We start from the raw sequence: 116,289 nt of genomic DNA, 5'->3' as shown, positions 1-116,289 counted from the left end.
ATGATGATGATGACCTTGTACCTCAAAAATACGTGAAGATCACTTTGTAAAATTCTCAGCTAAAATTATTAGAAACTATTTATGTCTGGCTCTAAATCCCCATTACATACTGTATGTGTTATGTTACCCATAGCAACACATTGGTTTTTCTTAAAACATTAATACAAAGGCACTTGCGAGAGATTTCTGATTGAGATTGAAACTTGATTCACTCACTGGATGTCTTCTGAAGCCTTCCTTCTCATTTCATGGTTTCTATCATCAGTCATCATTCAACAGAATGACAACCACCACCCACAGTTTCAGGCATTAGATTTTGATAGAAAAGGGGTCTTGATTATAATTTCCCTATCAAAAATATCAATTTGAATAACATTGATGTTCAGTTATCAGTCAATAATAATATTTGAATCTCTTTACCCATGGGCTCTTTTAAATAGACCTGGTGATCAACTATAGGAGAAATCTAGTGGTGAAAGTATTGTGTATTGTGGTGTCAAATGTGGTCTTAGTATTGTTATCTGTTATATAATATAATAATTATTCTGTCTACAAATTCAGTGGCTTTCTTTAAAAGGTCTCCTTTCTAAAAAGTTTACAACGTCACTAGGATGGAATAGAAGCAGCCCAGAATAAAGAAATACTTCTTGAGGAATGCCATGAATTTTATATTTAAAGACCACACACGTATAGAAATTCCATTCAGTACTTACTGTGGGTGATAAATTCAAAGAAAAGCTTGTACAAACTAGAGGGGCATTCACAGAGCACATTCCTCTGCCAAGGCCAAACAATCCTGCAAATGAATGTCTAGTTACCTTCACGAGGGACAGTATGTGTCTATTTCGTTGTTGGTTGATCGTTTGTATGTAAGATTACATGAAACATACAGAACACATTTCCAAGAAATGTTGTGTAGGATGTGTTATGGGTCTAAATCCATCAAATGTAGGTGTGGATTCAAATCAGGGATCAGCTGTTTAATATTTTGTGATATGTGCAAAATCTTTGTTGATTTCTCAGAGAATAATTCATGGATCTTGATGAAACAAATTACATATATTCAAGGAACTGATATCTATGAGTGTTTGAAATGTGGTGCATCTTATTTTGATATAAGGAGACTGTTGGACCATTCTTTTTTTATTATATCATATTTTGTGCATTTTAAATATATAATTATGTATTTGTCAAAAACAACCTGGTAATCTGCCTCTTAATCTGACATCCATAACAAACCTAGTCAAATATAAATGTGTGGACTAACGGACACTTGCATGATGCTACAGGAGCAGTATGGAGACATGTTAGGTATTTTTTTGTTTTAATATGTCTCAAGAAGGACTCACCAGTTACCTCAATCCTATTAGATTCGGCTGAACGCTGTTTACCCCTGAGACTCCAGAGGTGTATTGTGGACTCAAACACTTCACCCATTCATCCATAGGCATGATGGTGACTAAGGGATGAATTTTCATTTTTCAGTGAACTATCCCTTTAATGTTGGTTTTCGCTTCATTATTCATTTCATCTATATCAGAAACTTACTTTCAAGCAAAATTACACATTTTCCAATTAATGGAAAAGTCAATTTCCATTAATTGCTGACTTTCATTTATCTCTTTGTGTGATTAGGTCAAGCCCCATGAGCTGAAAATCATTAACAGCAACATTATAGTCTTTGGAAATCTGTGCTGCCCTCTAGTGGAAATCTTGAGATTCCTTTATTTGTTTTGGAGACCTCGTCTCACGGTCATCTAACGATGACTTCAGAACGAAGAACCAGACAATTTATTAGACCATGTTTGACTTTAATTTCATCTGGAACAACCAATATTTTCACAGTATTCACAAAAACAACATTCACCAATGAATCACTGTGTATGTGTTTGAATCAGTTATTTTTGCAGTGTGTGGTACATTCTTTCTCTACAGCATCATGATGACATTACTGGATTTAAGAACAACACAGGACTTGGAATTTGTAAAAGTGGTTATTTATTGGTTTTATACTCAATTTTCAATCCTGTAAGAAATACAGACAATAATAATTACATTTGTAACTAACATAATCTATGAAACAAAAAGGTGATATAATTTATTGCACTGGTGAATACATTTAAATTATGTATTTAGTTGTGACTATCTGAGCAGTCAGAGAGGGAGATATGATAACAACACTAATAAACAGGCAGCTACACAGGGGCCACTGACCCCCTGGGCCCTGAAAGCTGTGGATTCACTCCTTATAGCTCCTGCACTTGATTTGATTAATCATGCACTTGTTAGAAATGTGTGGCACTAAAGGAAAACGTCCACTATCATAGGTCGTCTATCATCCACAGAAGAACTGCAAAGCTGCAACCAACAGTTACTTTCAGTATCAATACGTCTACTGATGACATACAAATATTTTACTGATACACTGATAAATTCTGGGCAAACCTCCGTTATTATTCCTTAAAGCTCGGGTGAATGTTATAATAGCTTGTTCTGTCTGAGTAATTTAAAAAAATATTTTTTGCTTTCAAAATGGCCTAAACAATAAATTGATGATCAAAATTGTTGTCTCTTGATTTTCTGATAAATGCAGGTCTGACACCAACACCCTGCCTCATCGCAGCCTCCTCTTCAGTATTTCTTTTTTCTTAAATTGCTGGTTACCATTCTGTTTCATCCTGATACCGGTTTGTGTCTTTTCACAAGCATTTCTCTTTGCTCCATCTCCTCCCCTGACTCCAACCCCTGGCCCGTCATCTTGTCCCCCTTAGCTCCCTTCATTGTCCCCTTGCTTTCATCTCTCTGCTCTGCGATGCAAGCCTGCATCATTGCACCAGCCACTGCCATGCTTGCTCCACTGGTCTCCAACCTCACCTCCAGCATCCTCATCATCGTCCATTTTCATTAAATAATCCTTTAAATCTATGATTTCTAGCCTGTGTCTGTGTCTTTACCTGGATTCACTATGGTTAAGATGCCCCACTTATTAATTAAGTGACTGATCATTTCATCCACTGATCATTTCTGCTATAGAGGATGAACAGTTGTCTGGGAAACTCAAATCAAAATCAAATCAAATTATATTTCTCTAGCCCATATTCACAAATCACAGTTGGTATCATAGGATTGAACAAGATGTAACATCCTCTGCCCTTAACCATTGACAGGAGTGAGGAAAAACTACCAGAAAAAACAATGATACTGCTTTGTTCTATGCGGTCAACACAACAACTTTCTGTCCCTCAGAGGTTAAATGTGATACATGTTCTCCTCAAAAGAATAGCGCTCAACTTTAAACTATCACTACCTTGCAAAAATATGCATTATTTTCAAAGAATTATAAAAAATATCTACATAGAATGTTCATGAAAGTGTCAGTAAAATGCACAAAAACTCAACTTTTACCTCATCATACATAAAACTTTTATCATCAGGCTGCTCAAAACTGACTTAAAGAGCTTTTCCACACACTTCTTTACAGAAAAGCAGTTTGAACAGTTGTCGGCACAGCTGCAGGACACAGCTGCAGGGAGATGCTTAAAGCTAAAGGTCTAAATGTGACGTGTGGACATGTTCAGTCAGCGTGATGCTGCTGTATATCACACTGTGAGCACAAAGACGAGGGAGACTGTGGTGGCTCATCAGCGGCTGATCTGTTTCTAGAAGAGCAGATGAATTGTCTGTTTGTTACAGGTTTAACGTGAGAAAGTCACAGAAATAAAGAAGCCACAGGTTATAATTGGAGAGCAGCTGTCTTTCCTCTGGGGCTGTTTTGGTTTGATTGTAAGCGACAGTGAAAAAACTACCAGAAATATTCCCACGAAACTTGGTGGAAGGATGTGGTATGGGTCAGGAAAGAGGGCAATACATTTTGGTGCAGATCCAGGGATTTCGTTTTTCACTTTCTTTAACAATGCAGGTGTCCGACAAAGACTTTGTCTTAGTAATAATCAATGGATCTTGTAGGAAAACATCAGGCATGTTTAGGGAACTGATATTTATGAGTGTGTATAGTTTAATTAATCCAAACAAAATTCAGAATCTAGTGAATTTAAATGTGGTTTGATGTGGAGACTGTCGGGTCTTAGTGGAAGTATCCATTGGATAGTCTAGTTGTGGATGCATTTTGAAATACTGAATAGGAAAGACTGTTTGTTATGTTATACTGCTGTACTGTCCTTTTAATCATCATGTGAGTCCATCTTAGGGTCCCATCCCTCAGGTTGGGGGCCACTGCTCTAATGATCATCTTTGTTTTGATCACAACAACCCAATTATTCCTTTCTTCTATCTCAACTTAATAACATGAGCAACATGTGTGTACAAGTAATTTACTTTAAATGTTGTCAGTGGCAGGCCTGACGCCATCCAAACCATCCATGTTGCTCACTGAACACCATGTTGCGGTCCAACCATTGAATCTATACTCAACAGCTTTCACACACAGTACATAACCTCTCGGCTAGTTTCCTTTTTTCGTGGATCCACAGACACAACATCCCCGTCCCTCCCGCTGATGATCCACAGGCGTCACCGGAGCAATCACACCGACTTCCTCCTCTTGCCAAACACGTTGTTGATGAGTTTGGCCATAGACTTGGAGCCGCTGTAGCGTCGCCGGTCAGCTCTGTACTTCAGGTGCTCCATCACCTGTCGGATGAGCTGTGTGAAGAGGTTGGCGATGTCCTGGTAGCTCTCGGCCGCCGACACCTCCTGGAAGTTACAGTGGTTCTCCTGCGCCAGGCCGCGGCCCTCGTCCTCACATACCTGCCTGGCATGGCAAAGGTCCTGCTTGTTACCCACCAGACACACAGGAACCTCCATCTCCCTGAAACAGAGACATGTTAGTGCGGACTGGTGACATGAAAATGATGTGGCATCAGTTTCCAAAATTTCAAACCTCTTTGTCCTCATAACTGAAGCTCTGTTTAAGAATAAAAAAATAAAATCTTCTCCTCTCTGAATTTATCATTAATAGCTTCCTTTCTGTGCAGACTCGTTCTTCCTCTTAAATGCTACTTGTTATCTACCTTCACTTATGTCCTGGTTTACTGTGAGTCCCTCACTCATCTCTATGAATCATTTATCAGTTTGTCTGAACTGGTCAGGACTCCCAGCATTCCTCAAACTCAAAACTGCATGAGGATCCCCATTAAGAGGAAAGTAGGGCACCCATACTATTGTTCGGCTTTCCTATGGTGTTTACAGTGTTCCCGTCTGGGTCGTGAATTCCTCTTAGCATTTCTTGTTAATTTGAAAAAGATAAACGGACAATCATCACGTATAAACAATTTGAAAATCCTTTGGATAAATTAAAAAAGGCACAAAGACTAAATTAAAAAGAAGACTAACACTTTACCAGCATTGTTTATCGTTTTTAATCCAAATTTAAGCCCAATTTGGCACCAATGTCTCTGGCAAACTTGAGGAACTCCTTGTAAAAACCAGAGGCCTCAGTGAGGGACACACTTCATGTTTGCCTGCGGTGTCGGAGCATCCCCACACTTACTGGGAAGTGTTCTGATCCACAATGTTTCAACTTTCTAAGACCAAGCAGTGGATTTTTAAATATATATGGATCTCCAGTTTCTGTCCATGGTTCGAGTTGCCCCATAGTAAAATACCCTCACTGTGCTGTTACTGACCCCTTGCAGTTGTCGACTCGTTCCTCCCGAATCTGCCGCAGGATGTTCTTGGCATCGATGAAGGAAGTGCGATCATCGATGTTGTACACCACCACAAAGCCGTCGGCCCAGTCCACCGGCTCCTCCAGAATACACCTGGCCTCCGAGCTCTGCAAAGGACGACTCATTGTTTTACTCTGGAATCACACTGACCAGAGGTGTTTTTCTTATTCAGCATTCCCTCATTCGAATATATCAAGTGGACATAATATAAGAAAAACGTGTCGTCACTACCACAAAGTGCAGCCTCCAAAATGACCACAACACTGAATCAACACGTCTCTGCAACTGTTTCAACTTTAAACTGAACTCTGGGAATGAGTGGGGGGTTGTTGCAGAACTGTTGTAAAATACTGCATTTATCTAATCAACTGCCAGATTATTGTATGCATGCAGTAATATTACCGTGTACTATTATTTGTGTCTCATTACTTCCAGTATTTTCAGAGCTGCATGTTCTAGTTACCCTGAAACACACGAAGCAACATTTTCTGTTTTACAGTGGATAAGATAAGAGAGACAGATTCTCCAATAATCCAGAAGATTCAATACATTCAGTACAGACAATGACAAACTGTAAACCAAACAAGAAAGGCAGCAAAAAATGATATTTCTACTGATGGAGTGCATACATCCACCAAGGCCAAACATTCCCATAATGAATCCACGTTTACATTCACTACAACTGGATTTGGATCTGCACCAAATTACACACTCATAGATATCAGGTGCCTTAACATGTCTGATTTTGTTTTTGAAGATCCATGAATTATTCTCTGAGTAATCACTGAAAATGCAACTTTTGAAGAAAGAAAAAAACAATCCTGGATCCATTTCATGATCCAGAATGTAATGAGTTCTTATAAATAAAACAAGAACAAGCAATAACCAGGAATAATAAATAGACAAAAAGATAGAAATATGAAAGTAATTAAAATATTATCATATGACAAGTGATGGACTAATTACAATTTTCAGTTTGGTTATGCAAACAGAGGAAGAGTGCACATGGTGCCTGGAGAAAGAAAAAGTAAAGGTGCCAAAAAACTAAAAGAGTCAGAGGAAATATGTCTGTGGACAGTTTTAGTGACCTTGAGGTGGAATAAACAGGACAAGATGTTCAAAGACATGTCTGAGCCTTCAAACAGGGATTCCTCAGCTGCACTGAAAAAACCCATTCATCCCAGCATCTTAATTGACTTCATACTTTCTTTATGCGGTCCAGGTCAGAAGGGCAGGACTCTGACCCTGTGTTTCTTATGAGAGGTGGGTGTGACAGTGAGCTTCCCCTGCAGAGACAATGATCAGCTGTTGTTCTGCTGAGCCTCCGGTTATTCCAATAAAATACTAGCTCTGTAGTAAAAAGCCTGTCAGGTCTTTTGTCTTGTCCAAGGAGGTGCAGGTTACAAGGCTCTTTTCTTCAAAGAAACGGCCGCTGGTGCACGTCGCCTAAGGATACTCCCATAAACCCTCTGGATTCACAACTTTAAGTGCTGCTTTAGTCGCACACGTGCCAGGCCAACGTAAACACCTGACCACGGTTCAGTCAAGGTCACGTTCATGTCCTCGACAAACTGAAAAGCGGCCACTGTTTGATTGTTGCTCAGTGAAATCCTGAAATTATTATGTTTCCACCACGGCTGAATGGATTCTGGAAATACCACCTTCCCCTTTTATAAACTCCTGGCCCTGAGAGCTCAACACACAACAATAAAACAAAACGTGCAAATAGACACACCACAAACAAATGGAGAAAACGTTTCATAGAAAACAGGGGCAGCGTTTACAAAATGCTCTGCAAATACTGACTACAACACTGAATACTCAGAAGATAACAATACTCAAAACATTACAGTACTCACAGCATAACCAAATATTCACAACAAAACAAAATACAACACAACTAAATACTCGCAACCAAATATTGACAACAAAACAAAATACCACTGAATACTCACAGCAAAACCAAATACAACATGAACAAAAAACAAATGCAAGAGGAAACAAAGGAACTCAAAACAGGAACGTTTCTAGAGCCACTGCAGCTCCGCTCTTCAAACAACATTTACTATGGATGAACTATATCCAAATGTTTGGACGGGTCATGCGATGTGTTGAAGATGTGTTGTACCTGAGAGCAGGGGTCAAAAACCTCCAGGTTCAGCTGCCTGCCATCGATGGAGAGCCTTTTATGGTACAGGGAGTCTGTGGAAACAGTCAAACATGGAAACAGTTAGAATAATCATAATAACAAAGAATGGATTCATGTCACAATTGCACATGAATCAAAATAATCTGTGTGGTTTGTATTTGATGAGTGTATGTAAGAACTTTGAGAAGTGCTGTTATTGGAATTTGTGTCCTTAGATGTTGATAATATTTCCAGCAGTTGAGGTTTGACATTACGCCAAGAAGGTATCCCTGACTCGAGAAGGAATAGTTTGACGTCTTTGGACGTATTCCACTAAATCACAATATATTCGTTGAAGCCTAATAATGCTCAAGTGAAATTTAGATAAACTCTGTTCTCCAGGTCCAAAGAACACCACTCATCAAAGAACCATTTTGTAAAATCTGGAAACACTTACTGGTGTTCGAGGCATATTCGCCGATGAAGCGCCTGGTCAGGAAGCGCACAAGGACAGCTGCAGGACATGACGGAAGAGAAAAACCACAAAGTGAACCATGGCATCATTACACTCTCATTTCTCACAGGTGGCGGTAGCAACAGACACAACATGGTGCCAACAGTCACAGAAAAGTGATGCATGGCTTAGCTGGAACTTCAGTGAGTGTATTTGGCAAAGTGAAAGGTTGTATTTCCCCCCTCCGCTTCGCCTCCAGCCTGAGCGCTGCACTGAATAAAGACTGTCTCTGCCACTTTTGGTCCCACAGACAATCAGTTTCAATTAAAGGCAGAAGTTTCACTTGCTAAACTCTGAAGTGCATGTGGCGGATGGTGGTCCTGGGCGTCTGGAGGGATTATACAGGGGTTATTCTTCAAATATGGAGATAGCGCAGCACACTAACTATGCATGTATGCTGGAAAACATCACTTAAAGACACAGTAGGAATTCTTTTTGAACCTTATTCTAGATTATAATGTTTTTATACAGAGGAAATTTAGAGATTGTCATTCCCGCTTTAATTTCCCCTCCTTTGGATTACTGCAATTCTGTCTTCACCTGCCTGAGCCAACAGATTCTGCAGAAGTCTCAGCTCATTCAAGTCCCCTCACTAAAGACAGCATCTTTATCAGATTTTAGCTTCTCTTGTTCTGTACTCATCTGGTTCTGTTCTCATCTGTATCGGTATCCATGCTCTAATTCTGTGTGATGTTCAAATAGCTTTTAATTGTTTCTTATTGTTTCCTCTTGTTTGCCTTCAATTTTTTATTTTTAACTTATAAAGCACCTTGTAACTGTGGAACGATGCTTTACAAATACAGTTTATTATCATTATTATTATTATTAGTAGTAGTAGTAGTAGTAGTCGTTTTAGCAGTAGTAGTCATAATAGTATTGGTAGTATTTGTATTATTATTAATAGTATTGTTATTAGTATTAGTAGTATTATTGTGATCAAATGATGTATTTGAAAGCAACAAGCAGAAGAGCAGCGAGCAGAAAAACATGAAGCACATAGTGTAAAGTGTCCAGAGGCCAACACATCACCACAGTAACAGCTCTGCTTCACTGCCAGGATGTGAGAATGGAGACATCCCATTGTTTTATGAAGCTCTTAGAGCCAGGCCGTCTTAAATCACAGTGACTGAACACTGGTGTATGCAACAGCACCACAAGCAGCACCCCTCAGTGACTTTCACTACAGTGAAGGAACGGTCACATTAACTGTCACACGTCTTGTAAAATACGCTGGGGGAAGCCTGCGGTTGATTTATCAAAAATACTGATCTGTTCAAGGACAGGTGGTTGTGTCCATTGTTTGTTTTTCTGTCTGTTTACAGGACAACGCAGAAAGTACTGAGCCATTTTTCTTGAAACTTGTCAGTGAAAGGGTTTACAACATAAACAGTTTATTTTAGATCTCCTACAGCAGACTGGTTGGTTTTATATCCGCATACATAGAATTTTCCATTTTCCCAACAATGAAATCAGCTGTGTCAGACGAGTTGTAATATAACAAAGGCAGAGATTCTCTGGAGGCACAAATGAGCTCATTATTTCAATTAAACCTCAGTGAATGGAGCCAATAAACCACAGTTTCCTCGTGGTTGTACAACACAAAACCAAAGCTCAGTGAAAAGAAGAGGTGGAGTTTGTTACTACATGAGAATGTTACCTCTCAACTGTTGGCGATGTCCATGCAAGAAGATCAGTCTGATGAGAGTGAACACTGTTAAAAGGCTGGTAATAAGTCAAACTTTGTTCTTGAGGTAAGATCTTGACAGTCATGTCTCTGTAAAACCAATGTAATCTATAGATCTGTCCTTTTAGAATGGTAGGAGAAGATATGGTAACTCATGGTGTTTTCCAGTGTATGAGCAATATCAACATGGTTCTGACTGGAAAGTTAAATTGATATATTTATTAATTTATTATGACTTTTGGTACTTTTAAAGATCTTTTGTATTTTTAAAGATATTGCACTTTTAACTCAATGCAAACTGCTGTTAGATATTTGTCAGTGCATATCTACATATATCTGGTTTTTTGGTCTTCTTTTAATTTCCTCAAATCAAATTGCCTTTGGGCAACCTGCCAAGCTGCTCTCTTGTTTTTTATTTTTATACCACATAGATAATGTTCCTTATGTTGCTTTAAGATGTGACCTGCACCCTGATCTGTGAAGAACAGCATTTCACCCCTGTGTGCACTGTAACATGTGTTATGGAAGGGACAAAGAAAGCAGAATCTGAATCATAACAAACACTCCAGTGAGTTTTGTCTGAATCATTTATAATAAGATGCTGAACTTAAGCTGTTGTCTCCTCTGTAGTTCAATATACAGATACTGCTTGTTGAAGAAGCCGCTGACAAAAAACACGCAGGACAGGATTTAACTCATTTAACACACACTGTGAAAACAGAGCATCTCTGACCTTCAGTTTCAATTCAACACAAACGATCTGCATGTCAGGTAGAGTTTAAACAATTAGTTGAATAATTAATAAGCTGATCCACAGAAAAATGTTCTCTAATATTCTCTAACCACAGCCTCTCCAGTGTGTAATTTTTTTAAGTTATTAAAATAAAATATTTTTGCATTCTGAACTGGTTGAATAATCAATAAGTTATCCTAAACTTATTTGACTAAATTTAGTAAATCTTGCAAATTTAGTGCAGGCTTACTAATTTTAAAAACTTTTGAAACTCTTTCATTCAAACAAATAAGTCAAAGCCTGCAAACGTTTTATAAAACACTTTCCAAGACATGAATAACATTTGGGGAAAACACCACTGACTGCACTGCAGAGAAAGTCACTGTTAAACTGCATCATATGTACAATCTGGGGGTGCTCAGGGTTTTTTCTATAGCTGTTCTGAATAAAAACCACTTGCAGCCGCTCACCTGATTTCCCAGCCCCCTGGCTGCCCAGCAGGGCCAGCTTGATGTCGTTCATGCCTGTGCTCTGTCAGGTCCTCAGCTGGGTCTCTGGGTCTGTGTTGTGTCTGGTATCTGGGTTAGCACACTAAACGCTCCCTACAGTCCAGGCTGGATGGGAGTACAGGACGGCCCCCCTCTCCTCCTCTTCAAAGGGCTGTTTCACATTTTAAAGCCAGAGGAAGGAGGGAGGAGGAGGAGGAGGAGGAGGAGGAGTAGGAGGAGGAGGAGGAGGAGTGAGAAACAAGCGCTCTGACTGTGCGCCAAGCGCTCTCTCTCTTATTCTGTCTCACACCTCTTGTCTCTGATTTCTCTCCCTCGTCTGCACTGAACATACTGTATTTAACCCTCCCCATTTTTTACCCCTTAATCCATCTTTTCTCCTTTATTTAATCTCTTGTGCCTATTTATCACTCTTTTCTGCTCTCTTCCGCTTGAGGTTACTCAGAGGTCATGAGTGACTGAACCTATTGTACTGTTCCAGCTTTAACACTGCAACTGAACATTTGTTCTGTTTTTTACAGCGTTAAACTACAGAGGCCCATTAATCACACGAAAACAGAACAATAAACTGACGAACTTTTGGAATTGCAATATGTCAAAAATATGGAGAGTCAAAATTATGAGATGAGTCTAAATCATGTGAGACCAATTCGAATTAAAAAATGTTAAACATTCTTCACATTTTATCTGATATTTACTACCCACAAATTATGTATAAGGTTAGTGATAAATTATATAGTATTAGGGCCAGGTTGAAGAAAATAAATGTGAGATTTAAAGGAAAAAGTCATAATATTATGAGTTTCTCATTTTTGTAACTATGAAACCTCTTTAAATATCACACAGATGTAACAAACAACAGTCGACCACTACCAAACATTTCCTCCACCACTCAAGAGGCAATTTCCTTCAAGCTTATTTGAGGTTTGTGCACTTTTCAAGTCTTGAAGCTTAATGTGATGTTAATGGGACAAAATATTTGTGAGACCTATACTAAAGTACAGTAGTTCCTCATTGTGCTGCAGCGAACAGAATGTAAAATGACACGTAGCCTAAAATTCTGACTCTATTCTCATAATATTCCAACTTTATTTATAAATCTTTCTTTAACATGGCACAAATACCAATACATCACTATCAGTTTTCTAATATTATTCCTCGATGTGTTTCTTCATACATTAGATGCACTTGATATTCTGTGATATTTGTTAAATCAACATTAGGCTGCATAAGGGTTTTATTGCATGTTTACCATCTTATCATCGGAAATTCCCAATTACTGTTTTTCAGACTGATATGATGATCAACAAATAAAAATGCTTTATAATTTCTCAGACTCAGCAGCTATACGAACAAACATATTGATCATCAGACATTTCCTTATCTATAAATACTTCAAACACTGTTGGGTAGTAGGACAGAGAATGTCACACCTTGTTAAAACCTATGAAACAGATTGTGATTTGAGAATATGGGCTATACAAATAAAATTTGATTGATTGATTTTTTGATCATTGACTTAATACTGAAAAGACTTGGCCTGATTTTAGTATTTTAACCCTAACCTTAACCCTTTATAAACAGTCAGCCACACCTGTCACCGAAACCTAAACCCCAGTCCAAACTTCCATAAATCTGTTTTCATCCAGTTGAAATAAAACTAACTGGATGTTTCTTTCCTCGGGTGGTGGAGGTATTGTTGACCTCTCTGTAGTTAGATGGAGTAACTTCCTGCTGATCTCAGTGATGATAATAGCTCGGCTTCAAGGAAAGTCATTCAATTGAAATTGGCCAATGTGTTTTCATGAAGCCAAGGCAGTGATACGATGGGGAAAAAATGTTGATGACTTTTGTTACGTACTCTATCAAGCGCACGGTCGCAATTCACCAGGCTGAAGCAATATAGTGAAGTCAAGGCACAGTGTAAAAGCAAAAGCATGAGAAGGTAAGCAATAAAAAAACACTGATTAGAGCATCAGTCATACTCCTGACATCATACTGAGTCGACTCAGACGAGCAATCCATCTCCTTCAGCTTCAGCTACCACACCAAATGTGGCACATACAGCCAATAAATCATCCTGTAGTAGCTTCAATTTCACAGACACTAACGTCAGCCAATAAAATAAAAAATATTCTTTAAACTAAAAGCAGATTTCTGTCCTTCCTGACCCTCTCGTGTTCTGGTTCTGAGCATTTGGGCCCATTTCCAAACTGGACACATTTGATCTTGTATCTGTTTGCGTGCAAAGTAAACGACCTTCCTGCAAAATGAAAGTCTTAAATTTTACCTCCATCCAGAGCAATGGCTGCCATGGGTTGGCTGTGCATGTCCTGATGTTCGTTACAAAACTATTTTAGAGTATTTACATAGTTTCTTCATAATTATAATGTTGGATAAAAAAAACAAAACATTTTATTTGATTCAATTGCCATGTCCTCACCCTTTTCAAAGAAAAGAGGTGTCAACAAGGCTTTAGCAGTTTGGACACACATTTAAAACATGTTAGTCAACGCAACAAGAAACATGTCAGTCAATTTTGGAGAGAAAAAGTTTCCATCTCCTTGTATGGAGTGTTTTCCTTTTGTTTACTTCAGGATAAAAGATTTGGACCTTTACATACTAAAACGTAAGCAGCAACGATCAAATGAAAACAACCGCACCACAATATATGCGTCCAAATCCATTTAAAATGCACGCCATGGCTTTTGCAGTGTTTACCAAATTATACTCTTTCCATTGAGCGATGTTTAGATATCGTATAGCCTGCAAATCAGCTTGCATGAGGTAAAATAATTGGTACCAGATAACTTCATGCTGTTGGAGTTCAGCTGAGGACTGAAATCACCAACACGGCACAGAAATGCTGTGACTCGCTCATCAGAACAAAGGGGAATGTTGAAAAATGTCGAGCATTGATTAAAATATACTTGTCCTCATCACACCCAGTGAAATCCCAGACAGTTAAAGTAAGAATTTTAATCTGCCTTGAAATACTTGATGACCTCAGCTGCAAGCGCTTCAGATCAGAAAAACAATACTCTCCATCAACGCAAGTATTTTAATAAAAGTTTTATTTCCTCTCTTCATCGAAACCTTTTAAAAGACAGATCAGTCCTGCTGCAAACAGGAAAAACCAAATTCCTTTTTTCCTTCCAAGGTGAGCACACAGTGGAAGAGGCAGCCATCCATAGCAGCTTTTAATCAGGCACAGAGAGCGTTTCTCCTGAGCTGATCAACACGTGGCTGCGGAGTGGCTTTCACATGGGACGACGTCATGTGCCCACCAAGAAACACATTATTCTCATCAGCTGCACACACACACGCACGCACACACATACACACACACACACACACACACACACACACACACACACACACACACACACACACACACACACACACACACACACACAACTTCAACGAATCAACATCAAAGGGCACCACAGCACATCAGCAGCATCATTACATAACGTCTATGCAGCAGGAATCCGTCTGGAAGGTTTCTGTTTATTCTGTGCAGTGAGATTATCTGCCATGTATGACATGGGAAAATTTATGTTGGAGAGATTTCTATATGGCTGTTAGCCAGGAAGGAGATGCCATTTCAAAACAAAATGGTTACTCAAAGTCATTGGAATAAGACTAATAGCCTTTTTTTTTCTCCAGTGACATACAGTAACATAACTTAGTTTATTTTACTTTACTTTACTTTACATTAGTGAGAGTAATTTTCCACTTTTTTGACTTTTATTTATTAACTCTGTATTTGCTTGTGTTTGGACCTTATTACGTAAGTACATTGTACTTTTTCCTTTCCTTGTGTGTCTCTCTTGTTTTACCTCCTGTCTTTGTCCTTTCTCCCACCACTGTGACAGTCTACACCTGTTCCACATGTGTTTCACATGTGTTCAATTATCCCAGCAGCCTCCCTCATGTATTTAGTCTGGCTGTGTCTGAAATCACTCACTAATCACTATATAGTCCACTATACAGTGAGTTTGCCATTTTGTAGTGGTGCCTGAATGTTTAGTGAAACTTTTATACCCTATATAGTGTTCTCGTTGTTTCCCATAATGCATCATGAAAAATAGTGTACTACTGAAGGTCACTTACCGAGCAATATACCATCATGAATTGTGCTTGGGTCAGGCTTGCTCTTCTGTTGCTCCTCTGTGTGAAGCAGCCACAGAAGAACCAAAGAAGTAACACATGGGAGAAAATAACAGTTATGCCTATTCATCTATTTATCAGGAAAGTCAAACAGTAAAAAGCTGTTGCTGGAGGAAATGTTGAAATGTATGGAACATGTGAATTTTGAGGCTGTTTCACAGAAACAACACTACGAGCTTGAGATGGCAGTTATCAGTCAACTGGACAGAGCTGTCACTTGCAGGTAATGTGGCTTTGGTCAGAAATCTATGATCATCATTGACAGATTGGTAACTGTTTCTTCCATTGTAATCATTCACTTCAGAAATTAATACAAACATTTAAAAAATGTGACTGTTCTGAACTGACCTGTGCCAGATTGATGCAGTGCAGAGGCAGACTGTTCTACTCTATAGTCCTAAATCATGACTCATGACACCCTGTGTTTTTATTCCTTGCTGGCCCCAGGGCTCCTTCCTCTTCTTCTTCTTCTGCTCATATGCTCTCATATACAGTTTAAATTCCCAAATTTGGGCATCAGAGGAGATGTTTCAAAATGTTTCCATAGCTGAAATTATGAGGCAAAATGACTGTGACTGTGTTGTGGCCTGGGCCGCTTATTCTTTTTCTCTTTAAAAGCATCCAAATCTCTGACTTTGGATCAGGAATGTTTTTTAAATTTGATGTGAAAACGAAGCGCAAACATTATTTTCTTCCAGGGTTATATCCCAGAGATTTTACACAGAGATACAATCAGAAATACAGTCAAATGTTTCTTTACAGAGCCAACTTCTGAGACTTAGATCCAATTTTATCAGTACATTTGAAGGTGTTGCACCTTATCTGCAGGAGTTTGTAATAAACTACTAGCTTTGCTCTTAACACTGTCCAAAAAATACAGCCTGCACTTATCCTGCTCCCAGACACGATGATTCAAGAAAATAACAGTTTAATGCAACAACTTGTGACTGTGAGAGAGGAAATGTGTCTAAATGACCCTAAATAACACTGTGGACAGGCACTGTGGAGGAAGTGTACGTGGGTACACTCTTATGAGATGGATGGAAAATATCACTCGTCTTGTCTGAGCTGGTGTCTGCTCTTAAGTTTGGTCTAAGCATTAGATGTGTAGGTTTTATCTCAAAGCAGACGTTGAGGTTCTCAACGCAGCTGAACAAACGTTTTCCTTCTTTGTGCGTTAGTGATTCACTCAGCTTCAGACAGAGTGACATGAGTTGCATGGGGGCTTTTGATGTTCTTAAATGAAACATCATTACAGACAGAGGGGTAATGGAGAAGGAAAAGAAAGAGCAGACATGTGACTGAGGTTTACTGGACTGAATGAAGTGGGTTTAAAAGACACAAGCGCAGCATAAACCTCCCTTTGATAACATCTCATGGTCAATTTCCCCTATTTTCTCTCAACATTGGCCACAGGGCTGCTGCTGCTGCTGCTGCTGCAGGCCCTTAAAAGCTCCCTCTAATCTTTCTCCAGTAGTCTTCATTCAATAGCTGAAAATGTAGAGATTCTTGTGGACATACACATAAATCAAAGACACTACAGAGTGTTTATGGTGAAACCAGAGTGGCTTTTCCCGGTTTTTGCAGCAGATTGTGTCCATTTAACCTCCTTTGCAGTGTAAGAGCACTCATGCTGTAGGTATCCTAATAGATTATATTACACAGAAAAGCACTTTGAGCAAAGTGGATGAAAGTATGAGCCTTCAAGTGCAAATGGCATGAACTGTTTGTGTCGGACAAAATACACCGAGCTGAATCTTGAAAGAACAGAATGTCCTGAAACACTTCTGAAAAAAGAATATCATTGTTTTTAAAGGTTCAGTGTGTAGAATTTACTGACATCTAGTGGTGAAGTTGCATGTTGCAACTGATTACCCCTCACCTCACCCTCTCCTTCCAAACATGAAAGAGAATCTGTGGTATCTTCAGTTGTCATCAAAACCTTAAAGGGGTTTAGTTGGTCCGGTTTGGACGACAGCATGGCGGCCTCTGTAGAGAGTATTTAATGTATATATTTATCTATAACTTTAACTTTATTTAATAGCTTACCCTTTACATTGAAATTGTATTTAAAGTTACATATACATTATATATTTAATTCCATACATACACTCTTTTGGATTGTATAATTGGTTTATAATAACTAATGCCTCACCATGGAAGCAGAATGTTGATGTTTTAATTGAAGATTATTAATTAAGAATAAATATTCTGTTGTTGGGTAGTTTGTCTATATTAGTTATATTATTAATCAGACATTTCATTTTTTCAATCTTGATCTACAGAGTAATGTGTTAACAAATGTCAAATAGATGTAATAGAGTTTAAGTGTATGATATAAAATGGAAATATTCAAGTGCATGTAAAATGTAAACAGATAAATCAAGCATGTTTCTGCATTTTATTGAAGTGTTTAAACAACATTGTTCTGGTGTATCGTGAATCATGTTTGTGAGACACTTGGCAGACGTTGTGTCTTCCTGCAGTGACATTACTGTCCAGACTGGATGATGAAGCTCAGCAGCAGCAGCCTCTGCAGGGGAGCCAGTGAAGACATGAATTGTGGTCCAGTTGGTGTCAACCTGAAGGGACATATTAACTCCACTGTGGAGGTCATGTGATTGTTATCATGTACGACACCGCTTTGTCATTATTGCAACTGTCTTGTGTTAGAAGCATCTTCAACCACACCACTAGCTTGCAGTGAATCCAGCGGGGGTGGGGTCCCCATACATGCACCTCAGTGCATGTCTGAAAGCAGATCAAGTTACAGAAGTCCTGATGGCTCTTTAAAGCAATTTCTGCAGTGCACCTAATCCATGGAGAGTGGACATTCCTCCATGGACTGAGTGCTTTGATGCTTTCATAGTATTCACGGAGCACCTGCTTTGTCTTCAAGAAACTTACCTTCAGCAAAATGGGACCTTTAATGCACTTTGTAAAGTTATACCCTGTGCTGTCCTTACCAATAGACATATCTAAAATGTAAACTTAAGGGACGTGGGGATAAAGGTTTACTTATAAAGAAGAGATGTGGTTGATTTCAAACAGCGAGTTAATTACAAAGAAGAACTGTCAGTTTTACATCTACAGATTGTGTTCACACTGAGACAGACCTCCAGCCGACTTCGTATTTATCAAGGATCTGGCTCCTTTGTTCTTTATTCAATCTGGATAATCTCCAACAGTGTTGATCAGTTGTTCAGAAAACAGCAGGGCTAATGCTGAAGTTGTGACGTGGAAATAAACACAAAGATGACCCCTGGTGGCTGTCGTGTGTAATAATGGCAAATGAGGGGAGACGAATATTAACTTTAAACTGTAATTAAAGATGTGTAAGTTAAATTGATGTAGTCGTCAGAAACTCTTAATAAGTAGTACCCTCCCTTTCAGTTGATGTTAAAAATAATACAAACTTCCACTCAGCATGATTCTTATTTCCAAGTATTTCTCTCCACATCATTTCAGGTGGTTTCCGTTATAATTGTAAGTATATTGGTGGAGGTGGGCAGGTCACCAGCGAATCGCAGGGCTACAAAGACAAACCACCGTTCGCACTCACATTCACACATACAGACAATTTAGAATGTCCAGTTAACCTAATCCCAATCTGCATGTCTTTGGACTGTAGAAGCAAACTGGGATTCGAACCTGTGAGGTGACCACCGCATCACCGTGCTGCCCTTAAACTAATATGAAAAATGTGCATTTGATGAAAATATATGACACACATTATTGTTTCTCCCTGTAAAAATAAAAGTACAAAATGCTTAGGTTTCCAACCTGTTTTGAATTAAAAGGCTTTAACACAACAACGTTAAAGATAATATTTTTTCCCACTAAACATGTATCTCCTCCTTCTGTAGTTTTCCTTCCTCTTCCTGCTCAGCCAGCGGAGACGAGCGGCGTCCACTGTTTCCTGGCTGGCCGTCGGGAACGTCCTGTCAGGAAAAATCTCCTTCAGTTTGCTGAAGAAGAACACCTCCAGGTTTCGGCCGGCCTGAGCCACCTCTGAGTCCGGCTGCACATCACAGAGAGAGAGAAGTTCAATTAAATGTTGATGCCTTTGTGTCAGTAACAGCAATGTCTGGAGGTATATTATCGGTTTGTCCAATCCAATCCATCCATATGTCCATATATAGAAACACCTCAAAGTAAAGGGTCAACAGTCACGGTGAGCTCACATTTTTTGTGAACATGATATATTAGAAACACCCAAAGGGAATTCTGGCAAATCTGGCAAAACAAAATGTCCACTTGGACTCAATGATGAACAGATTAGAATTTGGTCTACAGTTAAGGTCAGTATGACTTCACAAAATAAGCCTAGAGCCATAACTCTTCATGAGGTAATTATGAAAACAAAATGGTGACAATATAGAGTGCATCAACAAAACACAAAAACTGCTGTATTTATTCTGCATACTGTTTGCTTGGCATGTACTTTAATTTCAAATCTGAAAATCCTTCATAATCAGGCTATGGACCTGGGACTCAGCATATGCTAGAATCAAAATGGAGCTAGTGATGTCTTGACTTGAGATTCACTATGTACCAGCAGATAGACACAACCCAATTGGTGATGCCTATAAATAGATAAATCAAAGTGGGCCTGTTTGCTGTTACATGTGGAATTTATTCCCTCAGGCAATATTGAAGAGATAATTTAATTGCAGGAGAAATTAGATTAAACTGGGAAATCCACTCAGATTCCAACATCCTTATGACACACTTACGTAATTGAAAGTAGCACAGTTCTTTAACATCAGCAGGACGTCATCGACAAACTGCTCAGCGCTGAAGTAGTGCACAGTTTTGCTCTTGTCCAGTTTCCTGCGGATCACCGACAGGTCGATGGGCCTCTTGATGATCTGGTAGTAGTTTCGAGCCTGGAGGGCAGTCACGGAGATTAGACTTAGGACGAGAGGCTTATGGCTTTGACATCACCTTTAAAGTAAGTCAGTGTTTTCTCTGTACGCAGAGTGTTATGATCGTTACATGCTGCAGTCACTTTGTGTGAGTTGTAAATGAAGTCAGCATCATAAGTGTCTACTTTGTCGCTGGTAAATGATTTTTAACAATCTGGCGTCTGTCTTGACACATGTAAGACACTGAACATGTTTCCATTATTGTAACAAAACATTATTTGCAAATCATGTAAAGACTGAGCAAGGAAAACCAACTGAAAGTGTTGATGCTACACAGTGTCTCATTCATGATTGAAAACCATGAAACAGGTTTTAATGAAAAACCTCAATTTACTAAAATTTGTTGGTTTAAGATCACTTCATATGTAATTAGTTGTATTATCTTTTTCATCTGACCAGACGACTGACGGGTTCATGAAACGGAGCGCTGAGCAGGTGACAGTACAACAGCAGGGTCAACTTCTCACACCTCTGCAGAGGGAAACACACAAACACACACACTCATACACTGATTTAAAACAGAGAAGCATACAAGTGATGCACAATCACAATATACTACAGTTTTGTTGTTATACAAACCGTATGTAATTGCATTCTCTTCTGTGATTCTTCATTCGAATTTTGTGAAACGGTTATTATCAGTAAAATGATTGAATTATAATTTGGTTTTCCTCCTAACTTGATCTTGGTTGGTTATTCATGAAACTGACCTTTAAGCCCACACTGGCTTAATAACGGTTTATCAATATAAAGAAGTATAAGAAAAAATACAAAATTCTTCCAGACATCAGCATAAAAACCGAACCAATGCATCACAGCTCACCCTCTGGTCCTGGTTGGACAATGTGTACGGGGGTTTTATTCCCTCACAGTTGTGGATGTTCTCACAGTCGTAGGCCTCCACAGGTTCCTGGTCAGACCTGCACAGCGTACACACCCAGTCCCCTCTGTAGGACACACAGGACTGTGTTAGCTCACGGTTCGGAAAATATATTTTCTCATTCATTCCATCTATGAAATAAACCTATGTCTTTTGTTTGCTGAATGATACAGTGGCATTATTTTGTCTTTTATTTCTATTATTCCATAATAGTAAATAAAAATATTTGTATGACTTGTTCCTCCATTACACTGAACACAAACACGAAGAGGCCACAACTCCAGCAACACTGGAAGTGTGAAGAACAACTTGTTTGTTTTAAATCCTGTTTATCAGGCTTACAGCTCTCACCTCATCATGCAGAGAACACACTGTGGGCAGCTCATTATACTGGGACAGAATTTGTTGAAAATGATGGCACCGTTATTTTTTAATTGCCTCTTTTGAAAGCTGCACAGTTGGAGTTTTATGTAAATTTACATTTCAGTAATATATTCACAAGGTGTCCTCAAAAGGAAGAGTATGGTATCGCCTTTTGGAAATCAGCTACTAATTGAGGATAAATGCCCGAAAGAAATTTGAGTCTGGTGAGATCATCAACACTAAGTAAAAGATACAAATACTGGGATTAGGGGTCCACAGACAAATCTGAGAGGTAGAGCCTGACAAATAAACCTAAGTAATGAAATACTATCACCTTTTCATTGTTTATCTGAGAAATTATGGCTGATAATAATTTATGGATCTTATTTTTTTTTAAATCAGACATGTTTAGGGGACGGATTTGTTTGAAAAATTGAAGGATCTAGTGATTCAAATGTTTGTGGGCCTCAGGGGAGGTATGTGCTCTACACAGACATTACTTAAATAAACCACCCATTATCAGCATTACTTAAAAAAATTCCATTATCAGCCAGGCTCTACTGATTGATCTGCTTATAAATATGTGATGAAGGGTCCAAATTAAAAAAGTTGGAAACAACTGGCCTAAGCCACAATGAGTGCATTAATTGTCATGATATAAGAGTGTTTACAGCTGATAAATGCATATACATTCTGCAGATATGTGTACTTGTACAGTATTTACAGTGGGAGGATGATGAGAGGAGGTATGTGACAGGCTGAGTGGTAAACTTTAGGGCAGCGGTCGCAGCAGAGCAGATCTCCTCCGTTCAGACAGACGGCACAGAAGTCTTCACTCTCCACCTCCTCAGTCCCCTCTCCAGGTTCAGGCTGATGGATGGATGAGGGTCCCTCTTCCTGTGAGCAGCAAACATCAGCACATTGCTCTTCATTCTCCTCCATTTCAACCACATCCGCCTCACATTTAGCTTCAGACGCATCCTCAAGCTGCAGGGAAGCGGTCTGATCGGTGTCTGGTTCTGGATCCAGTTCGATCATAATGGTCTGCTCCTGATCTGGATCCAAATAAAATGTTTCAGAGTTTGATTTTCCATCTGGGTCCCATTCATCAGATCCACAATCAAACAGGATGTACGACTGATCCGGGTTTGATTCACAGTCAAAGCCTGCATCCTGTTCTGGCTCTTCACAGGAGAAACTGTCAAGAGAGTATGGTTCAGTCCAGGAAATTGATGTTGCTTCTGGTTGAGTGAGATCAGATAACGCTGCTGGTTCAGCTTCAGGTGAATCCTCTCTGATCTCTAAAATGCATGCCTCATTTTGACTGAATCCATTCTGTGAGCAGAGATTAGGACACAGACAGTCAAGCAAAAGGTAAAAATAATCATCATAGATGACTCCTGTTGTTTTTGTCTTTACCTGTTGAGGGTGATTTAAAGCGACGTCATTGTTGAGCCCAGTTTGTGTTTGCCAGGGAAGTCGTGCCAGAGACACCACAGGCTGCAAAGACGATAAGGAGACAGACTGGAAGTTCAGGCGCTCCAGGCTCACTACAGGTATGAAGGAATTACCCAAAATCCTCTGGGCCTCTGGATGAACCCTGTGGAAATAAATGAAGACTTGACTGACATTTTTAAGCAGATCAATAGAGCTTTCTTATCACACAAACAAAATACCGTCTGGTCAATTATCTCAAATCATAACTCAACATAGATGAAATAACGTTACAGGAGCAGTTTTGTGATTTTGGAAATTCACTTATTAGCTGTCTTACATTATAATATATATGTGTAGCCTATTCAATACAGAGCTCAGGCTTAGAGGTGATTAGCCTAGCTTAGCATTAAGACTGGAAGCAGATGGAGACAGCTAGCCTTGCTTTGCCCAGAGTTTAAACATACACTCAGCGCCTCTAAGGCTCACTAATTAATCAGTTGTGGCATTTTTTCCAGACAATATGGGTATGGATCATGATGAAAAAATCTGGAACATTTAGGTAACTGATATCCATGAATGTGTGAAATTTGGTGGAGACTGATTGACTTTAATAAGACCTCGTTGGAGATATGCACTCTAGTGAGAACCATTCTTGGACTGTATCCACTGTTTTACACTCTCTGGGCACAGATTAAAAAACTAGACTACAATCATTATTGAGCTGCAGAGGTGCTGGTAGACAGATGTTTGTCCTTTGGACAGAGTCAGGCTGGATATTTCCATGTGTTTTCTGTCTTTAAGTCAAACTAACTATCAAGATGCACAGATATGTGAAAGGTATCAAGGAAAGCAAATAAGCTTATATCCCAAAATGTCCAACTTTTCCTTTAAATACATTAGTGTTGTGCAGCGAGCAAACTTCACTTGTGTGATTTCATTTACCTTATTCTCTTCAGTACAGCTGCGACACTGGTGACAGGTTTTTCAGATGATGGCGAGGCTGTTCTAGCTTCACCGTTGCAAAACTGACTTGACTCCTTTTTCATCTCAGACAATCCACCCCTGCAGAGCTATCAAATAATGAGATTGAGTGCCATTCTTGTAAATAATAATCAAATTCAAAATCAATAACTGTTCTCCCACTTTCACTGTAACAAACACCCAGCTGAGGCGATGACCCCCACCTCCATCACTGAAGCCGTTGTTACAGAACTCTCAGTGACTACACTACATGTTCTGCTGGGACACTTGGTTCCTCAGCTGCAGATTCTGGATTTAGACAATATTCTCAGATGGCATGGCCTCCAGTGTGAGCTGGGCTCTACACACTCCTACCTGTGGCAAAAGGTTGGCATGCCTTTGGGGAAAGTTGCCATGGCATCTGTGCACCAGGTCTGTCATCTCCAGGAGATCAGGCCCCTTGGGTTGAATAAAGAAAAGAGAAAACACAGAAGAAGGTGCTGGTTTGACATCTCCTGTGTGCTCCGTGTTTGACGGCAAAATACAGGAATCAAAACAAACAGAAAAGCAGAAAAGCCGGAGGTGAAGCAGAGGAATTACATTTTTAGATTAATTTGTCTGCACATTTGAGGAAAGTAATACAGGGTAATTCGAAGGATAATAACATAGAAAATAAAAGAAATTGTGTACATGATGAAACAGAACGTTAAAAATGCAGGATCAAGTACAATGGTAATTGTGTCTTACCTGAGTGTGGATGATAGAGAGCACAAGATTTATGCTTCAGGAAGCAGGTGAGTGTGTCTTTGGGTGGATGTGAGCTGAAGATGAGAGGGATGCAACCGTAACATGTGTCCGGTATCAAGGGTGACACGGACGATCTGATTGGTGGAAAGCGGATTCAACCTCGGTCAGCTGTGACGTTGCAGCACTGCTCACTGACAGTCACTTAAACAAGTGTGTCATGAATAGTGCTTCAGAAATGGTTTGATTTCAGTAGTCCTATTGTGGGATAACTTTACTTTTACTTGACATGACATTGTTAGATGCAGCATATTAATATATGAATATTTCAAACTTAACTAGTAACTTGAAAAAAGAGTGAGTAAAAACTATAGAATATAAAGCACTGTGAAATGGAAATTCCCAAGTAAAGTACTTTCAAATTACTGTACTTGGGTAAATGTTCATTTTTATATTCCATTTTCATTATTCTGAGAGAACAACAGCAACATAAATCATGTATAAATTCAAACATATGAAATTTCTTGCAACATTAATTACTGACTGATTTAAAGAAGAAAGAAAAATCCTTACATGCTTGATGGGGTTGAATAAGGCTCAGAAACTCCTGTGAAGCTGTTGTGGAAGTGTCTCTTGTCTTCCATCATAGCATTAAGCAGATATGAGATTATAAACCGAGTTCACTCCTGTAATATATAGATATTCTTAATAGTTTGCTTCAATTTGAATAACAGCCAACTGTATGTAAATGAATATGTAGCTTGTCTGTACCTGTATGAACCCACATGGACAACACTGACGTGTTCTTGTTCCTCATCAAGAGGAAAAACAACGTTTCTTGATATTCTTTTTTTTGCTTATTGTGTGTTTAGTTTAAATCTGAGAAAAAGATTTTGCTCATTTTCTGCAATTAAGATTGTAAGCATAAATATTATGTTATTGTGTTGTAATAGTATTTGCACTGGTCAGGGTTTATTTGAGGACGTATTGTGGAGGATTTTGTTCATCAAGTGCAGCTTTAATGTCACTAGAGTACACACCTCTGCCAGGTCCCAACAGTCTCATTAAATTCAATCAAGCGGCACCAAATTTCACACATTCACAGATATGAGTTCCTGAAATGTGCCAGATTTTTTTCACTTCTTGAATTGTTCCCTGAGATATCAGGGGAAATGTCAAAAAACGCTCTATCTTAGTTTAAAGGGGGAAACAATTCCTGGATGCACCTCTCTGATTAAAAGCCTTACTAAAATGAAATGCGTTCTTCCCTGACCACAGCCGTCCACCAAGTCTTATGGAAAGAGTCCAGTAGTTTTTGCATAATTTAAATTCATTAAATGTTTTATTTGGATCTGTATCAAGTTGCACACACTCATAGATATCAGTACGCTGATTCATGATTCGGCGTGCTGTTGTTATAAATTCCAGTCCAGTAGATGGCGGTAATGAGCCTGTAAGCAGGTTTGCCAATCGCCATTAAAACACAAAGAAGACACACTGCACTTTGTTGTCGGGAGGTAAATCTCGCACAAAACCGCGTGACTTCCAAATCCCGTTCCTCTTTCAACTCTCCTCCAAGATGGTAGGTGCTACCGTGAACCCCTCAGCACTGCACTAGAGCTAAATCTGTGTCCATCCTGGCTCGTTCGGGCAGGAAAAGTATCATCGGGTGACATTTTGTTGAGCGGTCTCCTCTGCTGAGTGATTCCTGGCTGTTATTACACACATTTATTAACTCTACCGGGATTTGTGAGCAGTTGCCTGTGCGGTAGCTTGGCCTCCGGCTGCTGCAGTTAGCCTGTGGTTCCTGTCTGGTTGTTAGCCTGAGTTAACGCGATCATAAAACCACGATTGTCTACATCAACGTGACACAAGAAGCTGCTACACATGTTAGAACGGACACTGAATGCTGTGCTAATTTCTTATTCTGCTGTGTGCGTAAAACTGCCGGTGAGCTATCGATAGCTTCTGAGATGCTAGGCAGCATGTAAGTACACGGGGACACGGGACAGACCGGCTGAGCGTGTTTTAGTGTTCATGTGTTTGCTGTGTCCCGTTTTAAATTTATTTTTATGCTCTCCGATGGTTTTAGTTGTCTCCCCCGCCGTGGAGCCATTTTACAGAGGGTTTCTTGGGTGTTCTGAAATGTTGCTAATCGTTGCTAGCTTCAGATCCAAAGCGCCACATCCACATTGGTGAAAGATGAAGTTCAGGTATTTTAATTTCCATCCATTGTTTCCAAACAGCCGACCAAGAAGACCAAGACCAGGAAGCTCCGAGGACACGTCAGTCACGGACATGGTCGCATCGGTGAGTTTGAACACCCCACTGAGAGCTGAGTAGGTTTAGCTGTTTAGTTCTGTCCATCTCAATGTGGTTATTAACATTGGTTCGTCCTTGTGAACAGGCAAGCACAGGAAGCATCCTGGAGGTCGTGGTAATGCTGGTGGTATGCATCACCACAGAATCAACTTTGACAAATAGTAAGTGCTGCTTCATGTGTTGGAATGAGTTGGAGTAAAGTGATAATAGTTCTTGTATTCAGTAGTCCAGCTGAGCTCACATCTTTAACCAGTATTAATGCAAAGTTGTGATACAAAAGAATGTGGTTGTGTTAAAACTTTGTTCTGTTGATACACATCTTATACTTGAGACGAGGGATGTCACGATACCAAATACTTAGTCAACAGTATGAAATTTTCATGATTCCTGATATCCAATTTGATACTATTGCCGAAAACTAAACATTAAATCCCATTAACTGCTTTATCAAAATATTTGAACATACAACACACTTGTTATGTAGCCGTCAAGTTATAAATAAAATATAATAAATACCTGATTAAGGACATAACAGAACAGTGGCATGTCGGAAAATGAGGTCAGGTATGGCAAACAGAAGAAGCTGCACTTGAAATTTACAAACACAAACCTACATGCTCGAATGCATGGCTGCACCAGAGACGAAAGACAACACTGTGTGGTTTAATGAAGTGGGCAGATTATCTGGGGAAGCTGGAAAAGGAATGTGCAGTCCATCAATTTATTGAAAAGTTTAGTTTGGAAAGGCAGCCTGTTGGTTCTTTGACGTATGGTGATCATTCGTGATCGTCGCTTTCATCTCATCTACATGATGGAAGCTGGATGGTTGTTAAAAGATTGTCACAATGTAAATAGAATTTACAAATACAATGCAACCGTGCATGTGTATTCACTGCACTGTTTGTAGGAATGTGTGTCTAGGAACAGTTCCTGACAAAAGTGTAGGTCTGTGTTTATTAGCAATAATATCTACATCACAGTTGCTTTTCAATGTTCCTGATATAGGACACTGACATTTGTGTTAAACATTCATTCACCAGTTAAGCATGGCATTGTACCTCATGCCTGCATTTCTGCTGTTAGTCAAGTAATGGGTGATGTTCGTGTAGAGACTAGAGTCTCATCTTGACACAAAATCATTGTCTTGGTGTGCTTGAGTCCTCTTAGAGTGAAGACTGGTCCTATTCACCGACTGGCTTTTTGTTGGCCAGTCACCCACATGGGCAGTTACAAAGCTCCTATCATGTCTTGGTCTAACTTTGTTGTGCTCCAGTAGAGTGTGACTCAGCTGGTGTCCACCATGACTTAAGAATTATGATACAGTAATACTTAAATTAAATATAAATGACGTATCCAAGAGACTGCTATCCCGTCATTCCAAGCATACATGTAGTTAATGACAGGACTGGTTGTATTGCAGTTAACCTCACGTCTGTCTTTTCTGTTGACCCTCAGCCATCCGGGCTACTTCGGTAAAGTGGGTATGAGACATTACCATCTGAAGAGAAACACGACCCACTGCCCCACCATCAACCTGGACAAGCTGTGGACGCTGGTGAGCGAGCAGACCAGACTCAACTATGGCAAGAAGCCTGATGGTCCCGCCCCCATCATTGATGCTGTGCGCGCTGTAAGTGTTGGACAAAACTCGTCACTGTTTAAGCAATAGAGTTTGGGTCATTGAGAGCCTGAATGTCCATGTAACAAGCTCAAATTCCAACCAGTCTTACCATTTATGTTTAATTTAGAGGTAATCGGCAATATCTTACAGGAAGTCCCAACATATTGCCACAATACCTGTAGCAAATTCGTTTTACTATGCAATTGATTGAGTAATACAAATTAATGTAATATGCACTCGTTCAGTGCTCATTTCCTGTTAAGTATGGGCAAATATTGCTATTTAAGCCTCTGTATACAGTTTGAACATTAAAAAACAGCTGAGTGATATTCTGTCAGATGATATTTGTTTTCTTGAGCTATGGTGGATTCATGTATCTTATGTTTTTCCAGGGCTACTACAAAATTCTTGGCAAAGGCAAGCTGCCCAAACAGCCTGTGATCGTCAAGGCCAAGTTCTTCAGCAGACGGGCCGAAGAGAAGATCAAGGCAGTGGGAGGAGCCTGCGTGCTGATGGCATAAAACTCCTGTCAGTGTGTTTTTTGCAAAAATAAACTGTATAAATTGGAACATGTTTGATGTCTGATTTCAAATGGGAAAGTGGTTTGATAAGTTATGCATTCCCACCAAATCTCACTCCACTTCTATGGTTATTGTGTGGCCAAGGGACTGAGAGTAAACCATACAGTCAGGTCCATAGATATTGGGACATTGACACAATTCTAATCTTCTTGGCTCTATACACCACCACAATGGATTTGAAATGAAACAAACAAGATGTGCTGTAACTGCAGACTTCAGCTTTAATTTGAGGGGGGGGGTTTTTACATCAAAATCAGGTGAACGGTGTAGGAATTACCACAGTTTGTACATGTGCCTCACACTTTTTAAGGGACCAAAAGTAATGGGACAAATTAACAATCATAAATCAAACTTTCACTTTTTAATACTTGGTTGCAAATCCCTTGCAGTCAATTACAGCCTGAAGTCTAGAACCGTAGACGTCCCCAGATACTGGGTTTCATCCCTGGTGATGCTCTGCCAGGCCTCTACTGCAACTGTCTTTAGTTCCTGCTTGTTCTTGGGGCATTTTCTTAGTTGGTCCAGTCTGGGCTACTTAAAAAAGAAAAAACATGTGCATATCAAACACACTCACTAAACTAAGTTCATAAAAAGTATGAACTGCTCCACTGCATTGAACATTGTTCTAATGAACTGTTCATTTGTCCACATGGAAACTTTATTTTCATGCAGCTAAAATACTCAGTTTTCAACATATCAATATTCTACAATATAATGAATATATACACAAATCAATTGCAAGATCCATTCACTCCTGGTGGTTTGCAAAAAAAAAAAATGTATGAGTTGGGCCTGAGTAGAGCATTTATATTAACAACTCATTAAATGCATTTAGTGTGAAATTAGAAGATAGAGTGAATGTGTGCCAGGGGGGGGACTCCTGTGTGTGGTTATGTTCATCACAGAGAAAAGCGTGAGGGGGAACTTGACGACGCAGGCACTGGGATCTCTGGAACACTGGGACAATGATTACATATCAGACGATACTCGGCGAGTGGAGAGGAGCGCTCCCTTGTTCCGGGTGCGTCTGGCCGGGCTTTGCGCACCGTGGCTCGGCCTGTGGAGCTGTTCTTCGCGTCCTAAGATCGACATGTGATATTTATCGGATATAACTGTACCAGTCTGACTTATCACTATGTTTGCAAATCCCTCCAAATGATCCGAGATAAACATCCACGTGACTGTGGACGGGGGGCGGGGCTTAGCATGCAGTACTTCCTGTCCCGACACTTCCATGCAACACAACTACGAGCTGTGAGTGAAAGTGAGGCTTCACACGCTTAACGTGGGAAATGTGAGAACTACACGATAAAGGTAAGCGACAGAAGAAGCGTGGGTTTCTCTGAAGCGTAGCTTTAAAGTCTCAGTGACGTGTTTCTGCGTATTTTTACCTCAACGCAACAAGTAAACACGTAAACCATCTCCTCACTGGATCACCTGCATGAAGTGACTGAAGAATCGGACGCGTGAGATTGCAGCAGCGACGTGCAAACTGTACAATACTTTACGATAGAACGTGAGTTGCTACCAAATAAAAACATGAGCTTTCCATCGAAGCTTAGAGTGGCGTTAATCTACACGCATGCGCAGTTTCATTGTATAATCCTGTATCAATTGCGAGACGTAGACTGAAGTAGCTCATGATCACATATTTGTGAATGAACCCACCAAACCGATAATACTACTGATCGATGAAAGCTGACTGATTGATAAAATGATCATCAAACAACTAATCTGCAGCATTTAAAAAAGAATTGTTTTATTTGTTGTTATTTAAAAATTCCAGCTCCGGTTGATTAGTTGTGATGATTTGCTTTTTAAGTTCATAATAAATGTAGTATGTTCAGATAGTGAAACAAAATAGGTGATGATAGTAGCCTGTGTGGTCTTGGGCTTTAAGAATTAGTTTCCTGGCATTTATCTCTTACTGCAGAATAACGGATTGTTTCACCACTCTTTCATTTTATTGACATTAAATCAGGTCTGCACCTATTTTTATCACCAACTAATTTACCTATTATTTTACTAATTATCCCTTAAAGTTAGTCTAAAAATGTTTGAAAATACTGGAACATGTCAGTGAAGTAAGATCACTTCATGCATAGCAGTCACAAGCAACAAATTGCTCACACTCATAAATATCAGTCCTTTAAATGTGTCTGATTTTTTTTTCAGCAGAATCCACAAATTGCTTTGAAAAATCAGTGAGATTGTAAAAAATAAAAATAGGATCCCCTGATCCAGATCTGCACCAAAATATAATAGATTCTTCCCTGATCCAAAACACTTCCCTCCATGTTAATCTGCCTAGCACACATCAAACCATTAAATCAGTCCAGTGTATATTTGGAACAAAGCTCCAGTCTATTGGTCTTCATGAGGTATAGTTATGATCGTATGCTCTCTTCTTGTTCCTCCTCTCAGGTGAAGATCACCTGAGTTTTTACCTGACTTGGTCATGACCAGCCACGCCTGGCTGGAGTCTTCCCTGCAGCGCTCTGCCAGTCTGGGTCTCGAGGTGCTGCAGCGGGCCTCCAGGCGCAGCGTGGACTGGACCAGCACTGGTGCATCCCAGACCCCAACTACCCCAGAGGAAGACACACAAATCCCTGTCAAGGTGCCTACATGGTTTTTGTGTAATTTCACTGCTTCCATAGATTGATTGACCCTGACTGAGTTTCATATTATATCACCTATTCTCAAGTCAAGCTCCTCACTTTTGTTGCCTTTTCAGAGATGCCACACAGAGCTTAATGATACCTTTGCAACCCTGGCAGAGCTCATGGCACAGACAACCTATCAGTGCAAGGTCAGTAAATATTTGTGTGGTGTTATCTTCACATGATGTGTGTGTGTGTGTCTGCCCCAAGCTAGTGACCGGGAAGACTAAAATATAAACTATGTCTGCTGCAGAGGTTTTATGCGTCAGGCTGTTGCACTGACCCCACTGACAAAGAGAGGAACCACGTGTCCAGGTTCCACTCTCGTTCAGCTGCTGGGAGGACAACAGCCGCTCTGCCAACCAGGAAACATGTAAGAGCTTTGTGCAACAGATCTAATGACATGATGACTTTACTTTTAGTCTTGCAGTTGTTTGTGTTTTGAAGGAAACCTCTGTTTTATCAAATCATCATAGCTAAAATGTAAGTTATCACACACAGCTGACAGAAAGTGGTCGGATCCATTAACTCCTGAGAATAATGTCTTTACATAAAGGTCCATCTCATCTGTAAAAGTAAAATGCAAAACACAGAACAAAAACACACATACAATCCTTACACTTAAAACATTTTGCTAAAAACTAAAAATATTTCCAAAAACAAGATGAGTATAGTCTCCTTTAGGCTTTTATGATTAAATGTTTTTGGTTGATTAATCGGGAGCTAATTTTCCCTCAGCTTCAATGTTGATGTTCACTCCTTCAGTCCTGTGATGCTGCCTTTGGAAATCTGTTAAAATTCAAGTTTCTTCTTCAGGGTCGCGTTTCGGGAACAGATGAAGATTTCCACATCGAGGTTTCTCCGGGAACGTATGCCGTCACTGCCCACATGCCAGAGTCGCCACAGCAGACTCAGCTGGTTAGTGTCAGAGCTGGAGAGAGCATCGACCTCACCTTTAACCTCTGACCAAACCAAACCCTTCACCTGTTGTAACAGAACGGACCAATGCTAAGTATACGTGTGTTGTTGCCAGCTTTACATGGAGTTTACATTTTTATTTTATTATCAAAATATTTTATTTCCTGCACAATGAGAAGCCATATTTTGTTGCATTTTATTGATTGTATTTAAATTAGAACACGATGTCATGCACTTAACAGTATTTTACCTGCATCAGTGTTATCAAATAAAGTGTTTTCTTATTCAAACAGCGATTTGTTTTTTTACAGACTTTGTAAGACACGTGTCAAGTTTCATAATCTGCACACTGACAGCATTTTTCAGGCTGCAGTCCCACAGGTGGACGAGGTTAAAAGTTCGTGCCAAACATTTCTATGATGTTAGCTCTTCTTCCTTTAGCACCAGGAAGTGACTGAAACATAGAGCTGTGATTGGGCAAGGGGGTGCTGATCTGCGGGACAGAGAAGCTGAACTTTGCAGGTTGTGAGTTCCTCCTGGGCACCTCGCTCCCTGCAGATTAACATAGAAAATGATAAACATGCACAGATCTCCTGCAGGTTAACTGGTGTTACTTTACATTATCAGAGGTTTGCAAAATACATGTTTTTGTTGGAAACCTCAACTGCAATACCATAGTTTGACCACGATATCAGTGTCATCGATATTTCAATGGAACTGCACTGGCAACAGGCAGTGGCTTAAAGGGATAGTTCACCGGAAAAATGGAAACGCACTCATTATCTACTCACCACTATGCCGATGGAGGGGTGGGTGAAGAGTTTGTGTCCACAAAACACTTCGGGGGTCTCAGGGGTGAAATCAGTGTTGCAGCTGATTCCAATACAATTTAAGTCAATTGTGAGCTACGCTTCAGATGTAATGAAACAACAAAGGCAGCTGGGGGTGCACGTTCGTGTGGCTGCGTGTGCTAATATGAATGTCGGGGCTTCACTTGGATGATACCACACAAGCAGTATGTTGGGTTTTTCTTCTGTTGTTTTATTACTTCTGAAGAAGGGGTCACTTTGGCTGAAACACTGTTTATCCCTGATACTCCTAAAGTTTTGTTGTAGACTCAAACACTTCACCCACTCCTCCATTGGCATAGTTGTGAGATAATGGGTGAATTTTCATTTTTCGGTGAACCGCACATCCGCCTCATTCTTGTGAACACTGATTAGATATTGGTGGCATGAGGTCAAAGTGACTTTGTCCTCTCATAACAAATGTTGTGTATTATGAATGTAATATCTCAGGAACAACTCAAGTGAATTCATTCAAATTTGCCACACATGTTCACTTGGGTTTACAGATTAACTGGATATTTGTTAAGGTCACGATGGCCTCACAAAACATATTTTTGGCATCTTGAACATGATATTTTAAGTCTGTCCAGGAATTTCTTCAAATTCTGACCAGTTGTCACTGAACTGTTTAGATTTCAGTCAAAGGTCACTGTGACCTCATATGTAGACTGAAACTACACTGGTTGGCAGAGCCATTCCAGTCTGATGTTGCCATAAGTGTTCGACAGAGTTTAGTTGTTGTTTGTAGCTGTAATAATGTTCTTATTATTTCAACAACAGAAAACAACAGCTAGTTTTGAGTTGGGTTGTTTCACTGATTTCTCTCAAAGAACTCATTAGTTTATTCAGTGTTTGTGTTTCCCACCTGGCTGTCTGTGCTGAGGCTCGGGCCCTATTCTCCTCCAGTACCTCCAGGGAGGACGTTGTTTACTCCTCACTTTCACATCAGGAGGAAACATCTCTCTGGTTTCACCATCAGTAAGAGATGAAGAGGAACAGAACTCTGGGTCACCTTTTCCCATTTCTGTATCTTTGAGGTCCGTCTGCTTATCCCGCACTGCCCTCTCAGATCGATCCATCTCTCCAAGGTTGGACCTACATCTGGGTGGAACCACACTGGGCCAGTGGTTGGTGACTGAAGGGCAGCAAGGTGTAGATGCTGAGCAGTCAAAGCAGAACAGCCTGGGAGGGCAGGAGGAGCTGCAGGCAGAAAACCAGCTGCAGTATTGACTCTGGGCTGATGTTGGGATTTGGAGCTCTCTGGTTATCCTGTCATAGTGAGATTCCAAAATGGGTAAAACCAGGCGGTCAGGAACCAGAGACACACAGCCATTCCACATCAGCACCCGGAGACACACAACACCATTAGCTGCAGGAAAATAGATTAAGATATAACATGGCTTTACTGGGGGGGGATCATGACTATATACAATAATATACAATAATAATCTTGACATGCACCATCTCCAGCATAGAGAACATTTGTACATTTTAAGTTCACCTCTGCGCTCTGTGATGGCCATCACTCTCCCCGGCCCATAGCTCCTCAGATGTGGTTCCCATGGCGACAGGACAGCATCTCCAGGAACCAGACAGCGTGTATGATGTCCAAGGTGGTGGCTCACCATGTCCAGGGAGCAAACCAGCTGCCTCTGGGAGGAGACAACGCCCACACCAGCAGTGCCTGGACAGTCAAATGCGACTACCCAGACTCCTGTGCGGCCCTGAGTTTAGATAAATGGGAATAAGATGTCTTCCTTTACTTGTTAGATTATACTGATACTTGGGAGTAGGCTACTTCTCCATACAGCAGTCACACTGTTGTTTTTTCAGTTTCTTTAACATGCTTCATCCATTCAAGCATCCACATGTTCAGCTCATTCGGGACCTTTCTACTCTTATTTTTCAACTCTTAATACTTGATAATAAATATTTCGCTTTCTTCTTCTTCCTTGTTTGGTTTATTGGTGGGTGGCAACCAACACCAAGGTGCATTACCGCCCTACCCTATTTTTCATTGCTCAAGAATCCAGTATATCAATGGTCAGTAGATCCAGTCTATCGCAGTAATAGACCTTGATGCCAACCGCCAATAAACCGTACAAAGAAGAAGAAGATCAAAATTCCTTAACAGCGCTTTAAGTGCTTTGATTTCCAACCTTTACAGTCTGTGTTAAAAACAAATGTTTCCACACACACAGAAAGACACCCATGTTCTTTTTAACGATCACTGTGCAAACTCATTGATATTCAGGAGCCTTTATCACATTCCATACCTCCACACACACACAAACAGAAAGACACACAATCAGAACATTGTCTCACCTGAACTTGTTGTATGACAGTACCCTGATAATACAAGCCATCCACCTCTCTCCTGGCCAGCACACAGGATCCAGGGAAAAACTCTGAATGGGCCAGGGTTCGGTCAGACAGCACACAGGAGGGGACCAGGCGGGTCGGATTATCCAGACTGGACCTGAGAGGCAAGGGTACAGCTGAAATGTTACACGTGTCCACTGCAGATCTGTCACTGTGCTGATGATTGCACCCAAAGCACAAACTATATGTATGATACCTGACACCTGATGATCTGACAGATCATCCTTTCAAATGAATAAGTAGTTAACCATGGAAACTGACCTGAGCAGAGGAGACATGTGCTGCTGCTGTGGGATCATTGCGGAAGCGGACAGACAGCAACACTTGACTGGAGAGACAATTGGCACTGACGATTTGCTCTCAGCAACATACAGAGGAATCACCTGATGGCAGCCATAGAGAAACAGTCACATTATATGTGAACATTGTCACTGAGTCTTATAATCTATACTTTGTTTATCTCACACTGAAACTGGTTTAGATTGTAGGTGTAACGTATTGAGTGATCGGTGAGCTTATCGCTCTGATGAGACAGCATGCGTGCAAAGTGTGAAGTGTCGTGGTTAAATGTAGCTGTTATTGTTGTTGTTTCTGTGACTTGCTTCATGTGGTTTTTATGTTTGTGTGTTTTTGATTTTGTGTTTGCTGATAAATGTTTCCACCATGACTGTGAGGTATGGTGTTTTAGGATCCAGTCACTGTCAGTGTAGACTGTTAACTGTAGCCGTCTGAATAGTAAAGTAATTGAGTAGATTATAAAGGCATATGTTATAATAATCAATGCACTGTACAGGTCATTATTCCTTGCTCCAATACGACATAGGGACATTTTACAACCGGATGCAAAGTCAGTTCTGTAAATTGAACTCAATCATTGCAACAAACATCACCTTTTAGAAAAGATTTTCAAATACATGTTGTTATACCTGTAACTACTGTTAGCTCTCTTGATCCAAGTATTGATTCAGTTTCATCTTTAATAGTTAAGTTCTTCTGCTTCTAGTTTTTGCTTGCCATGTAGATGCTTTGTAGACGTAATGATCTTGGTGCAATTTTCAAAAAGACCTCAGGTAGATTGAACTCTGCTATTTTAAATGAAGTCAAAACAACCACCACATGAAAATCCTCCTAAAAATAGCTCATGCAGGGATTCATCTAAAAACATTTGGGGGGGCTTCCTTGGGCAAGAGGCTGAACCCCAAAAATGGACCCTCATAGTTGTTGAATGCACTTTGGATAAAAGCATCAGCTAAATGACATGTAATGTAAAAAAGTGTAGCACCCTCCCTGGCCAACTGATGTTAAATCTAGTCATGATCCTCTGTAACAGCACAAAGATATCGATCCCCCGGCAGCTTCAGGTACATGAGAGGGACAAGTTAAAGTGAAAAGAAGTTGTGTTTCTTCTTTAATCCACCACATACCAGCCAGCACCCATTCTGTCATACCTTCCCCAGATTCCCATTCGCACCGTCTACTAACACATAACAGCTTCCTCCTGCGGCCTGAGTCAGACACTGTAGATAATCTCTTGTGTTGCCGTCCAGCTGACCGTATGACTCCTGCAGATAGAAAGTGTTCACAGGCCTCTCAGCTGCCAGGGCGGGTAGAGCTCTCAGCACGGCCTCCGGCTGGTCAGGGAGGTCCGTGGCGAGCAGGTGGACAGCGTGACAGGTCGGGTCAGAGAAGGCCAAACTCAGGGCGGCCAGGAGATCTCTGCCGGGGCCGCACACGATGGAGTGAATCCAGGACAGAGCGGTGTACACTGTGTCAGGAGCACAGGGGAGCATGTGGCGGGACCAGCAGTTCACCTGCAAAGTGGGTAAGAGAAAATTAGTCCTGAGGTAAAGGGGCTTCTAAAAGATTTTACAAATTAAATATCCTCTCAGTAAGTAGGAAACTGCCAACTTTGAATTACAGTTGTTGTTTTTTTAAAATCATGTTATTTGGATTAAATCATTCAGTCAGTCCTTCACATCACAGCCTCTGAACTCAGAATATTCATGGTTTCCAGAGGACGATCCCTGATGATTTTAAACACTGTTACTATGTTCAAATACTAGATTTAGTGTCAATCATGAGCACATGATAACTTGTTAAGGACGTGGACCTAAAACGTACCTGTCGGAACACTTGAGATTACCTGCCTCTAACAAAATAATGACCGCTCTGGTCCATGTAAAGGGTTGGATATCCAACATTTTGTGGGAGAGAATGAATCCAAAGCTTTAGGTTGACAAATGTGACTAAATCTACATTTGTCTCATGACAACCTCAGGCCACAATGACAAACTTCCTTAAACTCATGAAACAGAAGCAATTCATTGTTTTTATTTAATAACCATCCTTTCTGCTAACAAGTGAGATTTCAGCCCGCAGCAATAAATTATTTGTCAGTATGTTTTTCTTTCCTCTGATACTTTTGTATTATGCGTTGTAATGAACATTGATGCCTCCCTCACCTTGTTTGAGAATGTTATGATGTTGAAGAGAGAGTCTCTGAGTGAAGCTTTAGTCAGCAGGGTCTGGATCAGCAGTCGTTTTACTGACCCCAGAACAGCTCTCATGCTCTCTGAGCTCTCCAGGACAAAAGTGATGTTGCAGCCTTCTTTGCCGACAAACAGTGGGATCAATGCATCTTCAGACGCCCCCATCTGCCTGGATGTCATTCTAACACTGAAAGACCTGAAGGATAATGACATTTACTTGATTTTCAGTGGTTTCAAATAAAGTCATAACATCGAGTGCTACAAATACAGTGGATGATTGTATCATGTGAGCAATGATAACATCATATTAATTTATATGTTAATCTGAATGTGATATCTGGCATTCACATACAATTATAACATGATCTGGAATTTTACAGATTAACTTCCTTGAACACACGTGAAATTAAGACTAGATTTTCTAAATTCTTAAAAAAAAGATATGTAACTCCCTATAGTTGTATTAAACATTACATTTGTTTTTCTTAATCTCTCTGTGGTTAAAGTAAATTTTTCAATTTCTTTTGTATTTTGTGGGTGGTACTCAGATATTTTACTTAAGTAAAATAGCAATGCTACAGTGTAGAAATACTCACAAGAAAAAGGACTTGGATCCAAGTTTTACTTAAATATTTTACTGAAAACATAATTAGATATGCTCATAATTTCCGCATGAATGCAAAATGAGTGACACATCCGTGTGTATAATAATACATCCTATTCATGCGCTCATTATGTTTTCTAACATTACTCTGTTTATAAGATACATGTCGTGAAATAAAAAGAATTACAATATTTACCTCTGAAATAAAGTGGAATAATATAAAGTAATTGAAATTTGAAATACTTGAGTGAGGTACATGTAGCTCAGAACTGTACTTTAGCATAGTACTTGAGTAAATTCTCTCAGTTTCATCCCATCACTGAAACAAAGTCCAGACATAAACACAAGTTTAAAACAGGAAACTGTTAATGTTCTGTCAGCACAAATAGCACAACAGTAAAGTAAGCAGCTAAATACACAAATCTTTCCTGGTTATTTAATCTAAGTTAAGTTTACCTACACTTTAAAGTGGTGTGCACAGTCAGCTGCAGGCGTCAACTTGGCCTCACTGTTGATGCTGGTTTCCATGGAGAAGTGTTCAGAATCATGGCCACTGGGGGGGCTGTTCACCTGCCAACCAGCCAACCAGGGTGCGTTACCAAACACTACTGTCACGACGCAGTTGTTATGTAACAGTAACCCTCTTCAGTGTTACCTCTCATTAACAGCTCTAATTATGTCACGCTACTTTTAGCTGGCCCAGTTTTATAAGTGCTCCTCAGATAAAACAGCACAGGGAGAAGTTATTAAAGAGAGATGTATTATATTGTGTGTTATGTAGTGTTAGCTGCTGAATCTTCTTTGGGGCAAAGTATGCAAAGGCACATAAGGAAAAACATTCACATCACATCATTTGGGATTTCATTTTATGTACTTTGCTACAGTCACGTGTTAAAACAAGTCACAAGAGTCACTTTCAGGCAGTGACCTCGATGCAAATACATGTCTCAGACTAGAAAACACATTAACAACATTATAAAATACAGTAGATAAACAGTAGGTCTGTGTGGTACATTGTGCAAAGCTTATCAGCAACGAGATTGATTTCAGATATAAATATAATGTAGAGTACAATATGTATGATGTAATGTCTGGTTTCATCGGGTGATTAGAAAGATGCCATGAAATAAAATGTAGTATTACTATTATTATTAAGAGTTTTAGATCACACTTCTATCACAACCTATAGCTATAATGTTTACAGCACTACAACTTCTACTGCAGTGACAACAGTAAATAATATAATATGCTACAGGGAGGCTATTTATTGTCGGTGCTACACGAGGAACTTGCTGTGTTAACCGATGTCTTGATGTTAACGTGACGTCACCAGTGACCCATGAGTGCATTGAGGAAAAGGGCAGAGAGAAAGTAAGAATGTGCAAGGTGAGAAATCAGAATTTTGCCCAATGATCCATCTAGTTAGAAGAGTAGATAATATTTCTATTGCTTTTGGTCACTTTGTGTGTTGGTGGTGAGAAGATCAGTATCCCAGGTCTCCGAAGTCAGAGGAGCTGCTGCACAAAGAGAAGAAGAAGCAGAAACGACCTGTTTAAATTAAGATTTGTGTCTTTATATGTTACACATGCTGATTAGACCACAGTTTTCTTTTAAAAAGACTTGTATTACCAACAATGCATTCAGTTTTAAGCAGAGCAGGAATAAGTATCTGTAATTTAAGTGAAGTTAACAACACACGTTCAAGTTATCATTAAGTAAAAATGTAGCAAGTAAAATGACTCACTATGCAGCCAAAATGGGCTCTGTCTTTGTGATATTATTATAAGTAATAATAAACAATATATGTTTATGGTTATTATTAATTCAGTTGCATGCAAGCTGCTTTATAATATTATGGCTATTTTAACATGAGCCAATTTTTCAGTAACTACTTTACATTTCAATGCTCATTATAGGTTTTGAAAATTTTCATTTGCAAAGTAACTAGTAAGTACAAGTATCTGCAGATACCAAATAAATGGTGTATTACAACTATTTTGTACTACTACGGCTTAAAGAGAATTACAGGTATAAGAAAGATACTTAAGTAGTAATTAAAATATTTAATTACTTCAGCCTTAGTACTTGAGCCTTAGTTTGTAATCTGCTGAGTTTAATATGTTTTGTTATTTTATTTCTGCTTGTTTCTCTGTTATGTCCAAGAACAAAATAAAGCATGAAACATGCAACAGTTTCCCAAACTGCATTTAGGATGAGCTTTTTGCAACAATATGCAGTTTGTTTGCAATGACACAGTAACTTGATTCTCATTTTTCTAAATGAAATGTGTTTGTAAAAGAGGACATGTACTCAGACAGTGACAATGAATTAAAGGAGATGAAATGATCATGTTACCTTTCTCTGAATGGCTTTTTAGCAAATGGAACTTGCTCCCTCACAGCTGTCCCAAACACCAACATCTGCTTTTCAGTGTCAATAACACACTTTTAAAAGATAACACATTGCATGAGCAAAGTCAGTTAGTTATTATCATATCTACAGTGTTTATATGTTTCTGAAGATGAAGTCGAGGTGAAGGAAATGATTTACCTTCAGTGACTTAAGGGTTTTGTTTCCCAGCGACATCAGGGGCCTGTCACTTTCTGCAAATACATATTGTTGGACAATAATATCAGAGTGGTTACAGTCTCAGTGAGGCATTTCTACTCTTGAATCACTCGTATTTCTCTTCCTTACCAAGTATGGCAAATGAGCACATTATCCTGAGTTGTCCGATGGTCAGACTGAGCCCCTTGATGTGGCCGTCGATGTAGAGTTTACTCTGAAATGGAAACCCATCCATCTCCACTTTGTTCTCCTCCACCAGCTCTTTCAAACTTTGAGAGAAACAAAAGCATTACCCTCTGGATATTGAAAATGAACTAATGTCAGACAAACGGTAAGATGCTGAGAGTGCTTGCTCTGAATCCTCTCACCCTAACGTCTCCACAGTCAGAGAGGACATCAGGTTCAGTTTGCAGCCCGTGTCGATCAGCACATTCACCTCCTGTCCTACGCACTGCAGACACGCAAAGGAGGTCAAGGTGGAAATGGTTGTATGAAGGATGCAAATGACTTAACTTCATGAAGCAACTGTAATACTGTATCTTTTTTTTTATCTACAAATTATATGCACCGTTACCAACTGGCCATCTTCCACTCACCTTACATTGCACATAAATCAAATATTCCCTCTCTTCTTCCTCGTCTTCACGTGAATTTAAAGGACTGCAGCTCAGGAGGACCCCCCCGTTGTTCACCGTCACTTCGCACAAGTTAATCCTTTCCCGGGAAAGCTTGGCCTCCAGCATGCGCTTCTGCAGAATATGGTGCGGCTGCTGCAGTCAAAATACAAAACAATAGGAGCTTGGTTAGAAAATGGGCCGAGTTCTCATTTCATTTCTGTGGAGCTGCAGTCAATACTGTATAAGGTCACTGCCTGATGAACTTCTGAGCTTCTTCAGTGTCCGGAGAACATGCAGATAAACTAAAATGAGAGTAAATGTTACTTACATACTTCAACAAGAAGTTGTACCAAGTTACTTATAGGTTTGAGTTCAAGGGTGTCAGTAAAATGTAAATGTCAGATTAAGAGACATGGACACATGCAGTATCACATTTTCACAGTCGTTGAGGTTTGTTTGGCTGTTGAAATATACCACTGCCCCTTGCAATCAAATGAGGAGGGGAGCTGTGAAATGTCAGGATGTGAGGGCTTTGTGAGGAGCAGATGCTGCAAGTGTAACATGTTCTTCAAACATCCCATGTTCTTCATGCGTCCAATGTTCACCTGCTTCACACCAGACAGGCACCTTTTGTGTCACTGTGAAAGGGGGGGATTTTGGTTGGAAAGGAAAATGTTACGTGAAACATGTTCATGATGACAATGAAACGAATAATGTTGAATTAGAACATTTGCATTCAGAAGAAGCTTCAAGAAAACAATGTCTGTGTCATATTATAGGTGTAAATACATTCTGAATGACAATTAGAAATTAGAAATAAATACTGGGTGATGATTCTGACTAATAATAAATTGGATTTGTTTAATATTGATAAAAGAGGTATCTAAAATAAAGGTAGAGGCTCAGCCAGTTTAAACGGTGAACAAGTCCTAATATGATGGATGTGATAAGTGTGTTAGAAGGCCTGTCAGGTGGGGCTCACCCCTTGTTTAGAAGTGCCGAGCATCTTGAGTCCATCCAGAGGCAGCAGATCAGCGGAGTCTTTATGCAGGAACCTGATCGCCTGTTTCAGTCTCCTCTGCTGCCTCAGAGCCGCGGCGTCCTCCTGCTCCTCCACCCGCATCCCTGGGAACATGACGGCGGGTAAATGAGTCAGACCGAGGCTGCGAGAGTCTGTCCTGTCCCCCACCGCGATGATATGGCGACTCACTGCAGTTTTCTCCAGAACGATAGGTGTCGCCACTGAGAAACCGTCCGTCAACAGAGAGAGAGAGAGGGGGGGGGGATGCAGAAATGTTCTTAAAAGGAATTCATAATTTTTATTATGGCATTCATAACTGGCTCACAATAAATTTCATTTAAGTAGAATATTAATTCCACAGTCTCTATATCTACCCGGTAGAAAGGTTTTTATTCACAAGTCATCATCATATTTTGTTAAATTTGTATTTTTCCCTTTCAACTTATTTTTAAATGTTGATACAGATTTATCATTTTTATTTCTTTTATCTCTTTTATTGTACACTTTTTAATTTTTGATTACTGTGCTTTCAGATTTACATTTTTGTCTTATAATTCTGTCTCTGTGTTGGTTTGAATGTTCCTGTTCAGCATCTTGAATCTACCTCCGTGCATGACATGTGCTCTGTTAATGAAATTGCCTTGCCTATGTAAAAAAAATGTGATCAGAATGTTAATAAGAACTTTAATAACAAACGGTAGAGGACATTAAAGCGCCTTGAATAGATAATATAAATATGACAGCCTGATCCACACTTCACCAGCTGGGGGGCGGTAAAGCTAAGAAATTATGCGGCAGCCTCATCCAGAGAAGAAGAAGAAGAAGAAGAAGAAGAAGAAGAAGAAAACAAACTGAATGGCGGCGGCTCAGATGATCTTGCAGATGTTCGAGGAGGAGGAACTCTTAATCCTCAGCTTGCTGGCTAAAAGGCGACGGAAGAGACGGTGGTCAGTTCGTCCTCCCAACGAGGACAGGAGTGTCCTGGGAGAATTCAGCGTCCTGGTGAAACCCATGAGGACGCTGGACGAGGGGATGCACTTCAGCTATTTTGGGATGTCTGCGCATCGGTTCGACGACCTGCTCCGCCGGGTCGAGCCGTTCATTCGCCACGACAGGACCCACAGCAGCCCGGTGGGTGTGCAGGAGAGGCTGGCGGTCACTCTGAGGCTGCTGGCGTCCGGAAGCAGCCAGAAATGTGTCGCTGACAGCTACAAGCTGGGGGTGACCACCGTGTCCCGCATCGTGTCTGAGATGTGCTCGGCCATCTGGCAGGCGCTGGAGGAGGACTATGTGTCTCTGCCTAAAGGGACTGAATGGACGGATATCGCACAGGACTTCTGGAGACTGTGGGACTTCCCTAACTGTGTGGGTTGTATAGACGACAGACGCGTTAGCATCAGGACAGGCACTGACTCTGTCCACTGTAACGGCGCACAGTCCATTGACTTGTTCGCCGCCTGTGACGCGCACCACCGGTTCACGGTGGTGGACATTGCATCATATGACTGTGAGAACGAGAGGAGGGTTTTCCGCATCAGTCGCTTTGGGTCGAGACTCGTGCAGAAAACTCTGGAGCTCCCACAACCTGTGACCCTGCCCGGCTCCAGCACCAGGCTGCCCCATGTCTTCCTGGGAGATGCTGCCTTCCCTCTGCACGAGAACTTAATGCGGCCATACTCAGGTAATGCATTTAAGCACTACACTTTTTGTGAGTGAAATCCATCATGAACACCTCTCAGCCCGGCCTGCGTCAAGGATACTGGAGGTAGGGATGCTGAGACCGCGGTCAAGTGAGCAGACTTCTTCTTTTCCTGATTTCAAGTGCGCACGTATTACAGAATGTATGGCAAATGCAGGTAGTCCATGATACGGGACGAGCAAATCTTTTACTCTACTGTAAAATCCCTTTATTCCATAATTTCTGACAAAGGTTGTCACTTGACCACAGTCTGCTGAGGGGGCTTCTGCAGTACCCTCCCACTGGCCAGGGACTGTTACTACAAGGCTAAAAAGTTGACTATGCATGACAATTTAATTTATTTCTTATTTATTTTCAGAATATTCAGTGTAGTTTTTGTGATCGTATCTAATGGAATTATATAGACTGTCTCTCAGTATCCCTGCTGTACATGACACTGTGGGGGCCCTAAGCAGCTCCTTCAGCAGCAGACTGCTGCATAAAAAGTTTTACTTTATATTTTTAAATTTATTGCCATATATTGTTCTATTTTATACTCTGTAAAAGTCTCTCTGGTCTACCTCATTCTGACCATCTGCTGCTATGACAAGTTAATTTCCTCTAGGCGGGATCAATACAGCATCATCATCAATACATCTTATCTTATGAAGAGTGGCTCTGATATTGGTATTTTTGTTTAATCTCATTACAATATCTTTTGTAAATGTTGCAGGTGTCAATCTGGATGATGCTCAGAAGACCTACAACTGCCGCCACTCACGGGCCCTGAGGGTCATTGAAAACACTTTTGGCATCTTGGTCGCACGCTGGAAGATTCTGGGTAGGCCCATTGAATATAACCCAGAAAAGGCTGTGGACGTCGTGAAGGCATGTGTTGCCCTCCACAACATGCTTGCACACAGTGATGTTGCAGATTCTCCAATGTGCCGCCGCTACATCCCACCCAACTTCACGGACAACACAGCGGCATCGGGTGAACTCATACCTGGTGAGTGGAGGAGCCTTGTGACAAGACACACTAACCTGAGAGACCCAGGGAGAGTCTGCTGCACACGTGCATCCCATGCTGCAATTGCGGCGAGGAATAACCTGAAATCATTTTTCCTAACATCGCAAGGACTCTTATCCCTGTAATTCAGAGGTTCCCTGAACTCAAGTGGCCTTGTTGATTGTGCATTAAAATATTTAGCTAAATTGTGGTACCTATGTTTTTTTTAAATTATTATTCCTTACTTCACATAAGAAAAGCATCAAGTTCTCCTTATTATCTCCTCAGTTTGAAGGTGATATTTCTTTTACACACAGACATTTGCATAATCTAATCTCAATAATATTGAGGAGTAAATAGCTGGTGCCCCCACATGTCTAGGAGCATGGTTGTTCAGGGACTGGTGAGAATGTTCTTGGGAGAGTGGATAGAACTACTCTGAAGAGATTTATTACATTTAATATGCTAAGTAGAGAGCATAATGAGCTGTACAGGAGCATATTGGGTAGTGGCAGGGACTGAATGTTCTCATCTGGAGAATGGGTGCCATGTCTCTTGAGCGATCACAGACCAATCTTTGAGCCACTACAATCCTCCTGCCTGTGCAGGGTTAAAGCAATCAAAAGCATACGGTAAGCAAACAGAGGTTTTATTACACAATGCAACCCCACGTCAAACAATAATAATTAACAATAGCAACTCAACAATGAAATGCAATGCAACAATGATAAGAGAAAAAAACAGTAAATGAGGACAGCACAGAACACAATGTCAGGATGGCAGCCGTGGGTATTTTGTAGTGTACTCATACATGACTTGGTACAGTTTGTGCATGGCCTCTTGCTGGTATGCCTCATCAACTGTAGCCAGCATGTCCACTAAAACCCGAGCAAACCGTGTGTGTGGTGTGTCTTGTTGCTGCTGGTCCTGCTTATTCTGGTTCTCTCTGAACTGTTGCATGAACTTCATCCTCTCCACCTGCAGCTTCTCCAACCTCAAAGATAAGGACTCGTCGTTGTGCGTCCTTTTTCGTCCAGATGCGGACGGCGAAGGCGAGGGCGCACCGAGGCAAGGTGATGGGGACTCTGTAGGTGAGGGAGATGGTGGAAGGCATGATGCGGTGGAATAGGCAGAGAGAATTATTGGTGATGATAGGTATTCCGCTGTTGAGCAGATGTCTGGTGACTCCTCTGCAGGACTGCACGGTTTTGTTGCAGTTCCCTGATGCAAAAACAAAAATAAGTTAGCATTTTGATCAGTTCCTGTTATATTAGAAAACTGTGAAAGAATTGTGATGCTTGATTTGGCAGTCAGTAGAGCTCAGACCACAGCCAAGGCCCTACAGTCGCCTTTAATTCAGTCAAGCTGCACAAAATTTCACACTCATAGATATCAGTAATGAAGATCCATGAATTATTCCCTGAGAAACTGAAAATGTTTTGCACGTTTACTTTTTGTTATTATTGGTGTCCCACTTCTTCCAGTGGTCTTTGTGTCTCTGTGAAACGCATTAGAGATAACCCAAAAACATGTCCACAAATACTGCTGCAAATCTGGTTAAAATATAACTTGCCACTTTTTAAACACCGTTAAGGAGCATGGTGGGACGTTGATATTATATTCAGCATTAGAACCCCAAAGTTATGAACCATGCAACATAGCAAATGTCATCCAACAACTACAATAAACAAAAACACATTTTCCTCCACAATGAAAACAAGAGGGGAATGTTACTGTGCTACAGTCGAAGCAGAAGACAAATATTAAACCGACAACAAAGTCAAATCAGACCCATCTTCTATACCTCCGTGTCCTTCTCCCGGTGTTTGACGAAGTCACACAGCCACTCCATGTCCATGACAATCGGTGACGGCTTCTCTTCTTCAGCCTCGCCGCTGCGAGCGTGCACGCGTTTCTTCGCCCGTACGTATCGGTCGCGGAGGTTCTTCCACACTTTCCTGCAGAACACCTCGTCTTTCCCGAGAGTCTGCGCGATCTTCCCCCAGGACCTCTGAGCCATGTGGTGGTCTCGGTGCTCCCTCATGGAGTGGTCGTACAGGTGTCTGTGCAGACGGACCTGCTCGCTCAGTCTGGTTTCCAGTTCGATTCCTCCGAGTCCTCCGTCCACTTCTTCCTCTTTTTTCCGCTTCACGGCTGGAGGCTTTGATCGCAGCTCATCCATAGCAGCAGGTTCATGCTCGCTCCTGAACTCGCGTTCGACGACGCGCCGCAGATGACGCTGCTTCCGCTGTGACTAACTCTGTTATTGTTGACAATATTGTCTCTGACTTTACTTTTGACTTGTTGAATATTACTCTTGTTTGTCTTGAGTATAGTGACAAGGACGATTATGCTTTCCCCTCATCATTTGGATTTTGCTTCTCTTCAAATTCCATAAATGTTAATCCACAATGCACTTTTCAATTTGTTTCCTATTTTGATGTAAATATTTTTTCTTTATATTGCACTTTTCTTTTTTGTGAGTGATCTATTTATGTGGATGTAACTCCATGTTTAAAGTTTAGTTAAAAAGTGTACCAGCACAGCTCTTTTCTAAAATGCATTGCTTTGTAAATTGACAACAATATGCTGAGCAACATTTTCAACCAGAGAAACACGAGAAACAATGGAAAGGCATCAGTAATCACATGTGCTGGTAAAATGAATTCACACACGTATGAACTTTCACCATGAACACATGACAAAAGAATCATCTCTTTTTTTTTGGATTTATACCAAAAACATGTTTCCAACACCACTAATTACAATGACCTCAGTCAGTATCAAATATCACTGAATTACATCTTACATCAGTTTTAACACAATTGATTATGTGCAGCATAAAAAATGATTCCATGGCAGCTTGGTTGTAAATTATGTCAGTGTACCTGAGCTGAGTGTATATCCTGGTTGAGACTCTGTTGCTCACTAAACCAATAAGTAAAGACCTTCGGTAAAGCTGCGCTCGGCAGGTCTGGAGTCATACTGTGAAATTCTTTGCCTCTGAGTTTAGGACAACTGGGACATCTGAGGTTACGTGCTGCTACAACTTCTCTGGAGGCTGCATTATCCAGTATAATTCAACAGCACCACAAACCACATAATTTAAATGATTCAACTGTATGATTGTTTGAGGTGAACAGGTTATTAAGTACACCTTTCTGTGCCTGGGCATTTGAACAAACAGCACAAATAATGACGTACTATACTACATAGATTATTTTATAATAAGATCAGATTTATTGATCCCACGTTGGGAAATTCACTTAAAAATGCAGAAAATATGAACATATTATAAACACTACTGTGCAAAATGATATTTTGTGTAAGTAAACTGTAAAACACTTTACATAGGTCACTTTATATTTAGACTTTATGCATTTTAACGATGCAGACCTTATGCAAAAGTGTCGAAACCAACATTAACAATGTTGGACCATCATGAGCCAACAGCTCAGCTTTAATGTGACCTTAAACAGATTTGTGAATCAGGGAAGGGCACATTACTTTAAAAATATTCCTCCATTTGGTCTTTTGATGATGGTGATGTGGAGCACTATCTAACATGGACCAATATCCCACAGATACTATAAGAATATCAATCACATCATTTTCATAATCTTACCCAGTGACCCTGGTCAAGTCGTTAAACTTTAGAGGAGACCCCTCCCTTCAAGAGGGAGATGTTTCTTTATCTGATCACTCAAATGAACTTTGTGATGATGAATTATAGCATGATTGTCGAAGTACACCATGTAGTGAACACGTGTGGAAACATCTGCATTGGTTGTGTTTTTCAATGATTCGTTTATTGATTCTTCAGCCGCCTGTGTATTCCAGATGTGATGCTAGCCCCACTGTGACAGATCTCTCTTCACTCCATTGCCCACATTCCCTCTGTTTTTCCCACATCACCTTGTTTTCAACATGGAGGCTGAAAAACCTCCCCACACGTCGCTGTTTACGTCGCTTTAAAAACCGAACTTAACCGCATCCCGCGGCTCACTGCGGCTCGGGAACACACGGCCTCAGTCGGACCGCGTCTTGCGTTCAAATTTAAATATTAATTTCCGACGAGGGCGCTTCGCCTTTTCAGTCCGAACCCGTAGACAATATGAAAACCGACGCGGAATGGCGTCTGGCAGGGGCCCGGGAAGATGAATAGCTGCAAACGCCAGCGTCGAATCGTCACTGATGGACATGTCGATTGGCCAATAGCAGCGGGATTTGTGCGCCTCCAGCCAACCACGGGGCCTGGTGCGCAGGGGGGCGGGCCGGGGGACAGTGCTGCTGTACATGTTCCCGGCGTGCGGGCACCACGGAGCGTTTCCTGCACTGGTGCATGGTGGTCGAACAGGAGGAATTGTTGGAAATTTTTCGGAGGTTAGTTTATAAATTGGTTTTTACCCAGTGTGCATTATTCCTACAGCCATCTCTACTAGGAGCGGGGCGCGACACGCTGCGGCGCGGACTCTCAGGACGCACAGAGAGGACAGTTTTAGCTGAAATAAAGTGACACCCCGCGGGTCAAAATGCTTATGTTATCGTTTCTTAGCTCAGCGGTTCCCCGGTCTTGTTTCCGAACTGCGTTGCTAATTTCACGGCTTGAAGCTACACGGAGGCAGCTAGCTTCCCCTTCAGCCCGCACACACAGTCAGCAGAGACTCCAGATGCTCGCCGCTACCGAGTGCGTGCTTCTAGCCTGGTGGTATTCGAGAAACTGTTTCATGACAGCCGTGAAATAAAAAGTCGTGACAGCGGGTTTTTTTTTTTTTTTTTTTGCGTTGTTACCACAGGAGTTAGCACGGTGGCTAACACGCTAGCTCCGTTATGACAGGGCGTTATAAGCGTATCTGACCGTAAATACGTGCCGTCAGTGCCAGCGACAGCCTGACAACACCGCTGGCTCCACACGCTTGTCACATTATGTTTACGATCATAGCGACATTTGTGGCAACTCATGCTTGTGTACATCATAGCATAGCCTAGCGTGCTAACTAGCTAGCACCAGATACTACATTCAAATCAACAAGCGCCAAAAACAGCACCGGCGACAGCAGATACTGACATCAGATCAGAGCCAGGTGAAGACAAGTCGAATATCGTCTATAGTAACATGCAGGTCCTGTAAATGCTGGTCTTTGATATCAGTGATACATGAAGCTAAACGTACTTGTTAAATGAAGGCGTAAACAAAGCTCGATCACAATCCCTACTGCTCCAAATCACCAGGCTTGGTGTTTTACCTGAGCACAATTACATGTGTCCTTATATAGAAATATGTCTGGGATCATGCTCCATTAAAACAGTCACTGACATGACACTCGTCTTAAAGGTAGTTATGTGTTATTGCCTGAACTTGAGGCTTTGACTTGAAGTGTGCACCTTTGTCAGTATCAAGTTTAAAGATATTGTTTCATTTATGTGCTCATGTTTATATGTTCCTTGTCAAGAACATACATATAAATCTGATGTAGTCCTGCAATGAATCCTGTTCTAATGAAAGTAACAGAGGTTACTGTAGAACTGTATTGCATTATAAAATGAAGTTTGTCTGTCGTTTAGTTTACACGCATTGATTTTAACGTGTTGGACAAAATATTAGGAACACCTGTCAACAGCACCTGAGACTAAACTACATCCCTCGAAATGATCATGCATTGTTCATTTTAATTTGATAGATGAATTGACTTTTAATTGCAACTTTCGCCGTCACTAACAAGGTTGTGGAATCACCTTAACCTTATTTCAAACTGTTATTAGCTTCTGCTTAAGTTGTGGTCCAGATTAGACAAGTCCAGGTTCAGTGCTTTTTGATCTGGATCTAGACTGATGTCTAGATGTTAAGGTAGCACCCAGCAAATTGCTGTTTCTTGTATTTCCATAAATCGATTTAGGATTCACAAATCTGACACTCTGTTTTGAACTTTACAGTCTCCCTGTTGATCCTGTGGAGCTATGTCTTAAATAGCTCCTCCTTGAATTATATTTAGAACATTGTCACACATAGTAGCGATGGCATGACAATTATTCATCCTTAAGAAGGTCTGGAGTAAAGTATATAGAAAAAGAAGTCATAAATTAATGCTTTATTGTCTTACCCGAAGGGCTTTATTTGAACATGATGACTACCTGAAGTAATTATAAGACCTTTATCATTTCCTTTTGTGCATATATATTGCATGACCACTAGCCCTATTATATTGTGCAGTACATTATGCCATTGTGTGTCTCTTACATGAACGTTTCAAATGTGTCTTATGCATGTGTCATTCCAGCAGCTGAAGCATGCTCTTGGCCCAGATAAATCGGGACTCGCAGGGAATGGCAGAGTTTCACGATGCAGACGGGCAGCCGGTCACTCTCTGTCTGACAGAGGCTGTGACCGTGGCAGGTGAGCTTCCACACTTGACCCTCTGATACCGGTTATTGTCAATATGAACCCACAGCATTGCTCAGGATGGACAACTGTTCGAAATGTTCTCTTATTTTATTCCATAATTTCTGTATTGTGTGTGTGTGTGTGTTTGTGCATGTGTGTGTTGAACAAATAACACAAACTTCAATAATCTCATGATAATAATGAAGTTTATTTGTATAGCACCTTTCATACAAGAAATACAGCTCAAAGGTAAATTAAAGTGTCAAAGTACAAGAACAAATGTGTACTATATATAACTTATAAAACTTATCACACTGTTTCTGTTTTAACATCCACTATAGACAATCTAAAGAGTTGAGTCCTTTATTCTTTGCTGGTCTTTTGTAAAGTACATCGTAATCTCTTATTATTTAACACATTAAAGTGTGTTGAGTTCCAGAGGACTACTTATAGTGAGGCAATGTAGCTGTTTCAATACATCTGCCACAGTGTTCTCACTTCTTAAGTTGCCAATTAACATATATTTATTGTGAAATAATTCCACAGATGGTGATCAGATGGAGAGCATGGACACAGTGAGCCTGCAGGCTGTCACTCTAGCAGATGGATCCACTGCATACATCCAACATGACTCCAAAGCTTCCTTTTCAGACGGACACATCATGGACGGCCAGGTGATCCAGCTGGAAGACGGATCTGCTGCCTACGTTCAGCATGTGTCGATGCCTAAATCAGGTAAAACACTGCTGTATCTCCACATAGAACAGTAGTACTCATTGTTACTCTGTTGTGAGCTGACAAAACACCCACCACTGTTGCTAGGTTTTGTAGCTCAATATGGGAAACAGATTTATTTGTATTTCCTCTGGGTTACCTAATGCAATCAAGTCACTGTGGTTCTAATTTATTTATTATATCATTTGATAGATTTTTTTTCTGTTGTAGGAGGGGACAGTTTACAGCTTGAAGATGGACAGGCAGTTCAGCTTGAAGATGGAACAACAGCCTACATTCACACACCCAAAGGTAAAAGACGTTTAACGCCTACAACCTTTTGCAGATATTTTTATCCCTTTCTTCTCTTTCTTTATTGCTGTTATAAACGTTTTGTCATAGTCTTAAATCAAATTGAATCTCATACCAATGTAAAGACTTAAAGTCTGTTGAAAGAATGTTGACATGTTTCATGAGTTAATTCTGCAAGTCATTTTTGAACAATTGAGTTTTTATTCTTATTTTTCTCAGTTTAAGACAAAACATTACAGACTTAAAACAGACAAGTTGCAGCTGTGGCTGAAGGGGTAGAGCAGTCCTCCTCTAACCTGAATACAATTCGATCCCAGTCTTCCCATCTGAATGCCGAAGTGTGGGGAAAATGCTGCCAATAGATTCACTGTATGAATGTGTAGGTGAATGGCAAGACTAGAAAAGCACTATATAAATACAGACCATTTACCATTTAACTCAGAATGAAGGGACGAGAGCAAAATAGAGAAATTAAGTAAAGAAAAAATAAAATAATTTATTGGTCTGTCACACCTAATTTCCTCTCCTATATCTTTTTCACAACACCTCTTAACATCCTCTAGAGAACTTGTGTGCAAGCTTAATGTGTTTACAAACACACTGCATCCATTCTCTCTGTGTAAACAACTACCTCAGGTTTTGCGTGCAAGGCCAGAAATCTTATTTTTGTCTCTCAATCCTTCTCCTTGTTTCTGTGAAGATACATATGACCAGAGCGGCCTGCAGGAGGTGCAGCTGGAGGATGGCAGCACGGCCTACATCCAGCACACAGTGCACATGCCCCAGTCCAACACCATCCTGGCCATCCAGGCTGACGGTACCATCGCAGACCTGCAGACTGAAGCCACTGCCATCGACCCTGAGACTATCAGCGTGCTTGAACAGTACACCACCAAGGTAAGCATTCCACATCAGTGTACTAATAGAGGCTAAGGCAGTGCTTCAGGTCACTGGGGTTCAGCAACATGGTTGAAAAAAAAAACATTGTAAATTGCATGCTAAGTGTCGATTAAACATGAAATTATTTCCAATAATAAAAAATAAATGACAAGAATTCAAAACATGATCGACAAAAAGCTGCAGATTATTTTATTTGTATTTTTTGTAAAAGCTGAAATGTATGCAATCTCTATAGATAAAACAATATGAAGCATTTGTTATTGAACCATATTGATATTAACCTGTTCTGGTTAGATTTTTTAAATATAGACTTTGTGGTTTATCTTGTTTAACTTTTTAAAGTTCTAGATAACATACATAACATATTTATTTCCCTTGACTGTGAATGTTCATAATAATTCTGACCGTATGTACTCTAACTTTTTCCTAAGGTGGAGAATATAGAAAATCCCTTAGGCTCCTTCAGCAGAGTGGAAGGAGACAATGGCGTTCACATGCGGGTACAGAATCTTTTCTACAGTTTTTTCCCCATGACTTTTTATCCTTTTATTGAGGTTGAACAATGACGTCTAACCCATTCTTGTTTCAGATTGTGTTACAGGGTCAAGACAACAGGCAAGCAAGGGTCACAAATGTAGGAGAAAAGTCTTTCCGCTGTGAATACGAGGGCTGTGGTAAACTCTACACCACTGCCCATCATCTCAAGGTAAGTGTGGCTGTTGTGGTAGCGTTTGCTTGCTTCTACTCAAGTATGGGATCGTTTAAAGATAGTATAAGCAGATATCAGAAGCATATTCCCATGATGTTGTTATTAGGGCTGCAAAATGTACTGGAAAATCTATCGTCATCGCGATATCAACATGTGCAACACACGTATCTCTCTCTGTCTCTCTCAGGCTCTCTCTCTCATTCAGTATATAGCATTTGTTTTCCTAATATCGTGCAGCCCTATTTGTTAGCTACATGCAATTTTTTAGCCTCACTGCTGAACAGTTTTTTTTTTTGTGCTTCTCACAGGTACACGAACGCTCCCACACCGGAGACAAACCGTATGTCTGCGACTATCCGGGCTGTGGGAAGAAGTTTGCTACAGGTATCAGTGTTGAACATTGATTTTGTCACTTTTAAACAATTTCATATAGTTATTCCTGGACTTTGACTGTTAAAATCACAATTGTAACGTGTAAAATGGTTTTACACATCGGAACATATTATCCCTCGTCTCTTGACTTTGCATATTTCAGGGAAAAGTTGTGCGAATCTGATATTGATTAGCACCTAATAATTAACACTGTAAAATCAGATTTAGTGCTGTGTGCTGTCAATGTGTTAACCGGGAATAAGCCCTTCAGTGAATGTCTGTGACTCCTTTTCTGTTTCTTTATTTTAGGGTATGGACTGAAGAGTCACTCACGCACACACACAGGGGAGAAGCCATATAGATGTCAGGAGATGAACTGCTGCAAGTCCTTCAAAACCTCCGGTGACCTTCAGAAGCATACACGGACTCATACAGGTACTCGACCACAGTCATAAGGTTATTGCAGTATACAGTAAGCCTGAAGCTGTATAGATACCTTGTATATATACAGTATGTCATGGTTGTGACACAGGGTTAAACTGCAATTTTGCTTCTGGTTGAAGCTGAAATGATGACTGCTTTTTGTTTTGTACTAAAGTGAGTGAATGTGAACTGCCGATATTCTGTTATTTTGACAAAATATTTAAACTAAGAGGCCAGAGTCATAAACCACCCGATTTTTGAAACAACACAGATAGTAGTCTAGCGCCAGGATTGGCTGAACGAAGTGCAAGGAACTGTTGAATAGACATTTGGAGCTGAATCTTGCCGAGAGCCAGCAAAGTGCTGGAGGAGTTTTCAGGCACATGGTCATCATGAGAAGCACAACGCCAAGATGTTGCAGTTTATTTTTGAAATTCATGATTTATGCAGTTATGTTATTTATAGAGTTGTATAACCTAATAGAGAGACAATCAATGTTTCACAGAATATACCAACGTCTAATGTCTAAGACTTTACATTAAAATTAAATTGTTTTCAATTTTTACACATAAATCTGGTCCAGTCAACAGTGTAAGTCTCTCTGGCTGAAGACAGTCTTCAGCCAGAGAGACTTACACTGTTGAAGCAGAGGCAATAGCCAGAAGTTAGCATCGCGAGTCATGGAAGAGTCTGCTTCTAGTAGTTCAGTCAGTGCACGTTCATGTGTTTTGGGGGTGTAACTTTTACCAGAGTGCAGATGAGAGGGGGTGGGATGTATCGGTTGCATGTTTTCAAAGTGTAGCCTGCTTTTCCAGAATTACAGACCCTAGCTTTAAACCCTTCCTTCCCATTTCTTGTCTGGCAGGAGAGAAGCCTTTTAAATGCCCGGTCGATGGCTGTGGCAGATCATTTACCACCTCCAACATTCGTAAAGTTCACATCCGAACACATACCGGTGAGCGGCCGTACTACTGCTCTGAGCCCACTTGTGGACGGTCCTTTGCTAGTGCCACCAACTACAAGAACCATATGAGGATTCACACAGGTAAGCTTTTTTATTCCTCAGCCTGTTATTTTGTCTGCTCCATGTAATTCATGAGTCACCAAGCAGTGAATTAATTCAATTCATTTCATTAAAATTTGCATACTGTTAAATCACAACACACATTATGTCAAGGCCCTTAAATATTGTAAGGCCACAACTTCTCACAGTAATAATATAAAAAACTAAGATGATTGTGTAACTTCTGTCCTGCTTCATCAGGGGAGAAACCATACGTGTGCACAGTGCCTGGGTGTGAAAAGCGCTTCACAGAATACTCCAGCCTTTACAAACATCATGTTGTTCATACGCCCTGCAAACCTTACAACTGCAACCACTGTGGGAAAACCTACAAACAGATCTCCACACTCGCCATGCACAAACGCACAGCCCACAATGACACTGAGCCCATCGAGGAGGAACAGGAGACGTACTTTGAACCACCAACAGGTTTGTGTAAAGATCATGATTAAGTTTTTATTAAGATCTGTTAGATGCATCAGATTAGATTTAATTTGATTAGCTGATTAGCTTCATGGCCATGATGTTTTTCTTTCTCACACATATATTTATGTTAAAGGTTGAGTCTAATGTTGGAATAAAACATTCTATCATTCTGAATACATGAGGTTGGGCTGTAGGAAATGATCTTAATTAACCTTTTTCTGACGTTTTATTGAACAAATGATTCATCAGAATCGTGATTGCGTTTTAATTGATAAAATAAATTGAATAAGAATAACATAATTTGAAATAGCAACAAATTCTTCCGATCTTATTTCAGATGCTATTGATGACCCTAACGTGAGTTACTCAGCTACAGTGGTTGAGGCAGATGACTCCGGCTCAGAGCAGCTTCCAGTGGAGAACTCAGATATGGTTGGTCAGCAGCATATTGCCTTGGTAACGCAGGAGGACGGGACACAACAGCAGGTGAGTAGTTCATACTTTTCATACAGTTTCAAAATTTGAGTCCTTTAGCATCACAGAGTACCTTAGAGGGTATTTTGAAGCTGATACTTAGTAAATTCAACTCAAGACTATCAACTCGCAAGGATTATTAGCAGTAGGAATGGAAGAAAAATTGCAGCCAGAAAATACGGCCATTATCCAAACTGAAAAAAAAAACAAAAAACGAAGTGAATTACAGATAGATTTTTCAAAAAAACCTTCAGCAGCAAATATAACACTTCAACTTTGAAACCAAATTTCCTCTTTCAAATTGAATTTTATCATCGTACCTGTAAAATTGTTTTTTGGTGCATGCATCTGTGGAGTCCATATCTGAAAGCATTTTCAGCCTTTTTTCCACTGGTCACAAAAACCCTCCATCACTCACTAACATCTGGCTTTTGTCTGCAATGGAAAATGGATACAATCAGCATTCAATCCCAGGTCAAGGGACTCTACACGAGCCAAGGTTCAATTGGCTCTAATCGGCAGTGATAGAAACATGACACCCTGAAAAGAAAGGCAAACTCCAAATCGCCTTTGTAGTGGGTTTAAAAAAAACCTATGTATACCTGCTAATTTGGCTTAACAGAGGTATTCCTGATTACTGCTAAGGTTCTTCACTGCTTCTCCCCATGGCCTTTTAGTGCCTCGAGTCCTGGTAGTTAGCATTAGTTCCTCGGGCAGAGGTTATTATCTGTTCTAGGAGCCAGTAGAAAACCAAGAGACAGAGCATTTGTTGTGCAGGCCCAGAGGCTCAGGAAGGATCTGCCCGAGGACATCAGGTCAGCTGAATTGAAATGTCTTTTGAGTCCCTTCATAAAAGCTTCCATGCTTTAATTGAAGACATTGTCCTGATTGTTCTTGTTATTTGTCTGGTATCTCTGTTATAACAGTTTAAAACTATTAACTTTTTAATGTGTTTTTACTGGATTGTTTTGTTTTTTATCTTTTTCCTTTAAACTTAATGTTTTTTTTTACTTTTATTTTTGCTGTCTTGTAAAACACTTGATGCTAAAAAGTCCTCTACAGATAAAGATTGAATGTATTTTGATGTTAAACTAAAAAGGCCATAAGGCAACATCATTATGAAACTAGAAGAGGAAAATTGAAGAGAACATTTGTGGACAATGTGTTGTTCAACAAAGACCCGGAGTGATTTACTATGAAACTTAATCTTAAATCTGTATTGTGTCTCACATCAGGTCAGTATCTCTGAAGCGGACTTACAAGCTATGGGTGGCACAATCACCATGGTAACTCAAGAAGGCACAACCATAACCATCCCAGCCCATGAACTGGCAACACAAGGTGCTCACTCGGTTACCATGGTAACAACAGACGGCTCCGACGAACAGGTAAAAACTGTCAGAGTTCAGTGGGGACAGCATTGAAGTATTTTAAAAAAATGATGGATAAAATTTTCATGTTGTCTCGTGTATTGTGTTAATGCACAACACTGAAGTAGTATATTAACACGTCATGTGATAAGAGTTTAGTGTGTTTAAGTTCCTAAGTTTAGAAATAAATGTGCTTCCTAGGACCAGTCAATAGTACTTAAACAGCCACATCACAGTCTTTAGTGTTTGTGTCATGTCAAGGCAAATTACCAAATTAACTCTTTATGGTGCTCGACCAATTCTCTGTTGGACCTGGCCTCAAATGTGTCACAAAAGGTCACTAATTGATTTGTCACGCCACATCACAGTAAATAGATCTGAGCACAATGTCTGTCTCCCTCAGGTGGCCATCATGACACCCGACATGGCCTCGTTCCAAACAGTGGAGGAGGCCGGCTACAGCCAAGAACAAGATGGAATTCACCCTGTCACGTTACTTGCCACCTCCAATGGCACTCACATTGCGGTGCAGGTTAGTAGAATGACCTCATAGAAGTGATTAGACTGGTGGGGTGATTTCCAATCTGTGAATCTATTTAGTTCACGATATGATGAAGACTGGGTACATTTGTTGTCCTATGTTGTGTCAATGAGAGTCCAAGAGCCTGCTCCATTTTTCTGTCGTTTGTTTTTGCTGAAAATTGCAGTTTTCTTATTCACATGATACTGACAGGAGTTGTATGTGATACTGACAGGAGTTTCAGTCAGAATGTAAGGGTACTTAAGTTAAGCCCCCCCACATAATCACACCCCACATCCCACCCTCTTTATTTGCATTTGCTTAAACACTATAAATCCTGAGTGGGTTAGCTCAGGGGGTGGAGATGTGTCATCCCTCCTGCTGGTGCATTCAGACTAAACTGAAATTTACAACCACAGGATGTTTGGTTGTATATATAATTTACTGCTCTTTCAAACAGGAAATTGTGTAAATAGTAATTTACAGTTGTGTTTTTTTATTCATTTAGCGCGGACACAAACAAAAATCGTTCTTAACCAAAGCAGAGGAAAATGAGTTGAATTAACCTTAAATTAGGTTTGATGTTTTCCATCGGTGAAGTGACCATGTGACTACACAATGACAAACTGGTTGTACCTATATCAAACAGATTCACTACATGCAAAAATATATTTCCTTTAACTACATATAATGTAAATGTTTTTACAATGTATCAACTATTCAGGCCCTTAACCCCTGAGGAGCTACGTTTGCAGCAAAGGTTGCAGGTCTGGTGACTAACCTTTATCATGTAAAACATGTTGAACCATGTTAATTACTAAAGCAAAGGCAGTCTTTCCACCTTTACCCCCGTGTGACTGTCATCAAGGAAATTCAGTTCAAACACAGATAGAGCTGGTAATGCCTTTAAAGGGGCGCCAGAGTAAATAAATTAAATCAGTAGTACTGATCAACTAACAGTGATTATCAGTTTGTCAATCAGTTTGTATGATGCACATTGTTTTCTTTTCCTCTGTAGCTCAGTGATCAGCCTTCGCTGGAAGAAGCCATCAGAATAGCATCAAGAATACAACAAGGAGAGTCACCAGGCCTGGATGATTGATGGACTCATTATGGACTATGATTTAGGATCAAAACCATCTCATAAAGAGAAATATGTCTTCCTCCATGTTTTTTTGTTCCACAAAAGAACTTAGCTTTTATGTGTACATAGTATTTTGATAACTGGAGTTCCGCTATGCTATTTTGTTCCTCAGCCAAAAGAAATGGGAGGAGAAAAATGCTTTCTAATGTTTATGGTGCACAGTGTACAGTGCAGTGTACAGCTAATGCTATTTCTAATAAAAAAAAGTGTGATTAATGGTCTGTACTTGATTTTGAGTGCCTTAACGTTTGCTCAGATGTAAAGTTAATTTACTATGATCTGTTCATCTGTTATGATCATGACCACATACATTTTTCCAATTGTCCCTTGTGCAAAAGTTTGTTGTTGGGCCCCAATCTGTCCTTGCTATTACGTGGCACTTTATTTCAAGAAACCAGTTAAAAACAAAGAATAGATTAGTGGTCTGACTAAAAATTAATCTGCAACAAATTTGAAAACTGATACTTTTTTTTACCTCTTTTCTCACCAGCTTTTGAAATGTGAGTATGTAAGTTTTCTAAAAGGGTAAACTTGATATTTTCATGTTTTCAACGTCTTCTCTTGAGCATCAGGGAACAAGGATGGGCATTTTTTGCTATTTTCTCATACTTTATACACAACAATTAAACAGTTATGAGACTGAATTAAATAAATAGATTATTGTAGTCTTATATAATCGAACATATCTAGCTTGATGTTGTTTTTCTGCGATTTTTACTGGACACTAATAAAACAATAGCACTTGATATAATAAACACTAATAAAATGAAAAAAACTAAACTTAAAAGCAAATGAGCAACCAGTAAAGATAAAAATAAATAAATACAAGAATTAAAACTAAAAAAGTTTTCGCTCATCTACCAGAGCTCTAATTTATGTTAAATTGACTAAATTAAACAGATGGAAATGATATAAAGTGAACATGGGTCTAAATTACTTGCGTAAAGCAGAATTGACCCTCGTCATGCAGTTTTTAAGATGGCTTTGTGGTGGTAGTTGGGAATTAAACCGCCTCAGACCGTTTTTATTCATGTAGAAGAGTTTTATTAGTACTGAACCCTGCGGAGACTGATCGGAGTAGGAACCACCTTGTGTTTTGATCACATCGTCTCGTGTACCTCCGCCTCTGATCGCACCGTCTCCACGGCGGACGCGTTGACTCCGAGGTTCGCGCCACATTGTTGCTGCGCCACTGATGACGTAACGCCTCCCGAAAAGTCTCAGGTACGCCCATCTTTCAAATTCCTGCAGCGCGCTGTGATTGGCCGCCCGAGATCTCGTGACCAACGGTCGCGGGAAGCCCTTTGCCACGCGCGTGATAGGAAGAGCTAGTTGTCGGGTCATTCAAAGTTTCAGTGTAAACATTGGTTCGGTTTTATTGCGGAAAGACGTGTTTGCGTGTCGGGGAGCTCACCGAGAGGAGGGGACGGACACCGATACTCGACCGGACCGGGAGGGTTTCTGTCTAACTCCGACTGTGGACTTTGTTCTCACGGGGAAAACAAGCTAACTCCGGAGCTACTTCTCAGCGCTGGATGGGCGTGAAGGAAATAGCAGCCACGCTAACTTTTCCCCCCCTGTGATGTTAACGGACATTTAAGCGCTTCATCGTAGTTTGTTGTAGTTTTGAGTTCGATACCTTTGTTTTAAGGTAGTTCAAAGTTTCAACAGGTTTGTCTTTTCGGTCGTAAACGCCACTACCACGGTAGTGGAAGTCCAACCGCGTGTTTCACCCGTCGACGAAGCCGGGGTTTAAATCCTGATAATGTCGAGCTACAGTCGCCGTCGGCACGGATCCCCCTCCACGAAGAGTCGGCCCATTCGTCAAAAACTACAGTTTACATCCAGCGACGGGGAGGACGAGCCCATCGAGGATGTTAACAACAGTACCGGAGGAGAGTCCGGCTTCACGGAGATGGATTCCCCGATGCCTGTGCGACGAGAGACTGTCGATAAACGGCTGGACGGCGGCAGCAGCCCCTTGAACCAGTCCGGCGGGGACGACGACGTGGAGCTGTGGGATGAGGAGGGCTTCGGTTCACCGTCTCATCTGCGGTCCCCGAGCAACTGTTCGCCGTCACCGAGGAAAGGCTCTCGGCTGTACGGAGGCTCACCGGAGCGGTCCTACGTCCAGGACGACGGGGAAGGATCCAGCTCCCCGATCCCAGACTGTCCCGACACACCTCCACACAAAACCTTCAGAAAACTCCGGCTTTTTGACACACCACACACACCAAAGGTTAGTATTTGTCTGTGCATAAGTTAATGTATCCCGAAATACTAACTATTACTATATACTACTACAGATTTTACTGATGTTTTGCAAGGGCCGCAGATCAGGCTTTGGAGAGCTGCTCACATGAGCACACACAAAACACATGTTAGATTTCCTCAAATGTTTTAAAAGTTACTTATTCCAGTTTGCACATCTGAAACATGGATGGGGTTGTGTGTTTCCATGTGCTTGCACGATTGGATCGTGTCAGGAAATGTTTTGGAGTTTAAATATGCAACACTAAGCACATACAAATCACTGTGTCGGTTAACGACCAAGTGACCCACTTACTGTACATGTGTAATCATTGCATAACACTCACTGTAGTCAGCCTACCAGATGATTTGTTCTATGCCTGGGCGTGTCGTGCATTGACACAGCACTTTCTTTAAAACCCCAAATGTTAAACTAGATATTCCTAAAGACTTTTTTCTAACACCAGCCAGTAATGTTTGTTAACTGGGTTTATATGCAATCACATAGTCAAGTAGTCCTCTTTTTACAGTCTTAGCCCTATGGGTGTCTCTGTTACTGGGCTCAAATTAACAAAGCAATAAATCTGTCTTTTTTCAGAGTTTGCTGTCCAGAGCCAGGGGCTCAGGCCCAGGGTCCTCCAGCAGGAGAGTTGCCCTGTTCAAGAATGTGGAGGCTTCAGGAAAGCCAAACACAGACGGCGGCAGGAGACAGCAAACCCCTCTGGTCAATTTTAACCCATTCACCCCAGACTCCCTCCTCATCCAGTCCGCCACTCAACAGAGGAACAACAGGAAACGGGCACACTGGAATGAGTATGTTGCTCAGATGTTCTCATACAGATACTAGTGTTAAAAATACCTCTGCCCTCGGGTGTCTAGCAGTTGCACTGGAAAAAACCTGGTGGTTCTCCAAAGGGGCCTAATGAGTAAACCAGCTGCAGTCAATATGTTGGATGCACATTTTTCATCCTGTCCTGTTATTTAACTTTATAACTTTACACATTTGTTATATCAGTAATGAGACAGTAGTTAACCACACATACTGAGAGGAGTGTTGAGCACCTTTTAACCACCAACGTGTACACAGATCAAACCTATTGTTATAATAACCAGAAACGTTAAAGCCGTTGACTGGGGCCAGACTTTTTGGCTGGGAACCAAGACCTCATGGTTACTGGTGAACTCTGCCATGTGCTTGTGAAGCCCCTAGTGCTGCCCCCTGCTGTATAGAATGTTAACCATCACCCACTATCGTGTTTGATCTTACAGTTCATGTGGTGAAGACATGGAGGCAAGTGATGGTGAAGCAGAAGAGGAAGCCCTCCCACCTTCCAAGGTAATAAAATGTTTTTATGATTATATGCATTAATGACATACACTGATATAGACTTTTACGCTTGAACTCAGGTATATAGTTAATTTATTTCTGTTCATTAGACACTTTTGTTTTTTTAAAATTGATTATTCATAGTCTATACAAAGAACGTATTTTAAAAAAAACACCCCTAAAAGACAATTCAATTTAAAAGATACATGCAATTACTATGAATACAGTTTTGTGCAAAATCATTGGATATATCGAGCGATAGTTGCTGTAGCTCCAGATACAAATGGTGGAAACAGCCACAACTCTAAATCCTTTCATATGTAAATTGACTAAAACCAGTTCATTGGGGAAACCTGTTTATTAGCAGTGGTTATGCTAAGTATCCACTGTGAAGCAACTAGAGTACAAGCTTCATGATGTGACAGAAAAGGCCCAGTTTGAAAAATAGTGTTTCAAAATGTACATGTTTTGATAAAGCACTCCATCTGTCTGCAGAGGATCACCATGATGGAAAGCAACATGATGTCCCGGTACGCCTCAGAGTTCCTCGAGCTGGAGAAGATTGGCTGTGGGGAATTTGGTGCTGTGTTCAAATGTGTGAAAAGAATCGACGGCTGCATCTATGCCATCAAGCGATCAAAGAAACCCCTGGCAGGATCAGTAGATGAGTATGTTGAAATTTATATTTAAATGAGTCAATAGAATCATGAATTTTACAAGGAAAATTCTCTTAATCTAATGTAGGATTGTGTGAAACTGTAATTACATGTAATGCTTTAAACTACCACTTTTTAGGGTAACTTCCCCTCTTACTGCTCAGTAATATCTAATACATAATGCACCCCAAATCATTCATGTGCTATTTTGTAAAACTGGACAGACCAGACAATAAAAGCAGTTTGCCTTGTCTGAGGCATCCTTTTTTGTTTTCACTACACAACCTGCTTTAGAGGTAAATTGATCAAAACAATCTGTTCCCCTCCTCCACAGACAGAACGCCTTACGGGAGGTGTATGCCCACGCTGTGCTGGGTCAGCATCCCCACGTGGTGCGGTACTACTCAGCCTGGGCAGAGGACGACCATATGCTCATTCAGAACGAGTACTGCAACGGAGGTACGCTGTCAGATGTCATTGCAGAGAACTACAGGCGACTCAGCTACCTGTCCGAGCTGGAGCTGAAAGATCTGCTTTTACAAGTCACACGAGGACTCAAGTACATCCACTCTACATCTCTGGTGCACATGGACATCAAGCCCAGTGAGTATACAAGAAGAAAAGTAACCGTACATAGATTTGTACTAAATAAGAAATTGCCAGCTGAAATCAAGTCTGTGAGATGAGACTGGTGTAACTAGGGTTCCCATGGTTCCCTGAAATGCATTTAAGCTTGACGTTGAGAATACAAGTACATGAATATCTAAATATTGTGCAAAACCAAAAATAAATAGGTTATGTTAGCAATCGATAAATAATTCAACATTTTCTGCTTCATATCCAGTCCCAGGTCTTGTCTGATGATTAATTAGTGATGTTATGAGGAATTATTGTTAATATATAGTTAGAGGATGTAGCAATCAAGAAGTGTAAGAAAATATCAAAGTCCTATAATCCCTGCTGGTTTTTACTGATATTGCCTCTCATGCAAGTCTGTGAAGAAACCAAACTCTTTAACATGAAGATTTTCTGGTCAGAAACTAACAAAACAATTAATGTCTTGTTCCTAGGCAACATCTTTATTTCTCGGAAAGCTGTAGCGAGCTGCGATGAATGTGATGAGGAGGATGGTATGGTCACCAGCGCTGTCTACAAAATTGGTAAGATGCTGTCACAGTTCTTATATAATGACTTCCTGCACTTGAAACTTTTCATTTTTTATTTCACTGATTACTTATATATGTATATTTATTTATACAAATTAAGTATGAGGTCATCCTCACATCTAAAATCTGTATTGTACATGCTTGCTCTTCAGGTGATCTTGGTCATGTGACAAGAGTGAACAATCCACAAGTGGAGGAGGGTGACAGCAGATACCTGGCCAATGAAGTTTTACAAGAGGTTTGTTGTCCTGCCTAAAACTGCTTCCACTTTTGAACCAGTACAGCTTCAAACAAGGTCTTTAACTTCTGTTTTGTTTCTCTCCATAGGACTACACTAACTTGATGAAGGCGGACATCTTTGCGCTGGCTCTTACTGTTCTCAGTGCATCTGGAGCTGAGCATCTTCCCACCAATGGAGACAAATGGCACGAGATCCGACAAGGAAAACTCCCCGCCATCCCTCAAGTGCTTTCTTCAGAGTTTCTCAGCCTCCTCAAGGTAACAGCCAACAAGTCTTTGATCTGAATATTAGAAATTTTGTCTTCTTAAACCATAAGATTGTTTTAGATTTACACCTTAAAGAAAATGTCTGTGTTTATATTACTTCCTTTCCTGTCATGGCTGTTCTGCCATGTCATTAACAAACAAATACATTTAGAAAGAAGTCTACTGTCGACTATGAAAACAAATGAATTTCAGCCCTATACAGAATCTCTTGATGATTTATTACTCTTAATTTCTGTAGGGAGATGACTTTGTGCTTTTGTTTCTTATTCCATTGCTGTTCAGTAGTTTTTATTTCTGGCCTAATCTTGTATTTGTTTCCTGTACTTCAGCTGATGATACACCCTGATCCAACAAGGAGACCATCAACTTCTGATCTCATCAAACACCCAGTGCTTCTCACCACTGCCAGAATGAGTGCTGATCAGCTCCGAGTCGAACTCAACGCGGAAAAGTTCAAGAACGCACTGCTACAAAAGTAAGTACAAGGGCAGCTGAGAAACAATTTAGCTGAGGAAAAGATTGTTACTGTTTTTGATGAGGCATCAACCATCCACCTCTAAATGTCTGTGTAGGAGTTTGTTAGGGAGCAAAAAATGATTAAGATATTAATCAGAACTAAAAGACGGATTAATCTATAGTGAAAACAATTATTAGCACAGTAAAATATGCAGCCCTCATTCAGTTTAAGAAATAGTTGTGGTGTCATTATTGCTCACCTGTATGTTTGTCTTCCTCAGGGAGCTGAAGAAGGCCCAGATGGCCAGGGCTGCAGCAGAGGAGAAGGTTCTTTCCACTGACAGGGTCACGACCCGCTCCACAGTCCAGTCCAACCCCAGAACCTCCAGACTTATCGGAAAGAAGATGAATCGGTCGGTCAGCCTCACCATCTACTGAGACTTTAATCCAACCTGACAGGAAGGTAGCTCATGGACCTTTACTCAGACCGTTCAGTTGGAATGGTCTGGTTTTTACTATCTGAGGCTAAGTCCTGTCGGTCAAGGTGTTGGGCTCCACGGCTCAACTGAAGCTGTAGACTGTTGCCACACCGAACTGGAACTCATCTCGATAAACTCTCATTGCCAACATAGTTCAGCCTTTTTGCCAACAAACTTTTCTTTGGAAAAAAAACTCATTCCTCAAAGGTAGTTACTTTACCTTTACACTCTGTCATTCCTTAAGTTTGCATAGACGTCGGTCTCTCTCTGTGTCTGTCCTTGCACTTCCCTCGACAAAGCCGAAGTCCGTTGGCAGCGCAACAAAGCTGCAGTGAAGCTCTCTTCAGTGTGAATGTACTTGCCGTCGCCGTGTGCACCTTACTGCCTGTCAAAAGCCTGATGCTGGGTATCAGAGGGTCTGAGAACTGATGATGTCTGTGTCTGTAATGGAGCACTTTGGAGGCAAAACGTGGAACTTCCCACGTTGCATTTGTTTGTTAAAGAAAAAAAAAGATAAAACCTGCTGCTATTGATGTTTTGTATGTATCAGGGTTTGGCCAGTTTCAGGTTGGATTGTTCTCGAGGCCATTGGCTCTTATTTTAAAGTAGCAGGAGTCCATCAGCCCTTCCCTCATATCACACCACTTCTTTTTCTATTTAGATGAATAAAAGGACTCATGGCATCTTAGGAAAATAATCTTGAAGTACCAAACCCAGTGAGTGAAATCATCTGTGAGGTTAGAATGGATCCATGTTGTGAATTTCCCTGTTGATTGGTGCTGCCAACCCTGCCTTGTAGCATTGCAACAATCATCATTCTGTTTTTTTGGGTTCTCGTATATTCTGTCCCTTTTTTTCTCATGCCGTCATTCCCATGAGGCTCACCTTCACTTAGAGAGGTATTCATCTCTTCGTTCTGTTAAACTCTAACACAAAAAGCTTTCTGTTGTAACATGTACATATGTTCTTTTAATAAAATCTCTCCTACACTCTGCTCTGTTTAGTGATTATTTGTGGTGCAGAGGCAATATTCAGATTGTATGATACAGTTTGTCTGCAGACATCCAGAACATCACTTTCAGCAGTTGTGACTTCAATCACTTGGTAAAGATTATTTGTATCTGCATTGTTTGAAATACTTATACGAGTTTGTTTTAGAGTTGAAACAACAAAATAGCTGATTAATAATAAGAACAACCAATACATCTGCAGTACTTTTCTCAGTAATATATCAAATACAATTGCCAGTTACTCAAAAGTGACAAATGTCTTGGGTTTTGATGTTTGGACAAAACAAGCAATTGTTAAGGGGATTTGCAGAGACTGTTTATGCCTCCATTCTGTTGTTCAATAGACTGAAAGATCCATTCATTACAGGAAGTGATTAGGGAATCTAAAAACTATATTACAGATTTGTTAAGCTTTTGAAAAATGTCAAGATGATTTTATTTGTTAAAGTTTATAGTTAGTCATCCAATACATCACATTAATGTTAGCAATTGAATGAGAGCAGTTCAGTCCATAGATAATCATTATATATATTTATTAGATTTTTTTTGAGTTTTTCTTTTGATTAAAAGTTTCAATAATTATGTTTTGTTGAAAACGAAACATCATTTTCACAGGAGGTGGTTTCAGGTGATTGATGCTTGTGTTTTGTTTTATGCATTAAACCACAAACACTTGGAATCACGTGAGACTGATTTATCTCGTCCTGTCTTGAGCATGAAATTTACGATGTTGATCTCATGCTCCTGTGCGAGGTCAACATGCATGTGAACGGGGGCCTTGCAGTAGTGTAGTCAAAGCAGGAAACAATTATGTGACAGCTCTCTTAAATTCTACTATCAGCCATGAACAGGAGACTGGAACTGACACTGTGGTTGGAAACCCTCTTACGAAACCTCTGCCACATAGCTTTGAAATCTTTTGAGGTTTGTGTGTATGATGTGCCTGGGATGGTGGTGAGGCTTCGGGTTAGCTACTTTACTATGTGTACACATAGTATGCACTTTGTTTAAAAATGTGATACTAAAAGAATGTTTTGAAGATTGGAATGATTTGGTTTGGTTTGCAGTCCAATATAACAGCCCATTCAAGTGCCTTTTGTATTGACGTGTCATCATTTTGGAGGGAGTTAGTGGTGCTGCTGAATTACACTAATTAAAATAAGTAATATTGAGTTTTAGTTGTATTTATTTCCACATACATGCAACAAAAGTACATAAATATATTTATTTAACATTTTTTAGGTAGTATAAAATCTGTAGGGGCTTGAACAGTGGCTTCTCCGGGCATACAATTTGAAAATTACATTGCATTAGAACAAAAATACAAATAAAAAGTGAGAAGAGAGTAACAAGATAAAATTATAAAATAACTAAAACAGTAAAAAGGTGTCTTTGGAAGAAAAAGAGGAGAAGGGGTTAGACGGATCTCCTCCGGGAGATTGTTCCAAAGAGAGAGAGAGACCCATTATTATAATTATTGTCCATTGATGTTGTTGTTAGTCTATTTTTTGTAAATGTGAAGGGGTCGTCTTAAAGGGATAGTTCACTCATCTACTCACCACTGTGCTGATGGAGAGGTGGGTGAAGTGTTTGAGTCCACACCTCACTTTTGGGGTAGACAGCATTGCAGCCAAATCTAATACAACTGAAGTAACTGGTGACCAGTTCTTCGATACGAGGTCATTTACACCGAAACATCCGATCACATCAGATGTGTTGGCTAAAAAACCTGCTGTGAATTACACGAATCGAGTCGAATCTGAATTGTGGATGACACCACAGGAGCAGTATGGAGGCATTTGATGTTTTTTTCTTCTGTAACTTTTTACGTTTGAAGAATGAGTCACTTCAGTTGGATTTGGCTCCAACACTGTTTACCCCTGAGAAGTTTTTTGTGGACTCAAACACTTCACCCACTCATCATCTACTCTCCACAGGCCTAGTGGAGGGTAGATGATGAGTGGATTTTCATTTTTGGGTGAACTATCCCTCTAAGATAATGAAAAGTATCCACAGACACAACCCCTGAACACACAACACAGACACTGTGTGTGTGTGTGTCTGCATGTGTGTGTTGTCTCTCTCTCTCTCGCTGAGCGGTGCTGCAGCATCATCATTGTCGTGCGTCACGTGGCCTGTGTGTGCGCAGCGGGGACAGTTCACTCACAAGTTCACAGGAGAGAGAGAGGACACACACACACACACACACACACACACACACACACACACACACACACACACACACACACACATATATCCAGATCAGAGCCGGAGAGAGAGGACACACACACATATCCAGAGGAGAGCCGGAGAGAGAGGACACACACACACACACATCTCCAGAGGAGAGCCGGAGAGAGAGGACACACATCTCCAGAGGAGAGCCGGAGAGAGAGGACACACACACATCTCCAGAGGAGAGCCGGAGAGAGAGGACACACACACACACACATCTCCAGAGGAGAGCCGGAGAGAGAGGACACACACACATCTCCAGAGGAGAGCCGGAGAGAGAGGACACACACACATCTCCAGAGGAGAGCCGGAGAAGAAGAGGTTGCCTGGTTGAATCCTCCATCATGGCTCTGAGGGACGAGCTGCTGAAGTCCATCTGGCACGCGTTCACTGCTCTGGACCTGGACAAGAGCGGGAAAGTGTCCAAATCTCAGCTGAAGGTAAAAAACAACAACACTCAACCATAGTTCCAGGTGTTTTTGTAAGAGTCTGAAGTGAGAGCACACTCCTCCTCCGCCCTTCATCCACCGTGTCCTCTGTTAGCACAGTGTTAGCACAGTGTTAGCAGACTGCTCCTCACCTGCTCATCGATTAGCAGAAACTTCAGCAACTTCCGGGACAAAACCCACCACAATCAATCAGTCATGAGTCAAAAGGTGTTAAATGAAAGACGTTCCATTGGTTTAGAAGTCACTGTGACTGACACCTGCATCAGTCTGTGGCCCAGAGGGAAGGAGCAGGTGATGTAAAGGGATGGCAGTAGAGCTAAAGGTCTGACACTAGATTAGGAATATTATTCTAGTGCTCAAATTCAAAGTTCTCTGTGTTAAAATGGTAATTTGTTCATGAAACAATGAGTAACTCGCCCTCAGAGCTCAGCATCATTATACGAAGAATATATTAAGTGTTTTCTGCCTCTAAACAACTTAATCTGTATTCATGTCCGATGTTTCATGGTTGAATGTTTTGTTCATTGGACAAGAGCTGGGCCAGTCAGTGGAAAACTCCAGATGAAAACACAGATCAGCAAATCAAAACTTTTTTAAGTTTCCCGGAAGATAACTCGAAATGTTTACAACATTACGACATGCCCACATATTTCCAGGTCTGTTAACACTGCAGCGTGCCAGCCAAACATTGTTCATCAGCTAACATCATTAACAATAAAGGTCAGGGTTTCAGGTCGGCTGTGTCTGAATCTCAAGAGAATAGTTTATTTCTGCCTCTGTAGACCAGAATGCAATGCAGCTTGTTGTTGAAAGAGGTGGAACCCCTTCTCTTTTCTGACCCAACACCCTCTTTCTAAAATATTCTCCTCTGTGTGTATATGTTTGAGCACCATCTGAATGCAGCAGCCTGGCAAAAGATGACATGTGAAACACAGGAAATCACCAGCTTAAGAAAAACTATACATTTGTCAATAAGTGTACTCGTTTCAAAAGTTACTCCAGACATGTGTACGTCATCACAGACTGTTGCCAACAGTATAAACTGGAGTCCGATTTTTTACGAACACAATACCAATACATGTCAAAGTCCAGTAATGAACCAAGAGGAGCAATACACACAGTTCATGAAAGCTGTGTAATAATTAGAGCTGAAATAACTAGTCGATCAACAGAAAATTAATTGGTAACTATGGTTACTGTTTTAGGCAAAATGCCCTAAACCTCTAGTTCCATTTTATTAAATGGGAATATTTGCCATTAGGCTATTACTTTAGCTCTTGATTAGGCTATTTGGGAAATTTGACTATCTCTGAATGTTTCATTTTCTCTACATTTCTGTAAATTAAGTTACTGCTATATTGTATTCCTGAGTTAAAAGGTTGAATGAATGAATGAATGAAAAAAGTAGTCGATTGAATATCTTTGAGTTTTGGACTAAACCAGACATCTAACTACATCATGTTGGACCTTAGAGAATTGTAATGAGCTTTTGTGAGAAAACTGCAAATATCCTCATGTTACAGCTTCTCAAATATGAGGAGTTGCTGATTTTCTCTGTTTTTGTATTGTGAACTAAATCTTTTTAGGGTCCAAGCACTGACAGTGCCAGGACACTATTAGAATTGCTCCGATAATTGGGTTTTGTATTCTTAGTCGCACTGATTGATCCATTAGAAGATGTCACATTGTGCTCAAGGACACTGTGATGGACATTTCCTGTTTTATTTTATAGACTTCACAATTGACCTAATAAATTAAGAAATTCTATAAACACAATCAAGTAATCAAACCAAATTTTTGCTCCAGGTTCTGTCGCACAATCTGTGTACAATGATGAAGATCCCACACGACCCTGTGGCCCTGGAGGAGCATTTCAAAGACGACGATGAGGGTCCTGTTTCCAACCAGGGGTACATGCCGTACCTGAACAAGTTCATCCTGGATAAGGTCAGTCAACAACAATGATTGTCACTAGATAACCACTTGTTGATGGAAGAAGACATTATATTAAGCGCAATTCAGTCAACTCGTCAAGTCAGAAAATCAGGATGTGAAACTTCAGCTGAAGTTCAATAAAGGACATGGTGGTTCAGTGCACTATGGCTTTTCTGTGAATTTGTCCTCATCATGTTTATTTTATTTTTTTAAATTTATTTTGTCACCAAAGTGAGTCACCAGTACAGTGTAAGTGACTCTTCATCTCGTTGTGTGGGAAATGAGACAATATCAGGAGAACTAAAACAAACTCGAAAGCAGACCTGAAAAGAGATGTGGCACGAAATTCAAGGGTTTTAATTGTTTTAAATATCCATTCAGATATATCTGAAACAAAATCCTCTTACTGTCTCACTGCCAAATCCAGATAAGACAGGCTGTTGTTGTAATCCTCTGGATGGTCTTCAGTAGTTTGTGCCGTCTCAGCATGTATGTATTAATTGTGGCGAGTATGTGATCGTTGTCTCATTGATTCTTTCATTCAGTTAAGATGATCTTTTTAATGTCTCATTTAATAATGCAGAGTGTAAAAATCCATTGATTGCCACACAGCATTCATATATTGTGCTGTGTCACAGTGTTATTTCTGTCAGTCGTTGTACTCAGCTCAAACAGCCCCAGTCATTGAACACTAAGTCGATTCATTCAGCTGTCCGTCCATCCCTCTGTCCATCCGTCCCTCAGTGATGATGTTATAACGGGTCACAGCATGAATGGAACGTTGGGAGAGAAAAGGCCTTTCATTTTGTGATGTCATAAGCAACTCTGAACTCTCGCTGGCTGTCTGGTATTCTTGCAGTATGATGTCATGATGATGGTCTATGGGTGTTGCCGTGGTGAGAGGCTTGGAATTCTGTTGTGTCATAAGAAAACTCTCCTAAAGGTCACAGAACCTTTGACCTCTGGTTGGACCAGCGTGTCTGCCCAGGTCTTGACAAGTCTTAAAGTGGATTTACTCCCCTCAGCACAAAGGCCTTTTAGGCATGAAAAAGTCTTGAATTCAATTTAAAAAAGTGTTGAATATCTTCTCTTGCTTTGTTTGTTCAGTCCCAAAAATGCTGCCCCATCTTTACATTGTGTTGCTAACACTCTCGCTGGAATGTCTGAAATGATTTTCTAAACACCTATGATATGTTTAATATTGATAAAAGTTTTTGAAGTATTTCCATGTTTATTAAGATCATTAGTTGAATGATGCTTGGAATATTGCACAGGGTTATTAAAAATACTTTTACAATGATTATTGGATACATGTGATGAAATTTAAAATATATTGATTTATTTCATATTCAACTCTTGCAACATAGATCCAGAACTTAAAATGATGGAGAAATAATTTGCTAGTGTCCTTATTTAAAAATATTGAATTCACGAGTTTTATGTTTTAAAAAAAAAGAAGCAAAAACAAAGTTTGACTTAAAATCAGAGTTATTTTGTTTCAATAAATCTACTTAGCTCATCTGTTGTGTTAGTTTTTGTGCTGCTGTAAAGTTTTATGTGGACTCTGAAGGAGTTGTGGCACATATGTCAAGGTTATGGGCGGCGCTGGTGCTGCTGTTGTTGCAAAAATGTGTTCCCCTCAGAGATATCAACAGTCTATTGTGTAACTTTCCCCTGTGGGATCTTGTCACAGTCAATGAGGCAGCCTGCTTTTAAGGGTTAGGATGATGGTTCTCATGGTCTGTATTTTTTTTAATCAACAAAAAGGATCTGTGTCATGTTGTGTTCAATCTTGTTTCTGTGAAGATGGACAGACTCAGAGGAATGAACAACTGAGACTGTTTTTCATCATCATCCAGTTCCTTGTTCCGCATTTGGAAACCCAAGTTGGATTGAAAGAAAGTTGTGTAACATGTTTAACAGCCAGCAACATGAACACAATTTGTATCTGTTCCAGCTCTTTATGGTAATTAGAGAAGTAGCATCCATAACATGTTTTCTCAGCTGCACCTTTGATGAAACGTTACTTCAGATATCTTGTGCATTATTTTGTGCCCATTTGACTAGAATTCACATAAGATTATAAAATGCATGCATGTGAATAGGATTTAAATTTGACTGGACAGAGAGAGGTAACATCTCTGGTTCATTTTTCTTTTAGAAAATGGATTTAGTTTCTGGGAAACAGACGTGATGTCATGAGCAGGACCCCCCCACAAAAGAAAAAAAAAAATCCATGTAGTTTTCCATACACACTCCAACATGACCACCCCACCCACCCATTGGAGTGGTGGTGACCATGCCTTATGGGAGCAAGGGCGTCGGTCGGTACATTCAACTGCTCTCACTCCTGAGGAAACTCCACCCGCTCTCACACAGTAGAAGACTGTGTATGCATGCATGCGTGTGTGTATGTGTGTGTGTGTGTGTGTGTGTGTGTGTGTGTGTGTGTGTGTGTGTGTGTGTGTGTGTGTGTGTGTGTGTGTTATAAACATGTTTGTGTTGTCACCAGAAACTTGAAAAGCCAAGGACAACAAGAATCCTATTTTACACACTGGTAAAGTTGACAGTCAAGAAAAATGGAACCGTTACACCTGTGTTTATGTGTTTGGTAATATTTAATCTCGAATGTCATCAGATCGCTAGAAAAAGACACAAAATGACCACACACAGATGCAAAACAAAGGAAACCATTGAAATACACAAAGTGAGTCCAAACATATACAAAGTCAATGATTCTTGTTGGAATGGGGGGGTAGGAGCAAGTGAGATTTCTTTAAACCCACAGTTTCAAACTGAGGGTTATGGACATTTCCGAGAATGCCTTGCAAATCACCGGCAAGATGAGAGACAGACCCACAAATGTAGTATTTTCTCTATTGATAAGGATTTAAAAATTAAGATAATAATAATACAGCTAGCATGTTAACGTTACATATGATAATCCTGTATTTTTTACGCAATATCATGTTGCGCCCCCCCCTTTAAAGATACACAATGTATTTAATTTAACTAGCGTATAGCAGCAAGGTTACTGAACTTAACTGCTCCTCTAATAACAAATCATCCTGGCAGGGTTGCCTATAGACCACTGCTAGTAGCCTGAAGCAGTGTGCTTTTGATTTATATGTGAAATAATGCAGAGAATCCAAGCTTTTCAATTTCCATTGGCTGAATGGAAAATGTCATTGTGCTGTTCTGGTGGTCTTTCTTCTCGAGACGTAAAGGACATTTTACATGTCTGTGTCCAGGGGTGTTTTGCCTCATTTGTCTACGTGTGTGTGCGTCACCCTTGTCGTCTCTGACCCAGTCAGTAACAATGCAGCAGTAAGTCAAGCGCAGAAGTGCACACCGCTGACATTTCTTCTTGGTGAAGTACAAAGACAATGAGGACTGTGTCAGTGCGGTGAAACCTTACACCGTGATGCCAAAGAAAGAAGAGACAGAGTTAAAGCTCAGGACTCAGCACTTTGTGGTGTGTTGAAGTGAAACATTCCTCAGAAACAAGTGGTTCTCCAAACCCTGAAGTATCGAGAGTGTGTCTGTGTTTGAGTGACCGTCACAGTGAACATCTGAAACTAGGTTTTACTAAAGGTCTCTATCAGGGTAATATTTAAAAAAATATGATGAAAGTGTCATTGTTGGCTGTAATTATTCCTCCTGTCCACACGGACTAACAGAAATCCTCTGCCATTCTATTCAAGTGATAGAATTGATTCAGACATGTATTGAAGCTAATATGAGGCTTCAGGAGTTTTAATGACTTGTTCTCACGTTTGTTTTCATGGACAATGTTTCCATACTGAGCTGCTGTTGGGGAGGACATTTTCCATTTATGACACTTAAATTGGAAGATTAACATGATGGGACAAACACAAAACTCAAAAGATAAACTGTACACAGAACATGTGGATTGTAAGATGAGTAATACACTAATACTTTTTGAATAAGTTTAAGAATTTTTCTTTACACTACCAAAAACTATTTTTGCTTGATTGTGTATTATTTTAACCATAAGACTGTATAAAAAGATTGAAAATGACTTCTCCCAAGCATTAGTGTCTGAAGCCAAAGTGTCTCACCACCTAGTGGCTGGTTGCAGTATCCATCCTAAATCCTGACCCCTCCATGTTAGTAGATTGGACATGGAACAAACCTAAAGTACACATCCAATATATTTTCTCAGAGATGTTTTCTGTCATTTTAGGTTATTCTTATCACACTGATGTTTGATTAAGTATTGATTTTCCCCTATTAATGATTTAATGCTGTAAAAACGGATTGAATTGCCATGATTGAAAGCTGAGACGGACTCACGATTGGTCGAGCTATCAATGGCTTCAATCTCCTGATTGCTACTGAGCTAACTCTGGCTCCAAATGCTGTGTAGATATCCACTATATTTTTTGCCTAATTTCTGGATAGTGAGAGGAAGTGGAGATGTGGTGTCCATGTTTACATACAGTCCACGGTCATGACATACAGGGAAGGACATTTTGCAGTTGTTGCAACTCTGTTGGACCAACCACATGCAAACTGTCCTGATCACACTGAAGGAATAGAGAAACCCAGAGTCCTAACTGTAAGAAGCTTTCATATTTACAGCATCCCGTTTTGTAAAACCTGCTCTGCCGGTAACAAACACTATTCAACCTTCACATTGTGCAAGAATGGGTGAATTAGCTTCTTTGTTCTTACCGGACATTTAGAAATAAAGAGTCTCAACACATTGACCACACAGTTGTAAAGTTTTCGTATGGATTAACTGCTCAGCTAACACCCCAGTGTGTTTGATCATTTTATGCTCCTTTGGAGCAAAAAAAGCTTAAATGATTTATATCTCACATGAATACTTGTCCTGTCACTTGTGGTGAACATTTCATTTGCAACAAACCCCTTGATCAAAAACCAGCAAGTCTTGTTTAACTGGTAACAAACTGTGTAATTGTCCCTGCTTCAGTCCTGTGGACTTTCTGTGAGAGCTGTAAATGCTTCTGCTCATTAAGCTGGAGTTTGGCTCCTGAATCCTAATGGACATGTGGCGGTGGAGCTGAGGGCAGGCAGCACTGACAAGGCTCTTATTGTTGAAGTGTAGAGACCGAGACAGTGATTGACCGAGCGAGAGGAGGAATAGAAAAAGATAGAGGCCGAGAGTTACCAAGCCATGAGGACAAAGATAAACACGATGAGCATGACACAAAGAGCTGCTCTTTCATAACAAACTCTGCTTTCACAGCATCACGCTGTTCTGACTCACTCAGAACCACACGTCTAAAACACACGAGTCACCACCTGAACACAACCTGTCTCAGCATCACATGAGTAATGACAGGAGATACCGTTTTTTCAGTCTGATTTTCAGGAAAATGATAATTTCGGATTCAGCATGGAGGAAACAAAATCCTGCTGCTTTTAGAGGTGGCTATAGAAAATGTTTTTACAATTGTTTTCTAATGTAACAGGTTGATGGGAATATGTAACAATATCATTATTAAACACAGACAAATAGACATTTATGGAAAGTTTAAACAACCATAGTACAACATAAAAAGAATACTTCTCAACTGATTTGCTTAACCCTAACCCAGTTTATTGGTCCAACAGCTACAATCTTCCTATCAATCGTATCTCCACCGACGTTATAATGTCTTGTTTTTGTTGAAGCTGATGTATAGAGGTTTGGAGTCTATCAGTATTTGGGGGGATGTAGTTTGTGCTGCAGTTAAAGTGTATTGTATTTACTGAGAGATGTTTCTCTCTTAGCATGTGAGCTCTGAGGAAAGTGATGACTATCAGGAACATACTGAGACTGTGGATGCACAGTTGTATATTATGTTGGAGGAAATGATTGATTAGAGAACACTGTAACATGTTGCCTTGACTACTAACTTTTCACTTTGAGCTCAAAGGGGAGGGGGCTATGGGGATTCTGGGTGGAGTATCACTTTAACATCCAGCCCAGGTTTCCACACAGGCACTTGCCCTAAATTAGCACAATAGAAAGTTACATCAGATCCTGTGCAGCCTTGGAATAGTCCACACCACTTCACTGCAGTCATTCACGAGGACTGAATGTCTGTCTCAGCACAGAAAATGAACATAATTAAATGGCCATGAAAGAAATTAGGATTACATTCACAGAAGAAGATTGAGATACATCATTGGAAAAAGTTTGAGCTCAGTTTGTGTGATACATACACAACAATCACTTTATTAACATCAGCATTTTAGTTTGAAAAAATAATTCTTACTCAAGATCCATTCATTGGCTTTTTTGAAACCTTTAACCTAAAGACTTCATCAGCAAAAGGGATTTTATTGCAAGATCAGAAGCTGTTATAGACCAAATTAAAATAAACCTTTCAATTATTACTACCAGTACACTGACGATGGGGATAATAAAGCTAGCCTCAGTTGCACTAGCTTGAGAGTCTCAGTGCAATATCTTCACTATTACATTCATCTACCTTTTTATATGAATAAATAGTGTTCCCTTGGTTTACTCTCTATGTTGTAAAACAAAGTGGTATCCGCTACAACTCAGGTTACTTGAGTCATTGTAACTTGGTTTTGTCCATTCAACTTACAAATAACCCTACAGCACATGCAAATCATGAAATTATAATAGTTATAAGTTAAGGCTAACTGTATATTGTGTAAATAAAGCAAGTTTTGAACCAAAGCACAGCTCAGATATTGAGGTCTGAACTGGAGAATCAGTACACCAGGAAATTACAAATGTCAATGCAGCAGTGTATATAATTTTCTTCTGGAACAGAACTATAAATCTCTAGTCCAGCATTGGCTCTCCTTACATATCACAATATGACAAATGTATAAATGAATCATCATGTTGTTACGTATGAGTGTTTTCTATTGGATTACAACTAATCTTTAAAGAAATGGCAAACGATGATGAGCCATTGTGAAGCCATCAACCAAAGTGTTATGAATTATGTAAATGTGTCACACTCCAAAACGGGTCAATTTTTAATAACATGATCAGAAATACATTAACAGAGGCAGGACATTTACACTGACAGGTCTTTACATCACGTGTCTGTTGTGTGGTTATATTAGTTTAAATCTGTTTGCAATGCATTCCTCTTATTGTAACTGATAAAGCAAATACAAGTTTGGAGTGTCACAGTCAGATTAACATGTGAGTGATGTTTACATATGGGTTCATGCTATCGCTGCTGTAATTGTTGTTATCTATATTGTGTTCTTGTCTGTTTGGAGATTTGGAAACCAGATTTTGATTTGATGGCTGCTCAGACCACAATGAAATGTCTGCACCACGTTACAAAGTCTATGCAAATAGTGGTTTTTGAAAAGAAAAACTTTTCAGGGTTCAGTCCATGTTTTTCGGGTTGTTTCTCAGGGGTTTGTTGGTGGCTTGTTTTTTTAAAGGGGCAGCTGCCAAGAGTCTCCATGGAGATGCTACTGTTCACCAGCTCGAGGAAAACACTTCCACTCCACTGCACCAGTTGTACCTTTTCAAGAGCTTTCCTCCTATTTGCTCTGGAATCTGATCCTTAGAGTTTTTTTTATTTATTTTTTAACAGACCCCTTTTCTCACTTGTTTGGCAGTTTTCTGCTGGGTTTGTGTTTTCCCTCTGGGAATGAGAAGTACTTTAAATACATACAAATAACAGGAGGGGTTAAATCCTGGGTGAATTTATACACTGCTCAAAAGAATTAAGGGAACACTTTAATCCCTCATCAGAAGTTGAAAATCTTTACTGATGTAAAATCAAAATCATAAACCTATTGCTGGACGATGTAACAGGCAGCATAATATTCACCACAATGTCTCCAGACTCTTTCACGCCTGTGCTGCTGCTTGGTTGATGCCCTTCCACTGCTCTGTGCAGCTCTCCTCTTGTAACAGCCGGTCTCCTGGTATCTCCTCCATGCTCTTGAGACTGTGCTGGGACAGCAAACCTTCTTGCGATCGCACATATTTAATGAGCCATACTGGAGAAGCTGGACTACCTGTGCAAGCTGATTGGGCTGCATGTACCACCTCATGCTACCTGTAGTGACACGGACACTATCAAAACACAAAACTAGAGAAGAATCAATCAGGGAGGATAAGGAGAGAACAATCGTCTGTGGCCACCACATGTAAAACCATTCCCTTTTTGGGGGTTGTCTTGCTTTTGTCTCTCCATTCATAATCACTTGTGCTTCCTAAATGGACAGATTAATATCCCTTAAATTTATACTGTGATAATTTAGTCCCTTATATTTTTGAGCAGTGTAATAATCCCTCATCTTTCCTTTTTTTACATCTGTTGTGTCAAACATGAATCCCCAGCTCACCACAGCTGTTGTGCTCTGCTGCAGGTGACTGATAACTTTGACCGTCAGGACTTCAACAAAATGTGCTGGACTCTGTGCTCCAGGAAAAACCTGCAACAGAGTCAACTGCTCATCTCCAACGACGACGCCTTCAAGATTTGGTGCATCTTCAACTTCCTATCTGAGGACAGATATCCTCTGATCATCGTCACCGAAGAGGTGAGTGTTCAACACTGTTGTGGAAAATCTGCTGATCAATGGTCAACTCATCAATGAAGAAAACGTTCAGGAGCCCTTTGACGTCTTAAGCAGAAATATTTATTGAAGCTTGGCTAAGGAAAAATCAGAATTCATCCATACAGCATTTGTGCAGGATGATGAACCCCAACAGATCATTTGATATATGGGTGTGGTTGTTTCTAAACAATCAAATGTATTTTCTAGTTATGGAGACAGTATTGCCTGCTTACGCATTCTCATATCTGTGATGTCTAGGGAGTGAAGGCTTTGACCCGCCAAGCTCTCGTACTTCCCAAACACAACAGCCTGTTGCACTATGCCCCAGAGAGGACAAGAGACAGTGTCTATGAAAATTCCATAACAAACACACCCAAAAATCGAATTCTGTGACAAATTCCAAAGGCCACAGTGACTTCATCAGATGTGTGGTTTTGCCTGAACAACAGGTCAAATAGAATAAACTTTCTCCTGATTGACTAATTAATGGATGGACTAATTGTTTTAGGTATAACTCAGTAACCCATTTAAAGTTCTGTTGTAACAAGTGAAGAGATTAAGAGAGAAGATAAACTTCCAAAAGTGTAGAATTAAAAAAAGAAAATCGTGTTATTTAAAATCGCTTCTCATCAGTCTCCTAGATCTCCACGTTGGAAAAACACGTTTTTAATGGTTTTAAAGAAATGGTTCCTTGCTTGACCCAATGGGGGAAGTCACACTGAACAGTATTAGACTGATAACTTCCCACTTCTCTCATTGCTCATTTAAATGAAAACATCACACAGGCCAGACATGAATTCAGAGCTGGAGTTGAGCTGTACTTGTGTAGATGTGTTTTTTTCACTGCTACAGTTAAAAAACGTCTGTCGCTGAAGAGCAGAAAAGGAAGTTTCCAGCTTCCTGTTCTGTTACAAATGCTGGAAGATTTATTGTTGGGTGCTACAAACATCAGAGATGAATCACTGGAAGATTGTTTGCAGAAGCAAGTTGTATGCTGCAAGTAGCCAATGTCCAGATGAATTGTGGGAAAAATACAAGACAGGTCTCTTTGAATATAAATAGCTGTATATCGCTTCAAAGAAAAATCAGATCGATCATATTGTTTTTGTTTATGTGATGATATGATAACATTTCACGGTCTTGTTTTTGTGTATTATTATTATTGTGTTATCTATCTGTATTTGTCTCTGTGCACAGATCGAGTACTTCCTGCGTAAGCTGACGGAGGCGATGGGGGGCAGCTGGGTGGAGGAGCGGTTCGAGGACTACAAGCTGCAGCTGGACTCAAAGCAGCAGTGCTTGAGCGCCTGGGAGCTCATCAGCCTGGTGGGTTCGGGTCACTTCAGTAAAGGCATGGACCGCCAGACGCTCTCCATGGGCATCAACGAGGTCTACCAGGAGCTCATCCTGGACGTGCTCAAACAGGTGAGCTGCAGCCCTGCACAGACTGAGCTCTGATCGTTCATCTTTAAGGGTTGATTTCACACAGAACTAGAATTTATTTATGTTCCATGAAACATTGAAGATTGTAGGAGGATTTACTGTAGAATCGTTGTATTAGACTGCACTAGTTTGTCCATAACATGATCACACACCCTGCAGTTTGTTTTGACTCATCCCACTGTTCTGCTCCTGTTAATGTTCACAAGTTTAATGTGCAGCATCAGAGAATCCAGTCATTAAATGACCAGTAGATGATGAAACTCTTCTTGTTGGTGTAAATGAGCCCTGTTTCTTTCTGCAGGGATTCATGTTGAAGAAAGGTCACAAGAGGAAGAACTGGACAGAGCGCTGGTTCATGCTGAAGCCAAACTCCATGTCCTACTACGTTGGCGAGGACTTGGCTGATAAGAAAGGAAACATCTTATTGGATGGAAACTGCAACGTGGAGGCAAGAATCCAATGTTTCTCATGGAATTTATTCTTAATCTTCTACATTTTAAAAGCGCAGCTGAAAGCTCTGTGGAAATGATTAATACTCTTCCTGTTTGCAAATATTAGTGTATTTATTGTATATATTATTTGTCCCTTCAGCCTATACCTGACAAAGAGGGAAAGAAGTGCCTCTTCATCATCAGGTCGTCATTAAAAAGTTTTGAAATCAGTGCGTCGGACAAGAAGAAGAAGCAGGAGTGGATGCATGGTGAGTAGAAATGAGACTTATTACTAAACTGAAAAACATAGACATTATTATTTTCACTACTCACCTGATAATCGGCTTTTAACTCTGCTGACATGGTGACTCACTTCATTATTTCTCACTCATTCATTCCACACTGCTGAAAGAGAGTTTTAACCAAAGTTGCATTTTTTTGATGGTGAAAGTTGATAATATTTCATTGACCTCAATAGAAAACTGATATGTGAATATAAAATTAAATTAAATATCAGATTGGGGTGCTCAGGGTTGAAATATTTGAAACTAAAGCCCAGGTTGTTCTTCATTACACTTAGAACAAAATGTTTTATCTGCTTATTTATTTCTCAATTAATCAATAATCATTTATTATATGCAGTATAATGGCCGAAAATAGTTTTATTTTGCAACTTCAGAGAATAAAAGAAAAAAAATTAGCAGATATCGTTCCTTGAAAGATTTATGAAATGATTATCAAGATAATTTAGCAATAGGGATTATTCTCCATCACAGCCTTATAAACCTGAAATATATATATTTTTTAAATCAATATCATTATATTTTTTAAAACTTGAGTTATTGATCAATGCGTAAAATGTCAGAAAATTGCAAAAAACAACATATTGACTCATTCAAATTGATGTATTTTGTCTGAGCAAAAGCCACAAACCCAAAGATGCAGATTGGATTTACAGGTGAATCCAGCTTGAGTAGCAAAGAAGCTGCCACCAGAAAAAAAAAAAAAAGAAATCAAAATCACTGACATTATTATTTTCCTCTCAGCCATTCAGACCTGTGTGAGTCTGCTGCGTCAGGGACGACCGGCGCCGCATTGTGAGGCTCGGCAGAAGCGGCGGGAGCTGCGATTGAAGCAGCAGGCAGAGCAGGAGGAGCTGGAGCTGAGGATGAGGGAGCTGCAGACAGCCAACGAGGCCAAACAGCTGGAGCTGGAGAACATGAGGAAGGTGAGGAGAAAACCTCAGATATATGTGCCAAAAGCACAACACTAGTTCAAATATGTCCTCAGCAATAAAGACAAACTAAAAACTAAACTTTGCAAACAAGGCAGAACTTATGGCAGAGCTGTTAAACTGCACAATTAGCTGTGGCTACTAAATGTACTTTTCTATAAAAGAATAAAATATGTTGTAAAGACCCGGAAGAGATACTGACAAAGATGAGAGGCTTATATAGAACAACAACACTGAAGTGGACTGGTGATGAAAATACATGTGTGGCAAAACAGGAGGATTGTACGTCAGTATTAGAGAGATCAGAATGTGTTTTCTGTTTAAATATGTGCTCAGCAAAGAAGAAGTTAGTCATTCACTGGAATAAGTTGGTAAAAAAAACCTGAGGGATTTCCCCAGAGGAGAATTATATACCTATAAAGTTAAAGCAGCCGACTCAGACAAAGTTGGAAGGAGATGTTTTCAGATCCTGAAGGAAGAGGACATGTTGTCCCGAATAGTATCTGAAGCAGCACTGGCTGTATATCTTTGACAAGGACATTGTGTAGCTGCTTAAGACAAACATCTTCATAGTTGACTCAGCACTTTGGATATGAAGTGTCAGCTCTTTACTTGGAAACAATCTCAGATAAATCTCTGTTCATCCACTGTTCTCTGAGTTCTTTTGTACTCTCATCATACTGAACCTGTCACAAAATGAAGAACATCCAACGATGAAAGGTTCTTTTTCTTTTCTTGTTCCACTAGTTTGTGGCATGTGATCATTTTACAGAGTATCTCTCCTATGGATATAAGCTGAAGTCAACTAGAATGACACAGTGGAGCACATTCCTCTGCCAAGACCCCCCAGTTCCCTTAAATTCCATCAAACTGCACCAAATTTCCTTACATCAGTTCCTAAGTGTTTTTCATCAAGATCCATGAATTATGCTGTAGAAATCTCAAAAAACTATACTATATATATAAACAATATTTTTTCTCAGTGTTAAAGAAAGTGAAAAAATATAATAAAAAAACAAAACAGAAGCAAAATGATTGTAGTGTGATTTAAAAAGTCAATATTGTGCTTTAAAATAAAGGTCACAAGTAAATCTTTTATAGTGTTCCCCATATTTGGAAATGTGCAGCCTATATGGTTGTTGTGGGGAAGCAAGACAACACAAACCTAATAAGAAATATTTTTTATTACTTTTTAAACAAGACTTTGAGGTGGACTTATACAGTAAGAGCAATAATTAGAGGTAGCATTGTTATCTGTTAATAACACTGCACTGGCACAGGTATCCACAGTATCAGTGTAGTGGGACAGGAGGACGACACTGTTGCGTTACATAGCAGCATGTCCACTTGTTTGGCTCAGTGTAAACAGGTAATGGTGCCAAAAGGAGGACCAGGATCTGTTTTCATTATCCTACTTCAATTAACCTGACATCACCCATCCTGATCACATATACTATGAAGTTTCTTATCCAGCTACGAGAACATTCCTGTGACAGAGGCCGAGTCTGTGATAATGAGTGACATTGAGGAAAGTTCTTGACATTCAGCAAAGTGAAACATTGGTGGTTTACCTCGGTAACAAGTGAAACAGCTTCATAGGACTGAAACTCAGAGTAAAACCTGAGGTTACCTCAGTAGTACAGGCCCCTGATCGTCTTTATAGGAATATGAGTTGAAAAGGGAACCCTTCCATTCATATAAATAACCGCAGTGAGTTAACACAACAGTTTCCTGAGCAGAGAACTCAGAAAATAAGTCTGAACATTTGACAAAACACCATGCAGCAGCAAAGTTTCCACTTTAATCAGTGAAATATGCTAAACGCATGTTCCTGTGAGATTACTCCCTGTATTTCTGCCAGTTATCTCAATATAAAGATAAAATGACTGCTGCCATGATTACTTCTCTTCTTATAAAACTTACAAAGCTTTGTGCATAGTGTCAGTCTGATTTGATGACACCAACTGTTGCAGATAGAAGTCACGGTGTTTTATTTTGTGTCAAATTCTGTAGTTCTTGGTGAGCTCGCTCTGTCAGAAGAGGGAAATACTGCAGCTAATGATTCCTATCAGACGTGTCGTCACTGCAGTGTCAGTGCGGCTGATAGCAACATTCCTCAGATCAAACCATGTCTATCATGTTTAGTGTTCTTATAAATGACACCGTGAATATATTTTTGTCTATGAAACTATTTGTTTCAATCACACTCTGCTTCATTATACACAACTAAAGTAGGTCACCTAAACACTCATGGTGTTCAGCTCCACCCGCAGCCTCATGAATAGTCTGTCACTTGGTGCAAACAGAGGAATGTGGATTGAACTGAGGGGGGTAGGACAAGTTTCCATCAGACATGTTTTTCCCGTTAATCTCCCAAAACCTGAGTCACACTGCAGCCTGTTCACACTGACTGACTGGTCATGTTGACATTCAGTCATGATGTGGATTTACCTGATGATGAATAGCTGCTTCCTGTTAACACTGTAAATGGTTTAACAGGAAGTGTCAGTTTCACAGTGGAGAGCTGACGTCGTCCGAGCGGACTGTAGTTTTACACCTTTAGCTGTTAAAGTTGAATTATTCATTTATGGTTGTAGACGTCAGAACTTTAAAATAAAGCTGTTTATTTTCAGAGACGTTTTTTGTTTTGTTTATTCACATCATTGTAATATTTACACTCAACAGATTCACCTCTACTATATTTTCATCCAATTAGATTCTACGTTAAGGAGGATCATAATGTTCAGTTAAAGGAAATGTGTTTATTATTGAGGCCATATGTGACTGCACTGGTATTTGTTTCCCATGTGTAGACAAGACCATGTCCCATAGTATGGCTAGACTGTCACTCAGTCAAACAGCCCCTTTAAATTCAAACAAGCCCCACCAAATTGCACACACTCATAAATATCAGTCCCCTAAATATGCACGTTTCTTTTTTAATTAGGATGTCTGCATTGTAATAGTTAGAGAGAATTGATGGCTCTCTGAGCTCAAAACAAAATGTTCATGGAAATCCATTTGAATGATCGTATTAACTCACGTTATCGTTCAACTCAATAAAAACACAAACTCCACAATTTGCAACAGGTTTCCCGCACATACAGGACATGTTGCATCATTATGGCAAGAGTTGTGTACAGAGCAGTAGAGAACAGTTTGTGTTTGTTGGGGACAACGCTGCACAACAATCTGCCATTGAGGTGCAAATCTCAGTCTCACAGAGCTGATGGCCTCAATGCACAATGGACACACATGCATGGTTACAGAGAGAGTCTCATGGTGGTCTGCACAAATGATTGGACTCTCTGTCTTACACACACACACACACAAATATACAATAGTGACCCTGCCTCTCACACTATACTGCTGTACTGCATTCGACATACAGTTCACAGCTGGATTACATAACTTAACATCAGGTTACTGCTTAACAACCCACAATTTGGTACTCACCTATTATTATTATTATTATTATTATTGTTATTATTATACCTGCTCTAATACATTGAGGGTTTGATGTGCTGCTCCATCAACATATATTCTGAGTTTATGCTCGATCTACAATAGCAAAAAAAGGGAAGTTTTTTAACAAAAGGCACCCAGAGACTGAATGTCCATGTTTGCTCTTTATTCTCACACATTGAATCTTGTTACCTTTAATTATTTCTGCTATTCAAAGAAAATAGAAATTCAGCAACAAACGAGCAATAGCACACAGACAAAAAGGGAAATTAACAAAGCACGTAAGGAAACACCAGCAGCTGACTGGCACACAGGAAGACAGAGTTCATGCTTCACTATTTGTAACGGTCAAAGTGAGGAAAAGATCATGATGCATTGTGTTGCTACATTTACTGTTTGTGGGGGAAAGGAGCCAACTCTGAAGCCATTTCTATCTCAGTGACTAAGAGTAAACACGTCATAAAGCTAATTTAGCGTCATATCTGTGAGTTTGTAATGCCAGTAAGTTGTAGATATTTTAGTCATGTCCCTTACTGCAATGGCCTTAGGTTTCTTCAGATATCACCAGACAACTTAATGAATCCTAAATAAAGGTTGCAGTGTTATAGCAGCAACTATAGATACATCCCCAAAACAGTGAGATAGGGAAATAACAATAAAATATATAATTACATATAATCATGACAAAAAAAGAGAGCAGAGATTGACCTGTAGCTATATACTGTATACACACAGAGGTTCAGGTGATGTTCAGGTGATCTCCATGAGAGAGTAGAAGTAAAAGTAGTAGTAAAAAAAAAGAATGTACCTGTAAACAGCCAAAATAGAAACACTTTAAAGGGGTTTTATCTACTGAGAATATTTGACCTTGCATTCTTCGACTGATTTGTTTTTCTGGTGGCCAGGCTCTGGAAGAAGGAGCGGCTCAAGCAGCAGAAGAAGAACGAAGACGGCTTCAGACCCAGACTGAACTCCAGGACCGCTACAGGATGGACCTGGAGAGAGAGAAAATGGTAAGTGGGCCCGTCATCCTCCGCTGAGTCATTATGTCGAAACAAGTAATGTAGCAAGAGCAACCTGACGGCAAGTTTTTATGTAGAAGTATCAGGGTAAGTGAATTGACGAGAGAACAACTTGAAATAGATTTAAACTGATGAACCGCTACAGCTCATGTTGAGGGTCATTAAACAAAGTTTCTGCACAGTCTTCAAATGTCTTAAAAAAAGTCTAAAATTCAGTTATCTCAATTATTGGCCTTAGAAGCTCTGAAAAGATTTTGTACTAGTTTTTAAATATGTTTAGGTAGGTTGTGATTAAATTTTTCTTTTAACAATATAATCCACTGTTCTTTAAAAAAAGCAGCATGCTTCTTTTAATCATCATTCATTAATGCAGTAATTCATTATTTGATCTATGCAAGATCAGTAAATAGTAAAAATATCTGTTACAGTTTCTCAGAGGACTTGTTTGGGTGAGCAACATTAATTTGTCATTTGGCAGTGTAATAAAAAGAAAATTGATTTTCATAAGCTTGAATTTTGAATTGATTATTAAAATTGTTGATTAAAATGTACCTGATCATCACAGGCGGATTTGCATTTGTGTACACTGTATAAATTACACACTCTATCACACAAGGGTGAAATTAAAAGGGTAAGCAGAGGAACGAGGCAGCTGATTTATTCCGTTACTTGTTCAATAAAAGTGTTCCCCAGGAGTATTTATATAAATTATGTATTTAATAATAATACACGTTATTTGTATAGCACACTTCATACAAGAACTGCAGCTCAAAGTGCTTTACATACAATATTGTTAAAAATAACATGTTAATAAATGTATGAGAACAGTAAAATGTGACATTTAAAAGAAAAGGAAATAAAAACTGAAAAAAATGCATAAAAAGGAAAAAGTGATTAAAAATCATAAAATCACAGGAGTGCGGGCAAGTGTAAGATCCAGGTAAAGGCTGAAGCAAAGAGACATTTTTTAGTTTAGATGTTTACCGAGCCAGCTTCTCCGATATCTATCTATCTCCCGTTTCACAACTTTGGAGCGTAATTTACAAAAACTGTATCTCCGATGTTCTTTTGGCCGTTGTTCTCAAACAGACTCTCTGCAGATGATCTCAGTGATCCATTCAGAGCCTCGTATGTAAGGAGGAGAACCTTAATGTCCGTCCTGTGTGTAACAGACAACCAGGGCAGAGCAGCTAGAACTGATGTGTTCTGTCCTCTTGGTTCTGGTTAACAGCCGAGCAGCAGAGTTCTGAATGAGCTGGGGTCGCTCTATTGTTTTCATTAAGAGGCTGGAAAAAGTGCATTACAGTAATCCAGTGTGCGAGAAATTAAAGCATGAATCAGCTTTTCAGCATCTGTGTGAGTTATAAATGGCTGAACCGTTGCTCTGTTTCTGAAGTGGAAATATGACGTATTGGCCTCCTTGTTAATGTGGGCCGCGAAACTCAGATCTGAGTCTAAGATAACACCTAGACTAGAATTTAATCCAAGGAGTTAGCTGACCCAGATAATTCTTCCAGCATTTCTCTCTTTGCTCTGATTGAGATGACTTTGTGATTGAAGAAAAGTTGAAGGACACCGGGGTGTTATTGAAATGTTCAATGATGTCATTTAAAGAGTGGCCATGACTGTATGGTTCCGTTGATCTTATTATATCACAGGACGTCAGCCTGCTCATTAAGGATTCTCTTGTCAACCAGAATTTCTCATTTGGTCTTTGCAATGGTTATAGTGACATCATAAAATACACAAAGATGATTAGAGATAAGTGATTCACACACTGAAACATTCTCCATGTTCAACCCTCTTGTTATCACAAAGTCCAGGGCGGTTACCATGGTGATGGATGGCTTCCTGTACATGATGGGTCAGGTCAAAGCCCTCAAGTAAATGAATAAGCTCTGTAGCTTTGGGATCATTCTTGTTATCAACATAATTATAGTTCCTTCAGAAATAACAGTAAAAACTTTGGTGGCTGATATACTGTGATCATTAAAACAGATAATTTTGCTTAGAGCTCAACAGCTAAATATTCAAATGATGTGAATTCTGCCAGGTTAATGTCACTGCAGACCAACTGTGTGGAATAGATCACTGCGACCCCTCCCCCTCTTTTGTTTTGTCTTGCTGACTGATAAAACTCATAGTTTGGAGGACAGATCTCAGCCATGTCTCAACCAGGAGCATACAGTCTCATCATGGACTGTTGACTAGGAATGATTTGTTGGCCAAAGATCTGACATTAAGAAAAAGGTAACTTCAGCTGTTGTGAGACCGGTTTGGAAGCTGGTTGTGGCTGAACATGAACAGTTCTAAGATTACTGAGACATGTGCCAGGTCGTCTATCATTGTCTTTGAACCATGTCACCGGCATGTTGGAAGAAGTGTCATGGGGCTGGTCTCAGTTTGGTTGGACCTTTGACTGCTGATTGTTTCTTATCTAATAAGAGACTGTTTCAGTGCAGCAGCTTTAATCAATTCCCTGATCGGTGATGGATTTTATATAAATTAATTAATATTTATATGAATTCCAGGTTAATTACTGCTGTGTTTTTTTTTCTACAGGTACGACAGCAGATGGAGGAGCAGGTGGCCCAGAAGTCCACTGAGCTGGAGCAGTACCTGCAGCGGGTCAGAGAGCTGGAGGACATGTACAGTCAACTGGAGGATGCTCTGGAGGACGAGAGACGGGCCAGACAGGACGAGGAGGCCGTCCGTAGGCTACAGGCACGGTCAGTCAATGAGGAGTAAAGGTTGCATTAAATATCTTTGCAAATATATTTAGCAACTACAGAGAAAAAACATTTCTAGAAAGGAAGTCAGGGTTATAATGTGGTAATTCAGTCAGACCAACAGAAAAACTCTGTAATTTCTGTTTAAACTCTCAAATATCAAATATATTATCATCGTAATTTAAAAATCCTGGATCCTTCAGATTCTAATGAATGAAACACAGCAGCAGTTTTCATACCTGCATGGTTCACTGTGATTCAACCCAATAACACTGAACTCTATGAAGTCTGTTAGTTCATGAACAAACACACACTTGGTGAGGTTAATGTCACATTTTGCAGCAGTTCATCATTAGGGCTTTCCTCATCTGATGGTGTATTATTTCAATTTGACATTTACTGCACAGTAAACGGTCTCTAATGGGGTTACAACATAAGACCACCTCCAAACTGTCTGCTCCTCTGTTTTATTACACATGCACACACAGCCAGACGTTTAACTTCTACTTCCCTCTCTCCACCATGTTTCCTCCCTAGTCCTTCCTTCCTCTTTGCTGACATTTACTTTCCACCACATGTTTGATGAAGCTGTAAAGAACATGTTCGCAGCACTGTGTTGACCAGCGTTCACAATAAACAGTCCTTTATCTTCATGTAGGCCAGTTGTCGATTCTTTCATTAAAACTAATACAAACTCTGTGCTAAAGATGACTACATATTTACCTTTATTCCCATACTCTTTAGATTAAAGAACTTAACCATAGTAAATAGTTGCACCAGCACCACCTGCTGACATGTTGTCCAACTACAACAACCTATAACGTCTAAAATAGTTGAGAATTGTATTTAATGGACAGAGGAAATATGTCTGTCACACATTTAGTGACATTTGGTACTCACCTTGATATTGTTATATTAAATGTGTTTATACCTGACGGTTTGTTATATATACAGGTCATGTGTGCATGTATCCTCATTTACATGATTATACCCCTCAGCATCAGTGTTTGTGGAAATGAGAAGCATGTCTCTACTAAATGTCTTATATTTAAAGCATGTGACTTTCCCCTCATCCATGTTAATGTCTGTGTGGAGCAGGTTACTGGAGGAAGAGGCTACAAAGAGGGCAGAGCTGGAGCAGATCCATCTGCAGCAGCAGCTGGCCATCTCAGAGACGGAGGCTGAGAAACAGGAGCTGGAGAGGGAACGTCAGGCTAAAGAGAGCGCCCTGCAGGCTGCGATGACACAACTGGAACAACTGGAGCAAGAGAGACAGGGTGCCCTGGAGCAGTACCAGGTCAGCGAAGAGACTAATTGTGTCCTAAATCAAATCACAGTTAATTAGATCACTAGGGACCTGCCTAGGATCTCTGGAGAATTGGGAGTGTGGAAGATTCTCCGCTCAGACACATTCACACTGGCAATGAATCCTCTGCAGTATTCAGGTGTGCTGTGGGGCAGCAGGCAGAGGCAGGATGTAATATTTCTGCTGCGGAGATGACGTGTTTTTGTTATATATCACAAACTTTGATATCTCCATCAGTGTCTTCTATCTGGATGACACATTATCATCTTGAGATATTTGTTTGTCTTTTTTGCATTTTTGCATTTGTTGCATATTAGAAGCATCATCAACTCCCACACTCGCTCGTGGTGAATCCTGCAGAGGATCTGCAAATGATTGGGGACTCTATACTAGGGGGTCAGGTGGAGAAAGTCCACAGAAACTCACTCTGACATTTGGGTTCACACACAAACATACTGTGTAATATATATATATATATATATATATATATATCTCACTATAAGATGCAGCTATTGAGACATAACAGAACATCGAAACAAGGTTCCCAAAGTACTGTTCTTAAATCTTACAACTACATGCTTTCAGGGAAGAAAACAACAGTTTATATTTTATAACTTGATAATAACTGCAGTGTTTTGACTATGGTTCTGTGCATGAGACAGACGGTGATAAAGAAACTGGAGGACGCAGCCAACAACACAAAGACCTGGAAGCACAAGGTGGCTGAACATGAGGGCTTTTTACGGCTCATTCAACCAGGTAACAAACACACACTTTCTGCTTGTAGTACTTTGTAAAACTGAAGGGATAAACCTTTCTCTAAATGGCTATGTGTCAAGAAGTGTTGATAAAACCAAACACTCGTCCAACCTCGTTCTTCTGTTGGATAGAATAGTTGTGTTTCATACATAACAATAGCTCTGAAATAGCTTCGCTACCGAGAAGATGTGGAGAATCTGATGTGTGAACACAGCAGGTGATCCACCGCTGGACTCACAGGGAGCGAGTAGCTTCTAACATGTGACAGACGCAAAAATGAAAACAAATATCAGCAACAAAAAGCAGTGACACACGTGTAGAAAACACAGATGAAGATGCCTAGAGAGTTTGTGGCGATGAGAGCCGACATTGTGTGTGTTGTCAAGAAAATCTTGTGATCTCAACAACGGAGTTGATAAGTTACTTCCTGCACCGCCTGCTCCACCTCTCGCCTGAATAATGCAGAGGATTTGTTGCTGTTGTGAACGTGTGAGAACCTCCTGCTGTGTTGTGCATGTGTGAAAAGCAAACTGCTGGTTAAGGCCGGACCTATTCTCCGGACTTTATCCACAGGTCATGTCTGAAAACAGCTAGATTTTCAATTGGCTGGAGATCTCATTTAGAGAAGGTTGTTTCCTACAAAGTAACAAGATGACTTTAATACACATACCTGTTTGTCCTTTGGTAAATTTTCTACAGTTCCTTCAGGTAAAGTTTTTGCTTGCAGTTATGTTTAGTCTTAAATCTTGAATAACTTTACATTCTAACAAAACTTAATGTAATAACATTCACTTCTGTGTGTTTAAATCTGGTTGTGTAACCACTAATCTCTGGTTTAATTATTCTGTGTAAAGCACTTTGAATTCCCTTGTTGTTGAAATGTACTAATGAACTTGCGTGATTTTGAAATGTACTCCAGGATACACGAGTACAATATGACATTACCTTTGTCCTCTTTTTCACATCCTTTTTTAATCTTTGAATAAAGAGATGACGTTATTCTGCGTCCTCTGTCCCTCAGCTCCCTTCAGACCTTTGTAATCTCTCTTTGGGTTTGTCCCTTAGGCTACAGCTAAGTGTCAGCGTAGTTAATATTATTTTAAAGTCCTTACTTATTTCCTCTGACCACAAGTGATCTGAACAACCAGGCTCAGGTCTTAGGTGGTAATTACATTAATAACCTTACCTCCAAGTTCTTTAAATCAGGCTCACTGCCATTACCCACTGTTTAATACTAAAACATTAGATTAAAGCATCAAACTATTTGTCCAGTTGAAGTTTGAAAGTTCACTCAACCTCACAGTGTCATAGAAATAAAGTTCACAAAATGTTCTAGTCCACCTTGAAGGATATATCCGTCTCGGGTCCATCATCTCCTGTCCTGTTTTGTTCTCCAGGTTCCAAGGGACAGAGGTTGATCACTAACTGGGGCCCAGCAGCCTTTTCTGACGCGGAGCTCAACCTGAGGGAGAAGAAGTGGAAGGACACGAAGAACCAGACAACACAGGCTCAGTAGAGGCTGAACCTTAGACATGTTGACACCTCAGAGGAGATGAAGAGAGACTGCTGGGATATATAGACATTAATGAGAGAAACATTTTATGGTAAAGGTTCAGTGTGTGAGATTGAGGTGTGAAATGGATCTATTGACAGAAGTTGAATGTAAAATAATCCTAGTGATGTTTTATCTAGTGTTTCATCTAAATTGTACAAATTGTTGTTTTCTTCACCCTTGAATGGGCCCTTTATATCTCAGTACTTTACATTTACATCAGGAGCGGGTCCTCCCTACGGAGGCAGCCATGTTTTTTACATTAGTCCAAAGTGGACAAACTTAACACCTTTTGAGTTTTTATGACAACTGAAGGCTTCCACAGCTTCTCCTTCGTGTTTGGAAGGTGAGGGTGAGGTGAGGGGTATTCAGCTGCAACATGCAACTTCACCACTAGATGTCACAAAAGTCCACACACTGAACCTTTGAGGGGCATTAAGTCAGGAAGTTTATCCCTTTTATGAATTTTTAGTGTTGACCTTTAAACAAGTAGCTGTCTGTTTAGAATGCCAGATCAATGGAGCAGTCACATTTTCCCATTGTGCAGTAATTTTTTTACAGAAATCCTACAAAAAAAGAGAACTGATTACAGGAATTAAATGGACGTGTGAGGTGAGTTCACTTTAGTATTTAATACTGATGTTTAACCCTAATTTAGCGAGCACATATGAATATGCAGAGGAAATAACAAAAAAGTGCCTTGAACCTCTTCATTTTTCAAGAGTTTAGCATTTAATCTTTTGCAGAACCAGCAGCCAGAGGCTACAAGTATATTCATACCTCAGTGAGTGTCCATGCAACTGCCTTTTTTATTTTCCTCTACTTAATCTGGACTGTCTGTTTGAACTCTATCAATGCACTACATTTGGTCCAACACAAACAGTTTTAAGGTGTTTTAAGTATCAGGTTGTTGTTGAGTTAATCAACAATTGTTGGGGCCAATTGTTCAATAGATTTTATCCGGATAAAAGTAATCCAGATTGGATCAAATCCTGAAAACAGATTGTTCCAAAGAGAAAAAAGGGATTCTGAAATCTGATTAGATTATGTAGTCTAATTTTGGTTTTAATCTGGATCAGGTTGGGCTGGTCAAAACGTTTAGGTAGGATAGGGATACATTTGATCCTAAAAAGATGGATTATTCTGATCCCAGGAGAAGGGTGGATTCAGAGGGGATTTTGACAACACATATTTCTTGAGCTATGTCATTTGTTGTATCATTTTTGACTGAGTAAGATTTTTTGGGATATAAGAAAATGCAAATAATCTAATAAAATAATCAAATTATACAACATTTGCATCATGTAGTGAGAATACATATTTATTTACATTTTGCATTTGATTTGTTTAACCATTACAATTATGAGGGAGATGAAATAGATATTAGGCTCCCTATCAACCTGTCAGTTAATTAAAGTGAAGAAAATAGTAAAGGTTTCTGATCACATAAAATAATGACCTAAATAAATTTCAGTTTCAAACACATATTTGAATCTAATACTTCTTTATAACTGGTCTCATCATGAATTAAGAATAGTTTTTTTCTCTGTTTTCTGTTGGACATTTAACAAAATTTTATAATTTAATGTGTACAAATTATCTGCAAATTTCTTTTGCCTATATGTTTATTTTTGTTGTGGGTCAGATGAGGGGTCTGGCTGTTTAAAAGAGGAGGTAAAGTGTTTTTTTTGTATTGTTTTGTCAATTCCTGTCTTTTTAAATAAAAACTCTCACAAAAGTGACCCCACACTGGCTACTCGATGTGTAATTCTTCACATAGCTAGTAGCATATATTGTGATTTGAAGTCCCATTTAGCTTGATGCTTATCCAGACTTGGTTATCTTAAAAAGTCTATCTGGATCAGAATGATCTAATCCAGTGTTGCTTTCAACAACAAAGAAGTCCTGGAAAGAATCCAAAACACCCCAAAACGTAGAAGAAAAATATATTATCTATGCGAACTATATATAGAAAATGAGTATTAACTGGCCAGTACAGAGTGACATGAAACAAAACAAAATGTATTTGTTATGTAGTTATGTAGCCACTTTTGACCCTCCATACATCCAATATAACCATAGACCTATAGGTGGTGCTACATTCTCCTCACAATATCAGAAATAAAATCAATTTGAATCAGTTAATTTTATTTTCTCATTACTGAAACAAGCATGTCAGTGTAGCAGTAGGATATGAGATGTGTGTTGTGGAGGATGAGAGGAACTAGCATGTTTTGCTTACAGTAATGAATCTATTATGACTGGTTCATGTACTTAGCTTATGTGTTAACCATCTTGTAGCTTATCCTCTCTGTGATGTATCTTTGGAGAGTAAAACTTGATTGATTTATGTTTTTCTACATAAAAACGTCATTTAAAAATGAAACACTGTTGTGCATCATGTTTTAACAGACTACAGGACCTGATGAAAAATATGCATTTTGAAGACTGAAGATTTCTGTGTTTATTCTAAAATTCAATCAACTGTCCTCTGAAATGAAAATGGAAACATTGTAGTAATAAGACTCAGCTCAAATAATATAACAAATAATGACTTATTATGTGTAAATAACACACTGTGCAATAAAGAGCACAACATTATCTTTAATATTATGTTTTTTTATTTGATATAAAGTGTAGTTTTCATTTTGAAAAAAATGATGAAATACTATATCAGAGGAATATCAAGGGATACTCTGAGAAGGTACAATAAAAGCCGGCACCAATATCTCACAACATCCAGGCTTGACACATAAAACTGTAACGTTTTGATGATCAATCAATAACTTGTATTAACTTTTTTTCAGTCTAATATTTTTTTCACAATGTCACGCTCACCGTTATGCTATAAAACACTGAGAGAACAAGCACAGAGTTTAACAAATAAAAACAATATAACCAATACAGATACTGTTTAAACAAGCATGTTTTTCAGTTTACTATAGACGTACTCTGAGGGAGCGACAGGACAGTGACATAAATCAGCTCAGCATATTGTTCTTCTGCGTGCAGCGAACCAATCAGGCTGCCTGGTTGAAGGGCTCATTTGCATAAACTACCCGCCATGCAACACAAAGGTGAAATAAGGTCGATGAAGGGGATCAGAGCGGGTCAGGTGTGTGTCTGCTTCTGTTTAACCTCAACATGAAGTGTCACACTCAGCTGAGTGGACATGCAAATGTTGGGCACATACAGAAGGTAGAACACAAATCCACCCAGTGGGAGCGCGGCGCTCCCTTCTTTTCTGTTTTGTTTCAACTTCACAAGCAGCAATGTGCAGATATGTCTTTCATGAATATGACGAGTTCATTACATATATAATATTGGTAATAAAAATACCCTTGCAGTGTGGAAGCAGCAAGCAGAGAGCGGAGTGGATGGGCTGGGGTGTAAGGTTTAACCATGTCCTGGATGTAGACTGGGCCCGTTCACTGCACCGTACGCAAGTACTAGTATTTTGAAATGGATACAGGCAGCCACTGGTAACCAGTGAAGGGAGCGGAGCAGTGAAAGAGAACTTAGGTAGGTTGAAGACCAGTCGAGCTGCAGAGGTCGAATGGAACAGTTTTACATTCACACATTCACACACACATTCATACAGTGCATCTATGTGCAGCACTTTCTCTATGAGCAGCGTTTAGTATCTTTCCCCAGGACACTTCACCATGCGAACTATATATAGACTGGGATCGAACAAGTGACCTCCTGGTTAGAGGACGACCGTCATTTTGTATTGTCCAGACCTGCTGCATAATATATTCAAGATGTGTTGCAGTTTCTAATGAGACACCAGAGGCTGTTGTACTCGTCTGTCTTTCCCTGTCTATGCCAGCACAACTTTCAATTAACTTTAAGTTATTGATACGGTAACAGGTTAAAACACTTTTTTAAATGTATGTATTTATGAATATATATGTATGAATGTGTATTTATGAATATATATGTATGAATGTGTATTTATGAATATATATTTATGACCTCAATTTAACCTCTATCTCTTAATCTCTTGGGCTCTCTGAACTTTTGCCCAGTGCTTTTTTTCCCACTAAAATTGTACAAAAAACAATACACAGAATTTTGCTTGGGGGTGTCCACCACAAGTAAAAGTACAATAATATAGTGCCCATTAATATAGTACCCTGAGAACTTCTGATTAGTGTTGGTGTACATTGTAAAGTGAGTGCAGTTCAGTGGGCGAGTGTGGAGGGAGGACACTCCTACAGGATTACTGGACATGAGATGACTGGGCCCATAATGTGCATCTGCCCTGATCCTGAAACAGCAGCAGAAATAATTATGCAGTGATGGATCAAAAATGAATGCAGAAGAAGTGATTTATGCTCTGTCACTGCATTATGATGCGTCTTAGAATGAAGAGGTTACCACACATCTGAATTTGTGTACAAAGGGTTGTCATCAACTGTTCTTTGGTCAAGGTGCAGTGTACCTACCAGAACAGTAGAGGGCACTCTGAAACAGGATATGTTATGATGAATGGCAAGAGAAAATGGACCACAAGGCAGAGGACCATAAAGTTCCTGCTGTTTTAAACCTTCAAATAAAGATCTGTGTGTTTAGTCGCCAAGTTACATGTAATATTTAGGTTTATTTCAAATAATGAAACAATTAATTGTTGGTATAGTAAAGTTGGTGTTTTCCTTTTTTAGAACTTTATGGTTTTTGAATCATGAGTTTGTGTATCGTGTCATGTTTCACTACCCTGCAGAGAAGCATAATTGCTGGGATGTCTGATTAGAAGAAGGGTGGTGTAGAGATTCACAGGAGTGGAGTGTTCAATCAAGTCAGTGGTCTCATTAAGCAGATGAGCTGGAAGCCTGTCGTCACCCTGTGAGCACTCTGGTAAATGAAGTTTCTCATGCTGTCTGTACATGTTAAAGTGATTTTAGTTGACATTTTGTTTAACTTTTACACCAAAGTGAGTAAAAATTTTTGCAATAGAAAACTGTAGTGATGTACTACTCATACTAATAACCATAATCATCAGTATATCACTCCATCTCGTCAATGCAGTTTGTTTGTTTACATATGATTGATATGTATATTTTATAAATCTGAGACATTGTATAGTAATCAACAGTATAATCCTAATCAATGTTTAGCAGACTTGATGTCAAATTTGTCTCATGTTTTCATTTAAAACCTCACTGTACTTAGCCAAAATAATCTAATAATAATAATCTAATAATAATAATAATCTAATAATAGTCTGAGTAAACATCTAGAATTAATCAGATGGAGATATTTGTTATGGGATTATCGTTGCTTGTAATCTATAACTCCCCGGCCAGTTAAATGGAGCATTTGGTTGTTTATGTCAAAGGTGAAACTAAGGCTTGGAAGAGGGATTCATACATTATTTACATAAATTACTCAGTAAGGCTTGTGCTTTTAATCTTCATTCACTGTGCCCCACAATGCACCTGCTTTAACTCTCTGTTACCCACATCTGCTGAGCATTTATCAGTCCGCTCCTAATGGAGTTTCAGGGCTAATGTTGCTTCTGTGTGGTCGTCTGTGTTGACCTGCATATGACCCAGTGTTGTCCTCGTGTCAGGCTGTAATCATGGCACTTTATGTGAAATACGCAGGTTTCTTTTGATCCTTCATAACACATCACGTCTCTCAAAGTCCGACCTTTCAAATTTCACTGACAGTTGTACATGTAATGACAAGATATGGCTTTGTTCCATGTAAGCGACAGCTGGAGGCCTAACAAACGTAAACAGATAAATTGCACAGCATCACAGGACTAGTTCCCTGGAAACCATGTGACATTGCCAACAATTGCTATGGAAACCAATGCATTCTCTCTCTCAGGCAAGCTTATGTACAAAATACAATGAATGTACACTAGAGGAAAAATCATGGTCGGCAATAAATGGTCACTGGCTGAGCTGACAAAGCTTTGTGGAATAATACTATGTTTGCATATTACCATTCAGCATTTTTCACACACTTAAGCAAAATTGATTAGTAGGTGCATGGTTTTATTTATATATGTTTCATACTTCATCAACAGTATGACTGTAAAACAGAAAATAGATTTTATGCTGTATTAAATTTTCTTCAAAATAATCAAATTCTGATGACAACTGTAATCAGCACAAACCTTCTAATGAAGACACTTTTATGGATCACATCAAACAATAACACATTTTAATCATTCTCTTTAGATCTTTTGTTCAGCGAGCTAATTTGCAATCTGCTTTGTAGCATGTCTTTTGTTTTGATCCTATTTGTCACAAATCCAGTTACAACTCTATGTTCTAAATGGAAAAAAACGGGCCTCTCTTCAAAGAGTGAGGCATCACAGCCTATTTCATTAAAGCAGGTGCAAATCTAAGAGAGGTGCTTTGATTTGCAGCCAATTATGGACATCCTTGTTGCATCACCTTTTTTACGTGAATACTCTTCCTCCTTTTCCTCACAGCTGATCAGAAGAATTAGCCCCTAGTCTTGGAAGATAACCAGAAATGTAGAGATCACACAAATGAGCAGAAACCTCAGAAGTTATCAACTTATTCAACACACTCAATTAAACTTGTTCCAGTCCTCTAATGCTATCTCCGGCTTAATCATTACGTGATGTACAAGGGGTTGCCCCCAATTAGCTGTCTCCTGTGACACCCTGACACTGTGCAGCATCGAGACTGTATTTCAGTTTCAATTACTCTGGAAGCCCTTCAGACAGAGGTGACTGGGCATCTCAGTTTTTTTCGTGCAGTTTCCTTTGCTTCCCCCTCTTTTGAGTGGTAGGGGGAGTCAAAGGCTAGTCTGCCCTGTTGAGGAACAAAGGAACCATAAACTCTAGTATTTATAATGTTATAGTATTATACAGTCTTATAGGTTATTGGTTCCACCTGAGGTGTGACTTCTGCAAGTTAAATTTAAATACTCTGCCATGACATGTTGAATATGATTCGAATCTTATAAGGGCTGAAATTATTACTGCCTGAGTTGATTGAATTATTTGGTATTTTTTCTGATTATTGATTAGTTGTTTGAATCACAACAGCCACAGTGGTTATGTATTAATTTGTGTGTGTATGGATTATGCAAAACTACTGATCTGATTTGTAATAAACTTGGTGGAAGGATGGGGCGGGGCAGAGAGGAGCCCATTCATTTGGTGTGGATCTGATTGAAGGGGCGGATCCAGGATTTTTCACTTTCATTGTGAAAGAGGTATTTTTTTCTTAGGTCATAATGTTTGTAATACAAAATAAGACACATCAATAGAATCTATGAATTTGTCAAATTTGGTGCAGATTGTCAGGTTTTTTTCTTTTCACCTTCTATTTTAAAAGCCAAATGGAACCTAATGTCTTTTAAGTACAACAATGATACAAGTTAACATAAAATGAATGCTGTGAAATTATGAACCACTGAAGAGACTTCACCTTTCAATGCTCATGGTCCAATCTGTAGAAGGTGCATTTTACATGTATTATTGTTTTAAACTGGGCAAATTCTTCTTAACACCTCTGCAAGCTGAAAGTAGATATTCACACAAAATAATGGGGATTTAATGGGGATGTCCATAACAGAAGAGTTCTCTCTTATGTTGCTGTAAGGCCTCTGCTGTGCTTTGAAGGTTGTTTGAAAGTTGTTTGAGAGGCTGATGTGTGTGCATGTGTTCGTCTTAGTACATGTCAGTGTAGAGGTTGTCAGAGAAGGGAACTCCAGATTATTAAGAGCACAGCCCGGGTAGCCCCCAGTAGCCTGCAGCTCTGACAAATAGCTTTTAAAAGAGATTCAGGATCCAGGTGATTTTAATTGGATTTCTTTGACAAGATTATTACTTCCTCTCAGGCCAAACTTGGATAGAGTGTGTATTTGCAACACATGAGCTCATACAGTCACTTTAATCAGGAGTAAACTTTTTTACAAAGAACCTTGATTTAATTGAAAATTACAACATGACCACCTCCCCAGCCCCCCATTGCCATTGGAGCTTTTCTAAAGCTTGGGAACACTACATGGTTTGAATCATCCTTTCATACATAAGTATATGTTGTATTTGTTCATGTCATACCACTTTTGTTTTTTTAATTAAAAATATTCCGGCACCTTGGAATATTTCCAGAGCCATTTTGTTCAACCACCTTCATCACAAATGAGACGAGATGAGTTTAAATCCCTATTGTTTATTAAAGCATCTATTCCCAGGGACCCAGCCAATCCAAGTTATCCTGACCTTCTTAAATGGAATTGACTTCAGGAAGAGCTGAAGGCAATGAGTTATACCAGCCAACCCCATAATCCCTGAAATGGCTCCTTTAAAATCCTATTATAACAACATAGCAGGGCCAATCCTGGGCAAAGCAATTAGTCAGAGGAAATTAGCAACTTTTTTTGTCCAATTGAGCATGTGAGTTGATAAAGAATTAGATCCCATCATGCCAATTTCAATATTTTGTTGTTTAGTTTAAATTGATTTAATTTTACTATTCTATTTGGTGCCATTAAAGAAAAGACACTTCTATAAGGACAATTTGTAGGTTACTGTTCAGACATGCACTAAAGCTAGTGGTCCAATTTGTAAATCTTGCAGTATTATGGCTATAATAAAAAAAAAGTAAGTGCTCAGTGTCATTGCACTTCTGACAGGCAACTAGGTGATAGCAAAGTGAGACATCGACAACTTTCCTAGGGGCTCAGCTGGGAGATTTTAACAAGATCCAGGATTTTGAGGTTGGGAAGTCAGGTGGGAGTTTATTAAGACACTACGTCTGACCCCAGTGTGTCATGCCCCTCATGCTGTGTCTCATCTTTTCTCATCTTGCCACTTGTTTAAAATGGCTTCTGGTGTTTTTAGCACTAATCTAACACCATCGTTATTTGAGGAGCATTGGGGTGTTGAACAATATGAAGTATGAGGTCGCTGTCCTGCACACATCAAAAGTATCAAAGGTGAAAAAGTTCTGAGTTGAGACAAATCTGTTTCAAGTCAGAGGATGAATTATTGATGCAGCTTTTTAAGTTAAAGGAAGATGTTCATTACCAAAGCAAAGTTCACATACTGTAATGGATTGGCATTGATTCATATAGTTGGTCTGTTACCTTGGTCCAGTCAGTGCTAGCGGACCCTGTACATTAGGAAATGTCAGACACAATGTAAAAAATGGCTCTCAAGTACGACTCCATTTCATTTGTTCAGACTAAAGAGCCGCTCAAAAGCGTTGAATCATTTGCAAGTGTAGCATCATTAATGGATTGCAATAGAATTAAAAAAATACATTTATGTACCCATCAGACTAACTTAAAATAAAAGTTTTTCTTGTACTTCTCTTTAGTGGTTACCCATCTTGATGTTACCCATAGCCTTGTGTTTGGCAGTTCGGCCCGTACCATCTTGTTTTTATTGAAATCATATGTCACCATATTTCAAGGAGCAGCGGGGGTGAGCCTTACTGAGAGATCAAGGACACTGCACGTCCACCTACACCTGTGACCTGCATCCATTTTATGGTGTTGGCTGTCAGTCATACCTTATCCATGCCCCAATGCATACTATGCATACTATGCTTTGTTGCCTATTTTATTCTAAATGGAACCATCATTTATAGAATGAACGCCATGCTGTATTGAAAAAGACTTTCAACAGGAAAATGTTTACTGATACATCAAGTGAGAAGTAGGGTCATTTTTTCATAGACTTCAGTTAAAACTGACTTACAACCTTGCAACTTTTTATATACAGTCTACGTAAATGATCAAATGTCTGCAAAACTAATGACATACCCAGCAGCCTCATCTGTGCTTCGGTTTTACCACTAATTAGCAATTGTTAACATTCTAACAATACACTACACTCAGATAGTGAATATGGCAAACATTTATAACATATATACCTGACATAAATCAGCCTGTTAGCATTTTCACTGTAAGCACATGTTTGTTGAGCCCAGATCACCACTACTGCAGGTTCCAGCTTCACAGAGCTGGCCTGTCCATAGATTTTTATTTCCTAGAAAAAGCTTACATTTTTCTCAATGAATCTAAATCCTACATCCACTGATCTTAAATCCACCTACTTAAACAGGTAGGGTTGTTGTGCTGGTGTTTATGCTGCAGTTGATAAGGTGTCTATCGGTTCTTGAAAAATAACAGGAATGTTCTAGAGCCACAACTGCAAAGCCTTGCTACAATTTATTAGCACTGTGTTTTTCACTACTGTGAGGTAGTCTTTCACAATATTAGATAGTTTGCATTATTCCAAATTAAAGTGAACTTCAAAGTTATTTCAAGGGACTTGATGTCCTTTCCAAATAGTACAATGCTAAATTATACCCCCACTATGTCACCAGTGTTTTACACTGTGGAGTAAGTGGTTCACACACTGATGGTATTGTGCTGGTGCCAAGGATGTGCTTGTTTTTTAAGAAAGCAATGATAGATGTTGTGATTCTGTGATGTTCAGATGGTTCAGTTATGACATAAATATATAAAGAATTTTGTCTCCTCCAGTTTACGGGATGGCACTTACTCAATAATAAAAGTAAAATAACTGAAGTAGTGGTAAATCTCCTTGATAAAGGTCGGGATTAGATAAGTAAAGTGAGCTTTCATTTGGCATTTGGTGGTGTATATTTCATTGTATGCAGAGGAAGAGTCTTAAATAACAGGAAACATTAATTTAACAATCTAATTAACAATAATTAGTTCTGCTAGTATTTGGCTGCAGATTTGTAAGTCAGGAATTAGAATGACATTCTACATTTCTTTTTTCTTAAATTAATCTTGGCACTTAATCCACTTAAACCTTCATATGGTATGTATAATTCACGTTAAAACAGAATGTTTAATACAGCAAGGCAAAAGCATTCTCACTGATGTTGCGGCGGTCGCCCCATTAAACATAATTAGAGCCATCAGAAGTGCAAGTCATCTGTCCTCGGTACAAATCAAATTTAGAGGACATAATCATATATGCTTCTTTATTGGCAGCTTAATGGATCTCCTCATCGTCCAACAGGCCATGGTATTGTTTTCAGAGATCATGATCATAAGGTTAATAGACTAAAAAGGGAAGAGGCCTTTTACTTAAACTCCAGATAAGAATGTTTTTTTATTTATCAACACACTGAGCTGGTGCTTCATGTTGGACGTGAGAAAGTTTTCTCACATTTATCTTTTTGTTTGTCCTTCTTGCTGTTTGTCATATGTCACATTTCTTATCATGCACTTAAATCTCCTTTTTTTCTGTAGCTTAAATACTTTTTTGACACTATAATTGCTTCAAGCCACAACAAGCTGGATTTATCTTGAACCATGGGGGATAAACCGCTGTCATGGGTTACATATTAATGCCATTGGCTTTGAGTTATAGTGGAGATACCACCCATTGATAGCACCACCACAACAACAGATGGATATCATATTATGTTTTATTTATATCTCCCATAGTATTATTTAATCACTGTGTGGAACAGATGAAACAAATGATGAGAACGCTGCCCCGTCTCGTGATTCAACAGGAGACTACTGCCATGTTTACATTCTTTTATTCACTGTGGTAAAGCATGGTAATTACAGCAAGTAGAACTTTTGTTGTATAAATTGCTATTTTTGGATGTTTGTTGCTGAACAGGAGGAGATTTGTGATCAGCATTTTTTAATATCAACAACCTTTGGGTCTTGGGAAAAATCGATATCATCCTTATCTCATTAAAACTGGAAGCAGATCAAACCCTTAGCCATGCTCAGGTAGTGGGCATGATCACATTACACATACCAGTGTTCAGAGCTGGTATTAACGTTCATCATTTGTGATCCAACCACAAGTATATAACGTAACCTAAGGTGTGAAGGCATCCAAATGTATGACTCGACTACCAGCGGTGAAGGCAAAACATTGTAAACACTTATTGTCTGTAACAGTTCCACCTGTTTTTTTTTTCTGTATCTAAGCAACTGCAGAGTAGTCAATCTGCTTCGTGTTTACACTGACACGCACACGCCCAGTGTACATGAATGGTCACATGATATAAACGTTCAAGTGTGTTATTATGGATGGGGATGATTGACAGCTGAAATGCTTGAGTTGATGGAGATTGAGAAATAAACAGCAACTACCTTTATAGTTTCAGTTCATTTATTTATTTGAAAGGGACGGAGCATGTAAATGAACCTCAGTTTGAAAACCCTACATGTAAACATGCCAGATTCTAGCAAGAATGCAAATTTACATCAGTAGTCCCAAGTCAGATAACAAACAACGGCAGACCCATCACATCCACCAACATGCAGAAACAAATATAAACATCACACAAGTAAAAGAAGACAAAACACAGCCTGCAATGTCTCCATATACAAGTGATCACAGTTCTGGTTTGCCCTAAAGGAATAGTTCACAGAAATATGAAAATTCACTATTAATCTACTCACCACTATGCCGATGGAGGGGCGGGAGAAGTGTTTGAGTCAACAAAACACTTCTGGAGTTTAAGGGTGGTGGTTAATGGTATCAAATGCATGTTTTAGGTCTAGAAAGACAGCACAGGCCAGGGGCGTTTCTAGGATTGAAAGAAAGGGGGGGCTTAGCCCCTAAGGAAGTGGAATGTTTGCGTGTCCAAATTTTTTTGGCCTCATTTGGGGCTGCGGATATCCATTGTTTCAGACAGTTACATTTCATGAAATAATCTAGTTTAGGCTATCCCTTGGAGTAGCCTGGGCCTGACAACAAATGCCTATACATTTTTTATACATTTCACAGTAGAAGAAAATAAAAAAACTCCACTCGTTTCCTTCTAGACCTGTAGACCACTAACCTCCATCACACCAGCTCCTTCAGCCCTGTCAGTTTCCTGCTTCTCCCTCTCATCTGACTGGGCGGAGCTGTCACCTCTGCTAAAAAATCTTCTTATATCCATCTGGTCAATGAATTGGATGATATACCGGTACAATGGCGTTATGAGGGACACTATGACATTTAGTTTTCACTAGCATTACCTGATTATAAACAACAACATTCTATAGGCACTGATATTATTGTTTTAAAATACTAGAGACAGATATTAATGCAAAGAATAGAGAGCTGTCGATAGTTATCTCTTACATTTCAAATTTGTTCGTTCACACTCTTGCTCACTGGAGACATTTTCTAACAAAATAGCTAGCTAGCAAGCTTAGTGTTAACATAGCTCATTACAATATTCCCTTTCATTTGCCTCAAGTAAACCTAAATTTAAGCAGGTAACAATCGTTAACAACTACAGAAATTCTGTAACTACCTGTATTTACAATCTCACTCCGTGCATCACTTCCTATGAGCTGAACTCCTTGGCTGTAATCCTGCTGTCTTGATGAGAGACACCCCCCCAAGGTCCTAGTGCCCTGTCTTTTATTGTTAAGCATGATGAGAGGCTATTGGATTGTAATTTGAAGGGGGAGAAAACATACAAACCAGAAACACACTCACATATGTAGCATGTTAGAAATAACTTGTCCATGTGTAAAACAATAGTTTAATTTAAAAAAAATTAAAAAAAAAAAAATCCCAATAATTATTTGGGGGGGCTGAAGAACATTTTAGGGGGGCTTCAGCCCCCCTAAAACAGGGCTAATGACGCCCCTGGCACAGGCACATTTTCAAGTCATAATTGTTTCAATTATTTTTTATGCTACGATGCCAAACATTTCCAGGTTCACTGATTTGAAGATTGGCTCCCTTGTATGTGATAAACTGTGATGTCTTCAGGACTGTGACTGTCGGTGAACACAACATTGGATGACAATAAATTGGGCTTCAGGGAATCATTATGTTGTGTTAGTATGTTCCGTCATTTTCTAAATGATTGTTAGTTGCAGCCCTAATATCAAGTGTTTTGCTGACATTTCGAACATCACAGGAAACTCTTTTTTCTGTAAATGGAAGCTCACTTTTACTCGCATTAGATGAGTTGAAAATAGCTCTCCATAGAAATGCAGGAGTCTCCAACAGGTTTGCCATTTAACTCTGCTGACGGACTCAGCATGTCATAATCTTTCTTGTAAAGAAATCAAGAATCATTGTTGCCGGTGTTGACTCGAATTGTGGGTGGCGGTAGACCAGTCAATGAAACCAGCCGGTTTTGACATTTGCTGTACAAAAGCCTTTATGTCAACGCCACTAAATACGCTCGATCAGAAAGGGGATCCACTGACATTTGAGGGATGTCAATGCAGGACACAGCATGCAAGAATAAGGACTCAGCTGAGTGTATTCCTGGATTTATGTCCTAACCTTCAACCTCTTCTTGTAAGACTGGCTATTATTTCCCAAAGAGCCAGCAAATCTGGGTATGTTTCCAAGTCTGATAGGTCACATATACCCACACAGACCTGGGTGTGATGGAGCATCAGTACATGGTCAACATCCATGACAAATCTCCTGTCAGACATGTTCTCATTCCACCGACTAAACACAGAGAGAAATAAGCCTTCACCATTTTAAGTTACCTTTCATACAGGAACCAAAACCAGAAGGAACCAATAAAGACTTGACGGAGATTTATTGACCATTATTTAGTGACTTACATCACAAATGGCACGTTTGGCAATTTTTTTAAGACACTGTCATATTCAAACCTTGTCCACGACTAAGTGAAAACAGTTCCATTGCACATTATTTGGGAGCCGCTCTGTAAATCTAAATTATTTATCTTCTTGTAAAAATACAGAAATGTTGACGCAAACGATGTCCCAAATGTTAGTGATGAGTAAAAGCTACAGATTAAATTACTCATACGCAGTTGGTAATAGTATGAACAGTAAGAGATGCAAACACCATCTGGCCATACTTCTGTTTGTACTCCACTGATGATGCTTTTTGTGTAATTCACTTCAATACAATCTCATTTACCATAGAAATATGAAAGAAATGGAGTTATGCTGCTGGGAGTATTTAATTTTCAATTTATTAGATAATGTTGTAATGAAGAGAAACAGTAAGTCACTGGTAGATGTGTTTGGTCCATCACCTCATTTGTGTCACTGAGAAAAGTAATTACACATTAACTGTGCAGATTTCAATCAAACACTGAAGAGGCTTCTCAGGAGATTTACTAAGCGAGGCAGCCTCAGTTGTACCAAATCATCTAGTTCTGTTGAACTTTTGAGTAAACACATAAAACTAACGAGAAGGTGATGGAGATAAACTCAACCCACACTTTGTAAATGAACCTCTCGTTCTCTCTTTAGACACAGAGCAGATTGGTATTCAAGTTTATTGATAGAGCTCATTTAACACAAGCTGTCAGTGAATTATTGTGATGAAGCTAATGAATGTGCAAGGTGCCCTTGGTTTTGCCTGAAGCTTTTGTCATCTTTCCCCTCTCTGCTGTGAAGGAGTGATTAGAAATTAAAGCACTCAAAAAATAATACCAAATAAACACCAGCAGCCTGTCAGAGAAGTTGGGTTGTGATGAAGTTTTTAACAAAACTTTCCATCAAATTTCCTAAAAAAATGACTTGTATTTCCTCAAGTTGAAAAGTTGGCATTAAGTTCATTTGTAGCACATTATTCATGCTGCACATTATTAGCCCAGGGCTACCTAAGAAATGAACTGGAATATTTACCCCTTTTTTCCACACACATTATTAACCTAGGGTTAACCTTAGCCCAGGGCTGTACGATGGTTACTACATTGTCACTAGCCCTGGGTTGAATGTATGTTGAAACTAATGTTCACATTGTAGAATGTTATTTCAAGAGACTCATCTTTAAAAGCAAGCTGCCCTGTTTCACACTGGAACCGTGTTAATACATTAATACATCTCAGGGGAGCACAGACAGCAAGCCCTCGGCTAAACTTGGGTTAACCCTCTTTGGAAGGTGCTTGTGTGAAAGCTTTCTTAGCTCGGAGCGAAACAGCTCCCTCAGCCCTAGGCTATCACTAGAGCTAAGTGCTGTGTGAAAAAAAACTTTTTGTGCTAAGTGTGATTGTATTCATTGCTACAGTGTTTTTTCAGAAAAAATCTTCAGAAATTTAATGAAAAACAGACATCAGTGTCTACAAGTTTCCTACAGAAGTCCATATTGATATTATTATCATATTACAGAGATTATGCTGGAAGTAGCTATTTGAAGATTATAATTTATAGTCATCAGCTAATACTCTGATAGGCTGTGGCATTCAAAACACAAATGGTCAGTATTAGGGTGTTTTAGAATATTCCCCCACACCACCACCACCACCACCACCAGTTTGGGTGCACATGGATTGATTTGATTGATGCTGCATGCCTCAGCAGAAATCGAGATACATCAGATTAGCCTGTGGTTTTCTATTCTTCAAGTGCCCAGTTTCAATGAATCTGTGAGTCCTCAGGTTTCTGTACTTGGCTCACAGGAGTGGAAGCCGACCTGATCTTCTGTAGTGCTCGATCCATCAAAGATAATCTTGTTTGAAGGAGTTTGTTCCGAGTCTTCAACCAATCGATTGGTTATCCATTTTAACAAACACAGTTGCACTGACGTCTTTGACACAGTGTCAATTAGTTTGGAGTGGACTCAAGAGTAAATGTTGAGTTGCAGTCTGTCCCTCCTAATTAAAGATTCAGTGTGTAGAATTTAGTGACATCTAGTGGTGAAGTTGCATGTTGTAGCTGAACCCCCCCTTCCAAACATGAAAGGGAACCTGTGGTAGACTTCAGTTGCCATAAAACTCAAAAGGTGTTTGGTTTGTTATTGATGTAGCACCTTCTTCCATGTCAATGTTACTCAGGTCAATAAGACATTGTGTAAAAACAACTGTCAGTGAAGCACTTCACAGAATATCACTCAACATCCCAAACAGCTTTGGTTCAAACTGTGAAAAAGTATTTTAACCAGAAAAATATCAATTGTTTGGTATCATACTAATATCTGAGTCTGGGAATGTTGTAAATGTCAGTATAACCCCAAGCTCAGAGACACATACACACTGATTATTAAATGAGAGTGTGCAGACAACCTTCAGCTTTAACATTCCATGAATAAGAGAGGCAGTAACAGAAGGATTGCCTCTTGTGTCATTTGAGTTGTCAGCGCCTATTTTAATGCTTCCTTCAAATAGTAATTTGACACCTGATTATAGACAGAGACAGTGAAGTAGAGAAGAAAGTTGCCTCCACATAATCTTAAATACAAGTCTGTGATGGTCGTGTTCAAATCTCTTTGTGCGATAAATGGCCTTAACCAGAAACAGATTGCTGTTATATTTAGAGTATGTCTCCGCCCATTCACTGCCTCCCCTGTAGAACAGCCAAAATGATCGCTCACTATGGTGACTTCTGTTTTATCTTAATTTTCACCCAGTTTGCAGTTTTAGTATTGGGGTGTCTGGAGAGAGAACTAAGGACAGCATTATAGGAAGCAGGAAGTTGGTGCCTTAGACCACCTGCTCTGTTGAGTGTTTTGACAAAGATGGCTCCTTTTACACCTCTTTTAAATCATCTGTCTTGTCTGACCAAAATACGCACATTACTCCTCATTCTCCTCTCTAGCCTGAGGAACTGGTTCTCCTGTGTTGTCCCATCAATTTTTTTTAGTGGTCTACACACCTGTTCTACCTGTTCATGATGAAGTCACAATCAGAAAGTGACGTCATGTATCTCTGCATCCCGGGATGACATCATCATGATATCAATAGTGTCATATAGTGAAGTAATTCATTAACTTTTACAACCAACACGATTAGAGACATGAGAGTAACAGTTAATTTAGATTAACCTTAGATTAACATTTGAAAATAAACTCAACCTCAACCACATTTCTTATTATTAATCAGCAGAAATATACTGAGTTGGTATATCTGAAAAAGTCTATCATCGTCTAGAATATCAGCCAAGTGTTTAAGGCTTTAATACAGTTACATAATAAGCAGACAGGGGGTAAGTGCTACTCTGAAGATGTTGATCTTGACTCTCTCATATTTTTATCCCACTTTCCAACTTTGCACACATTTCCAACATCGAATCTTTAACACAGTCACGTTTGTGTGATTACAAGTCATTGTTAATTTGTCAATGGTTGACTAATCTGTACATTTGTTCAGATGTGGTGGGAATCCAAACATATATGAGCCTAATTCCTGGGACTAACTGGTTGAAAAAGTCCCCAAGTGAAATTCTCCAAGTGGCGATTCACTGATCTGAAACTGTCCAAAAAAACCTAAACAATGTCCCTGCTTCTTTCTCTGAAGCTCGATCTTGTTTGTTTTGGCTGCCATCCACACAGCCATCTGAGCCACCAGCTCCATGACTAAGACCAAGTCTGACTCCCTCAGCCTGTTGCCTTCGGTGGTTGTCTGCCATCCATGCTGCCATGCACAGCACAGGCCAGCTCTAAAGGGTGGATGAATAATGGACGAATGCAGTCCGGAGGTTTTTCATCTCTTCAACCAGTGTCCATGGAGCTGCTCTCCCTCCCTTTATGTTCTGTCTGTTACTCCCACATCAAGAGCTGGTGTTTCCGAGGATCGGTTCACCTCATATCAACAAACACACACAGAAAAAGAGAAAGAGAGAGGGAGAGAGACATAGAGCAGAAATGTTTGTTGTTAGCTTAGGAGCGACTATTAAAATCGCAAGGTACAGTGTGTTCTCTTATATCTTGGACCATATGGCATTATTTCACAAATTCCACAAGGATTGAGTCTGGCTTCAACGAGGGAAAATGCTGCTGTTGTGGAAGCAGAAAATGTGTGGATAGCAGTTGCTAAGAAACTGCTGAAGTGTTGGAGTCGGACAGGGATAATTATACTACTGGAATGTGATCACTTGTGAATAATTTATCCAGCATGTGATGGAGAGACAAGAGCGCGGGGAATGCTGCATCCCCCACATGTGTCACAACCAAAGTAAACACAATGATGAGAAGTCTGCTAATGGAGTTACTTGTAAGACCTCCGACATAGCTAAATGAAAGAAAGCCATGCCTGTAACTGTGAAATAAATAAGTGTGATGACCATATTTGCTGGAGGAATTCTCACATGGAGAAAATTAGTCTGCATCAGGAGTCTGTGGGAAGTAGAGCGGATCCTGTAACAAATTGTTGACACATTGAATATAACATCTGTCACAACTTGCCAAAAGTGAGAAATGAATTACGTGTGTCCATTTTGCTGAGCAAAATTCAATTTTCACATTTGTATAGTCACTCCTCTTTAGTTTGGTCATTTCTCTCCGGCCATTCTTCTGAAGTCAGGATGGAATCAGAACCTATTGACCATACTCTGAGATATAAAACATTACATTTATTTTCTCAAAACTCCTGAAGGCTCTTAATAGGAACTGTCTTCTGTTGCCCTGTGGTAAAACATGTTCCCTTGAATGCTCTTGGAATTTAACAGCCATATTTTCTCTCATTTGAGAACTTTAAGCAGGTGTTACTCTTAACGTATGTACGATACATGACATGGTAATAAAGACAGAATTATGACAAATTATAATCTTATTAGGAAATGAATGTAAGTATTTTTATTATGCATGATTGTCAAAAATTGGGTCAAGACAATCAGGTCTGGATATCTATAATGTTCAAGTGAGGGGTTTCTGCAGAAATCACATATTTTTGTTTGCAGCACATGGACACACATGCACATTGGCCCTTACTGCAAAACTCTTGAATCTTGTCTTTCCGAGTTGACATCTTCTTTGGAATTCTCTATACATGTCACCTCTTTTCCATCCTGGATATATTCCTCCAGTTTCACGTCCATTGGGTATTAGAAACCTCATCAACATGGCCGCTGTGTATTCTCCAGAAACATGTCTGTTGTTTTCTCACATGGGCTCACTCGGACATTCTCCAAGGTTTTTTACGAGGGGCTGGCAGGAGAAAATCCAGAGAATGCCTGGAGCAACTGGAACTCTGCGTTCTCACATTCAGCTCCTCTGGATAATCTCAGGAGATTATCTGGAGTTCAGAGCATGTCTGAAAGCTGCTCTAGAGAAGAAATCGAATTACTCTCTTTTGCCCTCTGTAGGATGATCAGGACCATTAAATTGCCCTAGCTTTAACTCCACAGTATACACATACTTCAAAAGCACAGGCAATTTAATTACAACCACTGAAGTGTCTTGATAGATTCATATCTTTGTTCAGAAAGTTGTCTGCACCTCTGTCACTTGGTGCTTCTGCTCATCAGTTGCTAGTCAAGCTTAAAAACCAGGCCAAGTGCCAAATCAAAACTCCAGGGCCACAGAAAGCTCCTGGTTCACTGTGTGCTAATTTATCTGGGGTAATTTGATTGTCAATTTGTTTTTGAACATGCACCACAAACGCACAATATCAATTTAGGGAATAAGGGGCTTTAAGCCTCTTGTCGGAGTGGTGCCTGGCAGATGGGTGAATAGCTTAAGACCCCCCAACACCTTTCTCACAACAGATTAAGGTGGGCTGCGTACAACAGTTTCTCCCACTGTCCAAAATCGACAGTCTGATGTTTACACTTTGCCCCTCGGCAGTTGGTCAGTTGTGTT

The 116,289-nt window shown here is 39.8% G+C and overlaps 11 protein-coding genes and 1 non-coding gene across 20 annotated transcripts; 7 read left to right on the top strand and 5 right to left on the bottom strand.

Moving 5' to 3' along the window:
• Nucleotides 1-1,975: 1,975 nt before the first annotated feature.
• Nucleotides 1,976-11,394, bottom strand: rerglb (RERG/RAS-like b). The gene is made up of 5 exons (XM_020078842.2): nt 11,217-11,394; nt 8,273-8,329; nt 7,816-7,889; nt 5,646-5,794; nt 1,976-4,828 (listed from the first exon to the last, which is right to left on the bottom strand). Exons 1-5 carry the CDS (start codon nt 11,266-11,268, stop codon nt 4,543-4,545), a joined length of 618 nt encoding a protein of 205 aa, XP_019934401.1. The 5' UTR covers nt 11,269-11,394; the 3' UTR covers nt 1,976-4,542.
• Nucleotides 11,395-17,947: 6,553 nt separating this feature from the next.
• On the bottom strand, nt 17,948-24,409 carry LOC109624126 (E3 ubiquitin-protein ligase TRIM33). Its single transcript, XM_069528549.1, has 7 exons — nt 24,369-24,409; nt 23,016-23,196; nt 22,321-22,931; nt 21,177-21,300; nt 20,750-20,824; nt 20,162-20,314; nt 17,948-19,446 (listed from the first exon to the last, which is right to left on the bottom strand). The coding sequence occupies exons 1-7, from the start codon at nt 24,407-24,409 to the stop codon at nt 19,243-19,245; spliced, it is 1,389 nt and encodes a 462-aa protein (XP_069384650.1). The 3' UTR covers nt 17,948-19,242.
• A 1,798-nt stretch (nt 24,410-26,207) lies between these two features.
• rpl27a (ribosomal protein L27a) lies at nt 26,208-29,249 on the top strand. Its single transcript, XM_020078273.2, has 5 exons — nt 26,208-26,319; nt 26,984-27,047; nt 27,145-27,220; nt 28,515-28,689; nt 29,073-29,249. The coding sequence occupies exons 1-5, from the start codon at nt 26,317-26,319 to the stop codon at nt 29,199-29,201; spliced, it is 447 nt and encodes a 148-aa protein (XP_019933832.1). The 5' UTR covers nt 26,208-26,316; the 3' UTR covers nt 29,202-29,249.
• LOC138411012 (small nucleolar RNA SNORA3/SNORA45 family) lies at nt 28,165-28,294 on the top strand. The gene has a single exon (XR_011243655.1). It is a non-coding gene; the product is annotated as a small nucleolar RNA SNORA3/SNORA45 family (small nucleolar RNA).
• Nucleotides 29,250-30,239: 990 nt separating the features above from the next.
• Nucleotides 30,240-33,129, top strand: akip1 (A kinase (PRKA) interacting protein 1). Of its 3 annotated transcripts, none has more exons than XM_020078747.2 (5): nt 30,240-30,575; nt 31,686-31,878; nt 31,996-32,070; nt 32,175-32,294; nt 32,738-33,129. In XM_020078747.2, the coding sequence occupies exons 2-5, from the start codon at nt 31,720-31,722 to the stop codon at nt 32,885-32,887; spliced, it is 504 nt and encodes a 167-aa protein (XP_019934306.2). In that variant the 5' UTR covers nt 30,240-30,575; nt 31,686-31,719; the 3' UTR covers nt 32,888-33,129. The 3 variants fall into 3 exon arrangements, with proteins under 3 accessions (XP_019934306.2, XP_019934308.2, XP_069385142.1); XM_020078749.2 differs by having other exon boundaries at nt 30,468-30,777; XM_069529041.1 differs by lacking the exon at nt 30,240-30,575 and adding an exon at nt 31,125-31,242.
• c7h11orf16 (chromosome 7 C11orf16 homolog) lies at nt 33,094-39,842 on the bottom strand. The gene is made up of 8 exons (XM_020078746.2): nt 39,623-39,842; nt 38,532-38,754; nt 37,518-37,880; nt 36,331-36,452; nt 36,013-36,166; nt 35,189-35,411; nt 34,553-35,056; nt 33,094-33,391 (listed from the first exon to the last, which is right to left on the bottom strand). The coding sequence occupies exons 1-8, from the start codon at nt 39,688-39,690 to the stop codon at nt 33,231-33,233; spliced, it is 1,818 nt and encodes a 605-aa protein (XP_019934305.2). The 5' UTR covers nt 39,691-39,842; the 3' UTR covers nt 33,094-33,230.
• A 169-nt stretch (nt 39,843-40,011) lies between these two features.
• On the bottom strand, nt 40,012-43,611 carry LOC109624280 (nuclear receptor-interacting protein 3). The gene is made up of 7 exons (XM_020078834.2): nt 43,330-43,611; nt 42,327-42,500; nt 42,099-42,181; nt 41,860-41,999; nt 41,713-41,765; nt 41,518-41,606; nt 40,012-40,676 (listed from the first exon to the last, which is right to left on the bottom strand). Exons 1-7 carry the CDS (start codon nt 43,480-43,482, stop codon nt 40,646-40,648), a joined length of 723 nt encoding a protein of 240 aa, XP_019934393.1. The 5' UTR covers nt 43,483-43,611; the 3' UTR covers nt 40,012-40,645.
• A 564-nt stretch (nt 43,612-44,175) lies between these two features.
• On the top strand, nt 44,176-46,261 carry LOC109624696 (putative nuclease HARBI1). Its single transcript, XM_069529040.1, has 2 exons — nt 44,176-45,049; nt 45,780-46,261. The coding sequence occupies exons 1-2, from the start codon at nt 44,224-44,226 to the stop codon at nt 46,199-46,201; spliced, it is 1,248 nt and encodes a 415-aa protein (XP_069385141.1). The 5' UTR covers nt 44,176-44,223; the 3' UTR covers nt 46,202-46,261.
• Nucleotides 46,262-46,687: 426 nt separating this feature from the next.
• LOC109624697 (transcription factor Adf-1-like) lies at nt 46,688-48,291 on the bottom strand. Its single transcript, XM_020079564.2, has 2 exons — nt 47,860-48,291; nt 46,688-47,276 (listed from the first exon to the last, which is right to left on the bottom strand). Exons 1-2 carry the CDS (start codon nt 48,235-48,237, stop codon nt 46,827-46,829), a joined length of 828 nt encoding a protein of 275 aa, XP_019935123.2. The 5' UTR covers nt 48,238-48,291; the 3' UTR covers nt 46,688-46,826.
• Nucleotides 48,292-49,963: 1,672 nt separating this feature from the next.
• On the top strand, nt 49,964-61,080 carry znf143b (zinc finger protein 143b). Of its 7 annotated transcripts, none has more exons than XM_020079408.2 (15): nt 49,964-50,438; nt 52,334-52,449; nt 52,984-53,172; nt 53,383-53,463; nt 54,164-54,360; nt 54,795-54,863; nt 54,953-55,069; nt 55,381-55,456; nt 55,754-55,879; nt 56,733-56,912; nt 57,132-57,359; nt 57,694-57,842; nt 59,066-59,218; nt 59,604-59,732; nt 60,739-61,080. In XM_020079408.2, the coding sequence occupies exons 2-15, from the start codon at nt 52,344-52,346 to the stop codon at nt 60,820-60,822; spliced, it is 1,884 nt and encodes a 627-aa protein (XP_019934967.1). In that variant the 5' UTR covers nt 49,964-50,438; nt 52,334-52,343; the 3' UTR covers nt 60,823-61,080. The 7 variants fall into 7 exon arrangements, with proteins under 7 accessions (XP_019934967.1, XP_019934968.1, XP_069385137.1 ...); XM_020079409.2 differs by having other exon boundaries at nt 50,313-50,438; nt 52,337-52,449; XM_069529036.1 differs by lacking the exon at nt 49,964-50,438 and adding an exon at nt 50,442-51,139 and having other exon boundaries at nt 52,337-52,449.
• Nucleotides 61,081-62,155: 1,075 nt separating this feature from the next.
• On the top strand, nt 62,156-68,699 carry wee1 (WEE1 G2 checkpoint kinase). The gene is made up of 10 exons (XM_020079312.2): nt 62,156-63,103; nt 63,713-63,927; nt 64,384-64,450; nt 64,937-65,109; nt 65,432-65,700; nt 66,168-66,257; nt 66,416-66,501; nt 66,591-66,761; nt 67,100-67,245; nt 67,508-68,699. The coding sequence occupies exons 1-10, from the start codon at nt 62,630-62,632 to the stop codon at nt 67,662-67,664; spliced, it is 1,848 nt and encodes a 615-aa protein (XP_019934871.1). The 5' UTR covers nt 62,156-62,629; the 3' UTR covers nt 67,665-68,699.
• A 2,424-nt stretch (nt 68,700-71,123) lies between these two features.
• Nucleotides 71,124-97,568, top strand: swap70b (switching B cell complex subunit SWAP70b). The gene is made up of 12 exons (XM_020114003.2): nt 71,124-71,390; nt 73,206-73,346; nt 81,687-81,860; nt 83,076-83,303; nt 83,623-83,769; nt 83,913-84,021; nt 84,799-84,980; nt 89,357-89,464; nt 92,036-92,202; nt 93,301-93,499; nt 94,171-94,267; nt 95,665-97,568. Exons 1-12 carry the CDS (start codon nt 71,295-71,297, stop codon nt 95,781-95,783), a joined length of 1,767 nt encoding a protein of 588 aa, XP_019969562.2. The 5' UTR covers nt 71,124-71,294; the 3' UTR covers nt 95,784-97,568.
• Nucleotides 97,569-116,289: the final 18,721 nt, after the last annotated feature.

This window comes from Paralichthys olivaceus, chromosome 7 (assembly GCF_024713975.1).
Source record: "Paralichthys olivaceus isolate ysfri-2021 chromosome 7, ASM2471397v2, whole genome shotgun sequence".
Lineage (NCBI taxonomy): Eukaryota > Metazoa > Chordata > Actinopteri > Pleuronectiformes > Paralichthyidae > Paralichthys > Paralichthys olivaceus.
Note: the sequence above shows the minus strand (reverse complement) of the source record. Positions and strands in the feature narration are given on the sequence as shown.

What these genes read in the sequence shown, in the direction of transcription:
- rerglb (XM_020078842.2), bottom strand. Translation starts at nt 11,268, where the DNA reads ATGAACGACATCAAGCTGGCCCTGCTGGGCAGCCAGGGGGCTGGGAAA. An exon ending in CGAATATGCCTCGAACACCA is followed by an intron (nt 7,890 to 8,272) that starts GTAAGTGTTTCC and finishes CTGTTTCCACAG; the next exon opens with ACTCCCTGTACCATAAAAGG. An exon ending in TTTTTGACCCCTGCTCTCAG is followed by an intron (nt 5,795 to 7,815) that starts GTACAACACATC and finishes CGTCCTTTGCAG; the next exon opens with AGCTCGGAGGCCAGGTGTAT.
- LOC109624126 (XM_069528549.1), bottom strand. Translation starts at nt 24,409, where the DNA reads ATGGCAACTTTCCCCAAAGGCATGCCAACCTTTTGCCACAG. An exon ending in TGTCCAACCAGGACCAGAGG is followed by an intron (nt 20,825 to 21,176) that starts GTGAGCTGTGAT and finishes TTCCCTCTGCAG; the next exon opens with AGGTGTGAGAAGTTGACCCT. An exon ending in ACTGTGCTACTTTCAATTAC is followed by an intron (nt 19,447 to 20,161) that starts GTAAGTGTGTCA and finishes TGTGATGTGCAG; the next exon opens with CCGGACTCAGAGGTGGCTCA.
- rpl27a (XM_020078273.2), top strand. An exon ending in AGAATCAACTTTGACAAATA is followed by an intron (nt 27,221 to 28,514) that starts GTAAGTGCTGCT and finishes GTTGACCCTCAG; the next exon opens with CCATCCGGGCTACTTCGGTA. An exon ending in TCATTGATGCTGTGCGCGCT is followed by an intron (nt 28,690 to 29,072) that starts GTAAGTGTTGGA and finishes ATGTTTTTCCAG; the next exon opens with GGCTACTACAAAATTCTTGG.
- akip1 (XM_020078747.2), top strand. Translation starts at nt 31,720, where the DNA reads ATGACCAGCCACGCCTGGCTGGAGTCTTCCCTGCAGCGCTCTGCCAGT. An exon ending in AGACAACCTATCAGTGCAAG is followed by an intron (nt 32,071 to 32,174) that starts GTCAGTAAATAT and finishes TGTCTGCTGCAG; the next exon opens with AGGTTTTATGCGTCAGGCTG. An exon ending in CTCTGCCAACCAGGAAACAT is followed by an intron (nt 32,295 to 32,737) that starts GTAAGAGCTTTG and finishes TTTCTTCTTCAG; the next exon opens with GGTCGCGTTTCGGGAACAGA.
- c7h11orf16 (XM_020078746.2), bottom strand. Translation starts at nt 39,690, where the DNA reads ATGGAAACCAGCATCAACAGTGAGGCCAAGTTGACGCCTGCAGCTGAC. An exon ending in CTGTCATACAACAAGTTCAG is followed by an intron (nt 35,412 to 36,012) that starts GTGAGACAATGT and finishes ATCTAAACTCAG; the next exon opens with GGCCGCACAGGAGTCTGGGT. An exon ending in GCCTCAGCACAGACAGCCAG is followed by an intron (nt 33,392 to 34,552) that starts GTGGGAAACACA and finishes GTTAATCTGCAG; the next exon opens with GGAGCGAGGTGCCCAGGAGG.
- LOC109624280 (XM_020078834.2), bottom strand. Translation starts at nt 43,482, where the DNA reads ATGTTCCCAGGGATGCGGGTGGAGGAGCAGGAGGACGCCGCGGCTCTG. An exon ending in TCGGCACTTCTAAACAAGGG is followed by an intron (nt 42,501 to 43,329) that starts GTGAGCCCCACC and finishes TTTTGACTGCAG; the next exon opens with CAGCCGCACCATATTCTGCA. An exon ending in AAAAAGCCATTCAGAGAAAG is followed by an intron (nt 40,677 to 41,517) that starts GTAACATGATCA and finishes TTTGTGCAGCAG; the next exon opens with CTCCTCTGACTTCGGAGACC.
- LOC109624696 (XM_069529040.1), top strand. Translation starts at nt 44,224, where the DNA reads ATGGCGGCGGCTCAGATGATCTTGCAGATGTTCGAGGAGGAGGAACTC. An exon ending in CTTAATGCGGCCATACTCAG is followed by an intron (nt 45,050 to 45,779) that starts GTAATGCATTTA and finishes TAAATGTTGCAG; the next exon opens with GTGTCAATCTGGATGATGCT.
- LOC109624697 (XM_020079564.2), bottom strand. Translation starts at nt 48,237, where the DNA reads ATGGATGAGCTGCGATCAAAGCCTCCAGCCGTGAAGCGGAAAAAAGAG. An exon ending in ACCGGGAGAAGGACACGGAG is followed by an intron (nt 47,277 to 47,859) that starts GTATAGAAGATG and finishes TTTTTGCATCAG; the next exon opens with GGAACTGCAACAAAACCGTG.
- znf143b (XM_020079408.2), top strand. Translation starts at nt 52,344, where the DNA reads ATGCTCTTGGCCCAGATAAATCGGGACTCGCAGGGAATGGCAGAGTTT. An exon ending in TGTGTCGATGCCTAAATCAG is followed by an intron (nt 53,173 to 53,382) that starts GTAAAACACTGC and finishes TTTCTGTTGTAG; the next exon opens with GAGGGGACAGTTTACAGCTT. An exon ending in TTGAACAGTACACCACCAAG is followed by an intron (nt 54,361 to 54,794) that starts GTAAGCATTCCA and finishes CTTTTTCCTAAG; the next exon opens with GTGGAGAATATAGAAAATCC.
- wee1 (XM_020079312.2), top strand. Translation starts at nt 62,630, where the DNA reads ATGTCGAGCTACAGTCGCCGTCGGCACGGATCCCCCTCCACGAAGAGT. An exon ending in CTGGCAGGATCAGTAGATGA is followed by an intron (nt 65,110 to 65,431) that starts GTATGTTGAAAT and finishes CCTCCTCCACAG; the next exon opens with ACAGAACGCCTTACGGGAGG. An exon ending in CCAATGAAGTTTTACAAGAG is followed by an intron (nt 66,502 to 66,590) that starts GTTTGTTGTCCT and finishes TTCTCTCCATAG; the next exon opens with GACTACACTAACTTGATGAA.
- swap70b (XM_020114003.2), top strand. Translation starts at nt 71,295, where the DNA reads ATGGCTCTGAGGGACGAGCTGCTGAAGTCCATCTGGCACGCGTTCACT. An exon ending in GAAGCAGGAGTGGATGCATG is followed by an intron (nt 84,022 to 84,798) that starts GTGAGTAGAAAT and finishes TTTTCCTCTCAG; the next exon opens with CCATTCAGACCTGTGTGAGT. An exon ending in TTTACGGCTCATTCAACCAG is followed by an intron (nt 94,268 to 95,664) that starts GTAACAAACACA and finishes TTTGTTCTCCAG; the next exon opens with GTTCCAAGGGACAGAGGTTG.